At 40.1% G+C, this 144179-nt stretch overlaps 1 protein-coding gene across 2 annotated transcripts; it reads left to right on the forward strand.

Annotated features, from left to right (window-relative positions):
* Positions 1 to 6447: 6447 nt before the first annotated feature.
* PIP4K2A (phosphatidylinositol-5-phosphate 4-kinase type 2 alpha) lies at positions 6448 to 87267 on the forward strand. Of its 2 annotated transcripts, XM_020801700.3 has the most exons (11): positions 6775 to 6948; positions 35647 to 35747; positions 36891 to 36988; positions 40478 to 40574; positions 54920 to 55072; positions 68084 to 68230; positions 72684 to 72722; positions 75395 to 75508; positions 78737 to 78977; positions 82412 to 82515; positions 84227 to 87267. In XM_020801700.3, the coding sequence occupies exons 3-11, from the start codon at positions 36924 to 36926 to the stop codon at positions 84305 to 84307; spliced, it is 1041 nt and encodes a 346-aa protein (XP_020657359.1). In that variant the 5' UTR covers positions 6775 to 6948; positions 35647 to 35747; positions 36891 to 36923; the 3' UTR covers positions 84308 to 87267. The 2 variants fall into 2 exon arrangements, with proteins under 2 accessions (XP_020657367.1, XP_020657359.1); XM_020801708.3 differs by lacking the exon at positions 35647 to 35747 and having other exon boundaries at positions 6448 to 6948.
* Positions 87268 to 144179: the final 56912 nt, after the last annotated feature.

The following is a 144179-nucleotide window of genomic DNA, read 5'->3' on the forward strand; positions in this document are numbered from 1 at the left end:
CGATCACAAATGGTGTGTGCACAGTAGCAGGACAAAAGACAATGTGACATCATAGAACTGCCAGTTGCATTGACTCGGCATTTTCTTCAGCAGCAAAAATGTACTTCCCTCTGCAGTTTGCAAACTCTGACAGCTGACCTATTACTGGCTTGCAGAGGAAGCGCTGGCAGCAACTTAATCTGCAAATGTAGGAAGGGATGTGGTGGGGGTGGGGGAAAACCACATAAGAAATATGCACAGGCAAAATGCCACCACCAACAGCAGCAGCATCCAGCACTGTACTTTTATTTGCTGCATATGTGAAATCTTTCCTAGCGTCAAAGAAAACGTGGTGCATTTAAAGTCTTCTACAGAAGACCATTCTTCACTTTTCTGCAATCCTTTGCTCACGATCCATAGTCAGACTTAAGTTGTGAATAAAGCTGCACAGGACACGGCTCACAGTGCACTCATAACTTACAGATAGGTGCACAGAGATTAGAGTCTGGGGTCTCTTATACCCAACCTCAATTGTCTATCAAAGTGTCACAATAATTTCTGACTCTCACAGGTCACTTTACAGTTATTGGATTAAAGAAAGCTATGCACCATCCACATTCTCTGTGTGATTTGTAAAAAGCTTATGAATGGATGCTTTTTCATAAATAAGTGATGTTTGCTTTTAATGAAAAGGAAAATCCTAAAACTTCAGTTCACTGGCTATGCCATTGATTGGCACTGTCTTCCTAGTTAAAAAAAAATTAAGGAAAGGAAAAGAAACACAGGCATGTGGGACAAAAGCAAAATAGAAAATTAGGACTGGCTAATACCTTTAGTGGAGCATTAAAATACCCCAAACAGGTGAGCTTTAAAATATCATGCTTGTTAGACATGGACTAAAGTCCATGAACTCTCACATGGAAATTAAACTGTAGTCTTTAAGGTGTAACAACTGTTCTGGGCTTTTTCTTTTTCTTTTTAATGCATGCTGACACAGACACTGCTCTTTCTTTGAAAGCGACTAGTTTTTGAAACCGCAGGATCTAAAGTTAAACTTAAGGTCCAAAACAAAGACTGCAGACTTGAAGAATCAATTTAAGATGTGATGTTATTAGGTTTCACCCCATGGGATGTAAAAATACTTGTAAAGATATATAGCCTTAGCATTTCCTTCCCTAAAACAAAGGAATCCATTAAGAACAAACAACAATAACGAAAAACAGGCATAGCCTGGAATGTATGGAGTGAGTTGTGGGAAGGAATTTATTTATTTGTTTGTTGATGAAGTATATAAAGGCTCCTCAAGATGAAAAATGCTTTTCTGGCAGAAGTCCCAAACTGAGAAAATCTAGTGGTGTTGCCATTGTAATACAGAGAGCAACAAAATTGCCACAGGCATCACAAGCCAGCTACACTCTCAGTTCAGAATGCAGGAGCTCATTCCAAATACAGGTCAATATATCGAGTTAGCCCAAACATGGCATTTTGTAGGTGGTGTAGAGTAAAACACTAACAGGATCAATAATGTCGATTTTGTATGCAGTCCTCAAATGAGATGAGCCAAGGATATGGCATCGTAACTATAAAAACAAATTAAATAAAGTAGAGGAGTGTTTTGACTCCCATTCTTTGCATACTTTATGATTTTTATGATTAAAAAAACACACTGATTTACAGAATGTGTAAAAACAATATTTTGGAGTAAAACTGCCAGAGTCCTGGAAATTACCTATAATTTAATCAACAGATCTATCACATAGCTACTATTTGGCTGTCCCATTGGGATGCACACTAATAATGGCATGCTGCTGCATGTAATTTTTCCCTTTTTGTTTGTTAAAATACAAAAGCAGTACTGAGAGGCTGTGACTTTAAACAAGCAAATAGAAACGGAAGTGCTGCTTAACCTCTTCCTCTGAGCTATTGTTCTGCTCATAATTCTCCTTCCTCCTCTTCTCCATGTAGAGAAAAATACTGTAGCTTTGGGCTGACTGGAACAGGAAAAGCTAACCCCTGTTCTTCCTATTAGGTTTATGTGTTCTATGTTGTCAAGTCAGAACCGACTTATAGTGACCCTAATATAGGGCTTTCAAGGTAAGTGAGATATTTTAAGAGTGGTTTTACCAGATCCACACCCCCAGTGAGTTTCCATGGCCAAGTGAGGATTTGAACCATGTTCTCCACCACTCTAGTATCCATATAATCCAGTAGATGTATCTTTAATTACTCCACTTAATTCATAAGAGTATGTTCAGTTATGATCTGGCTTTGACACTCCAAAGTACTGTAGTAATTTGCCATAGAAGGGAAGCATCCAATTCAATCTTTCTCAGCAAAAGTTTCCCCTGAGGGTCATATGATAGCTTGGAAGAGGTGATTTGTGTCAAGAACAAATAAGGGATTAAACTTTCCCCATGTTCCCTAGGCTGCAAAAAACCCACACAGCTTGTGCATGTGAATACATTAGTGAAATTAACCTCACCTCTAATTTCACCATGAACCAAATGAAAGACAGAATTTGAACAAAATATTTCGCCTTCATCTGCAATCCTATCCTTAGCATGTTGCTAGCATACATTTAGATTTTGGCATCCTTCAGTCTTGAGATACTGTGGTAACGTGCTCTGAATAGATGACTTGGAACAGCGTCTAGTGTGGCTGAGGAGGCCAATTCGAGAGTGACAATCCCTTCTACACTGAAGACAAATACAATCCGTCCCCTGTCCAGCTCCCTGATTTTGCTGGTTTCAGGATTGCCTTTTTGCCTCAACCTGCTGGATAAGTGTCTCTTCAAATTGGGAGAGGTCATGCTGCACCACATGCCTCCAGGCTGAACACTCAGATGTCAAGGTTTCCCATCTGTTGACATCCAGATCCTTCAGATACCACTTGTAGATATCCTTGTATCACAGCTGTGGTCTCTCTCTGGGGTGCTTTCCCTGCACTAATTTTCCAAACAGAAGATCTTTTGGAATCCAACCCTCAGCCATTCTCACAACATGCCCAAGCCAACATAGATGTTGCTGTTTCAGTAATGTATATATGCTAAAAATTCCAGCTTGATCTAGGACTACTCTATTTGGAACTTTATCCTGCCAGGTGATACCAAAAATGCATCGGAGGCAACGCATATGGAACATATTCAGCTTTCTCTCTTGCCATGCATGAAGGGTCCAGGACTCACTGCAGTACAGGAGTGTGCTTAGGACACAGGCTCTATAGACCTGGATCTTGGTATATGCCGCCAGCTTCTTATTGAGCCATACACTCTTTGTGAGTCAAGAGAACATGGTAGCTGCTTTGTCAATGTGTTTATCCAGCTTGACATCTAGGGAGAGAGTGCCAGAGATCGTTGAGCCAAGGTACACAAAGTCATGAACAACCTCCAATTCTTGTGTAGAGATGGTAATAGAGGGAGGTGAGTCCACGCCCTGGCCCATGACTTGTGTTTTCTTCAGGCCGATTGTTAATCCAAAATCTTGGCAGCCATTGCTAAAATGATTCATACAGTTACATTTGTAGAATTTATTGTAGGTGCAACTATGTTGCCATTCCAGGATAAATCTGTTACATTAGCATAGTAACTCTTCTTGTATTGATCTGGTCAAATTTAGTAACAATACAGTTCTAACCCTGAAAGTCTTAAAAGAGGATTGCTACTTTTAAGACGCTGATGTTGGGAAAGTGTGAAGGCAGGAGGAGAAGGGGATGACAAAGGATGAGATGGTTGGACAGTGTCATCGAAGAGACCAACATGGATTTAACCCAACTCTGGGAGACAGTGGAAGACAGGAGGGCCTGGCGTGCTCTGGTCCATGGGGTCACGAAGAGTCGGACACGACTAAACGACTAAGACTTTTAAGAATGCTGATGTCAGAGGTGGGGAAAGTGAGGGCTTCCAGACATTGGCAGTCCTGTTAGTCAGTAATGAGAGGTAATGACAATAGGACTCCGGCAGTATCTCAAGAACCACAGGTTCCCCCATTCCTTCCCTAATTCTGAGATTTGGTAGTGTGCTTATTTGTAACATTTATGAAGCAATTTGATGCACTTCTGCTCAGAAGAAGTGGTAAATTTAGAAGTACATGTGCTCATCAGGACAGTTTTCATAGCTAGCCCCCCCATCCCAAAAACGCCACCAGCAACTTGTTTGGGCAACAGCTGCATTTTCCAAATGGAAACAACAAGAGGATTAGCAATTCTGGATTTGGCCCTTACCAGTAGGATAGAACTGGTCAGCCAGGTGGAAGTAGCAGGAACAATGCTTTCTTGAGATTTGTTCCACTGAGGGGCAAAAAAGCTGAGAAGAATATACCATGTTCCCCCGAAAATAAGACAGGGTCTTACATTAATTTTTGGTCAAAAATGCATTAGGGCTTATTTTCAGGGGATGTTTTATTTATTTTTTCATGTACAACAATCTGAATTTATTCAAATACCTGTACAGTCATGTCATCTTCGTCTGCTTGCTGCACAATGGTGGAGTGCAGGATTTCACTTGCCTGGGGCTTATTTTTGGGTAGGGCTTATATTACGAGCATCCTGAAAAATCATATTAGGTCTTATTTTCAGGGAAACAGGGTAACACGCACACTGGACTTTTAAGAAACCTGATTTCAATAAGGTGAAGGAAATACTGGGTGAGAGATTCCACAGTCAGAAATATTAAAAGAGAAGTAGCGCATGAAGGATTGGAGTTTTGGAAAGATGAGGTAACGAAGGCACAATCATAAGCAATTCCCATAAGAAAGAAAGGTAGGAGACAGGTAAAGAAACCAGGTGGCTGCATAAGGAGTTTTCAGAAGGGTGTTTAGTTTGCTGTTTCGAGTGCTGCAGGGATGGGCTGATGGGCTCTGTAAATGTCTTAGAACTGATGCAGCACATCAGCAATAGTAAAACAATTTCCCTCAGTTCCCTCAGTGATTAATTTGCCAATATCTTGAAGTAACTTGCATGTTAAGCCACTTCGCGATACTGGCAGGAGCCATTTCTGTGTGAAGGGTCAGGCTTGATTAGATCGTTTTAATCAAGTGCCCATCTTCACCACTAGCTGGCTGCCTGCTGCTAAGTGTAGCCCTACCCTTAAGAATCCAGTACAGTGGTGCCTTGCTAGACGATGATAATCCGTTCCACTGAAATCGCTGTTTAGCTAAATCATCGTCTAGCGAAAAGCATTTCCCCATTGGAATGCATTGAAACCTGTTGAATGCATTCCAATGGGAAAGAATTGTCGTTGTCTAGTGAAGATCGGCCATAGGAAAGCTGCTTTGCGAACCGGCGATCAACTGTTTAAATAGCTGTCTTGCGAAGCTTAGGTGCCGAAAACACCCATTTTGCGAACATGGAGCTGTCAAAATCATTGTCTAGCGAAAATCGGTTTGTGAAGCAGGGACCAAACATTGTCCAGCGAAATTCCCCCATAGGAATCACTGTTTTGCAAATCGCTATAGCGATCGCAAAAAGTCAATGTCTAGCGAAAAACCTGTCATGCGGGGTAACTGTCTAGCGAGGCACCACTGTATCTAGTTCTACAATTTAAGAAAGATACTGACAAGCTGGAACATGTTCTGAGAAGGGTAACCAAGATACAGTAATAAAAGTTCTGGAAACCGTTTATGAAGAACAGTTGCTGCAGCTGGACATGTTTAGCCTGAAAAAGAAAAGGTTGAGGAGATATATAATAACAAAGTTAAAATATTTGAAGGGTTCTCAGGTGGAAGAGGGGTAAGCTTGTTTCCTGAGGATCTAGAAATCAGCACCTAAACCCATGAATATAAATGACAGGAAAGGGGATCTAGACTTAAACATTAAGAGAAAACTCCTAGTAGGAGATGTTCAGCAGCAGAATGGGCTATTTTGGAGGTGAAGGAATCCTCTTCCTTCCAAGTTTTTAAACAGGGATGCCTTAGTTATCGATTTCCTGCTTTGTCAATAGATTGGACTTGATGACTCCTGAAATCCTTTCCAGCTCTGAACGGTGGTGCCGTTCTACGAATTCCAAAAATAAAACGTTTGCTTGAACCGGTTCATCCGCCTTGGCGGTATCGGAAGGGGTTTATCACCCAGGGAATCACCTAATTTCTAATTTCCTAAATAAGAGGCGTCTGGCAAAGTCGCAGCAGCCACGGGCGGAAGAGACTTCATATTCTCCCGATGCGCATGCGCACACAAGACAAGAACACGGCCTTTTCCCCCCTTCGCAGCTTCCCGCTAAACGGGATGGGGGGGGCGCCCGCCGACGATATCCTGACTTAAGAAGGGAGGCGCTCTGACGGCGCGTGTGCCGCGAGGGGCGGAGCCAAGAGAGGAGGCTGGCCGACTAGAGGGAGGAAGCAGCCGGGGGAAGGGGAGGCGGCGGCTCGGGCTCCCGCTGAAGGCTGGAGGGCGGGGCCTGGGCAGAGGGGGGGGGAGAGAGAGAGCGAGCGGGGGGGGGGAGCGGGGCCATTTCAGTGAGTGGCGGCGGCGGCGGCGGCGCGGGCAGGATGCGCTTGGCATCGTCCTGCGGTGGTGGTAGCAGCGGCAGCAGCGGCAGCAGCAGCTGCAAGGCTAGCGACCAGCCCGCCGCTTTCCTCCTCCTCCTGCGGCTGCACTAGCGCCTGCTGTGGGGGGGTCAGCGCTCTCGCTGCCTGCCTGCCTGCCTGGCCCGGCGGCTGCCCTTTCCTCCGCTCCTCTCCTTCCTCCACCCGCCCTCCTCTTCCTCCTCCTCCTCCTCGTCTGCTTGCAGCGGCTCCGGGGTGCGGAGAGTCTCGCCGCCCCTTTTCTTCCTTCCTTCCTTCGCCGCCGCCGCCGCCGGCGGGGGGGAGGCTGCTGCTTTCCTCCGTGGCTACCATGGCGGCTCCGGGCAACATCGTGTCCGTGATGGCGAGTAAAACCAAGACCAAGAAGAAGCATTTCGTGGCCCAGAAAGTCAAGCTGTTCCGGGCCAGCGACCCGCTGCTCAGCGTTCTCATGTGGGGAGTCAACCACTCGGTAAGGGAGAGGAGCCGCCCGGCGTTGGCTTCCTGATTATTTGGGGGGGGGGGGCGCGGCGGCTGTGGTGGCGGGAGGAGGAGGAGGAGGAGGAGGAAGGCAGGGGGTTTGCCTTCTCTCGGCCCTCGGGAGGCTGTGCTTTAGCCGCGGCCGCCTCTTCCCCTCCCCTCCCTCCGCCTCGTAGTCTCCCTTCTCCTCTTGTCATATGCGCGGGCCAGGCTTTTTCCTGTGCGCCCCCCCCCCGGGCTCGTCGTTTCGCTTACTCCGGATTAGCGGGCGCTGCCGCTTCTCCCCACCCCGCCCGCTGCGAGCCCAGAAAAGGGTGCCTTGGCACTCCCACCCACCCCCGTTGTTGGCACGGCGCAGTTTTCCTCCTGGCCCCTTCCCCACCCTGCCCTCTCTCTCTCTCTCTGGGCTTGCTTTCATAATCAGGTTTTTTTGGCTAAGCCTTTTTTTTGGGGGGGGGGAGAGAGTGCAGCCTCCCATTCAGGGCTGGCTGGAGTCAAAGGAAAAGGCATGAGATGTTCTCCCCAGGATGTAGGGTGTGAGCTTCTCTGTGGGGCGTTTGTGTGCCCTTGAGCACCTGCCTTGAGAAGGCATAGTGCCCTCACCGTGGTAATAGCAGACAAGTGTGGGTTTGTTGGTGTTTCTCCCCCCCCCCCCCACTCTGTGGGCTCCCTTCACTTTTCTGAAGGATTGCATGAAGGCATCCCTCACTCAGGCACACACATTATAACGGTAGGAACCTACAAGTACTTGTTAGCTAGCCCGCTGTTACTGTTTGGTGGTGACTGTCACATCTCTCTGAATCACACAACTGAGGATACACAAGAGAGGGAGGTGGTTTCCTTTGCACTCTGCTAGTAAAACCGCAGGAGGATCTCTAGGTTAATGGTATGCACAATATTAAAGTAGGCAGATCTTGGTTTTGTACAATAAGGCACTCCTTATATTTGTATTCTGCTGTCAATATGTTTCCTTTGGGGATGGGTGGGGGTGAGAAGCAAGTCTAATTAATGGCATTTTTACTGATATACCTTTGTAAGGATGGCAGCAGGACATTAGATTAATGCTAAGATTTGGGTCTGCTTTGCCACTGGACAAATAGCTCTGCCGATGTTTAGGTTGGATGCAATTTGCTCAGCAGTGGTTACAAAAAATCAGGCTGCAGAGGAGCTAGAATGTCTTAGACACGCATGGCAAACCAATCTCTTCTCCCAGCACTTGAAACATAATGTGTATCATATATAGCTCAGTGGCAGAGAGATTAATGATGTCTGAGATAAAATATTGCTGTGCTACCCTAGAGGAGGTGGAGGTAGGCTGCTGAGTTGAAGTACTGCAGTGCCCTGTCTTTGAATACATGGTAGCAATTCATTTACCTGTGCACTGTTTCGCATCTTCAAAGAAAGAAAGAAGATGTGAAAATAGTTTTGATGGAAATGTAGGCATATCATTATGAATATTTGCTATAACTAAAATTGACTTCAGCTGCTACCAGCTTGGATTATTTCTCTTACGTTAAATTGTCTGTTCAACACTTTTGGGACATAGAAAGTGTGTTTTATAAAAGGAAAACAATGCTTTTCTTAGGGTTATATTTACCTGGTTAAGTGATTCTTCATGTATGGAAGCATGGGTCCAGACAACAGCAGCACTTTTATTCAGGATTATATGAAATTTGCTCCCGGGGTTGAAGAGTGTTTGGGGTGAGAAAACAGGGTTTGGATGAAATTCTGCAAACTTCTGATATTTGAATTTTTCTTACTCCCACAAAAGCATGTGCCTCACAGAGAAATAAGTTGCTTTTCCAATTCTCCTAGAGAGAAATCTAATCTTGTGCTCTGTTGCTTACTTCAGTTATTGCAGTCTGTCTTAAAATAAGCTGTCAATGAATATGCTTTACTGCATTTGTGCATTTGTGTCAGCTGCTACTTTCTTTCAGCAGAAGCTGAATCTAGCTACTTTAGGAATGCCTGTTTGGATGTAACTTAAATAATTTGCAATGGGCATGTTTAACTTCACAGACTGAGAAGAGTGATGCTGGACTACATCTGTGGCAGGGTTTGTGGCTTGTTGACTAATCTTCCTCTTCCCCGGAAAAGCATACTATTATGTTTTTGGCTGAATTTGTGTTGGGGGAAGTTGGCTAACCCAACTGCTACTTCTACAGCAGTTAGTCATGTTTGAAGTTCGGAAATATAATCAAGATTGTAGCAAGCATTCACAAGATTATTAGGCATAGTTCTAAAAGACTTAAGCTTTAAACTCGGCACTCGTGTGTAAGGCAGACCTCCTGCTTGATTAAAGGTTGTCTGAATATCACTCTACATGTTACCAAAAAGCTCTGTTTCTGTTACGTGATGTCAAGTTGCTTCTGACTTACAGCAGTCTTAATTGTATCCCCTTTTTAGGTATGTGAGATGTTCAAGAGATATTTTACCACGATTACCCCATGAGTTTCTATGGGGTAGAAATTTGAACCCAAGTCTTCTGAGTTCTAGCTGAGCACTCTATGCATTATGCCACACTGTCTCTCTTGAGAACTTTTTGTAAAAAAAAAAAGCTGTGTGAAATCTGTTCTCTGTAAGTCTGATATCAAAACACAGTAAAGAGACACACTGCGTAAAAATGCATTTGCACAGAGATTGCTATGTTGGGTCATTGTCCTGGGATTTGTAGGCTGGGATTTTTTTTTCCTCAACAAAGAATTCCAGACGCTTGATCTGCATACTCTCACTAGTAATCTTGGTTCATACTTCTCTGTGCAATTGTGACTACAATGTATGAGATACAGCAGTATTTTATGGGGGCAGGGAATGGGCGATGGTTGTTGATGGTCTCCTTCAGTTTACTTCTAACCTCAGATTTGTTTACATGTTCAACAGTTGAAAGCAAGTTCAGAGGTTATCTCAGGATAATTGATTGTGCAAAAAGACTTGTTTTCCCTTGACAGCAGTAGCAAATGTCATGAGTTGATGACCTGTTCATAATGTTTCTGGTAAACAAAAATTTTCACATGATAAAAGTACATATTATATGGAGTATGATTAACTAAAATATTAATCAAAATCCAAAGAAAAAAAGTCCAAGTGACTTGATCCACGAAAAACCATATGAAAGTATATTAGTAAATCTTTAAGGTAAAACAAGATGTTTGTCTTTTTTATTTTTGTTCTTTATTTCTTTAAATTTTGCCTGACATGCACGCACAGACTAACACGGCTACCTCTGCTAAAACTATATTAATGCAGAGTTCTACAACGTTTTTTGATTCTGTGTTTGTGACTTATTTTGTTTTGTCCTGTATTTTTTTTAAAAGGACTTCTAAATGCCTTGTAAAGTTTCAGAAAGGCTACCGATACATCTTCACAGTTAAACCTCATTTTAAATTCAACAAAAGGGGAAACTTCTAGCAAGATCTTCATGCTGAAGTGTTAAGATATACAGTACTAAAAAAAGTAAAACAATGGATGTGTAGGTGTGCACACACTCAGAAATGCAAATGAATGCCATTGTGCCACCAAGGCATAAACAATTTTTCTTATGCATTGGCAATAGGATTTTGGCTGTACAGTATTAGAAGAAAACCAAACTAAAATATAGCAGAAGTAGTCGCATATCTAAACAGATACTCACAAGACTCTGCTGTACAGTATGTTATTTTTTTCAACCAACAGTTCCACTTATCTTTAGATCACACTTATATGCAGCATTTTCTTGGGGGGGGGGGGGGGACAGCTGACCTGATGTCTTGGCCAAATGCTTTGCTTAATGCTGCCTTCCCCAACGGTGCATGCTTCATGGTGCCACCCACATGGCTTCCTTGCCTTGGATTATCTCAGATTTTTATACAGTAGTGCCTCGCTAGACAGTTACCCTGCATGACAGGTTTTTCGCTAGACATTGACTTTTTGTGATCGCTATAGCAATTCGCAAAGCAGTGATTCCTATGGGGGAATTTCGCTGGACAATGTTTGATCCCTGCTTCGCAAACCAATTTTCGCTAGACAACAATTTTGACAGCTCCCTCCGCGCTCGCAAAACGGGTGTTTTTGGGACCTAAGCTTCGCAAGACAGCTATTTAAACAGCTGATCACCAGTTCGCAAAGCGGCTTTCCTATGGCCGATCTTTGCTAGACAATGACGATTCTTCCCCATTGGAATGCATTAAACAGGTCTCAGTGCATTCCAATGGGAAAATGCTTTTCGCTAGACGATGATTTAGCTAAACAGCTATTTTAGTGGAACGGATTATCATAGTCTAGCGAGGCACCACTGTAATATGAAAAGGGATGCTGCTGACTGGGAGACAAGCTTATGGACCAAGCAGAGGGCTGTATTGGGACCTTGGAGACGATGTTGGCCCTGAAGAGGGAGGTCTTGGGAGAGGGGGAGGAAATAAGCTTCTGCACTTTTACCAGGAGCTACTGCTAGCTCATGGTGCACCTGTTTGAGGCCTTGGAAGTGCAAAATTGGCGCAAATGTCATGCCAGTTAGCTTTCAAAATGCCTCCTCCACTTATACATGCACCAATACAGCCTTAGAAGCATGATTACCCTCCTAAATAATTAGTAATTGGCAAACGTTGCTATCTTGCTGCTTATGCCAAGTTTGACTTTTGAAAAAGTGAAACATATCCACTCTGATTTAGATTCTTACAGGACATTTTGCTTCTTTCCATTGTGAGAACTGTCCACTTATTCCTACTTTGCTTCCCATTCTTGTACTGATCTATAACGGGACGTCGTTTTATCGTACAAATATTAAGCTTACTCAGGGATATTAGGTGAGGGACTTTAGTGAAAACTTTTCTCTGTGTTTTGGAACCACTCCTTTCAACATGCTGTTTAGCAGTTCCAAAAATTAGGAGTTACAAAGAAACAACAGTTAATGAGATAGCGGTTGGAAAGAAACTATAAAGTTTACCTGAATCTGTAGATGCCTGGATGATTTTTCATCCACAAGACCAGCTATTTATGCTAAGTGATGTTGCCTTTAGTGATATTTTCTACCTGTTTGCCCTCCACAGTTGTGTAACTGGCTTGTAGGAATGGTGTCCTGCATCCCACATTAAAATGTCCCATTGGCTGCTTTTCAGTTTGTGAGGACAGGGGCCAGTGTGGGCAGAATGTTGGACTAGGCTTCAGAAGTCTTGGGTTAAAATCTCTGTTTGACCATGAAAATCACTGTGTAACCTCAGACCAGTTGTCTGTCAACCTGACATACCTCCCTGGTTTGTTGTGAGGATAAGGTAAGGAAGAAGTAAGAGCTATGTAAGGTGTCTTGAGGTCATTGAAGGACAGTGAGTATGTGAATATACTAAAAATAATCTGAGACGTTGGTGCATAATTATCAAACAAGTTGTGTTTGCATTGTCATAATTATAAAAGAAAAATGCAAAGAGTATTATTAGTTGGCTAGCAGTGAGTAATTTGGTTTAAGTGGAAACAATTGTTATAGGGAAACTTGTATGTTTCCTTGACAAAATGTGCTTGTGCTGACTTAAACTATCTGGACAACATGCAGCTATAAAATCCTTGTTGCAAAATAAAACCACAGCTGCTAAGCTAAAAGATAGTTCAAAGACAGAGACATAAAGCAATTCATATTGTACCGTTGTGTGGATAATTAGATGTCTCCTAGCTTTTAAAATGTAAATTAGTTTTTTTGTGTGGCTCATTAGGAGAGGTTTACATTATTTAGTTGACTGTTTCGCCTTAATAAGTAAGAACAATTACACAGTTTGCTAAAGATTTGTCCTGTCAAATATGTGTAAAAAAATCTATCATAAATTTAGTGCCCTTTATCCTGGAAGAAAAGTATTGCTATAAAAGACAAGAAGCTTAGTGATAAGAGATTTCCAAATGTTCATTGGTTCCTTTTATTTAACTGCAAGACCATAGCAATCCTGAAATCTCTGGTCCTTGTTTAGCTATTGACTTATTTATTGTATTTCTGTTCTATCTTTCTCTTAAATTAATTTGATTTGATTTAATAAGGGATTCAGGAATTTATTGTAGGAATATTATTCCAGTTCCGGGGTCATTTGTTAGGAAAATAGGAACTGAAGGTGGGGAGTTAACAAACTAATATTAAGCATTCTGTTCTTGGAAGAGGTAATGGTATATGGGGGGCGGAGGGTTGTTAAGACTAATCATTCGTATTAAATCAGGGGTCTCAGACATGTGGCCTAGGGGCCATTTACAGCTTGCCGGATGATAGTTTGGGGCCCTGCCTTGTCTGCCCCCCCATGAAGCGCCCACGCGTCCTCTGCAGTCAAGAGTAAAAAAAAAAAAGCCTCACCTTGCTCGCCGGCTCTCTCCCAAGACAGCACCTCTTGCACCCTCCATCCGGAACTGCAGCCTGCCAGCCGGCCCACCGGCCCATCTGTCAGTTTGAAACCCCTGTATTAAATGCTTAAACTGGCAGTAATTTGCTATAGTTACTGTGGTTGCATGTGCAAATTCATAGGACAACATATGTCAGCAGATCAGTTTCCATTGGCAAAGAACCAGGTCTACTCTTCTTGGTAAGTATAGATGCATATACGTTTGAGAACTGTAGGTCACTTCTATGTCTGAAAAAGAGGGATAAAATGAAAGGTTATGCCAAATAAAACTGGTGAAAGAAAACTCTCTTAAATTTTCTGGAAGTTCCATGCCCCTGGACATATAAAACCTGGTACTCTGTTATTTCACATGTGGTCAGTTAAAGGCCTTCCAAAAGGGAATGAATGCTCTTTTTTTTTAAAAAAAATTATGGGATAACCATAGCCTTCCAGCTGATATCTGGTAGGTCCTACCATTTCAGGCTGAGTGCAGAGTGTTTCTCTTTACTAGCCGGCTTAACAATCTGAGCAGTTTCCTATTATAGGAAGTGTAATATTATAGCCATAGTATCTGTCAGATCTAAGGAGTACCGTAGTTTAAATTTGACCTGCATCCTGATAATGTATGCTAGGTATCTGTCACTGTACACACTGTAACACAGGGTTGTGATGGCTAGTAAATAATGTGGAGAACTGCACATCCATGTTAATAACCTTATTTGGTGTTAAAAGAATCTGCAAATGAACTTTCTATTTTATGTGTTAACTTTTATACTGCAGGTCTTGCGATGTCATTATTACTGTACAATCAAACATTGATATTGGTGTTGACTTGTAGAGCCTCATGCTTCAGCTTATAACCAAGTGTCACAGTAAAGCACAATTCTGGAGTGAACTGATTCGATATTAAATCAGATAGATTTGATGCAGTTTTTAGCTATTCACGTCAGTGACATTTCTCAGAAGTTACTTTTATAGCTGCATTTCCCTCCCCCCATTTGTAGAGTGTCATCTGCCTCACTCTTTTGGCAGATTTTCTTGAAAGTACAGTGGTGCCTTGCTTGATGAGGATAATTTGTTCCGTTGAAATCGCTGTTAAGCCAAATCCTCGTCAAGCGAAACGAAAAAGCCCATTGAAATGCATTGAAAACCAGTTCAATGCATTCCAATGGGCTAAATACCTCAGCATCCAGAGAAGATCCTCCATAGGGCGGCCATTTTCGGTGCCTGTAAAGCGAGGAATCCGTCCTAAAACACAGCGGAGAGCCATTTTGCACAGCGGGCAGCCATTTTAGAACTGCTGATCAGCTGTTTTAAAATCGTCATATAGCGAAAAATCAGTTCCCGAAGCAGGGAACCGATCATCGCTAAGTGATTTTCCCATCAAAACATTGTTTTACGATCACAAAAGCGATCGCAAAAACTTCATCGTCAAGCAGTTTCGTCGTTTAACGAGGTAATCATTAAACGAGGCACCACTGTAGTTTGCTGTATCTCTGGTGATATCATCTTAAGGAGTGATGGAATCAATAGGTAGCATTTAGTGTCATCCTGTTTGACGTTTTCCTGTTCCTGAGATAAGACCAGGTGATTTCACTCTGTGACATTCCTGTTGGGGCTTGCGCTGGCATCCCACATCCCAGATACAGGATTATCTTTTTGTTCACTGTCCTTGTACAGATGCAGGGTTTTGAAGCACTTTATGTATCTGTTTCCTCTCCAAAATTGTGCTTGAGGTGGCTCACAGTGGTAATGAATGAAAAGTGTGATTAAAACAGAAAACAATATCAGGTATTAAACAGGGAGGGTGATTCAAGTTGCGGGACTCACTGTCAAGTTGGACTTAAGTCACACCTGTGGCTCTACTCAGTTTTGTTTTTTCAGTGACTTGGACTCAATTTGCAACTCAGCACCCACCCAATTTGCTTTCTGTTTCTGATTTTGCTAAACATGTCTGTGTCACACTCCCATTTTTGTAAACAAAAGGAAGGAGGAGGAGAGTCTACCAGCAATACAAAGCAGTGTATTGACTCAGCAGGCTTTCCCCCCTTTAATGTACATTAGGATGGTCCTCAGATGACATCCTTGCCTCCAACATTCTATAGAAAGAAAATACTGTACTTTTAGGAATATATACTTTCCTTGTATAGCTTTATGTGGTGTATCTTGAAGATACGACAGTTTATCAACCTTGAAGACAACTATCACTTAAGTTCCAAATTGGCATGACCAATATATTTTTTTAAATGCCGATCAACACTGTGCTTAAAAAATTGCATTAGAGCCAAAATTTTGATTTCAATGCTAGAGTGAGTATAAATGCAGACAAACATAGGCACATACTGGCTATATAACTGAGCTTATTTATTTACATAATTTATAACCTGCGGCGTCCACGTAAATTGATATTTCTAAAATGACTGATAAAAGTAATGAGGCAATAAAAACAGAAAAGAAATTATTTACTGTCATAACAATTTGTGCTGCTTGTCTAACTTAAGTAGATGCATTAGCAAGAGTATATACGTATACATGGCTAGATCCAAGTCAGGTTCTGCATCTCTGGCTCCAGTCTCTCTCTCTCTATGTAACATCTTTTTGGTGGTACAGAGCTACTTTGAATGATAGAATCCTCAGATAGACTATCTGACTCTTTATATAAAATCTTTATATAAAGGTAAAAGAAGTAAGAAGTAAAAGAAGTCTTCACATTTTGGATACTTATTTGTCACTTGGCATCGCTTTGCTTGTCCAGTTGTGAGAGTTAGCTTTCAAAAATAAAAGTTCCCTGTCCTGAAGTTACACGGAGTAGATAAGGATAATGAAAGGGTATCAAGCACAGGGATGTATAAGAAATATATTATTTTGGTCTTCAAAGAAGTACTTGGTTCTATACAACCTGGGCTGACAATAGAAATAGGTGCCCTTTGCAGTTGGAAATAGTACATTTCACAGCTTGTGTTGTGTTCAGTGAAAGAAAATGTGTTCCACAAGTATACTGTTGGAGAATGTGCATGAATTGTGAAGATTTCTAAAATGCACACAGAAAGAACTTTAGTTAATGAAGGCCTGCACCCATTAATTTATTCTTATAAAAATACAACAATACATATGGATTTTTCTTTAAATTTCTTCACAGAACAGACAGATGTCATAGGGAGGCAATGAGGAAATCTGTCAAAATGGACTTCCAGATTGGTCTGTCCCAAGTTAAGCGTATTCTGAACTGTATTTGACCCAGAGATGTAGGATCAACCTGAAGAAGCCTGCAAAGTTGGAAAGCATTTCAAAATGTATTCGCAAAGGCTTTCACGGCCAGGATCTAATGGTTGTTGTGGGTTTTTCGGGCTCTTTGGCCATGTTCTGAAGGTTGTTTTTCCTAGTGTTTCGCCAGTCTCTGTGGCCGGCATCTTCAGAGGACAGGAGTAGCACAGAGACTGGCGAAGCATTAGGAAGAACCACCTTCAGAACACGGCCAAAGAGCCTGAAAAATCCACCACAACCATTTCAAAATGGCTGTTCGTAATGTGCCTATCTCAAGCATTTTCTCTCCCAGGAAAACAAAATTCACCTTTTAGCAAACTTGGATGAAAGAATTGATGAATGTATTTTGGCAGGATAATTTTTTCACAGGCTGTATATGGGAATAGAGAAAAGTACATTGATCATTTGAAGGACTGTGTCTTCCCATGTTATCCCCTATGCTTTCCAAGATTTTGGCGAAGGCTGTTCTTTCAGTCTCGCCACCTTTATAGGTATGTTTGGTGAGGATAGAAGGGAAGACATTTTCTGTGGCCTTTTCCAGGCTATGAAACCCCATCTCAAGTAAGGCTAGCTTGGCTCTCTTGTTATCTTTCTATCAGCAGACAAAAATCTTCCTATTAAGCAGATTTTTGGAAATCCAAAGTGTGCTGATGGGAAGAGAGTTTTAATGGGGAGTGCAACACACTCCACTGTTTTATGTTTAAGTTATTTGTTAATAGTAGTATATGTAGTAGTATATGTTGAATAAAGTGGATAAAGTAACAGACTATGATTCAGCTTTGAACCCTGCTCAGCAATGGTGATTCATGGGTGTGCGCTACTGATAAAACCACACCTTATATATCTCACTTTGAAAATCCTATTAAGTTTGCTATAAGTTGGTTCTGACTTGAGGGCATATAACAACAAATATGCTTAATCATATTTTGATACTATAACTTATTGGCAGAAATCCTGTTGCACAGTTATGCAGATGACATAACTTTTAGACACAGATTTCTGTAAGTTAAGAAATCTCTTTAAGCATTATCTATTGCATGCTGGTTGTGTGCCTCAGTATCCAGTAGATAATATCTACAGAGATTTTTGATTTGCAGTTTGCATCTAAAAGTTAGGCTGTCTGTATAACTGCGCAACAGGATTTCAGCCATGGTGATTTTTGTAAGTTGCCTATGTCACTTGTTCGGTAAAGTCAGGATAGAAATAATATCAATAAATAAATTAAATAAGGCTTAAATCTGTATGCATATGGTATCCTTTGAATGTTAATCTGTAGTATATTCAATGTATACAATAGGTACCTAAATACCTTGGAGTTATTCATTGTGTTCTTATGTATCAAAAACATCACAATACCTTTCATACATAATTTCTTTCACTCAATGTACAGGAAATGTTTTCTACACAGAAATGTTTTCTGTATATGAAAATATAAGGTATCTGAGGTGGTCCTGAGTAGTGGTTAAGAGTCTGAAAGGCAAAGAGAACCTGGTGGATACAAATCTATTAATATTTAGCTGTCAGTGTTATCTGCCACAATATGTAGCAGCAGGTGAAATCTGATGCCTAAAAACAGTGTTTTATTTTAGAAAAGATTATGTAGAAGAAAGCATACTACCATCTGTGCTTTCATCTTTTATTTGTATGTGTGCGTAGAGAAATCCTTTAGTTCTTCAAAGGCTTGGGCCACTTCTGGACATTGTGTCTTTTCCACACCACCTGTGTCTTATTTCTAAATATCGAATGTTTCCTACAGACTCTTTGAGTCATAAGAGCATATGAAATTTCTATTTTAGTTTGAATTCCAGGGTAAGTAACTATTCTGCCTGTGAATCTTTGAAGCAGATCTCATACTATACAGTTGCTGGCAAGATGGTCTGCAGTGCACTCAACCTATGCTTGGCTGATAGCCCAAATGTATATCATTTTGTCTATCCCTGTTTTCTAAGGTGTAGGTTCTTAGAAAGGTTTGGTTATGCTTAGGTCCTTAAGTTAGTTCACAGCTGCTGGCATTTGCTTCAAGAATATTTCAAGGCATCACGTATAGTAGATGCATAGTCCGAGGCAGAATCCTGTGGGACCCAGACAGGAACAATACGTTTACCCCAGAATGCATAGGTTAGACTGGACCAACTAGGAATCAAAATAGTGCTGTTAGATTGTCAAGGAACTATACAATTTAGGAAGATCAAGATCTGGCAGGTTTGGATGTGGCATTGGGTGTGTTAGAGGTTCTGTAAAACCACATCTGATGGTCTTTCTTTCCTCTCTATGTTTTAGGGGTAAACAAGAATCCATAATATGATTATGGAACTTGATTACTTCAAATGAAAAATTAGAGCTCTGTAAATCCAAAAAGCAAGGCTTGCAGCTTTATCACTAATTGAATCTTGAGCCATAAAATTGGGTGAAACAAAAACCCAAACCTGTTACAGATTTTCTGTTGGTGCATTTGAGCCTATAAATATCTCAAATGCAAGGATACATGTTATGCCAAAACTGCTCGTAAGACATGAAGGGACATTATTTTTCTGTAATAAAAGTTGAGCTTCTCAGAGGCTAAATATCAAACCTGTTGTTAAAAATCAGGAGTACGTAGAAGTGCCAGCATTATTGTTTCAAGCAATCTGTTGCTACTTTTAACACGGCAAAATTTTTAGCCCTGAAGAAGGTACTTAGTACTGTACTTGTTCTTGTAACAGTGTTGTGAGTTTCCTTTACTTTCTTATGGAGAACTGAAATTGTGGTGGCTTGCCATGGCACCTGGATTTCATTGTTTGTTGGCTTTTCAGGCAAATCAGTTCTTTAGCTATTCCACATCACACCAGCTGTCTGAAATAATAGTTTAAGAGTCATCTTCCTCTATGTATGTGTTAAGTTAACTGACTCAAGGTCTGCCTGTACTTTCTTCCGTTTAAAAATCTGGATATGGCAAGCTTTACACAGTTTATCTTTATGGCATGATAAACTTAAGCAGTTTCCTTTGTACACTGTTGTAGAGATGATAACATTTTCATCACTCAACTGTGTACTACACATTTCATTCTTTGCATTCTGTTCTTGCCTCTGTGGTGGAAGAATTGAATTAAATAATTGAATTTTGTTTTTGTTTTGTTTTGCTGAAATGTTGTGTATCAATTATTATCCCATTTATGTACTCTTGTGGACTACACATTATGTATTCTGGCTGTGAAAATGGAATACTGTACTACTAAGTCATCAAGGCTAAATGTTTATGTCGCCATCTTCCAGGGTGAATTCTGTAGTGTTAAAAGAACTTGGGCAGCTGTAGATTTCTTTTCATCTTCTCTGGAGGCTTTTCCTCATGATAAGGAAGTCAAGTGCACCCCACCAGCATTCCACAAACGCTAGTTGTGGATCACCTCTTCTCTTGAGAGTCTGAGGTGAATAAACAGTATCCTGCGTATGCAATGGAGCAATCCTATAAAGATGAAACATCTGAACACCCTTCTGCTGACTTAGTGGGATTCTTAAATCTCTTCTTGAGAGATACAGTGGAGGTCTCCCATTATAAGAGGGAGACTTGTTGTCTAAGAAAGCCACTCGTCGTAATCTCAACTCTTATAGAAGATTGTTTGGTAGCAAGTTTGCATATTAGAATTCTATTTTTTCTGGCTGAACTCTCACCCCCCACAACAGGAATATATTGCTTGGAACCATTGGCTACAGTGACATGTTTGGATGTACTGTTCACATATGTTATGTCCATAATGAATGAAAATATTAACATTGTATATGGTGGGCAGTCTTTGTGTCAACTTCATGACATGGGGTGCAATGACACATCTGCTAAAACATTTTAATGTATACTAGTGATTTGGAATTTAGGTCACCAGCTACAACTCCCAGAAATCATCCTTGCCGGCACATTTAGTGGTGAGGGTTTCTGGGAGTTTTAGTCAAAGAACATCTGGGGATGCAAGGTTGGGAAGTATAGTGTAGAGATCATTACTGAGCTTCCAGATAATTTGGCAGTTTTCCAGCTACCCAGATAAGTGTGTTTCCATAAGTTCTGCTGCTGAAGGAAGTGACCCAGTGGCGGACAATCTTGTATCATCTTTGGTTTTATGTTTGCAAAAGTGTTTATTTCATCCTCATTTATTTGTTTCAAATAGCAGATTTACAGTACTTCATATGATCTGAGGTTTTGATACAGTGGCTGAAATTCTATTGCTCAGTATACTGTAGTACGTTGTAGCTAGAGTAGACCCATTGAATCAGTGGGAATCTGATTACTCCAGTTCCATTGACTCAGTAGGTCTACTCTAGTTGTGACTTGGTATGATAAACAATAGGATTTCAAGCAGTGAATTTTTAAGTGCTGGCATTTGGGTGTAAATCTCTTAATTAAAGACATGGTTTAGAAGTGTGATCTTTACAAATGCCACCTGAACTGATCTATTGCTTCTGGACAAATGTATGAATGGGAACCGAAGTGTTCCTGCAGCTTTTGTAAAACCATTGCAGTTCTTGGCTGAAATATATCAAATTATGTCTTGGATTTAGAACAATTTCCCCAAGGTTAGTGAAGTAGAAACAAAGTAATGCTTACAAAACATTAGTATTCCCATTTTCAAAACATGCATACTTGGGATTGTATTTGGATTGGTTCCATGAGCACTGAGTAGTTAGCAGTTCTTTGGTAGTAACAGCTGTTTCATGAAAGCTTGTCTGTAGTGCAGAGTGACCTGATACTCAAATTAGACAGGTCACGTAGGGCAAGCATTTGTTACTTACTTTTCCATTGCTGGATCATCCTTTCAAAAGCTGCGCTATGATTCATTGGCTGGTATGAAGATCAAATCAAATATTAATTCGGAAAAGTCAAGATTTCTTTCAACTTTTTATGAATTTTTCTGTAGATTTTCTGCTGTTATTTTTCTCTATTGCTTTGCATTTCTATAAGGATATTAAAGCTGCAAGCCTCAGGCTACTTGAGTTTAGTTGTGTTGCCCTGGTTTGATCACTTCAGATAGAAGTTATTTGAAGTCTGTACTGTATTCTCAGTTCAGTTCTTCAAGGGAGTGATGTCGTCTGTGTTGTTTTGCTGTTTAAGGTGGCTTGAAAATAAACAGAAGTAAGTGTTTGAGTCTCCAGTTGTTTTCTGTGGTATTATGTTTTTAGTGAAGGATAAACTGTTTAATTACTAGATCTTGTTAATTACAATGAGAAAAAAAATCTTTTTTAGTTCCTTTCCAAGACTTGATGGAAATATTGATAGGTTTAAATGAAGTTAGGGAGCTGATGGTGCGTGGTTGGAGACAGACACCATGCAATCTCTTTGGAGTTTCTAATAACAGTTAAAAAAACAGCTTTTGTGTTTTCATGCTTGCATGTTATGATAGAACCCCCACTGGAGCTGCTAATCTGATCTCTGCAGTATTAATAAACATCAAAGCAGGGAATGTTTAATAGATGTCCTTGCATGTTAAAGCTCTTGGTTAAAAAAATATTTGGCCTGTACTAAAGCCTTAATATGTTAGATTGAAAAAGGGAATGATATATTGATAATTTTCTCAAACCGTCAACTCATAGAGAAATTTCTTACAATGCAATATACAGTGGTGCCTCGCAAGATGAAAGTAATTCATTCCGCGAGTAGCACTGTCTTGCGAAATTTTCGTCTTGCGAAAAGCTGTTTCCCATAGAAATGCATTGTAATGCATTCCCATGGGAACTTCAAAAGACGAATGAATTATTTTCATCTTGCGAGGAATTGGTCTTGGGGGGGGGGAATCATCTTGTGAAGCACGGCCATAGAAGAAGCCATCTTGTGAGGCAGCATAGTGATCGGAAAAACCATTCGTGGGTTTTTCGTCCTGCGAAGTGTTCATCTTGCGAGGCACCACTGTACTTCTGTTGAGTTGGATCTGTATGGACAGGGACAGAAGGAAACGGATGGCATTTAGTTCCAGGAAGATTCATAGTGAGACCTTACCCCTTTCCTCTATGAAACGACTAGAAAGAAACCATATCTTGATTTTTCACTCCTTTCATTATCACCACCACAACCATCTTCACCACAGAGTGTTTTCATTTATCCTTCCCTCCAATGTTCTAATCCAGTGGTTCTTAACCTTTTTGAAAGAAACGCCCCCTTGAGCCATTGAGGAAGTTATCATCGCCCCCCTCCCCGCGGCGATATCTTATTATTTATTTATTTATTTATTTATTTATTTATTTATTTATTTATTTATTTATTTATTTATTTATTTATTTATTTATTTAAGACACTTAAATCCAATGACCCCTGAAAACAAAATTAAATTCCAAGAAAATGAATGCCCCCCAAAAAGTAACATTTAATGATTTAGTTGCAAGCGAATTTTAAGACGCAAAAAGAAATATAAAAAGGGCATAAAAACAAATGCAGGAACTAAAAATTTCAAGACAAAAAGTCTGAAACTAAATTAAAATTGGAGGAAAATATATATTCATGCACACTGTAAAAAGGCTGCAGCCATCTTCACAGGTTTGGCTTGCTCCAGCGCCCCCCTACCGCCCCCCTTCTACTCCAGCGCCCCCACACTGCCCCTTTTTGTTCTACCGCCCCCCTGAAAAATGAAATCGCCCCCTGGGGGGCATTATCGCCCACGTTAAGAACCACTGTTCTAATCCAAGGTGACTATGTTGAGCATGAAGGAAAGAACATAACTGGATACCTGTACCAGGTCATTTGCTCTTCTGTGAATTAACAATAGTGCCATTGTGGAAGTGGCTAGAACTCAGATGTTCATCTGTTACCAGCATTATATCTGTGAAGACTCTCAGTCATCCAGGTGAGGTTGTCTGGAAGTTGAGTCATGGCAACTGGGCTTCTTTCTTATTAGACTGAAATGTTTTACTACTCATCCAAGTAGTTTCTTCCGTCTGAGGAGAGTTGGTAGGAGATCCCTGATAGATCCTCCATGTTGGTTTCACTTCCCCCTGACCTGAATAGGCTCGTTAAATGGGCAAAGGTCTCCGGGTGAGTGAAAACTTCTGCATTCCTTATCCACCCATCATCATGGGCCGGGCCATTCTTAACAGTGATCATTCTGGTGTGTGTTACCATCATCTTCATACTACCAGTGGCAAAGTGGAAGTTAAAAGTAGCAAGTTCTCTTCTTCTTCCACCAATATTCCAACTTAGATTTAAGTCAGTTGCATTGATTGACTGGCATCAGTGGAATTGTTTTTCATTAATAAACGGATGGGTCTGTGCCCCCCCCCCCCCAATTTTAGTTAGAATGTTAAATCTTTTTTGCTCCCGTGCATGGTTACAGAAGCAGACTTATTTCTGTTATGTATGTTTCAGTGGAAGGTTCATTTGGAACTGGTAAAAATTTGAATATTTTATTAGAAAGTGGAGACATGCAGAGAGTGTCAAGTCTCATTGTAGTTTTAGAAGTGGTAGCTGTGTTGGTCTGGGCTAGCATATCAGGCAAAGAACAAAATAAAAATAATAAAAATAAAGAAGTGGACTTGTCCACAAAAGCTCATATTAAAATATAGCAGTTCATCTTTAAAGCGTCGCAACATTTTTGTCTTGTTTATTTTTTATTTTTATTTTGGTTTTGGTCTAATAGGTCAGATCTGATTGATGAAGTTCTAATGAATAGTGCACAAACTTGACTTTGTGTAGGAGTGAAATAGGACTTGAAGTTTTCTTTACATTTTGTATTTTGTTTCATGGACCTTAGACAGTTATCCAGTTTAACATTGTAAGAAGTTCCATAGTTGTTTCTTTTGAAATGGGAGAGTAAGATTTGAACAGCTTTTTTGCCTCACAACCTGACTGGAACAGCTTGAATGAAAGCTGAGCTGTAGGTAGTATCTAAAAATAGTAGAACCTAGTGCCTGAGTTAAACTCTCACACCTTCTAGCTGTTTTACTACACAGAACAATTACTGTTTAAACATTGTACCATACAAGAGAACTGTGTACACTGAACAGTTCAGTTTTAAAGAAAGGTATTACGCAGAAATTTTCTCAGTCTTGCATTCCTTAAGAGTTATTCTTGGCAACAGGCAATTGCACCCTAACGGAACTCATGCCATGCAGAATAAACTATCCTCTGTGTTTAGCAATGGAAATGCTAGCAGAATTTGACTGTGTACAGTTGCATGTGCCATTTCTAATGTATTCAGCCTTTCCAAGCTAAGATCAGTTCAAAAGCTGGTGGTCCAAAGATTAAAACTTTAAATGCTATTTATTTATTTTTATTTTATTTAATTTATATCCCGCCTATCTAGTCGTGGTGGACTACTCTAGGCTATGTGTATGAAGCACAGGAATAGCCAGTAGTCCCTTGACTAGTTTCAGTAGACATATCTGCACAGGTACAATAGTATCACAATATCCTAACTTTTTCGTATTCCATATCTGAATATAGCCATATTGAGGCTACAGTATATTGAATACATACCAGAAGATGAAAAAGCATGATATTTACCTTTAAATATAAGTTGATCATATGATAGGTGGCCTCCTGCATAGTGAGGCTTTATACCATATGGCTGGCCAGCCTCTGTTAATGCAAACATAGCGCATAGCGCCATTTTTTCTGCAAAAAAAGGTTAGCGGCTGATATTGAGTGGCAATTGTATTCTTCCAGCAGTAGAGCTTCAAAAATCCAGTCAAAAGTTGCAACTAGATTAGGCCCATTGAATCAGTGGGGATTTGGTGCATCAACACCTGTGTAACTTATAGTCATTTAATGGGTCTACTCTAGTTGGAATTTACTTCTGGATTTTTGTCAGTAATCTTCTCAAGAAACATTCTGTCCTCCCTGTCTTTCTCTTTCCTGATGTTTGTCGGACTTCACAATATATGGCATTGACCTTACAATGATTTTTAAAACTTGAAAAATTTACTAATTAATTTTGTCCTTTTTTTAAATAGCTTTTCTTTTCTGTTGATATAAGGTTTTTATTTTGTGAGAATCTACCCCGCAATCTCTCTAAAGTCATGTTAATTGGGGGGCATGTTAGGCTCCTGAGGAGGATATATACCTCAGATAAAGATTGGATCAGAGCAGCTTTTCTCTTGCATTGGTTGGGTTAGATATAATATGTGTGTAAATCGTGTTATTTTGTATATACACATACTTTACTTTTACTTTACTTTTATTAGATTTTTACCCCACCCCCCTAGACTATTCGGGGCGGCTTACATACATGATAAAAACACAACAATATAACAAACATAAATCCTCCAAAAGCTCAAACTTTAACACTTTAACACTTATTTCTAAAACATTAGAATAAAATAAAATAACTCAGAAAACAAAGAATAAAGATCCGTTAATTGACTGGAGGGAAGGCCTGACTAAAGAGCCAAGTTTTCAGTACCCAATGTCTACTTGGATAAAGGAAGCATCCTTTTTACAAAGGCTGCATATAATATTTAGAAACAAATGTAGACAGTACTATTTTTGGTGCCAGTTTATATTTAAGTTAACAAGAATAAAATAAAGTACCTATTTAAGAAACAAAAACATGTGCTAGCAAAGCACTGCTACAGAACATGGACATAATCAGGACTAGCTTCCTCATAGTAGTTTAAATAAATTTGCCACTAGGGATGGAGAATGGGAAACATCAGTGACTTTAAAGTTATTGTTATCTGGTCTGCTGTAGTTCTGCTGTGCCTTAAATGTGTGTTAATTTCCTAGTTGACAGCCCTTATTCATCCTTAGAATAATATCATGAAAGCTTTACCCCTTACTTTAATTGTGGTGTGTCTACAGAACTGATGAAAAGAACATAGCAGTTAAAAGATGTTGGCCAATACATTGTGCTGGATGGGGAATTTCTGTGTGATGCATATGACTCATGAGCTGGATGTTCTCCATCTTTATCTACATTGACTGTCAAAGGCTTTTCAGTGACTTAGATAGTAGCCCTTTCCTGCCCTACTGGGGAGCCTCTTAAAGAAGATTGAATCTAGGTTTGTTCCTGCATGCAAATAGCGGAGTAAACTTGGTAATTTCCTGTGATAAAGTTTCTTGCCTTGATCTTTCGGTTAAAGCCATGAATAGCTAGCTGGACATTTATTTTCATCTTGCAATTAAAAGCATGAATAGCTATTAAACCTCAGGCCATAACTTGATTGACTGAACATTCTTTTTTATTCCAAGTAATGAATTAAGTCCGAATTAAGTCCGAATAGTCAAAGCTATGGTTTTTCCTGTCGTGATGTATGGAAGTGAGAGCTGGACCATAAAGAAAGCAGACCGCCGAAGAATTGATGCCTTTGAATTGTGGTGCTGGAGGAGGCTCTTGAGAATCCCCTGGACTGCAAGGAGAACAAACCTATCAGTTCTAAAGGAAATCAACCCTGAATGCTCACTTGAAGGACAGATCCTGAAGCTGAGGCTCCAGTACTTTGGCCATCTCATGAGAAGAGAAGACTCCCTGGAAAAGACCCTGATGTTGGGAAAGTGTGAAGGCAAGAAGAGAAGGAGACAACAGAGGATGAGATGGATAGACAGTGTCATTGAAGCTACCAACATGAACCTGACACAACTCCGGGAGGCAGTAGAAGACAGGAGGGCCTGGCGTGCTCTGGTCCATGGGGTCACGAAGAGTCGGACACGACTAAACGACTAAACACACACACACAATGAATTAAGATTTAAATCATCTTGCTTGTTCACCCCCCCTCCCCCCCAAAAGGATTTTATATTAGCTTGTGAATATCCATGTTGCTTAGCTATTTTAAGTGATGGGCATTAGAGATCATATAGCGTTACCTTGGCGGTATGAGCTGAAGCTCTTTTAGTTTGGACTTCAGTGATTCATATTTCCTTTGAAAATATTTTAACATTAGTTTTTTCAATTTGTCACATACTTTTCTTGGTGAAGGACTGACCTTGGGCTATACTTTTGAGACGAGATGATGTAACAGAGACAGATAATGTTCAATTTAAATAGTGTGGTGTGGTAGAGAGGAAGATGGGGCCATTTCACTTCTCTTCATGGCTGTTTAAATTAATTTGAAGTCATTCAGCAGGTGTCATAGCCTTTTGCAATGTTCTGCAGTTTCTATTGCATCGAGAGAGGTCATCCAAACTTAAATTAGGGTAAGCAGCCCACTAGAAGCATGTTCACTTTCCAAATAAGCATTCTGCTAAGGCCAAAGTCATACAACTAATGGGACTTATCACCATAATAATGTTTTGGGCATTAGAGTAGTAGAATAATACTGCATTTCATTTTAAAAGATGTATTTTGAACTTGAAAGGAAACCACTTCAGAGCTCAGAGTAAAATATTAATTATTGCCTCTGATGTGCTTGTTCTGTTCTTTTTCCTCATGCATGACCTCCTCCCCAACTCATGCTTAAATTACTGAAACCTGCAGTAAAGTGATAATCTGCTTTCTACAAGGAAAAAGAGAATTGCATGCTGTGCAATTTATCATTCCAAGATATTGATTTTGTTTCATATATCTTGCCAAGTCTTTAATATGATTCAATTGAACTGTATTTTAGGTAAGTTTCAATTTGTTTTTTAATAGGAGCCTTAAAATATTCGAGATAGCTGTTTATTTACATTTCTAAAATGTTCATTATAGTGTCTGGGTTCTGTTAACTCTGCTTTGAAGAAAGGCAGGATATAAATTAAATAATAATAATCTCCGCTGATGAATAGCAAGATTTGGGCCACCTTGAGCTGAACAAGCTTGGTGCACGGAGTCATTATCTCAAAAAAAACATGTTGATGATCAGTTCATGAGAGATTATGCCAGATAAAACTTGTTAGTCTTAAAGGTACTTTTTAGTTTTAGTGGACCATTTCTACCCAGTTCCTCACTCCTACCCCTCAAGTATCAATTTCAAATTTCTTCTCTGAGGTTTGCTTATTGACGAGGAAAGGGATCTTTGGATTGTGGAAGATAGCTCTGTGTGAAAGCCTTAACGTAAATCTGTGGCAGCTATGAAATTGGCGGGTGGTATGCTTGGAAGGGGACGACAAGGGATGAGATGGTTGGACTGTGTCACCGAAGCTATCAACATGAATTTGACCAAACTCCAGGAGGCAGTGGGAGACAGGAGGGCCTGGCGTGCTCTGGTCTATGGGGTTACAAAGAGTCGGGCACGACTTAATGACTAAACAACTACATGCTCAGAATCATTAAGAAGGTGAATTAAACATATACAAACTGATAGTGTCACTGCAGTTTAAATACCGTACGTGTTTCTGGTTCATAGCATCTCAAAAATGATACTGTATTGATTGAAAAGATCTAGGTAATCAAAATGGGAGTAACTCTTGTGAGAGGAATGAATGCAAGGTCAAGTGCTTTTAGCTCAGAGAAAAAAACTAGTAAGGTTAGGGATGTGATAGAAATGTATAAAATACTGGAGAGAATGAATATACAGGCTTTTCTCCTTGTAATACAGAGATGGAAGAGCTGGATAGGTGGAAAATTTTGGACAACAGTGCACAGCTGAACTGTATAACTTGCTACCACCATACGTGGTTGTGACAGACGGCAGTGGTGTCTGCCCTCTCTTTGACTCATTCTGTTGCAGCCTTCAGAATGATGTGAAGGGATGTTAAGAAGAAGAGACAGGGTTAGAAAACATCTGAGAGAGTGAGGATGGGAGAGAGAAGACAGAGAATGTAGGGTTAGGGAGAGAATGTGGTGGAATGTAGAACCTACATGTTGATACAGAGTTTTTTGGAAGATTAAGAGAATATGTGAATAAAGGAACTGGATACTGTCAGTCAAACTGAATGTATACTTCATGACTATGTCCCCGCCTTGTAAATAAAAAGTTTTACTTCCTGTTCAACCACTCATGCCTGAGCCTATTTTGATGGGGGAAGCCTGCGGAATCCAGCCCTACAGCTGCAGAGAATACACCTAATCCTGTTCTTCAGTGGGTTCTTTTGTTCCCTTTAGAAGCCCTGGTGGTTTTGAAAGAATAAATAAGTAGGGCAATAGGAACATGGGAGAGTAAAACAGTGATGCCAGAAGTGCATTTGGTATCCATACTTCTTCTGCCCAAATGACTGTGATCTCTATTTAGGTCAGATATGCTGGGCTGGGTTGGGGGAAAATGTTTGTGAGCCCATTCTATTGGTGACCTGTGGGCTACTGCCTCTTTCTTACCTCCTGCAGGTAGGCTTTTTAAAAAAGAGCTTATGTTAATACTAGGGAAAGCGTTGTTGTTTTTAAACAACAACACATAATGAATCTATGCAGGGGCAGTGGTTTCCCAGTGGCTTTCATCTGACAAGAGTTTTAAACCAGCCTTCATGCATATTGTGTCTTCTTTTTTTCTGCAGTGCATTTAACCTTTAAAAAAATGTCATTCACATCAGTGAGGAGCAACCTGACAGGAAGAGTAAACACTTTCCCCAGAATCCCCTCTGTGGTAATATTTTTTTTTCCTTTTTCCTTAAACCAGCCCTAGTCAGTAGTTTGCTTGTAGCAACTTGGACCTGCTGATGCTTCTGAACATTTTCTAAAGGTATTCGCACATGGATACAGCACAATTATCCAAAAAGGATGTAACTAAGACATGGCATGGTCATCAGACATCTTCAGGAACAGGTAGAGGTGGCACTCTAGTTTTACTTGTTCTTCCTCCTCCATACTATAGTCCATGAATGAGACTGGACAGAGTAGAGATCGCTTAACATCTGTACAAATGTTATATTTTTAAAAAGACAAAAATATTCCAGAGAGGGAGCTCATATTTGTCCCTTAATCAGCTTGAAATCAGGTAACTAATCCACTTTAAGTAATTGTTTCAATGCTTTTATATTTAATTGTTTATTTGTTTAGTAATTTATTGTGGTTTTAGTTAATTTGTTTTTTTTTAAATATACTGTGAGCCACCTTGGGTCCCTTAATTGAGAGAAAGATAGGATCCAAATTCAAATAATAGATAGAATAGAATAAACAAACAAATAATAAATAAATAAATAAATAAATAAATAAATAAATAAATAAATAAATAAATAAATAAATAATATCTCAGTATTTTTACATTGAAATAAAAACCCATCTTTAGTATTTCAGAGTGGCATGCCAATTGGCTTGAATGCTAAAGTGATGTTCAGTGCTTTGCAAGGTACCGTAATACTTTCTTTCTGCTAAGTTATAAATTAGTCAACAGAAATACTGGCAGCTACCATACCACATAATTTTTTTAAAATCCTTCATACTTTTGACCTCTTACTTTAAAGTGCCCTGATCACAAATAGAACTACCACAGAGGATGTTACACTGGAAGGCAGAGCATTAGGTGTAGTAATTAAAATGAAATCTAAAGAGGAATCCACAATCGCAGTGGACCAGATGGCAGCCTTGACTCTGTTCTGGATAGTTTGTGAAAAGATCTTCCTGTCATTAAGAGGCCTTTCACTGCTGGAGAGGGATGTAACACCCCCACACAACATGTATATTAGCAATGAAAGTGGATGTCTTTGGTTCTTCAACCAATAAGAGCAGGGGAGGATGAATATGATGGCACTTACCTATTATAAGAACTCTGGACTTGTTATCAATTTCCTGCTGCTCTCATTCTGCACATCTGACACAGTCAATGTTGAAAAGATCCTGGGTGCCTCACAGTGTGCTGTAGGTAGGTTTGGTCTAGAACCAGGAAGACATTTGCCCAGTCCCTGCTATCCTAACCTTCTGTACAAATTTGGACAAAATGAAGATGGAGAAACCCATGTGCACTGTCTTGAGCTTGTCTGAGAAAAGGTACAATATGTGCATACAAAACAAACTTTTCCAGTAGGTTCTTATGATCAGATTTTACGCAGTTGGATCAAAATCCAAGAAAGTAAGCTACAAATGGCTATATACAAAGAGATAGGTTTCCTCTACCTTTAATGATTTTGTAGAAAAAGAAATGTCAGTATTTGCATGTAACTTGTCAAGCAAGATGCATTACTGAAATTTAGTCTTGCACACAGGTATTAGAGGAAGAGGAGCCCAGTCTTGTGTGACCATCCTAGCTGTGCCCCATGTTCTTGCTTTGGGAAGCTGGAGTTCAACTCAACAGGAAAGATGCTTGTTCTTTCTTCAGCTGTGTGTGCTTGCTGACCTCTTCCATGACTAGGTTTTTCTGGCTCCATAGATGGCTGAACTGTGATATTTGTGCCTGGAGAGAAAAGACAGATGTCAAGGACTGTCTTGTGTTAATGACACTAATGCTGTATACATGTAATGTCATCTGCATCACAGTAATTCTGGAATAGGGGAAAGAAATGTAGGGCCAGTGAAAAAATGGGGCTGAAGTAGAATTGGTGCAGCGCTCCTCAGCAGGCACTGGAATTGACAGCCCAGAGCCTCGGGATCTGAAAACAGCTACCGGTGTATCAGTCTCAGTCGCTGCTGTGATTTTTGCATGAAGAGAATTATGGGCAAAGCTGAGAAGCTTGGCAGTTAAACACCAAAATAAAAAGAAACAAATCTGGCAGCATTTGCAGTACTATAGCTTTGGGAACAATGCTGGATTCTTTAATTTTTTTAAAGTCATATGTGAAATAAAACAAGATATTTATGTCTCCCATCCTGTACCACAAAATCTTGCTTTGCTCACTGTGGAATGTGCCACGGCCTTTTCTCAGGGGACTGCAGGAGCAACACTGTGCTGTTATTATCTGACTTTTCAGTTTGTTCTTTCTCTTTTCTCACATGAGAGATAGTATCTCTATGGTGATGCATGTTAGGACATGTAGGGTGTATCTGGCCAGATGTAACCAGTTACTTCCAGGAGTTTCAGTTAAATAAAGAAATCCTAATCAATTTAATCAGGAGTGGTCATGTGTATGGTGATATCTCTGCTAATAACGTAATACTTCCACCAGAGTCAATTTGTTGGTCTTTAGAGATGCAAGACATTCTGCTATTTGTATAGTAGCTCAGAGGCTTTTAAGGATGTTATTACATACCAGAATTTCTGCTATGATGGTTCAACAGGCACAATTTCCTTATACCAGCCTGGTGTTGTCCAGATGTGTTGCATTGCAACCTCCTCATCTCCAGCCAGTACATTTGGAGAATTTGGAAGGGTGGGGGTGGAGAACACTGCCTTGTACACAGTGAGCTGTTGGCTTTAGCTCTCTTACAAAATTGGCAGAGGTCTTTTTAAACTGTTGTCTGAGTACTTCACAGATCCCAGGAGTTGAATAGGCATAGGGTAGACTTAACAGGATGAAATTGACCAATTCTATGGAGACTTATAACACCTTCTAGAACTAACAACAAAGAAAGATGTTCTTATTTTAGGGGACTGGAGTGCTAAAGTAGGGAGTCAAGAGATAAAAGGAACAACAGGTAAGTTTGGCCTTGGAGCTCAAAGCAGGGCAAAGGCTAATAGAGTTTTGTCAAGAGAACAAGCTGGTCATCATAAACACTCTTTTCCAACAACACAAGAGGCAACTCTACACATGGATATCACCAGATGGGCAATACCGAAGTCAGATTGATTATATTCTCTGCAGCCAAAGATGGAGAAGCTCTATACAGTCAGCAAAAACAAGACCTGGAGCTGATTGTGGCTCTGATCATCAGCTTCTTATAGCAAAACTCAAGCTTAAACTGAAGAAAGTAGGAAAAACCACTGAGCTAGTCAGGTATAATCTAAACCAAATCCCTTATGAATACACAGTGGAAGTGAAGAACAGATTTAAGGAACAAGATATGGTGGACAGAGTGCCTGAAGAACTATGGATGGAGGCTCGTAACATTGTACAGGAGGCAGCAACAAAACAATCCCAAAGAAAAGGAAATGCAAGAAAGCAAAGTGGCTGTCCAACGAGGCCTTACAAATAGCAGAGAAGAGAAGGGAAACAAAATGCAAGGGAGATAGGGAATGTTACAGAAAATTGAACGCAGATTTCCAAAGAATAGCAAGGAGAGAGAAGAGGGCCTTCTTAAATGAACATTGCAAAGAAATAGAGGAAAATAATAGAAAGGGGAAAACCAGAGATCTGTTAAAAAATTGGAGCTATTAAAGGAACATTTTGTGCAAAGATGGACATGATAAAGGACAAAAATGTTAGGGACCTTACAGAAGCGGAAAACATCAAGAAGAGGTGGCAAGAATACACAGAGGAATTATACCAGAAAGATCTGGATATCCTAGACAACCCAGATAGTGTGGTTGCTAACCTTGAGCCAGACATCCTGGAGAGCGAAGTCAAGTGGGCCTTAGAAAGCATTGCTAACAACAAGGCCAGTGGAGTGATGGCATTCCAGTTGAACTACTTAAAATCTTAAAAGATGACGCTGTTAAGGTGCTGCACTCAATATGCCAGCAAGTTTGGAAAACTCAACAGTGGCCAGAGAATTGGAAAAACTCTGTCTACATCCCAATCCCAAAGAAGGGCAGTGCCAAAGAATGTTCCAAGTACCCTAAATTGCACTAATTTCACACACTAGCAAAGTTATGCTCAAAATCCTACAAGGTAGGCTTCAGCAGTATGTGGACCAAGAACTCCCAGAAGTACAAGCTGGATTTCAAAGGGGCAGAGGAACTCGAGACCAAATTGCTAACATGCGCTGGATTATGGAGAAAGCCAGAGAGTTCCAGAAAAACATGTACCTCTGCTTCATTGACTGTGCAAAAGCCTTTGACTGTGTGGACCACAGCAAACTATGGCAAGTCCTTAAAGAAATGGGAGTGCCTGACCAACTTATCTGTCTCCTGAGAAATCTATATGTGGGACAGGAAGCAACAGTTACAACTGGATACGGAACAACTGAGTGGTTCAAAATTGGGAAAGGAATAGGACAAGACTGTATATTGTCTCCCCACTTATTTATTTATTTATTTATTTATTTATTTATTTATTTATTTATTTATTTATTTATTTATTTACAATATTTTTTAGCCGCACCATTGCCAGTGGCTTCTTATATTTAACTTATATGCAGCATACATCATGTGAAAGGCAGGACTGGATGAATCCCAAGCGGGAATTATGATTGCCGGAAGAAATATCAACAACCTCAGATATGCAGATGATGCCACTCTGATGGCAGCAAGTGAGGAGGAATTAAAGAACCTCTTAATGTGGGTGAAAGAGGAGAGCGCAAAAATGGCCTGAAGCTCAACATTAAAAAAAAAAGATTGTGGCCACTGGTCCCATCACCTCCTGGGAAATAGAAGGGGAAGATATGGAGGCATGATCACTGCAGATGTTGGCAGCAGCCACGAAATTAAAAGGCCTGCTTCTTGGGAGGAAAGTGATGAGAAACCTAGACAGCATCTTAAAAAGCAGAGACCTCACCTTGCTGACAAAGGTCCACATAGTCAAAGCTCTCGTTTTTCCAGTAGCGATGTATGGAAGTGAGAGCTGGACCATAAAGAAAGCTGACTGCTGAAGAATTGATGCTTTTGAATTGTGGTGCTAGAGGAGACTCTTGAGCGTCCCCTGAACTGCAAGGAGAACAAACCTATCCATTCTTAATGAAATCAATCCTGAGTGCTCACTGAAGGACAGATCCTGAAGCTGACCTTCCAATACTTTGGCCATCTCATGAGAAGAGAAGACCCCCTAGAAAAGACCCTGATGTTGGGAAAGAGTGAAGGCAAGAGGAGAAGGGGACGACAGAGGATGAGATGGTTGGACAATGTCATTGAAGCTACTAACATGAATTTGACCAATCTCCGGGAGGCAGTGGAAGACAGGGGGGCCTGGCGTGCTCTGGTCCATGGGGTCACAAAGAGTCGGACATGACTTAATGACTAAACAACAACAAGACTTAACAGTGTCTCCGCTCTCGGTGCATCTATAAAACAAATCTGTTCCAGAAAGAAGTCGGAGTTGTATTTATCCAATCTTTGTTCAGTCATTGTTTTGAGCCAGAATTGCTTGTAGAAAATTGAGAGCATTGTCCTTCATCAAAAGATTTTTTTTCTTGACTTCTAGCAGTGCAGTAGAGCTGAAGCTGTTGTTTTTCATCCATTTTGCATCTCTGATCACAGATGAGACAACTGCTGCTCTTTGTTGCAACACAGAAAGACTCAGTACTAGCTAACTCTTCCCAGATCTCAAAGCCAGGCACCAAAAATCTTGAAACAATTGATTCTTTTTCAGCTTCTGATTGTCTCTTTAATTAAAGATGCTGATATCCGAGTGTGGTCTGTGAGAACAAAGGCTAATGAAACCATGCCTTGCCGTGCCTGTCTGTACCGTGTTTGATTCCAAGCCATCTATTTGTGGGTCAGTCAAGCTTCCACAATTCTTTACCTTCTGCAAATCAATGATTTTTCTTTTAAAAACTGTAGATTCTGTATGTGATGTAAATGTCATTGGTGCCAGTAGCAAGAGAAGTTGGAAGTGTGTTGGAGACACAGAGATGGATATGGAAGAAACCTCTCCAGAGGGGAAAATTGCTTTAATCCTCTTTGTCTAAGAAAGAGCACTGGATTTCTCCCTTGTACTTTCAAATTGTTGCTTCAGTTTTGTAGTTACTTTTTATCTGATTCTCTGTCTAAAGGTAGCTATTTTGCTCTTTCCCAAATTGAGATTTCTTCTACTATAAATTTTGCTGCAAAGGATCTCTTAGGTCATCAGCTGGTCTCTTGTTGTTTTGGTTTGGCATTGGAAAACCTTAGAAAACAATTAAATTCAGTCTAAAATTGCTTATAATTTGTGTTCTCTTATTTCTGTACTCTTTCTGTGATGTCATGCATCATCAGTTAGAATTTATTTTGGATAGGATAAGCCACTCCTTTCTTTGAAACCCCTATTAGAGTTGGGATAGATCCAAAGCAACTTGACAGCACATAACACACACACAACAGAAGCTCAGAACAGTTGAAGGACAATGTCTCCTGGGTAGTGAGAATATGTTGATATATATTGCATTGTAATGATATAGATGGATTTTGGCTGAAGGCCATTCCCTGTGGAATACCTTTGCACTTATTTAAAATGTTGTTCAAGTGTTGAGATGGATAATTCTTCAGTGCCTGTTGTTAAAAAGCAATCTGGGGCACATTTTTTAGACAAATGAATTTTAGAAGTTTCCTCTGGAAAATCTTTTGAAGTTCATTCTTATCTCCAGTTCATAATAAGAGTTTCTACTTCCTTCATAGATGATAATAGGCATTGCTTGTCTCTGAAACCATGCCTCTGTATATATGCTACCCATCTCTTATCATTCTCTACCTCATAAATATAGACGAAAGTGAAATATATTGTTTCTGACATTTTTGGCTCTCCAGATGTTTTAAACTGTAACTTTTGTCCATGTTGGATAGGGTGGATGGCAATGCAAAATCCCACATCTGGAGGCTTGCTGATCTAAAGTGATCTGCTTTCTAATTTTACTCTTAACTTCTGTTCTTTTCATCCCTGTAGATCAATGAACTGAGCCACGTTCAAATCCCTGTTATGTTGATGCCAGATGACTTCAAAGCATATTCAAAAATAAAAGTAGACAATCACCTTTTCAACAAGTAAGTGAAGTAGATGACTTTTGTTCATATCATGGTCCTATAGATTAGGTTATTTTTTTCAGTAGAAGGGAAATTCTGCTGATTTATTCTTATATGTTAAAAATCATATGTTGATCCACAGTGCAGTAAGGAGTTTCTTCATTATTTTGGTCATATTGTGTTAGATTTTCTACAAGTATCTAATATCAGAATTAGACTCCAAGCTTTTTGCAACATCTGTGCACCAAAAGTAATAATGTTTAATTATAATATGTTCCATCACAAAGGCTCAGTACAGATGGCAATAACATATTTCCCACATGCACAGACCCAATTTGAAGCTAGTTGCTTGCAACACAAGAAATTAATCTGCTGACACACCAGTGTCCTAGCCCACAAAGGCTTACACCACAAGGCTCTGATTCAGCTTAACTAAATTGCTAACACTTTTTTCAACATCTCAAAAATATGCTACTTTATGGATGGGTAAACTATCCCTGGCTCTCTTTAGAGTGACCCAGAAGTGAACCAAATGATTTAAAAAAAAGCAAATAAATTTGTCTATTTCTTGAAACAACCCAAGAGGGTAAGGAAAACAAATGGACCTTCTTCCTGTCCACCTCCATAGATGACAGAAAGTAGGACAGTGGTGTTAGGGAAAAGTTGGGGAGGGGGAAGAGTTCCCTTCCTGTCTTGCTGCCTTCCTGCATAGCAGCCTTTGGAAAGTGAATCCTTTCCAAGAAGATTATTCCTAATTCAAACTGATGCAAACCTCTACAGAGCAAACTGCTCTGATTTAGGTGAAACCTCAGAAAAAAGTATCCCATTCATGTGACAGCAGCTGTTAATGATGTTGTGCAGTTTGTACTTGGCAGACAGACTGAAGTCAGTGGACAGCCTCAGTTGGCTGGGGTACTTAACAAACAGCATTTTTCTTTTTAGCTTCCTTGGAAACTGTTATTTTGAAAGATACGTTTAAATCAATGTTGAATGGAAAGGAATAGCCTTTTAGGCTGGCAAACCCCACTTGTCTAGCATTCTGTAAGTCGAAGCCAATATAGATTGCTTGTGGAAGCAAAATGGGGAACTAGAACACCTTTATAATGTGGCAGTGAAATTACATCTCTGCCAGGAGACAGGCTGCATCACTTAAATCTTCTGACAGAAACCATATCCAATAGTGTACCAACAGTGCAACCTCACAGTAGCTAAGGCATGAATGATTCGTTTTTAAATCTGAAGCCTGTAAGTTACATTGGAGCCTTTGTTATCAGAGGAAGATGATTAGAAAATCATCTGCCAGCAATCTGCCTGAAGTTTCAGGCTCACTGTTGGATCTAGGTTCTGCAACAGAACTGAGAACCAACTTAACCAGGGGAAGCTACTGCTATCAGTGAAGACCTTTCCTGCATCACAGGGCCTGCTAGCAACTGCGATTGCAGTATTGTCTGCATTCATTTTTGAGCAATGTGCCTCTGTCCAAACATGGTGAGCCACTAGTAAGCATGGGCTCTACAGAATTTTCATTTCATTGAAACTACAGAACTAAGTAGATGAGCTTGCAGCTGGCATTGAATTCCAGATCTCCATATGAACTAAGTGATCTTGAATAATCATCTAAATAGGCTCAGAATAGACATTTTGGGGATACTAAAGGACAGGTTCTAAGAAGAAAAGAGACAACAATGTACGTATCCCTGGCTTTTAATAACTTCTTTACTAAAAATTTGAACTATACACTTAATTTTGTAAACATTCAGCTGATATGTACTCCCTCCTTCTCTTGTGATCAACAGTATGATTAACCCTTACTGTTGATCACAGCTCAGTAATAATGTAAGATTTTAACTGTTCCATTAGAATTATTTCATATCTCTGGTAACAAGAAGTTGCCCAATTGGTCTATCTAGCTCAGAAACTATCTACCTTCATTGGTGATGGTTCTACTGGTTTAGCAATAGTTACTTTCTATGGTTTCATTACTACTGGAAATACAGTGGTGCCTCGCACAACGAGTGCCTCACACAACGATGAATTCACACAACGATGCCTTTTTCTGTTAAATTTGCTGCCTCACACAGCGATGTTTCCTATGGGGGATTTTCACACAACGATCTCCCTTTTCGCTCCTGTAAAAGTGTCTTACAATGTTTGGACACTGTTTTAAATGATTGCAATGGTTAGTCCACCTCCTGAAACCTATGCAAACTGATTTTGGTGTTGTTCTGACACTTCGTTAATTTATGATGATTTTTTGTTTTTTCTCCATAGGAAACCATTGGATGGTCTGTCTAATGGTTTCCAATGGAAAAAACAAAAAATCATCATAAATTAACGAAGTGTCAGAACAACACCAAAATCAGTTTGCATAGGTTTCAGGAGGTGGATTAACCATTGCAATCATTTAAAACAGCTTACAAACATTGTAAGACACTTTTACAGGAGCGAAAAGGGAGGTCGGGAAGAACTTTAAAAGGCAAACGGAGATCAAAGAGCCCTTTCCTGATCTCCCTTTTCACTCGTAGGAGTGGTCTGTCCCTCTACTTGGACTGACAGAAAGATAAAGTGTGGCAGAGAGGAAATTAACAAATTGGGGGGGGGGTGTCATGCTGAGTGCTGATATGTGCTGCCAAGTGATTCCTCCACCTTGTGTTGTGCAGATGACACCCTTATTTAAAAACGTATGCAGCAGAAGTGGGAAAGGCGTCTGCCTGAGACCTTGGTGAGGTAGTGTAAACATAGGCAGTAATGGTCTGAAGCAGCCTTCTCCAATTTGCTGTCTTGTAGATATATAGTATTAAGACTGTACTGTCTTAGCTAGACACCAGTCCAGCACATCTGTAGCTACTTTGGATTAGTGGGCTAGATGGCACAATTACTGATCTTGGTATTAGGTAGCTTGCTATGGTTATGGCCCCCGCATTGGAGCAGGGATCAGTAAAAAAGGTCACATCACTTAATGTAGGTGTTTCATGGCTTCATGCAAACACAGTGGAGAAACTTCAATGATTTGTAATTGAAATTTTCTAAAAATTATACGGGTTTAATGCTCCTTTCTCTCACAGTACATATTTTCATTTTTTAAAATTAAATTGCAGCTTTCCATCATCAATTTAAAATTGCAGAGCTGAAAGGGACCCTATGGTTCATGGAGTCCGGCCCCTGTCAAGAGGCACAGTAGGGAACTGAACACCCAACTTCTGGCTCTGTAGCCAGATGCCTAAGCCACTGAGCTGCCCATCTTTTGCAAGATATTGCTGAACAAAATATGGTGTTCAGGATCCACATTATCAAGATCTGTTCAAATTCTGTGTTTGTCTTTTGATATCGCTTCTTCTCTCCCTCTTTTTTTTACAGTATTCTGAGGCAAATAATTATCACCACATTTGTTAAAGTATCTGATCTGGCAGACAAGAGACCTTTATTATTACTGCTTTATTTATAGATAATAAATAAATATTTAATTATATTCCTTTCTAATTTAACTTTCCTGTCAAATTTCTATTGCAGAGAAAATATGCCAAGCCATTTCAAATTCAAGGAATATTGCCCAATGGTTTTTCGTAACCTGCGGGAGAGGTTTGGAATTGATGATCAAGACTTTCAGGTAGGTTCCTATCTTATAAAACAGGTATTAATGACTTCTTCAGCTCGGCAGACTTTAAATGAGAAAAAAAAACACATTAAAACATGGGCCTGTGGTTGGTTCATCTTCTTGATTGTAAAGTGAGTGTACATATTTCTTGGCACCTTCTTCCCACCTCTGGTTAGGACTACCAACCTGAACACTTCTAGTGCTCCTGCTTTTAAGTGCATCGTGCAAGGTTGCAGTGACTGAATTCTTTGTTCCTCCACCCGACTCATTGCTCCACTTATTCCCTTGCCTATTGTGATAATAAGGGCTCTAGTTTTCCCCATAACGGGATGACAGTGGGAAACAACTGATGGAGAAATAAAAGCAGAGCAGCGGCTGTGTAGTCACAGTGCCTTGATATATGACTTTGATGAAGTTTTGTTGAAAACCTCTCCTGACAGTAGCACAGTTTTATTGTTGATGTGTTAATGTCATATTCTTATGGCTTGAAATTCATTTTATTCAGCTAACTTGTTTAGCTTGGGTTTCTGAAACCCAAGATGGTAGGTTTCTGTAGCCCTAGACAAGCAGAAAATGCTGACATTTGATGCTTTCCCTCATTGTGAAAATGTTCTACCTCACTGCTATATTGTTATACAGTACTCTTCAGTTTCCTTCTGCTGTACTGATTTGGGCTTTTCTTTTTGCCATTTAATATGTTCTAGGGTGCTAAAATTAATGAAAACAAATACCTCATCCTTTTAAATAAATGTGTTCAGTTGGATTCAAAGTTTAGTAACACTCCCTCCCCCCCTCCATTATGTGGTTGCAATGGAGAGCCTTTATAAGGATATATGAATCTTTAGCAGTTGCTAAAGGTATTTTAGAGATTCCGTTCAGTGCTGCTACGTTCTTGGTAAATTGGTAACAAGAAGAAATGGGACCGCATTTGGTCATTCAAACTCACTCTGTCCATCCACCTTAGGGAGACGGCACTTATTTGGATCTGTTATGATCCTTTTCACTGGAGCAGGACACAGGCCATGGAGCTAAAGTAGGTCATCAGGTCATTTTAATTTGTAACACGTGCCAAATCATGGTATTATGGTAAACAATTTGCTGTAAGACCTGAAAATTCTGAGAAACTGTTCTTGAAATAATAAAAAGAAGTGGTATTAGGGTTCTTACCTAAGATGATTAGGAAGATTATTTTACCTAAGCAGGTAAACTCTGAATTTTAAAACATGATACTAAAATCTATGTTGCCAACATTTTATTTATTCTACTTTTATTTGTTTGTTTGTTTGTTTAAATAAAACAAGAATTAAAACAGATAATATCCAAACCAAAAAAAAGGTAAGCAAAGATGGGAAAACACAAACTAAATGATGGAAGTGGGAAAAGGCCTGCCTGGAGAACCAAATCTTCAGCTTGTTCTTAAAAACTCCTAGCGAGGGTGCCAGGCAAATCTCAGGAGGCAAGATGTTCTAGATGTTCTCTGGAATATATTATTAGAATGTATATTACAACCAACCTGTTAAATAATAAATTATCCTTACTCAAAATAAACCTAGAGCACGCTTGAGATCTGATACAATGAAACCTGGTCGTTAAAATGCAGACTATAACTTGCATATATCATCTCCCTTGGAACAATGTGTTGCTGTCTTGTCTAATGAAAATGTGTTTTTTGGTAGGTAGAGGTAGCTGCTTTCTGGGTCATGGATCCAAAGATCCAGCTGGAGGAACAGAAGGCATTTTTTTCACTTACCGCTCATTACTATGGATGGACCCACAGGCCGCTTAGTCAGTTCTTCAGAAGACAGTAGATCAGAGACATTGCTGATGTTGGGTCTCAAAACTGAAATCTATGTCCCATAACTGTGATCTGTGCCTGTATACATGGTATAAATAGATATGAGGATTTACAAATTTTATGTAGATTTCAAACCTATAAACCTTGGTTGTAAATCTTCTTGGTGCCCAGCAGTTCTTGTGCTGCATATCATAATTTTAGAGAACCAGTATAGTAGTGCATAGAGTGACAGAGTAGGACTCAGATGATCTGGGTACAAATTCCTGGTTAATACATGAAACTTACTGGGCAGTGGAGGCAATGGTAAAACTAATCCTTAAACATCTCACATATCTTGAAAAACTCATTTGACTTGATGGCACATAACAATCCAGTGCTGTGTCACTTAAGCTGTGGAGAACCACAGAGCTGTTTTGTGCCCTGTTCTATTTGTCATGTATATGAAACTGTTGAAAGAGGAGATCTGGTCATGTGAAGTAATTTGTTGTCAGGGTGCTTATGATACATGTACTCCAGGTGTGAAATGAGTGTTCTGACTACATCCTTAGTTTGCAATAGGAAAGATGAGTGTTAATGGGCTGAATTAAGCCAAGACAGAAGTTATGTTATCAGCAAGAACTTTCCTTTAAAAAGAAGAAGAAAAAGAATCTGGAAATCACAAGGCCAGCTTTATATAGGATGCAACTGTGCATAACATCTTTAACTGTATTTTTCATCCATAGGCTCACAGAACTGAAAGGAAACATTCTGTGTTCACCCCATTGAGATTATATGTATTTGCCATAAGTGGTTTATCAGCATGATTAAATTTTTTTAAAACCAACAGAGTGGTTTCTGTCGGTGTTTTCTGCAAGTTACCGTAGTTCTGAGAACCTGAAATTGTTTTATATTAATATGCAAAGGTTGGACTTCTCTCCTGATAGATGTTATACCACTTAGGAATCAAAATTTCAGACGAGCATTTTAAAAGAGCTTTTGGTCAGAAAACGTCTGACTAAATTATAGGAATCTTTTAATTTTCAGAAATATTCTTTCTTGCTGAGAGAATTTCTGCTGCCACAAAGGATATCAAGGGGGGGTGTACCTCTATTACAGTACTTGAGCTTTGAACCTCCTCCTTTAATTACTGTTGTGGATACCGCTACTTTTTGTCTCTCATTCTGTTGAAGTGCTGCGATAACCAGTGCTTTTCTGACATTTCACACTGATTTTAGAAGTTGGCGTGCAGATACTCACAAATGTTGGTCATGGCAGCATTACAAATGGAAAAATAGAATTCCAAGAAACGTACATGCAAATAGACCTGTTATGTTATTTTTCTCTTTGAAGTTGAATTTGATTTGCTAAACTATACATTTCAAATATATTGCCAATTTTGATTCAGTAGTCCCTCTCACCCATATATGAGAGAGGACTCAGGCTTTTTCTCCTTTTCTAGCACTCTGTGTAATCTAATTAAATGAAATACACCAGAGTTAGGTATAAAAAAATACTGAAAGGCTGTTTCAAGGAGTGGTAAATTAGTGAGAGTTAACATATTACAATCAGTTGTTGTGTACAGCTGACTTTTGTAGTAAACACCTGTGCATTCAGTCTGTGAGATTTCCCTCCCCCCCCCAGAGAATGTATGAAACTGCCTTTTATTCTGAGTTAGACTGTTGCTTTATCTGGCCCAAAGTTGCCTGCTCTAACCGGTACCCGTTGAGAGTGTTAATGCAAATATCTTCCTCAGCACTTACTACCCAGTTCCTTTAACTGGAAATGCCAGAAGTGAAACGTTCTCCATACAAAAGATAAGTGGGTTTTCCCCTCAGATTCTCTCCAGTGCCATATTTTATAATAACTCTAACTCTAATTTCGAGAACATGTGGCTTGGGAATACAAACCAGAATTAATTCTCAGCTATGCTTTTTATCGTTGAACAATGCAGGACAAACATGGGCAAAATGGCATACTTCCCAGTTTGCTTAATAGGCCATGTCAGTGTAATTAAAACAACTGTTCTCTCCAAATGTCTTTGTGTTTGGAATCTACAGTAGATATCTTTGATAAGTTGTTCCAGAGGCTAGATACAATATATTCATAACATGAACTTCCAGGGTTAGTTTGTAGATGAGAGGATTGTGGTTATCACATTCAAACTGAAATCCATTTTATGAACTATTTGCAGAGCTGAAATTCTCAAAACATATTCTGCACTTAAAGACTAACAAATTCATGCAACTTATTTTTCCTGTCTAATAGTTAAATTCTTATGAACCTTTGTGCTTCATCTCTTTCTCTGTCTTTCTGTCTCAGAACAGAGGCGTCTGGCTCCAATTATTTTATACAATTTAGACCCAAATTCACAGGCATCCCAAACCAATCTCAAATATTTTGGTGACAAAAACTTTGATATCAGTAGTGTTTCTTTTGACCAATTATGTTTAGGATGGCTGGGCAAATGATTCTTGGAAGTGTTGCAGAATATTAATTTTTGAAAAGTTTGTATTACTGAAAGGGCTAAAGAATCTTGATTTGGATTGTGCTCATTAATGCTTTTTCACTCCAGTGAGAGGTCCAATCAATAGCTGTCAGACTAACGTCATAAAAGTAGGACAGTCATTAGCAGATGACTTTGACCTTTATCTGGGAAAAGGCTTACTGGGTTTTAATCAGTGTGCTTACAAAGAAATGATAAAGCATGAGCTACTCCACAAAGTGCACTGTCTATTTCCTGTCTTGGTATTGAGATAGAGTCAAACAGTTAAACTTTGTCACAGTGTTGAGTGTGACTGACACTTGATTTCATTTAGTGACCATATTTCTTTTAAAATCAAGAGTTCAGACCAACCTGCGTGCAAAATTGCAGTCTTGGTCAGCAAATTTGTTTATGGGAGGAGGAAGCTAGAAAGGCCACATTCTCCACATATTTTGAAAGAGTGGTGGGATAAACTGCTGTTCTGCATTTTAATTCTGCTTCCATGGAACCACTCATCTGATGTCATCTAGCATTATTTTTTATGTTCTGGATGTACAAATCCACTCTCTCTGTTAATTATTCAATTTCAGCTTGAGGTCCAAGGAGGGGAAACACTTTGCACTAGGATTGCGGGATAAGGTACTCACTGTTCAGACTATGTCCACATTTACATCTATGTCCATATTTGCATTTAACTGTTTTGTGAAGAAACTACTGGATATTATGCCTGATCATATAATGGGCTCTTCAGTATCTCTGGTTAGGAAAAATAATGTTTGAAATTTATATGATCTTACTATAGTATACTACTTGGGAGTGCCCTGTGAGCCATTATATCTACTTGCAAACAGAGTGTTGCGTTAATATCCCAGCTTGATTTCTCTTTTTCTGTTTTAATAGTGGAGATTCATTGATGGCCTTTATTTTTGTATACTTAATTATTTCAAGTGGCTGATTACTAAATTACTTTAATGTATAGGCAAACATACGAGATGGTTGGACAGTGCCACCGAATCTACCAACATGAATTTGACCCAATTCCGGGAGGCAATGGAAGACAGGAGGGCCTGGCGTGCTCTGGTCCATGGGGTCACGAAGAGTCGGACACGACTTAACAACTAAACAGCAACAATAGGCAAACATTGTCTCCAGTTTCAAAAGCTGAGGAAGAGGATCCTGGATAACTACAGACCAGCTAGCATGGCATCAATACTGGGAAAAGTTTCAGAGCACATCATTAAACAGTTGATCTATGATAAAGAAAACTATAATTATTGAGAACCAGTGTGGGCTTCTAAAAACGTAACAGACTAATCTTTTTTTCTTATAGAGTTACAAGCTTGATAGATCAGGAGAATGCTGCAGATATAGTGTATGTTGATTTCAGCAAAAGGTTTGACAAGACCACCTCACAATACTATGGTCAAACTATTAAAATGTGGGCTACATGATGTTACTGTTCCAGATGGATTTGTAGTATTTGGCAGGAGAGCTCAATAATTTAGGTATCTGACTGCAGACCCAGAGGTTGGGAGTTTGATTCTTCACTGTGCCTCCTGTGAGTAGAGCCAGCCTGTGTACCCTTGAGTAAGCTGCAGAGTCCCCAGGGCCACCCCGAGAAGAAGGGAATTGTAAGCCACTTCTGAATACTCACTATCTGGAAGCCCCTGGAAAGGGTCACCTTAAATCAGAATTGACTTGATGGTACATGATTATTATAGCTGAAGAGTGCTAACCAGTGTGTCTTGTTATAATGGGGAGTGGTGCAAATTGGTTGCCTCAGAGGGTTCCCCCACCACCACCAGGCTAAATGTTATTCAGCATCTTTATAAACTATATATGGGAGAGAGGAGTGGGAGGGATAGCTCATACTTTGGAGAATATGTTCACTTTAATGGATCGGAAAACTGGGCCAAAACCAACAAAATGAGTTTCAGCAGGGAAATACGTAAATTACTCCCTTTAGATAGGAAAAAATCAGGTGAACATATATGTGTTGAAATCATAAAAGTGATAAGGTACAGAGAACTGAAATGCTTCAGTTGTGTTACAGAAAACGAGAAGTACAGGTTATTACAGTGGATCATTTGGGGTAAAAGAAATGTCGGGGGGGGGGAAGTGCAGGTAGGAAAACTGCAGATAGGTTGAAAAACTTGGAAGACTGTTTTCAGTGTAGCTTATCCATTATTTAAGAGTTGTCATGTCCAAAGTCAAGCGTAGCCATGATGCCCAAGCTCAAGTTATCTTAAAGTTTAAATATGACCAAGGCATTTTAGTTCATTCACTACATATAAATAAGCAGCTTTCTACACAGTCTTTTGTACAGATAAAAGCTATTTCCTGTTGGCAAAACTCTGGCCCCAGATTCAGAAGTTGATTTAGAATGAAACCAAGTCATTTCCTAAATCAAAGTATTTCCACTTCAAAGATGACTATGCCTGGTAGATGATTAATCACCTTTGTTGTATCCAGGATATTTATATGCTTGTCTTAATAAAGTCATTATCACTTCCAGAGTCCATTAGCTGTGTCAGTATCCCTTTTCACTGAGTCCCCACCACTTACAATATATATGTAACCTATAATTAAATATTCTGCTTTATGTGTCTGGAGAACTGGATTATATTCCACAGAAGCTCACACTAAATCTCTCTCTCTCTCTCTGTCTCTCTCTCTCTGTGTGTTTTAAGATGCTACAGTACTTCTGTTTTTATTTACATTTTGGTTTTTTGTCATACAATGTCCAATTGGAGAGGAACAAGAATTTTAAGATCTTTTCCTTTTTTTATTTTGCATGCCACTGATCCAGATTGGGAAGAGCACGGATATTAAGAGCTTAAGCACCCCCAGCTTGTCTTTTTTTCCAGAATTATCTTTCTTGAGCTAAAAGGCAGAGGTTTTAATGGAGGAGTTCTTTCACTTTTCACTGTTTTAAAAATTAAAAGTTGTAACCTTATCATACCATAAGATTTTATGGTCTTTTACTCCTTTAGTTTTTTTCTTTTTGAAACAACAACTATCTAAAGCCCTTTCTTATTCCAACTACAGTATTTAGCACACTTGATATGTAGATTAAATATATTGTGTGCCTGCATAAATAATCTTCAGTTGTGCAAAGTGGTAATTATAATTTAATGATATTAATATGCCAATGAGAGGTATAAAAGATTGGAGATTAGAAAAGGCTAATTAATTTGACCTTTAAATCCTTCCTACCCTCTTGGAGTCTTGTGGCTAATCCCTAGACACCCATAGTGCAGACAAACTTCAAAACGAGAAGATGCCATTGCTCTCCTTTCTCCATCCTGCTGCTGCTTGAAATTTTCATTGAGAAAATGTTAAGACTGCAGATGTGTGCTTATTAAACTTCTAGATTGGGAGAAATCCTGCAATATCACTCTGAAATAATCAGCAAGTGTGGGGAACACCAATACTTTTTCCCCCCAACTGCGGAGCTTATTCAGTAAGTTATTTTTCTGTACTCTGAAAATTTCAGGTCCCACCCCCTTCTTTTTTGGCTCAACCCCTTAGGTGCCTTGCCATTTTGCTTATTGAGTTCTACATCTCTTGCTCCTGGATACTAAAAGGAAGGGGAAACCCAAATTCAGTTTTTCTCTTGGATGTAAATCTCCCCTTTAGCCCCATTGAGTAGAGATGAGCTATTCATATTGGTATCCCTGGGGATACCAATATGAATATCGGCCCCGCAGGCTCCACAGAGAAAAAAAACCCATAAGGGACTGGTTAAACACTGTGATTACAGAATGCTGGGCTACATTGACCTTCCTTTTAATCCACTGTGGCTCTGTAGTCTCCTGTTCTCATAGAGTTTATTGAAAAATGCCTGGTTTAGTTAATGTTAAACAGGTCTGCACCTAACCTGAACATGGCTAAGAAACTGTTAGAAGCAAGGTGCTCTGTACTTCCTGGAGGTAGGACAAGATGCAGAAGTAGCAACATTTCTTCTTTAAAAGTATTTATCGTAGGCCTCAGTGCTACAATACTGTAGAAACTTAGAATACTTGCTTACTGAAAGACACTGTAATAAAAATGTCCTAAGTCATTTTTTCTAGAGTACATATTAAGCCTGATATATAATTATACAGATAGTGGCCAGAATCCTATGAGTTAGTTATGCTGGCATAAGTGTGGTGGTGTAATGTGGAGTGGCAAACAGCTGCTAGTTAAGAAGTTGACACTTGTCTCCCTTGTTGTGTGTCAGTTGCTTGAGTTGTTACATATTTATTTTATTTATTTACATGGTCAGAGGTATATGCTGCAACTTGGAAGAATAGCCTTGTTACATTCTTACATTGATTGCTGAAAGAAAGACTCTTAAATAACAGTGATTCATGTTTATAAAACAGAGGTATGTGAATGTTTTGTGTTTCTTTTCCCACTTGTGACTTCTGTATACCCTTTTATCTGTCAAATTACCTGAGAGACTTTTCATCCAGTAGCATTGTGAGGGTTGTCAGCAGCCAATCAGCACATCGGAGGAGGAGTGTGAATTTTTGATCTGTGAAAGGGCCTGGAACTTAATGATGAGTGTTCTTTGGTTCAGTCATTCCTTGGATTAGTATGAGGTGAATTCCTGGTGCTCTCCCTCTTGGATTCCTGCCTGCTCTTCCTTCACATTGAATTCTTTTCTTTTTTGTTGTTTCTTCTTCTTCTTCTTCTTCTTCTTCTTCTTCTTCTTCTTGGGCAGGATGTTTAAAAAAATTCTTTTGCTGTTATCAGACAGCAAAAAAAATAATCCCTCCTTGGGATTATTTTTGAGACTTCCTCCAATTATGGGGATTTTTTTCCCATTTGGGGAATACTTTGCTTTCATGGACTATTTCTGCAGTTGCCTGGCCTGCCTGCTGCTACTTGTTGGACCCAGAGAAGCATCCCCCACATGATGGTGGGAGACAAATCTCTCCATATTCTAGTAATCCTGGTTGTGGTGGGGCTTTGATTGCATTTTTGCCTCTATTTGCTTGCTTGTCTTCATTTTTGAGAGGGTAGATATATATAAGTCTGTTTGTTTTGTTTCTTTCTCCTGGTTTTTTGGCCTTTTTTCAACCTATGTGTAGAGTGCTTTCCCTGCTTGATTTTTTAAAAAATTGTTTCATCATCATATTTTACTGGTTTACTTTGTAATTGGTACAAAACGGAGAGCCTTTGTCTTTCTGTGTTTTGGCTAATGTGGGTTACAATTTTTTTTCCTCAGTTATGTCTACCATTCTGTCAACTCATAATTTCTGGGTTGTTCCATAAGTTGTTCCTCTGTTGATCCATTTTTTTTCCACTGTTACGTCTACCTCTACCCAGCTTTTGACTTCCATACAATGGCCATTGTTCTGTGCTGATTTTTCTTCTACCACCTTTTCTGGTTCTTGCAATTCCAGTTCTGAAAACACTTTGGATGGTAAACGTTCTCTAATCCATTAATTGTTGTTCAGTTTTGTCACTATCTGGGTGTTTCATTTTTCAAATTTCAATCATTCTTTTTTTAAAAAAAAACACTGTTGTGTTTACCTTGTAATACCATTTCATAATTTCTCAAATTTTGGCGGGAGTCCAAGTTTTGCATTTTTGTTGTTCCAGTAGCTTTGCAGCAATCTGTCCTGGTTCCTCAACAGGGTTTGCTAAGCCCTGTAGCCCACTTGTCACCAGATGTCCAGGAGCTGTAACATCTGATGTGGTTCTTGTTGACCTGGGTGACGGCCGATCTGGTATGGATTTCTCTTAATTTTCTCTCATCAGTAGTGATGGTTGGTGGACACAGTTGATCTGGCTTCTCAGCTGAGACCTGTCTGGTTTGGAAGACACTTCCGGTAGCAACACTACTACTGGCATAGCTTTCAACTTCACTGAAGCACACAAGCCCCTCCACTTCAACAACGCCTTTGTCCATGGAGGGGGAATAATAATGTGTCACCAAGTCAATTCTGACTTTTGGTGACACTTTCCAGAGTTTTCCAGATAGAGAATACAGAATGATTTACCATTCCTTTCTTCTGGGGGTGCCCCTGGACTGAGCAGCTTGCCCAAGACCACACAGGCTAGCTGTACTCACAGGAGGCACGATGGGGAATCAAACGCCCAACTCTGGCTCCACAGCCAGGTACCTTAAACCACTGAGTGATGCAGACAGCTATTTAGTTACCTTTCTGTGTATTTATTCTGGTTAAAGGTATATATTTTGGTGAGGTTTTTGAGATGCCTGTTTTGTTTGCTCCTGTGGGGTGGGGGGACAGGGAGGAGGATTTTGTGATTGTACCAGTGTGCGACTGAGCTATGTTGGTAGTTATTGTTGTTGGATGGGCAGGCACAGCTTGGGGTATTTCTCTCTTGTTTTTCTTAGTGTTGTGTAGCTTTGGTGAGTGGTTATCTCTGTATGCCAGCACCCAGCTGGCTGGCTGGCTGCTTCCTTGCCTTTTTTCCTACTGTGTGCCCAGGCTTAAGAGAGTTTTTGTTGTGCTGGATAGGTGGCACTCAGCTCACATTGTTGTTTTCTTTTCCTTTCCGTTCTTTCTTCTTCTTTGTGTGTTTGTGTTTACTGCTTTTTGAATTGGTTGGTATGTGATTGAGGTATTTTCTGCTGTGTTTGTAGGCCTGGTAGTGCTGGAATATCTTGGCTGAGGGACATCTTTGTGTGGCTTTTAGTGATGGTGTGTATTAGGGGATGAATATTGCCAGTGGCTTTCTCTACAAATGCCTGCAGAGGTCGGTGATTATTTTTCTTTCTCATGTACTGTTGGCTTGTAAAATAAATTGGTTCTTGCCTTGCTCTCATCTCTGCTTTTTTTTAAAAAAGTGTGCTGCTTATATACCACCCCATAGCGCTTAAAGCACTCTCTGGGTGGGTTACAAATCAATTACGCAGGCTACACATTGCCCCCCCCCAGCGAGATGGGTACTCATTTTACCATCCTTGGAAGGATAGAAGGCTGAGTGAACCTTGAGCCAGCTACCTGGGATTCAACCCCACATCATCAGCAGAGTTTGGCTGAAGTGCAGCAGTTTATAAGTCTTTAGTGATTTTAGAATGCTAAAGAACAAAAAACAGTTGGAGAAACACAAATAGGAATGTAAAAAAAGGCTTTTCTTTATTCAAAAACAAAAGGACCAGTCCACAAAAACTTACAAACACAAAAGAGGTAAAAAATGCAATAAATACTTAAATTTTTGCCTGCATGTCCCTAGCAGCTATTCACCACTGTGCTTTACACCATTCACCAGTGTTACCAACCCAGAGAATTCTAGCAACAATTTTATTTGCATTCATTTCCTGTTGGAAATGAATTTCAAATTGATTCTAAAGATAAATGTATAGGGCTTTTTTGTTTGTTTTTCAAGACTGCATGATACAGTAGCTATAACAAATGGCTGCATCACTTTGACATGAGCTATGCACTTGATTTGATTGAAGTTGCAAGTGTTAAAGGTCAGCTTACATTTCATGACCTTCAACCAGTGTTCTTCCTGGCTTCTCTTAGCACACATGGACAATCTTTTTGTTGACCTATGCAGAAGCATCATGACATTTTCAACCAAAGGTTGCTGAGAGAGCAGCTATTCACTAAATTAGGGATAGCGAGCTGATATTTATTTATTTTTAATACAATATAGGTCTTGCAATCATATTGTCCTACATCTACAAGCAGTTAAGGATATGCTTTATTTTAATTTTAAATTTGTATTGTGGTGACCTTTAGTATTCCAGGTATGGGGTGGAGAAGAGTAGAAGTGAGACCAGTCTCCTTACTTGCTATGGTGGCCCTCTCAACTACAGTGGTGCCTCACTTAACAATTACCTCGTTAAACGTTGAATCAGCTTGACAATGAGGTTTTTGCGATCGCAAAAGGATGTTTCAATGGCCTTTTTTCGCTTCCCGACGATCGGTTCCCTGCTTTGGGAACTGATTTTTCGCATTACGACGATCAAAACAGCTGATTGTCGGGTTTCAAAATGGCCGCCCGCTGTGTAAAATGGCTCCCGCTGTGCTTTAGGATGGATTTTTCGCTTTACAGGCACCCAAAAATGGCCACCCTATGGGGGATCTTCGCTGGACACTGAGGTATCTAGCCCATTGGAACACATTGAACCGGTTTTCAATGCATTTCAATGGGCTTTTTTATTTCGCTTGACGAGGATTTCGCTCTATAGCGATTTCACTGGATTGGATTATCCTCGTCAAGCGAGGCACTACTGTATTGAATTAAGCTAGTGTGAAGCAAATGTTTTGCTAAAAATTGAGTGTGGTTCAGGGAGCTCAATAAGCTCCCTTTACTGTAATTCAAGCACTGGAAATCTGCATAGAAGTGGTGAAGATTCTTATAGCAACTTAAAGACTAACAAGTATCATTTAATATAAGGTTTAGTGCATTCTATCCTATATCTTAATGTGTGTGCTTGAGTCCCCAAAGGGGTATGCAAAATAAACCATGCTAGTGTGTAAGACACTACCACCTCTTTGTTATTTTGCTGTAACAGAGTGGCATATTCAGTTTTTTGGATTTTCATACCATGTAGTGAAAGCTAGGTGAGGAACAGAGTAAGATATGTAGCTAGTTAAATAAATAGACCCTGCTTGTTGCCAATATCTGCCATAGCAGACACTATTTTGTCTTGATGCTTTTCCCTAGGTCATATTTATGTGTGATGAAGATGATGCCGGCGAACATTAATGTGGTTCTTCTTGCTACTTGTAAGGTCCATAGGGCGAATTGGGGTAGCATCTGTAGTGCTCAATCTCAGATCTACACAACTGGCATCAGTGGTGGGACCTGTGTATTAATAAAGATTCAGTTTAAAAGCTTGAGCCTTCATTCTTGGCACCATGTTGTGATAAAACAAACCTCCCTTTTGAACACGTCCTCATTCTTTCAGAATGACACACTGTCTTGGATAAAATCCTGTGCCTAAAAAAAAAAATTCATTGCACTTTTCTGCTACCATAATCCTCATTCTTAAAATACACTAGGATGAGAAACTTGCTGGGATTAGTCTGTTTAAAGAAGCAAAGTACAGTAATTGCAGCGCCTAAACATGTATTGTATGAAAATGCCTGTCTTGCAGAAAGGTAGCATATTTGTTCATCTAATGCTTACGGTATATTTCTGCTTTATGTTACTTCCCCCCCACACACATTATATGATGTTCATTATTAATAATGTAATGGTTAGATGACTGGCTGATGATCCAGGTGCTAAATCATAGGAACAAATCAACTTCTATTGCAAACAGTGCATGTAGTATTTACTTCAAAGAAGAAAGCGTCTATTGTGGTTCCATGTTGTAACTCAGAACAAATAACATTTCAATTCACCTACTTCTTAGCATATAGGTCATGGTATATGAACTGAAATTGAGCTAGAATGAAGAGAAGGGGTTATTTTATCAACATATTGTGTACCGAAATTGCCCTGCACAGCGATTTTGTGGGGTGAGTGTAGAGGAGGAAAAAAATCATTAAGCAGTAGTAATATATCCTGGTGCACATTAAAATGCCCTCTGCAAGTATTCCATTCCCCACATCAAGCTGTTGGGTAGGAGAAACAAGAACAAATTACTGGCTGTTTCATGACATTTTTTTTGTTTGTTTGGAAACCATTGTTCTTAATCATGTTGGCATGTTTGCACAGCCAGACTTGACTACATAATAACACTGCTGTTAACTGGGAAGGATGGCTGTTTTCAAATGGGAAAAATAAACAAAACTGTCAACGTGGTACCTAGCAGCAATATCAAACCAAAATTAAGCTTATTCTGAGGTCTTTCTAGAATCATTTCTGTTCCCCAAAGCCCTTTCATGAAGAAAATATTTGTACATTTAGTGCGGCCCTAATTGCACCAGTTGACCCTGCTGCTGGTGAAATACTTCCTAGTGGCCTTTTGTACTGTAATTGCTCATTTTTCTCCATGGATACTATTAACTTTGTTTACAGAGTGTCATGGTGCTGTTAAATGGATTCTCCCCCTTGACCTTCTCTCAAAGTATTCATGACATAATCAAAGTAACATTTATGTTTTGACAATATCATAATCCTGTTAGAGATTTTGTGCCATTAGCTTCTTGTTCTGACACTGTTTTTTAATTAATGTGACAGAATTCTTTGACAAGAAGTTGTCCACTTGCTAACGATTCTCAAGGACGGAGTAGTGCCCGATTCCACACCTCTTACGACAAAAGATACGTCATCAAAACTATAACAAGTGAAGATGTAGCAGAAATGCACAATATACTCAAAAAATACCACCAGGTAATTTGTCGTTTGTTTTAAGGGGATGGGATAATAAGGAGAAACACATGGCTGAAAGTTTGTTTATTGTTGCAGACAGCTGGAGTCTAAACTAGATGTTTTGCCAGTGAATGAGAAGTTGAATTAAAACTTTAGAACATAACGTGTAACAAAAAATCTTGGAAATAATGCATAAGAATCTATTAAGACATGTGCTACAGTTTTTCTTTATATATGTTAGAACAGTGTCCCCAATCTTTTCCCAATCACATGGACTGGTTTGGGGTGTGTGTGGCATGCTCGCGTGGGGGTGTGGTGCACCTGCAGAGGGGTGGAGCATGCTCACGCACATGTGCACGGCAGTGCTCACGGGGGCGCTCATGCACATGTGTACAGCACGCTGGCAGGAGGGAGTGCACTCATGCACACGCATGCAGCGACGCTCATGGGGGTGCTCACAGGGCCGGAGATCTGTATCCACAACCTGGTCCTGCCTAGGCCAAGGAAACCTCTGCTGGTTCGCAGACAGGGGTTGGGAACCCTTGACATAGAGTACATGTTCAAGAGAAACAGGGTAGAATGTGTTAGTCATTTATTTATTTAAGTGATTTGTACACCACCTGATTTAGTGTAAACACTACTCTGGATAGTTGACAATAATAAAAATAACAATCATAACTAGCTGCTAACCCCAGTCTGCCACCACCCCAGTCAAATCCCAAACAACCGAAATGCCACAGATTGCCAAAACACATAAATAAACACATTGATGCCTGACAGACAATCTGTGCTCCTAGTTAATGCAGAATGGGGGAGACAGAATCTCTCTGAAGGCTTCCTTGAAGAGACTGATTTTTAACAATTTCTTGAAGGCTGGGAGGGAGGGGTCCTGATGGATCTCTACAGGAAGGCTGTTTCTGAGATGTGGAGCCACTACTGAGAAGGCTCAGTTCCTTGTGGATGCCTTTTGTGTCTCCTTCAGAGTGGCCACCCATAGGAGACTGGTCTCGGGGGTTCGGGTGGCACGGGCTTATGTTCCCTTGCTGAAGCCACATCTTCTAGCTTCTAAAGTTGTTTGAAGATAATTTGTTGGTTTCAGTGCTTATTTGACATGCTGAATCCAAATGTGGGCAGTGCAGTTTTAACTTCCACACACAAAACAAGCATGACATCAAAGATGGCAGAAGCCCATGCCTTACCAGCATGAGGTTATGAAGAAACTAATGTTAGGTCCACCAATGCTTTTAGAAGCACACATTGAAACATTACAAAATGGCAGCCATTTACAGCTGTTTTGGACAGGAATGCAAAATGTATTGAAAATGATATGATGAAACCAATTATGGTGCTGAGAAGACATAATTAAAGATGGGGCCCAAATCGACACATCTGATTTAAAATGGAGATATATGGATTTCACACAGTGACAGTTTTTTCTGGAAGGCCCAGAAAATCTCTAGCTTGTTAGGTCTGAGGGGGTTCAAGGCAAGAACAGAATCTCCCAACTCAAACTCTCTGTGCCCTCCCCTCTGGCATATGTCACAAGAAGAAATCCCCGCCTGCCAAGCCAGTTTTGCCAGCCGAAGAGCAGCTTCCGTTGCCGCAGCAACTACAAACCACTCCTTTAGATCTTAACAGTCCAAAAGGGGGAGAGACCGTTGTTCAAATGATGGGTACAAATGAGTTCAAAAGAGACCAAGAAAACGACCCTTCTTTAACAGCCCTGCAGGCGCAAGCTGACCAGCCTCAAGTGCTGAGTCAAGCCAAGCCTATAAATTTTTTCTGGGACCAGAATGGTCTACTGTATCACCAGTTTGCCCAAGATTTTAGAGTTGATTTAGAGCAGTTTAGTCAACTCATGATGGCTCAGCAATACGGGCACAAAGTACAGTGGTGCATTGCTTAGCGATCGCTCCGTTGAGTGATGAAATTGCTTTGCAGTGGACTTTTGGCCATCGCTGGAGCGATCGCTTAGCGATGTCCCGTATGGCTAATATTCGCTTTGCGATCATCGTGGGGAAGCGATCATGGGAAAGCGAACTTTTTTAAACAGCTGATTGGCGGTTCCAAAATGGCCACCACTGTTTTGCCTCGCTTTAGAGGCACCCAAAATGTCCGCCGCTATGGAGGAATTTCACTTTAAGGTACGTTTTTAGCCCATAGGAAAGTATTAAATGCGTTTTAATACGTTCCTATGGGCTTTTTAACATCGCTTAGCGATTAAATCACTTAGCAATGTTTTTTCCAGAACGCAGAGAGCCTGTCCAGTAGGCACCGTGGAAATTCAGATGTAACAGATGGTTGAAGACGTTTTTTCTGATTTACTGGTTCCTGAGCATAACCAAAGTGTGATTCTGTTTTACTACTAACATGACTGTTTCTATTTTCCAGACTTCTAGAACTGCTTAACCCCAGAGTTCTATATTGAATTGCTGCTGATAGAACTTATTCTACCTCATGCTTTGCTAGTTAGAAAGCATAATTAAAATTTGCCATTTATTTCATTGTATAACTTTAACACAGAGTCAGTGAAATTACTAGGCAAAAATATGTAACCTAGCTTTGGTTTAGTCAAAAATGCAGGCTGACATGTAATCCTGTATTTTTGAAATTTAAGGGGCAGTTTATAGTTGCTCAGGCAACAGACGTTGCTCTTCGGCTGACAAAACCAGCTTGGCAGGCGGGTGCCCAAAACTCCCTAAGGAGCGCTTAGCACTCGGTCAGAGAGTTCCACAGGCCATTTACCTACCACCTTTGTGCTGAGGCAAGTCCCAAGACCTCAGCAGTGCATAGTGTAAGCCCCTTGAACAAGTCTGACCTTAAAAGAACACTCTACTTTTGTCCACTACTTTGCAAGTACTTTACACATGGGCTTTGTGATACCTTAGAAGTCAAAACAGCTCAGTTAGGTAGGAATCTTAAAGATAGCTAGTTTGTCCCCCTTTTCACCTCCTGGATTTAGCCAGCCCCTGCTGTTCAAGAGACCAGTCCTTTTGTAAGAATTTTTATAATAATATTTAGTAGAAAAATAGAGTTTCATAAAATCAGTTTATATTGCTCAAGCTTTATCATAAGGAACATATTCAAAGATTATTACTGTTAAATAAAATATCTAATCCCCATTAAAATAATAAACACTACTAAGCTGGGCTAAGGTGAGCTAACCCCACCTCCTTCCTTCTCTCCACTTACATTCTTTCTCCTTCAAGCCACATACCCGGACCATCAAATTCTTTTTCTCTCCCATCATCATGGAATAGAACTTCCAAATTTCTTCCACATAACCCATTGTCCATTTTCTACATTATCTAACTCCTCCCTTCTTCTTGACACTTCATGGCTGTTAACCAATTAGTGTCAAAGGGCTGTAACCCCTTCCTCCTCCTCAATTCCCATGAAAGTCCAGGTGTTTTATCTCTTCTCCAATTAGCTCGGAATGTTGCGTCTTCCATGTGTTCCTTTGTTCAGACTTCATCTTTATCTCAAACAATACTGTACCAATCTTCAGAAAAACACTCTCATTGCACTTAGAAAAACACGTTCCAATGTCTCTCAAATCATCTTCACACAGAACCTGTCTGACTCCATCTTACATTTCTCTGACTACATATCCCACACTGCTTCAACTCCATGACACCTTTGATCTTACTAACAACAATTGTTTGTGTTTTATAGTTTCATTTACCCAGATATATTTAAGAGGAGGTTGCACTGCTAACGCTTTTTTCTCTTGGTTCTTTGGATGCTGTTTTTTTGATCTAACTAGTTTTTATATGAACAGTATCTTGTTAACAAGTGACATTGTGTGCATCACTGTGGCTTCTCACTTAGCAAAGCACTACCTATTGTATGCTGTTACTAGAATGTACAGTGGTGCCTCGCACAGCGAGGTTAATCCGTTCTGGATTAACCCTCACTGTGTGAAAGCATCGTTGAATGGAACGTAAAAACCCATTGGAATGCATTAAACATGGTTTAATGTGTTCCAATTGGGCCGAATACTAACCGTTCAGCGATGCTTCAGGATGGCCGGCAGCCATTTTCGCGCCCTCCCCTCGCTTTACGAGGGCGCGAAAACGCTGCATGTGGCCATTTTGGGGCTTCTGGCGGCCATTTTGTAGCCGCCGAACAGCTGATCGGCTGGTCGCAAAGCGAAGGTCGGTAAGCGAACCACTTACCGACCTTCGCTTTGCGATTTTTGCCCTATGCAGGCACCGTTTTGCGATCGCATTTGCGATCGCAAAACCAGCCTCGTAGAGCGAATTCATCGCTCTATGAGGCGCCCGTTGTGCGAGGCACCACTGTACATGAATATCTGTAGGCTTCTGCTATTTTTCTTTCAAAATATACAGTATTCTATTACGTATAATTTTGTGACCCTCAAATTATAGGGTAAGATTTGTGAATAGCAAACATTTCTGTTTGGACTTTTATCTTTTTAATTGGTTTGTCAAAAGTAATTTATTTTACTCTAAAAACCACATCAGTGTCGTTTTCAATGATGAAGTGCCTGTACCTAGCACTTATATCAAGCTTTAAATTGAAGATTTTAGGATTGGTAGAGGAAGGTATTACCACTGCAGTTACAATAGAAATAATGTTCTGATAGCTAAATACTGTAACCTTGTAGATGCAGACATAATGCACCAGATTTATTGAAGGTAAGCTCCATACAGGAACAAACATTTACGTTCATTTAATCCAACCACTTGCTCAGTGAGGGATTATATCAACTACCATGACATTGACAGCTGACCCTCTAGCTGCTGCTTGAACACCTCAAGCAAAAGAGACCCCACCATCTTCTGGAGGAAGCTATTCCAACATCAAATAGCTTTAGAAGGTTTCTCCAAGTATGTAATTAAAGTCAACTTTCTTGCCATTTCCACCTATCAATTCTTGTTCTGCTGTGCAAGAATTAAGGGTCCTGGCTTTTACTGAGTATGATGAAAATCCTTTGTATTACTATAAAGTAGAAATTGATTTTTGGTGGTTTTTTTTTTACTGTAAGGGATTTATAGCTCACACTTCAATAGGCTTCCACCAAGGTGAAGTCTTAGAGTGTTGAGTTAACTCACCTGGTTGCTATTCATACCTGTAGAATACAGCATTCATGGTGGATAGTACGCTTATTCAGCCAGGCTGGCTTTCAGGAAAGTTGGAAAATACAGACTGTTGCTCTGTGCAGTGGCCAAGTTCCATGCCATGTATAGGTAGCCAGTGGTGGGGCTCCTGATCATTGCTCTGTCCAGTGGTTGAGTTCTGTCCTATGTGTAGGCTGCCCATGAGGAACCTCAAGAAACCTTACCTAGCCCATGTATACATGCTCAAGCAATCTGAATTCCCTACTCTCTTTAAGGCCTTGCAACTCTTTCCTGGGCTGCAAGGAGTAGGATTGTGCTAGAGAGGAGGCGGCACATAGGAATGACTTCGTACCACAATCCTATGCTGTCCTCCCCATCTTGCAGGGTGGAGCACAGTTATGATGGGAATTGCATCATATGTTGCAAATCATCAAATAAATATGGTTGTTTGGTTACCGATGAAAGCATGTAGAATGGAATAAGGGAAGGGTAGTTCCTGCATGTGTTCCCTGCAGCACAATCCCATAGCATTCTCTGGTGATAGCAGGGAGCATAGGCATAATAGATGTTCCATTGTAGCTAAGATGCTATTGTTCTCTGCCAGTGCCCTCTATAATACTATAATAGACTTCAGCACATATCTCACAAATCACCTGCTTGGAGAACTCGTCATCAGTACCCCAAGGCTCACCTAGCAATGATCAAATGAAGCCTCTCATATATCAACCATGTATCAAATGGCAAGGGTGAGTCAGAAAAAGCCCTGTATTTGCCTCACAGCTGTGAAACACTCTTCTTCCAGATGTTTGGCAGAAGCTGAGGTTGTTCTGAAAAAGTGCAAAGCCTTTCTGCTTAGGTTGCCAAGTTAGGGAAAGGCATGTTATTTTCATTCAGTTCTTCTCTATTCAGAGCTTTAAGTTTTCCAAAGCCTTGCTGTTCAATGCATTATCCTCAACCTGAGCATTGTAGGGCAAGATATTAAACAGAAAGAACAAAAATGCAGACTGGAATCAGAGCTTTGTGCTGTTTTATGCACATTTGTTTTTATTCATTCACAGAGAACCAGTGCAACTTTTAAAAAAATACAGAGAGTTTTTTTAATCTGAAAGGATAATGAATTTATTTTGTCAAATTCTATGCTGAATAGCTCTGGAAGAATTAGCCCGGAATATACTAAAGTGATCAAAAGTACAAAGCAATTCAGAGAACAAACTCAGTGGAGACTGTTACTGAGGAAGTACAAGTGAAATGGCAAGGACAGCTACAAAAATCTCTTCCGGCATTTCTGTGCAGCAAGAGATCAATGTAAAATAATGAAGGTTTAAATTATAAGTACAGTATCTGATGCGGATACGATTTGGCTTCTAGTTTTTGCTTTTTGTTTCTTTAAGTAAGAAAGTTCCCAAGAGCTATTGGTACAATATTGAATGGTAATGATGGATTTCTCTGCTGAAATAAGTTCTGGTTATTAGCACCTGCTCCCAATATAAAGTAAAAGCAGCCTTGTGCTAGCCCTTAAAAGTATCCAGTTGTGTGAACCAACTTTGTCTCCACTGAAATGCCTTGATTTTTTTTGACTCTTCCAAGAGGGCACCTGCCATGGTTGCACTCATTAGGGGAGCTAAAGCTTGGAGCCTAACGCCGTCTCTCAGCTTTGATGAAAATTTCTCAGTCTCAGCTTTAGCGTTAAGTGCTTCAGACCACAAACCTCACCTAGGAGAGAGCAAGAGAATTTGTGTGTTTTTAAAATGTTTATAGGCAAAATACTGGCAGGGGAGAATACAAATGCTTAAAAAAATAAGAATAATGAATCAGATTTTTACTTTTACTGTGAAAACACAAAGGTAAGTCTAGCAGTTCAAAACAATGAAATATTAGAACATTGGGGAAATTGTGGTTTATTATGCTTAATTGTTTTTCATAGGGTGAAAAACTTACTTCCTTATTTTGTAATTTATTAGGAGTATGTAATTCAGTGGTTACGGAGCTACAGTTTGATTCCCCACTGTTCCTCCTGTTAAGGGCATATTAATTGGTGGCTGAGCCCCTAGGCTTTTAAGTATTTCAGCCCCCCTCAGTCTTTTACTCCACTACAGCTGACAGCCTGACCCTGGTGCGGTAGGTACTAGACTGCAGTGCATCACCCAGACCTGGGCAAAATGTGGCCCTCCAGATGTTGCTGAACTGCAACTCCCAGCAATCCTAGCCCACACAGCCAATAGTGAGGAGTGTTGGGATTTGCAGTTCGGCAACATCTGGAGGGCTGCACTTTGCCCAGGTCTGGCATAGCCCTATATGCATGTACACTTATTGCTATGGTGCAGAGTACAAAGTGCCTTTAACCACTGGGGCCAGCCCAAAAAATTGATGGGGTCCTAGTCCCTGCAGGGCCCCTAGGCTTCAGCCTAGTCAGCCTTATGAATAATCCAGCCTTCCTCCTGCACGTAGAGCCAGCCTGGGTGGCCTTGGGTAAGCTGCACAGTCCCAGGGTGCCCTAGGAGAAGGGAATGGTAAATCACTTCTGAGTATTCTCTACCTGAAAAATCCTAAAAAAGGTTAATCATAAATCCGAATTGACCTGACAGCGCATTATTATTTTACATGCTCAGTAAATCTAACTTTATATTTTGCGGAAAAAGCTAGCTTCTATGGTTTTGCTTTGTCTTCTCACTAATTGCTTGATTATAGTTAATTATTATGCTACGGTGAGAGGGCATAGAAGTAGAGTCATTTTTCTGAAGTATTTTAGTCAAAAGCTAGTTCCAGAAGTTGGATTTATAATCCACAATCAGTTGGAAAGAAGTCCTAGGGAGTAACATGGAGGTGTTGAACTCACAAAAGTGGAAGTTAATGAGTAGAAGTGTTTACCTGTTTAAAAAAAACCCATGGAATAGGTGGCAATGATAATGTTATTTCATCAGTGAGAGAGCCAAAATGGAGCAAAATTGATATGCTGATTGTTGAGGTCCAACCTGTGTTGAATGCTGTCGTAGAATAATTGAGTTGGGAGTGGCCTATAAGGCCCCTGCTCAGTGGAGGAATCCAAGGTGATCGCTGCTTTGCAGAGTTGATAATCCAATCCCCTGCTCAGTGCAGGGATCCATCTTCATTGAATCAGTTAGGACATACATAATCTAATATGTACTCTCCTGGGATCTTGACCACCAATTTTATTCTGTGTTAATGTCTATGGCACATTAATTAGTGGTTGCTTTTTGTACAGTACGGTCTCTACTTAAGAACGTCCCTACTTAAGAACAATCCAACTTAAGAACAGCTCCATTTGCTAAATTTTGTTTCTACTTGAGAATAGAAATCCAATATAAGAACAGGAAAAAAAACCTTTCCTGCTCTTTTTTTAACCTTAGGTCATCTTAGGTTAAAAAAAAATTCTCCCCCTAATGGTAGAGTACGTATTAACCAGCTTTGCATTAGTTCCTATGGGAACTAATGCTTCAATGTATGAACGCACCTCTACATAACAAAAAAACAGTCAGAACGGATTAATTGGTTTTCAGTCCATTCCTATGGGAAATTTTGCTTCAACTTAAGAACATTTCAACTTAAGAACACCATTCCAAAATGGATTAAGTTCTTAAGTAGAGGTTCCACTGTATCTCATTTTGCAATGCAGCAAACCCAATTCTTTCATAAGGACATCAGCGTAACTTAGTTCCCCAAATAGTCAGTTCGGGCGGCATAATGGTGGTATGATAAACAACAGCACATAAACATTGGGCAGCATCTGAGTGCAGTGGAATTCATATGGCAAACAGGGACAGAAATGGGTCAGGGCCGTACCAGCATTCAGTTAAAAATTGCCCTTTTTTCTGATGAGAGCAAAAAGGAGGGAAGAGTGATCCATCCATAAGACCTAATATTAGCTTAGTTGTAATTAGAGGTTTGTGTATTTGTGTTTTTTGAGTACAGTTCACTGAATTCACTACAAAGGTGCACACCTCTTGTTTTAATATTCATGGCTCAAATTTGTTGTTGTTTTAACTGCAGAACTTAACTGTATAAAACAGGGGACAGGAGAGAGAATTCCACCCTGTTAGGGCAATAAGTGGTAGTCTTTGTGTCTAAAAATAAGTGTTATGTGAGGCTTATGCTTACATACAGTCTAAAGTGCAATTCAATCTCTGAATCTTTGGGGATAATTAGTTTTTCTGTTCCTATTATTCTTTCTGTGGCATCCAGTTACTTTTGGCTTAGGAGGAAATCTATAACAGTGCCCTTAAACTGAGTGATTTAAGTAGTATGGGAGCAAATTCTATAGAGCAATGCATTTTTAGGAATTAGTGGTATCAAATGGGGACTTGATTGCTACTTAATTTATATTGGCATTCTGGAGAACTGACAGCAACTGGCACCAAAGCAAATCCTGCAGGGTTCCTTTCTAGCTTCTGTTAGAGTTATTTCTCAAACATATCAGAGCAGTAGAAATTTTTGAAGATTGTAGATTAAGGAAACATTTCTCTCTTCCTTGACTCTGTGTTTCATATATATTTGTGCACTTGGTGAGGACACGGGAGAAATCTTTCTCTGCTGCTGCCAAACTCTGGAACTCCCTTCCTCAGGAAGCCAGGTTGGCCTCATTGTTGCTGTCTTTCTGCAGCAGGCAAAGACTTTTCTCTTCAGGCAGGTTTCTCCTTAGTGATGGACTGTCTAGAAGAGGTTTTAAAACAAGATGGTTTGTATTTTGTTCCTTCTAAATCTGTTTTAGTAATCCCTTATTTAACATTGTTAATATAGTTACTAAATTGTTTAATATTTGTATAATTCACCGTTTTTAGCTTTAGTATTGTGTTTTAATGATGTAAGCCACCTTGGGTCTTTTCTTAGGAGAAAGACAGTGTCAAAATCTTTTCAATAAAATAATAAATAAATACTTTAAGGGAACAAAGAAAGCTCAGTTTAATCTATCCCAGGCAATTTCCTTGTTTGCTCCATAAAAATTCAGATAGAAAAGCCATGGAACAGATACATATCCACACCTGATAGCAACATGAGAGTTTTGGAAAAAATACAGTATGCCATATATACCGTATTTTTCGCTCCATAAAACGCACCTTTCCATAAGATGCACCAATTTTTTAGGAGAGGAAAACAGGAAAATATAATCTGTTTTCTTCACTCCATAAGACGCAGAGACTTTCCACCCCCCTGTTTTGTGGGGGAAAAGTGCGTCTTATGGTGCGAAAAATACGGTAGCTAACTTCCCCTTCAAATATGCAGAGAAGACATTGGGCTATGGCACCTTATTTGCATGAAATTTGTCCATGGGAGAGATGCCTTGGTTGATCAATTTAGTGTGGTGTGTCACTGAATAAATGTTCTTTAGTGTAATTCTTTTACCATCTGTCTGTTGTTGCTATGTGCCGTCAAGTTGATTCTAACATGCAATGACCCTAAAGTTTCTTTCATTAACAGCCCCGCATGGGTCTTCCAAACTTAAGGCTGTGGCTTCCTTTGCTGAGTCATCTATCATTTATATCATGGCATTAGAAGAGCATTTTATTTTGATAAATCCACGCAGAGCAAACAGAGTAGCTGTGCATACTCTTTTAAATTCAGTAGGCCTAATCAACTAAAGCACAGTTTCAAATTAATTTGGCCTTCTAATAACTAGTGAGACTGAGATGGCTGGTTATACTACTACCACAGCTGCAGAAATGTCATCTCCCAGTATCAAATGTGGTAGCATGGACATGACAAGGAACAACTCCCCCTGCCGTTCCTCATATTTGAAGATAAGAGCTATATTGCATTTTACCTCCTGTCCCTTTTCTTCTCAGATAAGTATGAAAAGCAATTGAAGCCAACAATGAACAGTTTAAATAAATGTCACACTGATTTGAAATACTAAGTTATTGGCATTATTATCTTCTATATTACAGGTGTTGTGTTTTTTTTAAAAAATAAAGCTGTTTATTATTTTATAGCTTAAATCACATTGGCTGCAGTGTCTTATTTTACAGGACTAACTTTATATTCCATATACTCATATTGAGGTAAAATGATTGGCCTTTTCATGACAGTGCATCTGGGCTAAAATCTACTATGTTTATGCCAAATAAAAATTGTTAGTTTTTAAGATGTAGCAAGACTCTTTGGTGTGTTTTTAACAGCAGCAAACTCTGGAAATCTACTCATGATTAAAGCTTTTGTTTTTAAAATGTTAAATTTCACACTAGATGCTTTGCCAGTCCTTTATGGCCTTATGGACTGAGATTCTGTGTGTTGCAAATTTAAAATTGGTTGCAGTCCAGGCTACCAAACTCAGGCTAAGTGGCTGATATCAGAGTAACTTATAATCATTTGGTAGAATATTGGTTATCATTTTATTCTTAATCAACAGTTCTCAAAATTATCACATGGAGCAATAACCTAAAAACGTCACAATGAAAACTGATTTAATATTTCCTAGATTATGAACATAGTCTAGGGGTTTGATGGGATATGTTTACAAAGAGGAAAGTCACAGTAGCATTTTTTCCCATTGGCCTTTCTTTGGTGTTATGCTCCAGGGAAATGCTGCTCACTAGCATTTACGTACATTTATTGAATAACAGCCCTGAGAATTGCTTTGTGTTTGGGTGAGAAGAGGCTAATGAAGAAAAGGGAAAAAAAGGAGTCAGCTTCTGGAATTTTCCCTTGTGTGGTGTCAATTTATGAACGGTAGTGAGCAGAAGAGTGTTTCTCATGGACCATCTTGACTACAGCCATTAGTATTGTCAACATTCAGGCTACCCTTTGCTATGTAAAGCTTGGCATCCTTTTTCCTGCTGGCAACATGGGCACAATATTGTGCAGCAATATTGGGCGATTTCCTGGTTTTTATGAATCATGGGTACAGAAGCACAATGTCCCACATTAATAAACCGGAGGGGTTTCCTTTGAAGAATTGAATCTTCTTCTTGTGAGTGACTGCAGGGATCTTAGAAGTATAAGTGCGTAGTTTCCATCTGCTGCAAATGAGCTATGTAATCATAAGGTGCAGATTTGAGGAGAGAACCAGTAGAAAAGCAAATTTCTAGAATATGTGAACACAAAATGTTGGTGAGAAACGATTTTTAGTAGAATTTCAAGCTTAAAATTTTCTGTGGTGACATTTCATATTTGACTTGAAATTGTTTTTCAAACTTTAAATTTTTCAGGCAGCATGGTGGTGCTCATGCTCTAAAAAGCCGTTCTTGAATGTTTGCTTAATGATATAACTTTTCACAGTGCTTTATTAGGTCCTCATCTTTACTTGATTGTGTCCATGCACAGAAGTCCAAATGTATGTACCATGTTGCCCCAAAAATAAGACAGTGTCTTATATTAATTTTTGCTCCAAAAAACTCATTAGGGCTTATTTTCAGGTAGTGTTTTATTTTACAGTTATGTCATCTTCTTCTGGTTGTTGCACAATGGTGGAGGCCAGGGTTTCACTTAACTGGGGCTTATTTTGGGGGTAGGGCTTATATTAGGAGCATCCTAAAAAATTATACTCAGGGATGTGGTGGCGCTACAGGCTAAAGCACAGAAGCCTGTGCTGCAAGGTCAGAAGACCAGCAGTTGTAAGATCAAATCCACGTGACGGAGTGAGCTCCCGTCGCTTTGTCCCAGCTCTTTGCCAACGTAGCAGTTCGAAAGCATGTAAATGTGAGTAGATAAATAGGGACCACCTCAGTGGGAAGGTAAACAGCGTTCCGTGTCTAGTCTCGCTGGCCACATGACAATGGAAACTGCCTTCGGACAAACGCTGGCTCTATGGCTTGGAAACGGGGATGAGCACCGCCCCCTAGAGTCGAACACGACTAACTAAAATGTTAAGGGGAACCTTTACCTTTAAAAATTATACTAAGGCTTATTTTCAGGTTAAGTCTTATTTTTGGGGAAACAGGGTATTGAAATATGTATTGAAGTTCTAACATTCCTTCCTTTTAAAATTTTGCTCTAGTTCATAGTGGAATGTCATGGCAACACCCTACTTCCCCAGTTTTTGGGCATGTACCGGCTTACCGTTGATGGAGTTGAAGTATACATGATTGTTACAAGGAACGTATTCAGCCATCGTTTGTCTGTTTATAGAAAATACGATTTAAAGGTGAGCAATATCCCCACTTTATCAACTTTAAATTAGCTCTGCTAATACTTTTTAAATGGGAAGACATTTGTTAGATAGCTTATGCTCTAAAATTTAGCTGTTGCAGAGCCGGGGGGGGGGGAGGAACGGAACAATTTTTTTCCAAGTTATAATTATTAAACCAGAATTTAGGGCTTATCTAATGCCAAAAACCTTTTATGGAAATAAGATAATTTGAGCAGTATTATGTGTTGAAAAGGAAGTGGCTTAATAGAAGCATGCTGACTAAAAGTAGATAAATGCTAATGGTTGCAGTCGGAGCCATTTGAAGGATAAAGTAGAGGTAGCTGAAGAGTTTCTCATGTCCTTAATGTATTTTGTAGACTGCTGCAACTTTTTCTGCATGCAGATACCTTAATGAACAGAATTATTGTAATGGTTTAAAGAAGAGTCTTATATCACTTTAAGATGTTAAAGGTGATTTAGCTAATGGTAGATTGAAAAGCCATGGTAAGCAACTTCTGTTCTTGCTACATCTACCAAATATAATTCAGGCTGCAATTCTAAACCTACTTATCTTGGAATAAATCCCATTAATGAGGCTTCTGAGTAGACATATATAGGATTGCATTGTTAGTGTTTTTATGGCTGATTTAGAAAGTGGTCCCAAATATTTCATCTAATTTTCTTAGCAGGAAGAATGGGAAAGCTGGGGGAAAGGACATCTGAGGGTCAATCTGTTTGATATGTCAAATATGTTTTGGGCAATTTAAGATCCTTTTATCTTATTCTCTTGTAAATAGTAAAGGTGCATGGCTCTGATCCAACGTGCATGGATGGACCTAAATCTCCCCTGCTTGATTCTTGTTTCAAAATTCTCATGCAGAGGCTAAAAGCAGTTTGAAGCCTTTCCTCCCCTACATTTTTTAGCTCCGAGGTGGAAGTGGGTGATGTGTAAGACTCCTTCCTTGTTTGGTGATAGGGATCTGGATTGGGTCTGTGAACACTTCCTAAAGAATGAAAGGACTTTAAACTGCAAGATATGTACAGGTATTTTCATATAATGTGTAGTTTGACCCTCAGCAATTATGTAGTTTGACTGAAGGGCTGTTTTGTTGGCCAGACTGACCTTTGGTGCAGGCTGTTTTATCCAGCTGATGCATGCAATGTTAGGAAAAGAAAACGTTTGTGCAATATCTTCACTTTTGAAGTGAACTGTTTCTTGAGGCAGACAGTTTTTAAAAACATGACTGTGTATTTATTGGTCTATCTCATTTTGAATGACATGTTGTCACGGTTTTGTTTCACTCCCTTTTGGCTGGGCTTTACCCTATGCCCTGTCTTTTATGTTAGTATAAATGGTTTTCTACAGTCAGAAATAATTATTACCTGTCAGTGTTCCATTTGGCAAGCGTGGCATACAGCTGGCAGTAATACTTCCAGCCATCATGGCTCCTTGGCTCCTAGCCCAACAATACACACAGCTTTGAAATGTAACCTGTCTTGCTAGCTGTATCCCACTATTGATAAATAATAGTTGTCATTTTGTAAGGCTGACATGCCCATCAATGAACAGATCACATGTTGTATTTCGGCAACCTGTTACGTGATCACAGTTCGATAATCTTTGGGTGTCACTTTGAACTGCCCTCAAGATGTCTGCTGTAAAACTGCATTACCTAATGTGAACTCAAGCTGTCAGCACCGATGGGGGCGTCTGCCCCAGTGGGGCAAGTGGCAGATGAGGGCAAGGTTTCAAATGGTTTTTTTGGTCATGAAGCTCATGGACCAGCCACATACACACTCAGCAACCTTTTGACCCTCTGTGTGGGGGGGTGGGGGTTGTGGAATTCACTTCATCCCAATTCATTGGTTGGAAATGAAGGAGCAAAATTGGGAGTCTATTTTCATTCAGCAGTAGCCTAAAGGCTTTTCCAGGCCGGATTATTTCAGGGGCAATATATTGGAGAATATATGTACGCCTTGAGATTGCTGAGGGACGGACAGAATGAAAAGCTAAAACATGTTCACTACTATCTTTAAAGTTAGGGGGGGAAATCATAATAGCAACTGTCTATTGGTTTTGCTTACTTATTATGATCAGCGTAAATATCAAATCTGTTCGCCTTCCCCTAATGTTAATCCTTTTAAATATTTGACCAAAATTTGACTGGCTTGTTGAGCAGCTATAATATTTGGACCCAATTTATAATAACAAAATGCACATGTCTAAAAATACAGATTTCATTAACACAGGCTTTTTATATTTCTCTTAACAAGTTGCTCATGCAACACATCACTGTAGTTATTCTCAGTGGCTGTTTTTTGGGCACTTTTTGAATAGTTCTCATGCAAAAACAAACCACAACTATTCTTTAAAGATGAGAAGAGGCATTAGAACTTGCCATTAATATAGAGAGGTCTGTTGTTGATGCTGCTGCTATTATGAAAAGTAGTTACCAGAGAACATTGTGGTCTGCATGCACTTGGTGATGGTTTGTGTGTGAGAGAGACAGAGAATTAGTGTAAAGGAAATCTGGCATACAATATTTGTGTGTGTAGAGTTATGTATAAATAGGAGGCGTGATGTTTCTGCCACTTCAACCTCTTTCTTCTTTTCCTGGTAATATTGACTATAAGGCATCATGCCATATTGTCATTTGCATTGCACACACAGGTACATAATTGTGTGTTGCACACACAGGTATGCAGCTATGCTGATTGGGAAAAATCAGTGTTAGTGGAGAGTCATGTGTTACACTTTATTCAGTGTTGCCAAGAAAACATGAAAAAGACACTAAGCGGATTTGTCTCCCACCTTATCAACATAGACTTTTAAGTTGGCTTACATACCATAAAAACAGTACCTATATTAAAACATCACAGCAAGGCCCTAAATCAAACAAACAAAATAAAATAACCAACCAGTGGAACTAATATTAAGCTAGCTGAAGCTCTGAAGAATCCAAACTTCTCCTTGGCTAAGAGGTTATTTAGGATGACCCTTACCTTGGTTTAATTTTGTGCTGGCATAGTAGTTGTGCCCCTGGGCTGAAGGAGGTTTCAGTCTGAAATAATTCCTCGCTGACCCTGAATCTTCTCTACTCTTTTTCTGGCTCAGCTCATTTTAGGGAGTACATCAGTTATGCTGGTGAGTGTTTCTGCGAAGCACATCTCCGAGATCAGCCAGCAGGAGGGGGTTCTGCCAGGCCAGGAGCAGTTGTGATGGCATGAGAGACTTCTGCTCATCCCACCCCTCCCTACAGCCAGTGCATTGTTTTGAGTTAGGATTGCAATCTAACTGGGTACAGTTGCCTGGAGAAGCCTTTGGGCTACTGCTGAATGAAAATGGACTCCCAATTTTGCTCCTTCATTTCCAACCAATGAGTTGAGGTGGCGTGGATTTATTATTTGGAAAGTTGCAGGATGGGTTGCAGTGGTGGCAAATGATTTTATAGGGTCTTTTGGCCTCTTTTTTTCTATAAACAGCCACCTTTCCTCCCATTACCAACAATTTCCCCCACACATACCCCTGAAGAAAGCAATGCCAGGACATGATGTTTCTTGGTGGGGGCACAATAGGGAAAAACTTCAATAGCTGCTATGTGGCCGTGGAGAGGATGAAAATGAGGAGGACCTGTATATAATTTTGCCCCTTCCAATTTGTGGCACGTGTGGCTTTTTTTTTGTGGAGGAGTGCATCTTGTCCTGTAGCTCAGAATTCCTCTTTCTGATATGATGAGAACTTTGAGCTTAGTATTACATTAGGCTTGCTTTATTTGATGGGGAACCCTCTGTGCCACATGTCAAATTGTTTGAAAAGCTTTGTGATATGTCATGGAAAGGAGACAATCAATTCAAGGGTGGGAGGAAAGAAAAGTCCATTGAAATCATACAAGTCACTCCTCCCTCGTAAGCATCAATATCCTTTGGATTCTAGCTAATGTACATAACTAACAGATATCTCTTGCTCAGCACTTCTGTTTAATTTTGCTAATTATCCTTAGATTGATTACTGTTGTCTAATTAGAATACATTTGGACAGTAAAGGTTTTGGTGGCAGTTTCCTGTACAGCTTAAGTACTGTATTATTACTGAAGATTTCTCCAGAGGCTAGTAGTAAAATTAAAAATGATAGCAATATGACAATGAGAATCCAGACATCTGCAGAGAGGATCTTCCTTTTTATAGACTTTCTTTAGCTGCTGCTGAAATGTTTCAATTTTTACATAAAATGATTCGTATTCTTCTATTTCCATTGATTAGCTGTTACAGCAAAATATTTGATCTGTACTTTGGAATTATTTGTATATTATAATATAGCATTTGGATGTGTTTGTATGATTTTATGTTAGATGACAGAGGAAAAGTCTTAGTGTACATTGAATGAAGTGGTTCTGTATTAAATAGCACCTGATATGATGGTGCATATTATTTTTCCTGAATCATTTTCAATATTGTTCTTCTGTTTCAGGGCTCTACGGTAGCAAGGGAAGCCAGCGACAAGGAAAAGGTGTGGCAATGTTATATGTATGCAGTTACCTAGTCACTGAAGTTCAGTTTTTGATGGGGTAAAAGCTAAATATTGACTATGATAAATCATTGTTCTAAAACTGTTGCCTCAAAATATCAGAGAAGCATAGGCTGCAGTATACCACTTCATGGGAGTAGGGCCTGATAAATGCAAACCAAAATCTGAATATTTGGTGGCAGATCTCATCTGCTGTGATTTTACTCTAATCATACCCTACTCATTTTGTTTTGCTGTAATTTATTTTCTTTCTTTTATCAGAAAAAAACACCTCAGTAAAATTGGGAATCCAGTTTTCAGTCGTGAGTTATTAAAAATTGAGAAATCATCTTAAAATATTTTCCATTCCTGTCAATACAGGTGTGTAAAGTTGAATTCAGGGGTACAGTCCAGAGGTGCATATGGAAAATATCTCCTTCTTCTGCAGCACCTAACAGTCTTCTACAACATAGTACTTTCCAGAAATGCTGGACTACAGCTTCCATTATCCCCAAAAGCATAGGCAGTTTACCATGCTACTTGGGAGAAGAGGAGGAGGATTTATTATTTTTATAAGTAATAAATATTTCTGCTAAAAATGACACTCAAGGTGATTTTTTTGACAATGGACGTTGTAGCCCAACATACCTGAAAGGTCCCCGGTTGTGGAATAGTTAGGGCATTTTTCCATGAGCAGGAAGAGTTCTGTTGAAGTAATGTGGAAGAAAAGTGAAACTAAATTTTCAAATGCTTAACTGCTCGTATGAACATAAAGCTTAAAAAGACAAGGCAAAATCTTGTCTAAACATATGTAGGAAAACAATAGCAGCTGTTTTTCTTTATGTTCATGGTTCTTGGGTGGTGTCACTCTCTTACTGTTTTTGAATTGTGCCTTTTCGACAACCATCGAATTGATTTTTTTGAGTTTTAGAAAAAGAATGTCTTCAATCGTTGTCAGATTTTGACAACTACCACTTTACCTTCTCTACGCTCAAAGTCTTCATAGAATACAAGTTCTTCCCACCAGGTCTCTAACACTTCATTCCATATCTAGATATGTCAACCTTTTCTTCTGCTTCCCTGCAAATATTTCGACTCTTGATTTTATCTCCCCCTTTTCTTTATCATCCTTTGTTTTAAAGGCCAATTTTAGAGAAAAGGTAAAGGTAAAGGTTCCCCTTGACAATTTTTTGTCCAGTCGTGTTCGACTCTAGGGGGCGGTGCTCATCCCCGTTTCCAAGCCATAGAGCCAGCGTTTTGTCCGAAGACAATCTTCCGTGGTCACATGGCCAGTGCGACTTAGATACGGAACGCTGTTACCTTCCCACCAAAGTGGTCCCTATTTATCTACTTGCATTTGCATGCTTTCGAACCGCTAGGTTGGCGGGAGCTGGGACAAGCGACGGGCGCTCACTCCGTCATGTGGATTCGATCTTACGACTGCTTGGTCTTCTGACCCTGCAGCACAGGCTTCTGCGGTTTAGCCCACAGCGCCACCACGTCCCATCAATTTTAGAGAACTCCCTGTAAAATCATCATCATGTGCTGCCAAGTGAATTCTGACTTATGGCGATCCTTTCCAGGGTCTTCCACGTAGAGGATATATGGAAGTAGCTTACCATTCCCTTCTTCTGGGGGTACCCTGGGACTGTACAGCTTGCCCAAGGCCACAGAAGACTTCTTGCAAGCCCCTGTAAAATAGAAGAGAGAAATATTTTCTGTTCTGTACTTTAAATACCAGTCACTTCAGAAAACATTAGCAAAAGCATCTGGAATGAAATAGTGTATCTTAGTTTCATTATATGTTACATCTCAATCAGTTTGTTTTTTGTTCCCATGATCAATTGGCTGTTAAAGACATTACAAGAGGGCCTAACCTGCACCTAGTTTTATGAATAGATGCATGCTTGGGCATAGTAGAAAAGCTTTGCAAATCTGGGCCTTTGCAGTGTATCATTTTGGGCCTCAGAGCAGTGAGATCCCGCATAGGGGTGCCTTGACTGCCAGTGCTGTGTTTACCATCTGCACTATTCCCAGGCCTGTGACCTGCTTCTTATCCTGATGTATCACAGAAGTTGGAAAGAGCCAAAACACTGGATAGGAGCTCCTTGAAGTTTGTTGCTTACAAGATGCTTTGGTGGGAATGCACGTGCAGGAAAACAGCTGTTAAGCTTCTTCTTGCTATGAGTAGTTCTTGTCATGCACCACAAGATTTGTTGTTAGAACTCTTATTTCTTGCTAGACCTCTGACAAATAGGAGGTTGTCTCTCAATGAATTTTAACATTGAGATAAAATGTTGGTCTTACTGATTGGCAACTAATTTCCTTTTTTAAAAGAACAATGAATGCTCTGATGGGTTAAGATAAGCCTATCAGTTATAAAAGTAAATTGGGGTAGTTCAAAGAAAGAGGAAAATGGGATGCATTTTCCCATGTGAAGGTTGAGTTGAAAGCCCCGTTTCTTGCTTTAGAAGTGTTACAATTGTGATACAGTGCTGTAGCTCATTAGTACCCCCTTGTGGCTGTTGGTTTGCATTTTTGTGTGTCTTTGAACGTTGTTATGCTGTGCTTGCACAATCTGAGTTTCCCAGAGCATTCCCAGAGCATATTTGTTTCATTGCATTCACTGTTTTAAATTAGTTTTTTTATGTGCTAACTTTTTCTGTTTCCCTTAGGCTAAAGAGCTGCCAACATACAAAGACAATGACTTCATCAACAATGGTCAGAAAATTTACATTGATGAAGCTAACAAAAAAATGTTCCTGGAAAAACTTAAAAAGGACGTTGAGGTAAGGACCCTGGGGGGGGGGAGGGAATCCAAACAGCTTTCCTTATCCTGTGCTCTTTTCTTCTAAATCGTTATGCCACTCTGCAACATATTTGCTGTTAGTACTAGTGTTGCAGAAGCTGCATGCAAGGCAAATAGAAGAAATGCAAGAACTGTGCCCTAAAGCAGTGGTCCCCAACCTTGGGCCTCCAGATGTTCTTGCACTACAACTCCCAGAAGCCTTCACCACCACTTCTGCTGGCCAGGATTTCTGGGAGTTGAAGTCCAAGAACATCTGGAGGCCCAAGGTTGGGGACCACTGCCCTAAAGGACTTGCGATGGCCAGGGCAGGGGGAAGTGGGGTGCTTTGCCTAGCACACCAGATTTGTAAGCTAGTGCTGTCGTCACACAGACGACAGTCCAAACTTTGCCGGTAGTCAAGAACAAGGTTGCCTTTAATACCACAAGCATTTACGTAGAGGAGATTTTATGTTTATAAAAGAAAAGCGAAAAGACAAAAAGCCGAATAGTTTTTTAAAAAGTATTAAAAGACAAAAAGCAGTTTGAGATAAGATTGAGGAAAACAGAACATCACACTAGAAAATAATAAAGCTAACTTCTCTACTTAATACTTACGATCAGGAGAAATGAGGCCGGTGTGGTTGTAAGTAGAACCACAACAGACTGTGAACATCCTCTCGCTTCCTCCCCAAATTCCAAACTATTCCTTGTTTCTTGTTTGGTCCATTGGTGAGATCATGTTTGGCAGGGCACCCGGCATTTAGAGAGGGTGGAAGAAAAGACTACAACAGGATCTGGAAGTATGAATGTGAGCACTGGAAACAGAAGACGACTCTGCAATGGTGTGAGACAACCACAGTGGCTGTTGCCATTAATGGCAAAAAAGAGCACACACATACACCCTTGCAGTGGCACATGTCCATAAATCCAAATGTGGAAGTATGGACTAGGACAGCCTACAGTCATTTTTCTTGTAGGAAGGCAAACTTTACTTGTTCATGGATAGATACAAGTACAGTGGTGCCTCGCTTGACGATGTTAATCTGTTCCAGCGAATTCGCTGTAGAACGAAATCGTTGTCAAGCGAAAGTAAAAAGCCCATTGAAAACCACTCAATGCATTCCAGTGGGCGAAATACCTCAGTGTCCAGCAAAGATCCTCCATAGTGCGGCCATTTTCTGGTGCCTGTATGTGAAGAATCCGTCTTAAGCACAACGGGGAGCCATTTTGAACAGCGGGGCGGCCATTTTGAAACCCGACGATCAGCTGTTTTCTGTTTTTCATAAAGTGAAAAATCGGTTCCCGAAGCAGGAAACTGATCATCTTGAAATGAAAAAACCCAATTCAATCAACGTTTTGTGATCACAATGGTGATCGCAAAAAACACATTGTGAAGCGATTTCATCGTTAAGCAGGGCACCACTGTATTACATCAGGATAAGCAGGGCATCATTTGGACTGATCAACCACAAACAAATCAGAATGATAACCAGAAGAGTCATAGAAACCCTCTTTGGTTTCCTCACAGTTTGGCCAATCCTACATATGCCAAGCTTAGTAACCCCATAGTACCTATCATAGTAACATCTGATAGAGAGCTTTAAATCACAAATACTTCAGTATCTGAATTATTTAGACACAAATATAGTTAAACCAAAGTGCACTGCTTATGTACTGCCCCATAGCGCTTAGAGCACTCTCTGGGTGGTTAAAAATTTAATTATTCAGGTTACACATGCCCTCCGCCCCAGTGAGCTGGGTATCATTTTACCGACCTCAGAAGGATGGAAGGCTGAGTCAACCTTGAGCCGGCTATTGGGATCGAACTCAGGTGATGAGTGAGTCTTGACTGCAGTACTATTAAAACCTTTAAATATATTTAAATGTTTTAATAGAAAAAAACCTGTATATTGCTTGCATCTGAACATCTGGAACTTTATTCTGATTTCAAATCAAGGCTGATCAATTTTGTTTTAATGCCATTTTGGTACCTGTATTGTGCAAAAATTTATAATCTTATAGAACAGAGAAAAAAATCTCAGTATTCTTCTGTTCATAGCATTGAGAGAAAGGCTTGAATATTCATGTTGTGTCTTGAAATGTTAAATGCACAATAAACACGTAGCGATTTGTCTCTGAAATGTGGGTCAAACTGAATTTTTGCGGTTTAAGAAGGTCAGTATTGTAATTGTATTTGAAGAGCCTTGTAAGATGTTACTTAAAATTCATATAGAAGTGCCATTAAATTTGTATGTAGGCAATTATTATGAAGTGGTTTGGCATTTTAGGCTGATAATAGAAGGCTAGAGCTGCATCTTGGCTTTATCTTTGTATTCTTTATTTATTATTTTCTTTTGAGAGTTGTGTTAGTGCAGTTCTTATGCTCTGTTAGTGCATATTATTTAAATCTTAAGCCATTTAAAAACGTATATTGAATACATTCTTTAATTATTATTTACAGCAAGAAGCAATAGGGTCCTAGCCTTGCTTCTAATAAGGCATTTTCTTCCTCTAGGGTGGATTTTATCACACAGTGTGGACACATTTTCCAGGGCTGTTTGATTATTCAGTTTGACTTCCAGTTGCACACATCTAGAACATATCTATTCAACTCACTGTGGTTTCATATTAGTCCTGAAGCACTTCTGTAATGTACAGATTGCTTGTATGCCAACATCTATCCTATAAAGAAGTGGTTTCCACCCTTGGGTAGCCCAGGTGTTCTTGGACTGCAGTTTCCAGAAGCCTTCATTACCAGCTGTGCTGGCAAGGGTTTCTGGGAGTTGCAGTCAAAGAACATCTGGATTACCCAAGGTTGGGAATCACTGCTATAAAGGGATCCTGTTGCACTGCTGCAATCATATCATTAAGACAGATCTTGTCTGGTATGACTGTGTGTGGCTGATATAAAACAACAAGCTGATGATCAAAGTTGGTATAAAAGTTTTCATGGCGCATGAATACACACAGTCCAATGTGCTCTGAATGCCTGATCTATCCAGATTTACTTCTTTGTAAAATCAAGCATTTTTTGTCATTTCCCTTTTAAGGCCAGTTAAGCTAGTGGCTATCTCTGTGCATCCATTAAAATCCAGTTAACTGGTTTTCCCCTGAGCAAGCCTATTTAGTAGAAAGTGTCATTTGAAACAAAAGTTATCTTTCCAAATTGTGTCTTGGATTCTCTTTACCCTTTCCATGGTAACCGGGTCTCTTCATTATTGCTGTCTAGTTCCTCGCTCAGTTAAAACTCATGGATTACAGCTTACTGGTTGGGATTCATGACGTTGAGAGAGCAGAACAGGAGGAGGTAGAATGTGAAGAGAATGAGGAAGATGAAGGAGAAAGTGATGGGACTCACCCAGTAGGAACACCGCCAGACAGTCCAGGAAATACTTTGAACAGTTTGCAGCCTTTAGCTCCAGGAGAATTTGATCCAACCATTGATGTTTATGGAATAAAATGTCATGAAAGTAAGTGGTTTTGTTATAAATATTTAAATATGGGGGACATGTTGAATCTTGCATCCATCTCTGAGCTTTGAAAGGAAAATCATTACTGTTTGTACTATTTATTCAAACATTATTACAACAAATTAGACTGAACACAGATATAAAAGGATTAAGAATAAGAGGGGAAGAATATAAAGTACATGCATTTGCAGATGACATAGTCTTTATTCTAGAGGATCCAATAAATTCAATAGGGACATTAGCAGAAACAATAAAAAATTTTGGAGAAGTATCTGGACTAAAGGTATATAAACAAAAAACACAAATCTTAACTAAAAATATGAAGAAAGAAGAGATCCAAAATTTAGGAGAAATGACAGGTGTTAAAGGGGAGAAAAAAGTTCAATACCTTGGAATTCAGATTACAAAAAAGTACCTTGATAAAAGACAACTACATCAAACTAATTGGTCTGATTGAAAAAGATCTGAAAAAATGGTCAAAATTGCAATTATCATTTATGGGGAGGATTGCAGCTGTGAAGATGAATATATTACATAAAATGATATTTAGTTTTTAGACAATACCAGTTCTTACAAAACAATGCTTCAAGAATTTACAAAAAAAAAAAAAGAAGAAGAAGAAGAAGTTTGTGTATCAAGGGGAAAAACCTAGAATAAAAATCAAAGCACTTCAACGTTGGGAAGAACAACCTTCAGAACACGTCCAGAGAGCCCGAAAAACCCACAACAACGATTAGATCCCGGCCGTGAAAGCCTTCGCGAAAACCCAGGAGTTAATACAAAAAATTCTTGAAGCAGCAGAGATGGATATTTCAACTAAAGTATTAAAAGACAAAGAAATTGCTGAGGCTAGACAAAAGTGGGGACCTTTGTATAATTGGATGAGAGATGAGAATATGAAAGGGTTAAAATTATAGGAAAGAAAATATAAGATATAATTTTAGTTTTTAAAGGCTTTTAAAGGCTTAGAAAAAAGGGTAAGATAAGTATGAACTAAGTTTAGTAAGAAACATATTGACAAATGTAATAATGATATATAATGTTCTCTATCACATTCTGTATTTTTATTTACCCCAATACCCTGATCTAAATCCCCTTCCCTATGATCTTCCCTTACCCAATGGAAAATGAATAAAAAATTTAAAAAAGAAAGAAAAATCACATGAAGATAAACCGCATGCTACACAATGACTGAAAGCTTGTTAACATAAACTTATGCCATGTCAGCTAGATGATGTTATCTGTTCTTGGAGATCTCTAATTTATTTTTATACTTCCTGTCTATCCCCCTTCAGGTTCCAAGGCTCTCTACATATCCCTTTTGCCCTTGGGAAGCCTTTAGGAGCCTTAGGACAGAGAAGGAAGGTGAGCTGTTAATATCAGAAAATTGCAGGTGGTGGTCCTGCTGTTGGATTGGGATCACCATTGAATATCTAAAGGCAATTTTCCAATATTAAAGCCCCCATCCAAAGGCTCCAGAAGGCTTCTTAAAGGCAAAAGGAATCCCTAGGAAGCCACAGAATCTGAAGTGGACAGGGAGGAAGTATTTAATTTAATATTTAATTTAATTTAATTTAATTTAATTTAATTTAATTTAATTTAAGATATTTATCACCAGATTATGACATCATCCAGCTTGTGCAAAGTAAGTGTACACTTACAGGATTTCAGCCAAAACTAATAATCAGAGTAGAATTTCTAATTACTTTATTGTAATGTTGAGTAGGGGACCATTTCTCCAGTTACTTGGCTGAAATACTAACATTGTGTACAGTGGTGCCTTGATTTATGACCATAATCCATTCCAGAAGATGGACGTAACTCAAAATGGTTGTAAGTCAAAGCACCATTTGAATTGAAATGCAATTAATCCATTCTGGCTGAAGAAAAAAAAATCACCCAAAACCCCACAAAACACTGCAAGACTCATTGGAAATGCGATTAATACCTTCTGGTCAAAGGGGGAGAAAAAAGAAAAGCAATCAAGTGTGCAAGACCAATTGGAAATGCACAGAAAACAAACAGAGCAGATCGGAAATGCACAGAAAACAAAGGGGGCAGGTCGGAAATGCAAAGAAAACAAAGGAAAAAGCAAGGGAAGCTTTCAAGACCCATCGGAAATGGGGGAACCCTCAAAAAGCAACCAAACCCCCAAGACCCATCAGAAATGAGGGGAAAGCCAACAAATAAACCCCCCAAGACCCATAGGAAATGGGAAAAAACCCAAAAAACAACCAAGCCCCCCAAGACCCATCAGAAATTGGGGGGGGGCAAAAAACAAACAGACCCTCCAAGACCCATCGGAAATGGGGGAAAAACACCAAAAAGCAACCAAATCCTCCAAAACCCATTGGAAATGGGAGGGAGCAAAAAAACAAACAAACAAACCCCCAAGACCCATCAGAAGTAGGAAAAACACTCCAAAAAGCAACAAAAAACCCCAAAACCCATCAGAAAGGGGGGTACCAACCAACCAATAAACCCCCCAAGACCCATCACAGCACAGAAACATAACCACCCCAGCTCAAAACCACCCTGCAAAAACACCCAGAACAGTTTTTAAAAAGCGGAAAATAGCACCTTACCTTACAAGGTAGCTCGAAACCTCCCTGCAAACACACACACACTCAAAAGTAGAAGCAATCCCAAGCCTCCTCCAACACACACTCTCTAACTGTTGGGGCGAAAGAGCTACAAAGAAGCAGCCTCATCACCACCTACAGTTAGAAATTTGAATTTCCCATCTTTTTTCCCCTGCCTTTTTCTTTTTGTAAGTGGAAGCTCCGGTCGCAAGTAGAAGCAAAATTTTGCAACCAGACCTGGTCGTAACTCAAAATGGTCGTAAGTAGGGACATTCGTAAGTCAAGGCACCACTGTAATTCTTTAGAACTGTAAAAGAAGTTTTCCTATATTTAAACTCTCACTTTAGTGAATAGTGCGAAAAGATTGCCATACTGACTGGGTAGACTAGTGTTTGTAGTCTAAAAAGTAATTTGCAGACTATAATTGTAGTAGCAGTTATTGGGCAACCTCTTGCTTCATCTAGACCAGTGATTCCCAACCTTGGGTAATCCAGGTGTCTTTGGACTGCAGTTCCCAGAAGATTTCACCACCAGGTGTGCTGATCAGGGTTTCTGGGAATTACAGCTCAAGAACATCTAGGTTACCCAAGGTTGTATGCCACTGATCTAGAAATGTCCTCTGTCTGCCAGATTGTAAAGAATCTAATTCCATCTTATCAAAGACTAAAATGTCTTACGAATCTTAAATATGTCATTTAAGCCACAAGATCAATAAGCTATTAGAGGAATAATGGCCACTTAGCTATCACCAATTTCTTGTCTTGGTTTAGTCTAACTTCTTTCTATAGTTGTGTCTGACCTGCTCCATAGAAATACCTGAATGGCTTTAGTTACATGATTTTCCCTCTATAGATGCACCTAGGAAGGAAGTATATTTTATGGCCATCATTGACATTCTTACTCATTACGATGCAAAAAAGAAAGCTGCCCATGCTGCAAAAACAGTCAAACATGGCGTGAGTATCAGTTTTCCACATATTTCTGCTCTGATTATTATTTTCAAATACTGTACAGTGGTGCCTCGCAAGACAGGCGCTCCATTTAATGACTAATCCGCATTAGGATGAGGTTTTTGTGATCGCAAAAGCTATTGCAAAATGACGTTTTGAATGGGGGAATTTCGCTGCGCGATGATCGGTTCCCTGTTTCGGGAACCGATTTTCGCTTCCCGACAATCAAAACAGCTGATCGTCAGGTTTTCAAAATGGCCGCTGGGTGCTCAAAATGGCTCCATGTTGTGTTTAGGAGCCATTTTTCACTGCACAGGCACCTGAAAAGGGCTACCCCATGGGGGATCTTCACTGGACGGTGAGTTCTTAGCCGATTGGAACACATTAACCAGGTTTTAATGCGTTTCAATGGCTTTTTTATTTTCGCTTTACGATGTTTTCGTTCTACAGCGATTTCGCTGGAACAAATTAACGTCGTAATGCGAGGCACCACTGTATTAACTATTGTGAATGCTCTAATGTAGAATGCAGGTGGCTGGATAGTTCAGTGGTTTAGATATCTGGCTGTGGAGCCAGAGCTTGGGAATTTCATTCCCCACTGAGCCTCCGGAGAGAACAGCCAGCCTGTGTAGCCATGGGTAAGCTGCCTAGTCTCAGCTTGCACCAAAAGAAGGGAATGATAAACCACTTCTGAGTATTGTCTACCTAGAAAACCCTGGGAAGGGTTGTCACAAGTTAGAGTTGACTTGATAGCATGCAGTTGGATAGCAGGTGTGGTGTAGTAGATAGACTGATGGAGTAGGAGTCAGGAGGCCTGGGTTTGAATCCCTCCTCAGCCATTGAAGCCCACGGGGGGGGTGCGGAACTGATAAAACTCCTTAAATACCTCACTTATCTTGAAAGCCCTATTACAGTCACTGTGCATCAGTTCCAACTGGATGGCACATAACATAACGCCTTCTTTTTCTTTGCCCTGAGTCTTTATGAGGCAAACTAAATTAAATAAGACAAGACTATGCATTTCAGAATGTTTCCTTTTTTCTTTCAAAGCACCCATAGAACAACTGAGTTCAGTTACTGCTTTGTTGATGGAGGAAGGCCAATTAATACCTCTATCCCATGCCATTTTCTTCTTTAAAGCTTCTGTTTTCCTGCTGATTTGGGAGAACATAGAGATATGGTCTTCTATCTTCTTTAATCTGGAGACCTTCAAAACAGTTGATACAGTTATTCCCTGTGAGTCTGTTTAGTGAAATGTAATTGGGATATATTTTCATATTTACGTGACAATCAACAATTCGTGAAAGATAAAGATGGTGGCACATGTTATTTACAAAACTGTTCTTGTGAAGATGCTTGGGAATATTGCTAGAGCAGTGGGGCAGATGGGTATGGTTTAAGTGCTCAGATAAAACTCTGGATTGAAAGCATTATCTCTTATAAGGAGAGAGCCAGCATCCCCAGTGTAAGTTTTAGGATTGCAGTAGTAGGATGTGTGCTTTGCTTGTGTTACCCTATGAGCTCTCATTTTATTAGTGTTTTAATCCTTCAGTGTATCTCAACATATCTCTGCCATCTGCACCCTCAGACATGCCTCTGCAGAAATATATTTCTTCTTGCAAAAACTCATTCAATAGAAACTAGTCTTTAAGATGCCACATATTTCCTGTTGTCTTACCTTCCTCTTCCCTTCTTTATTTCTGTTCATGCTTTCCAGGCTGGTGCAGAAATTTCCACAGTTAACCCCGAACAGTATTCAAAGCGGTTCTTGGACTTTATTGCCAACATCTTGACGTAACCTAATGTTCCATTGGACAGATACCAGGTCTGGGATCAGCAGCAATGGCTCCAAGTGTGTTAAGGGATAAAAGCTTCTTTTAAACGGAACTCTGAAGTGCTCTCTCGCAGAAGGCAGCCCCCTTGTTTACATCTGCTGGCAAAGATGACCGACTGGGGTGAAATATTCGCTTTAACAGCTGCCTGATTATGCCCAGCATAGTTCTAGCTATTCCTGATGTGTGTGTGTGTGTGTGAGTGTGTGCGCGCGTGTGTGTTTGAGTGGGCAAAAACAAATATAAATTAACTAATTATTAAAATAGATCAGCTTCTTACTCAGTGTGCATTGCAACAACAACACTCCATGGATACTAGCTGAGATGGTATGAATGGACAAAGGCCTTTTTTGGGTGGGGGGGGAGAAGGAAGGAGTATGTGCATGTTAAGTTCTACAATATTGGTATGAAGAGTGTAAACTGTGGATCAGTTTATCTTTTGAACTGAGAAGTTCAAGACAGTATTGGTGGTGATGACAACTGTGTCCTTTCTGCACATGTTACACTTAGCAACCCTGCATGTTGGCACTCTTTAAGAATAGCTCCACGTGTTGGAAGCCTTCCTGTTGGCGACATTTTAATTTTGGTTTTATTAAATCAGCCCATCACAACAGGAAATAAGTCTTCCAGGAACTGAGAGATTAGGCTCTTGTTTTACTAAGATCTAATGCTGTGATCATGCTGTGTGTTCTTTGCCAAAGGTAAACATTCTTCGGGGCAGGTGGGAGGGGAAAGACTGTTTCACAGTTTTACTACATGAAGATTTTACACTGTATGTTCATTGTATACGAACTGAATGCATTACAAAGGAAATCAGATAGGCTTTTTAGAAGAGGTGCGTCATTTTGGGCAATAATAGTGTTTTCCACCACATGAACAAAGGAATAGGAAAGTCTGTTCACCTATAGTTGATCAAAAACAAGGCATTTAAATCCTTATCTATGCTATTTTTAATATTACATTAAAATACTTCTTTTTTAAGCCCTAAATTTTACTGTTTACATTAATAGGAAAACAGGGATGCTTTTGAGTTTGTGCACAGTATGTGAATCTGAAGTTTACATGTAAAGTTATTTTGCAGTACAAGATGAAGTAACATCTTGAAAAGTAATATGCAGTAGTGTGTGTCATTCACCTCCATGATAGAAGATCTCTTTTTACAACCAACAGTGACAATTATTTTTGAAGTATTCTTTTAGGTGGTATTTTTATTATCTTAATAATTATTAGCTTTGCCTTTTTCCCAAATTATTTTGTTTATCCCATTGTCTGAAGTTGTGCTGTCACCTGTAACCTGTTCAAAAGATGTTTCTTTTAAAAAAAAGGTCCTGGAAAAAAGTTCCAAATTTCAGTCATGACTGAATTAGATGTACTTACAGTTATATTCTCTGCTTATACACTGTGCTAAAATTGTGCCTTCTACAAATTTTTCTTGAAACAAACATTCATAGGCAATCCAGAAAAAAAACAATGCGCTCTCCCGCTGCAAGTTGTAACTTATCCCAAGGGTGTCAGGTTGCCTTCACCAATAATGTAAACCCAGTGCTGTTAAAATGCAGCTGCATGTAATGTACATGTAGTCTTAACTTTGCAGAATTCTGACAAAGTAACAGCTGATCTTGCTGTTTTATATAGCCAAAGGCAATACCATCCTTATTAGCCTACAGTTTTTAAAACAAGGTTTTGTTACCTTTGTTTAACATATCTAAGTCAGGTGTCCCACCAACACCACCAAACATTATGAACCTTGCAACATGATAAATTGTTAAGAAGAATAACAAGCACTTCCAATCTTGTTTTTAGCTCAAAATTGTTTGGGTTATTTTAAGGTCTCCTTTTCTACATTAAACAAGTTTGTAATGAGATATACACTGGATATTTGAAACTATCCAGCTTTGACTGATTATGTCCAAAACTGGGATTGTCCACAATCTGTGCTGAAATCTCTTTCAACTCTCATTGAAGAAAAATTGTAGCTGAAGGGTAAAGTGCCTGTTTTGCATGAAGATAGGACCTGATTCTGCCCTGACAACTGTAGCCAGGACTGGGGAAAGACTCCTATCTGAAACTCTGTGGAACTGCTACCAGCCAGTGTAGACAATACTGAGGTAGATGACCTAATGGTTTGACTTGGCATAAGACAGCTTCCCATGCTTTCCTTCATCAGCAGCACTATTAGTGCTACCTACTTTTTTCTTCTGCTCTTTGGGCTTCCTAGCTATACAGATTAGTCATGACTACATGAAGGAAATGGCACAGACCACATATATGTCCCAACATTTGTATTATCCTTCATCTTGGTTGCTGTGTTTCTTAATGAAGATGCTGGCTCCACTCTTCTTTTAGCATTGTTGAAAATCTGAATGGCACATTCATTTCCTTAATAATGCTAGTTTCATTCAGCATCTTAGAGCAGCAGCAGTTTCTGTCTCAGGCTTTGATGGTCCATTGAAGCCCATGATACTCAAAATCACATCCTTCAATTTCAGTTATTCTGAATGATGAAATTAGAATAATGCAAAGAACAACTTTAAATCATTGATCTTAAACATGGGATAGTTCATACACATATTCTGTTTTCCCACATACTGCCCTTTTTAACTATATTACTTCAGTATAGTACCCCTTTAGGTTCTGTTTGGTTTTCATAAGATTTGTGTCTCAGGAAATCCCAGTCTTCATAAATGTACCCACCTTTTCATAGGAGGCACTGCTACAAGTTCATAGAGTTCAACCTATCTGTTAGATAATTTGCCTAGGAATGATAGCTCACCAGTTTTATTGCCATATTTTTATCTATCTGAGTTCCTCCTGGTACGATTGGATATATTATATACTGTCTACTTGGGTAGACTCTTGCCACAAATGCTACCCCCCTGTGACTTTTCAGGCTTATAAATAAACATTAATTTCTACTGTGCCATTAGGTGTGTGTCTTCACTTGTAACATTATTCACAACATTCTTCTTGTTCTAATTGACAGATTTCCCCCACAGAATTTACTGACCTGGATGTTGTGTCTCGGGCAGCCTTCCTCGAACTGGTATTTCTCACATGCGTAGGACTACAAATTCCAGAATTCCCCAGTCACATACACTGTGTTTTGCTGATGGGGTTTTTTGGGAGGTGGCAGCCCAACAGATCTGAAGAGCATCAAGTTGTGGAAGGCTGAGCTAGGGCAATAGAGGTACCAAACTCTCCAAAACATTTGCTTTTCTCCCTTCCCTCTTGGATGAACTTATATATTTTTACAATCTCGAAGGCTTTCATGGCCAGGATCTGATGGTTGTTGTAGGTTTTTCAGGTCGTTTGGCCATGTTCTGAAGGTTTTTCTTCCTAATGTTTTGCCAGTCTCTGTGGCTGGCATCTTCAGAACTCTGTCTATGTTCTGGTGTGTGGGATAGTCACCAGCAAACATCAGCAGAGCTTCAACAAAAAAGAAGAAAGTCTAATACTCAACAAAGCCTGGCTCCCAGCACTGAAAAATACAGTTTGCAAAAGGTCAACGAACTCTGCCCAGCCACAAGGGCCGGTGATCACTGCACACAAAAGACGAGCTAACGACACCCATCAATCACAGTGACAGATCATCTCTCCCCCCTTATCACAACAATACACCCATAACAAAAAACACCCTGATCACCATAATCACCCAATCTCCTGAAAATGACAAAAAGCTGATCCCAAAGCTACAGATATTCACTATCCCACACACTACACCAGAAAACAGACAGAGTTCTAACTCCTGTCCTCTGAAGATGCCAGCCACAGAGACTGGCAAAACATTATTGGTCGAGATTAGACCACTGTAATGCATTCTACGTAGGACTACCTTTGAGATTGATGCGGAAACTTCGAATGGTGCAGAATGCGGCAGCCAGATTACATAGTGGAGCAAGAAAATTCCAGCATATCTCTCCCATTCTGGCTGCTGTGCATTGGCGGCCCATTCGTTTCCACATTGACTTCAAAGTATTAATGATGACTTATAAAACCCTAAACGGTTTAGGACCTCAATACCTGGCAGAATGCCTTCTCCCACCTAGATCTACTCGAGTCACTCACCAGAGCCAGGGAAGACGGCTGAGGGGCCTGACGCCGAGAGAGGCCCAAAAAGAAAGAACAAGAAACTGGGCCTTCTCGGTGGTGGCCCCTCGACTTTGGAACAGCTTGCCACCAGTGATCTGCCCGGCACCCTCACTGGGTGTTTTTAAGAGCCAATTAAAAACTTGGCTCTTTAGGCAGGCCTTCCCTCCTGCCAATTCTTGATTGTACTTTCTTGCTTTTGTTGTTTATCCTCCCATCTTGATCATATAATTATTATTATTGTAGATTTTAAATGATTTTATTGTTTGTCCACAATATATTGTGAGCCGCCCTGAGTAGACTCCTGTCTAGAAGGGCAGGATATAAATCCAATAATAGATAAAATAAATAAACATTAGGAAGAAAAACCTTCAGAACACGGCTAAACAGCCCGAAAAACCTACAACAACCATTATACATTTTTCTCTCAAGGAAAAGTACAGTTTAAATCCATGCCAAAGTGTGTATGTCTCCCTTTTAAAACTTAGAGGTTTTGAAGCAGCTTTTTACCCTTCTTCTTCTCCTATTTGTCAAACCTGAGAAAGAGCCCGAAAAACCCACAACAACCAAACCTGAGAATATCTATCTTATCTTTTCCCACTTACGGCACTGTTCTTGCTTATTTTTCTGCTGCATCCTTTCATAAGCATTGCAGAATCCAGAGAGCCACCTTTCCCCCAGACTAGAGTCTTTATTCCCCCCACACACACACACACACAGTGGTTATTTAGCCAGCTCCTCTCCAGGAAGAGAGATCCTCCCATTCCTTCTCTGACGGATCACCTTCCTATCCCACCTTCTCATCAAAGGGAAGAATGCTACTTGGCCATCTGGTAGCCCTCTGCTTTTTCTCCTGTGGTTTGTAGGCAGTCCTTGAGGCAGTGGCAGAAATCAGCTTTTAAACCCTTCCATTTCATTCCTTTCTCCGTGTCCTCTCTAAAAGGCTTGGCCTTGTAGTCCAAACATCAATAAGGTGGATGTCAGAAGCAGCAGTGTTATCAATCAGAGAACTCTGTGCTGTTTCAGTGTGACTCCTTCATAGTGACCTCAAGTCAAAATTCACTTTTTTCCTACAGCTGAACTCTCTTCAAATGTTCAGCTGTAGTAAATACACAAGACCTTGCCCTTCCTTCCTTCCTTCCTTCCTTCCTTCCTTCCTTCCTTGTCTGAGAGCATGGAAGAAATAGGATCTGTGTAGGGCATTTAAAAACTACCTCAACTGCATAGCAGCCTTTATGTCATGGACAAACAAAGTGCAGCCCCCGAGGTCAGTCTCCAAGACTCTTTGTGAAACTCATAACCTTCTCTCGCCCCCCCCCTCATTTTTGAGGGAAGAAAAAGAAAGATTAATTGCAGCTCTTGAAAGCTTCCAGAAGGGATAGTTCACCTTTTGAATAGTTCAGAGAGGACTACAACTACATCCCCTTTAAGATCCCAAAACACCAATTTTGAAAAATTTGAATCGGCAATTTCTGGTTCAATATTTGCGTTTTGAGGCTTTATTCATATTCTCTGGAAATTCTGGAGGGTGCTGGTGAAGGCAGATGTTTGCCTCTTGGCCCCTTTGAAGTTGCACAACCTTGTTTTAGATATTCATAAGCATTTTATCTGTATCTGTCTATCTTATCAAAAAGGCTCCTTGTTCATTAGCCTATGTTTACATAGCCTGTGAAGTGCATCACTTAAATTCAGTCCAGATTAGAGCCCACTTCAGTGCAGAACCACAGCCACATTGGTGGCATATACTACCAGTGCCTCCTTAGTTGAAATAGACAAGATTGCCATATTGGCAATGCTTAGTATTATTGTGACTACAACATTGACAAGTACAATTCCACAGAGACCACGTTTGGCAGTTAAATCCTACAAAAACTTGCTCCCTGTACATAGACCACTTCAAACACCCTGAGCTGCCAGAACTGACAGACTGGCTTTCATACATCCACTAGTTTTAGAGCTCTCCTTCAACCAAGACTCGCTGTACATATTATAAGTCTGGTTTGATCTGGTCAAGAGGCCTGCAAAAATACCCCTATTGTAACTCAGCTGAGTTGACCAGAGTGCCAGAGCACAGAAAGCAAACTCTTTGCCATCACAGTCACTACTGTCTTTGGAGATGTATGGGGCTTCGTTTGTATGAAATATCTCCTTTCTGTGAAATGTCTATCTCCCTTTCTGCAAAATCCTCAACTTATTTTAGCATTAGCATAGTTACAGTTAGAGCTAGAGGAGAAGCTGGGGGCCACCTGGATTAAACAAAAAGCTTTTGTCATGTGAACCCTGTCTTCTTAAGCTGTAGGAGCCCTAAACCTATCTTTTTGGAGTTTTCTTCACCAGGCCAGAAGGCATCTTCAGGGTAAGGACCACTCTTCACTTTCTTGTTTGACCTTTCCATGCAATTTGATCTCAACTCTCTACTTGGGTATTTAAGGATGTTGGAAGTGCATCGTGGATAATATTCAAAAACTCTTGGAAGTAAGAACATGGATGCTCTTCTGTAAACCCTTGTTTTCTTTAAATATAGCCTATAAGATAATATGTATGTGTTGCTACTCTTCACCCAGCTTTTTTTTTTGGTTCTTGTTTGTTTTAGCCATTCATTAGGCTACCTAAATATTCATATAAATTGACGTAATGTTACCTCTTCAAGAATAGAGTTGCTCTGTTCACTTACTTGCTTTTCTCTGCTTACAAGGTGAGTAATCAATTCTCTGCTTCACTTTTTCAAATTTCAAATACAGGGAAAATCTTATCCCCTATATTGCAAGGGCCATCTAAGAAAGAAGAATATGCTCCTTGACTAAACATTTCTTGTATTGCCTTGTCATCAGCTTGATCCAGCACTGGATTTAATTCTTCCATGCATTCACTGCCCCCCCCCCAATATATTTAGCTTGTATTGAAATCCCCATTCAGTACTGCTGTGGTTTTAGGTGCAATGCCAACATTTCCTCCCATTTCAAGCAGACCACGTGAAACTTTCAACCCTGCCCCTCTACATAAAATAGTGTTAATACTGAGACAAATTCACACTCATAAGAACACTTGCCCGTCAGTTATAATGTAGTACACCTGTTCATATTTGCCACAGTAATTAAAACCCACTTCATGAGGTTAATGTAAGTGTAGCTCACAGCCTCAATGGTTACCAGCCTGATTGTTGATCATCCTTCATCATTAATTCAAAGCCTCATTCATGTATTATTTCTGCATTTAGAATCTGGCCTGGTCTTTCCACTAACTTTGTTTAGCAATGGAAGCATTAAGGAGTACCGCTTTCCATATCTTCTCCGCCACAGTTTCATGATATTGGGATCAATTTTTTCTCCTTGCTTGCCATTCTCCTTGTGGCTGATCATACTTCATTACCGTATTTGCTGTTTTGTGTACTGGGTTTTGGAAATATAGTTCTATTTAGAGGAACAAAACACTCCATGGATCTCCTGATGGTTTCTCACACATAAAGGCTTCCTGTCCCCCAAAATATTATCCTTTCCAGGCTTGCTGGACCAGCTGTATTTTATCTTTGCCATCACTTCACCACTGCACTATCAAGAGGGCTGCTTCTCTTCCCTGCTTGAAGTGCAGCTCATTCAAAACCTTGGCGGCAATCCTTATTTAAAATTGGCTTATTGAGTAAGGCCTATAAAGGTATGCAGGAGTTCCCCAAATGGTGCAAGCAGTGCTTCTTCTTAGGATAGTTCCTCTTCTTGTTTTACTCAGGAGGTGAAATGTTATCTGCTAGCATGCTCCACCAAATCAGTTAAATCAATAAACTGATCTGAAAGGACTTTGGATGCAGGATAGACAAAAATATAGTTGGTCACAAGAAAAGTTGGACAGCTTCCTTTCTACCTTCTAGTCAGTTGCTGTTTTCTATGGCATAACACAATTATATTCATTTTGTTCTCCACTGTTTTATTTCTTTAGTTTTTGCTTCACCGGCCCGGTAGTTGCTGATACACAGTCACATGAGTTCGCTTGCTTCTTGTCATCTGCTGCTCGCTTTTTTTTTTTTCATAAAGACTGTCTCTTACTAAAATAGGTCACACTTCTCCTATTAATATAGACTAGTTTTTGTTGTTGTTAAGGCAGCACATTATTCCCCCAAATTAATTGTTACATTGACAATTTTGTTAATCTAAACACACCATGATAGCCAAACCTAAACAGCGTATTGCAACTCTTAGTACTCTTAATGTTCAGATTCATGCTGGGAGGTTATCAGATCTGGAGGTTCAACTCCTTGCTCTGCTCCTTGGGTCTCTGCTGCAGTCCTTTTTATTGCACCTTTTGACTGGCATCCACCCTCTATGGGTTTATGTTCCAAATATTGTTGGTTACATAAATGCCAGAAAGTAGTATGTGGCCAATAGTCCATGCATAGTAGAATGTCATGTTATTTGGTATGTTTACTTTCTAAAGGGGTTGATTATGGGTCCCTATGTTTTATGGGGAAGCCTGGAAAGGGATCTGATAAGACCAGTCAAATTGGAGTGATTTATGATGGCACTCACAAGGGTTTCTATGACTGCATCAGACTTGGATGATGTGGCTTTTGCTACCTTATCTTTGCAAACAATGAGGATGGGTGGGTCTGCATTTCCACTAGCTTACCTATTAGCCATGTAATAATTCTTAGTGATCCGGATTGAGACTTCAACCTGCCCTATCAGGCACAAACAGGTGTATTAAAAATATTGGTCTATACTGTAGGTCAGGCATACATCTAAAGTTTTTTATTATTATTATTTCAGAGTATGCCTTGTTCTAGGGTGTGTATCTAGGGTTTTTCCCTCCACCCCCAACATCTGCGGTTCTTCCCAATCCAGTCATGTGCCCCTTCTAGTGATCTTAAAAGTACTGTAATGTATGTTTATGATTTTGTATATTTATATATTTAAGTTGATAACTGTGGCTTGGTTTTTATTATTTTTGTTCCATCTCTTATACACGCACATCCGTTTTACTCTGGCACCACAAGAATGCTTTATTTCTTATAATACACAGTGGCTTCTAAGATACAATGGGACTGCATGGATACTACTGGGAAACAAAGAGGTACACAAAGTAACATTTGAAAAAGTAAATATTCCATTGTGGCCAATTAACATATGCTTTTTAACAAACTAACTACAAAGCCTTTTTTGGTCTGTAACAGTCTTTGTCACTCATTACTGTGAAACCGTTTGGAGAAGATGAGGAGGTCTCACATTGTATTGCCTATTCTAAAAACACACTCCAGACATAAGTAAGGCTTTATAAAATAAAGCACTTTGACTTGCTAGGAAGATCCTTTGTCCCTTTTTGCGTCTACTGTGTGTTTAGTCACTTTTGCAGATAAACATCCTTTGTCAACAAACATGTAAAGCACTGCTCTGCTTTTAAAAATTAAATATTCCTTCCTGCCAAGGTGGGATATTTGAACGGATACTGGACTTGTTTGCTACTACTTCTGTGGAATGACGTCAGATATAATATGAACTTGAACAACACCTAAGTTCCTGAAGGAAAAGCTTGAGAGAAGATTTTCAGCTTTGATATGGAGCTTTCCACCTAGAATAATTAAGAGTGGTTCACATTTATAGTTAGGCAAATTGTGCTTTTAGATTGAGACATAAAGATTAACCTTTGCTCATGGGCTGGTGAAGAAGGCTGTAGTCTGAACTTTTGTATCTACAAGTATTTGTAAACTACTTACAACTAAACATTTCAAAATTGTATACAACAACTTATATCCCATTCTAGACCAAAAGGAAATGTAGCATTTTTAAAAAAAATCATACACTTTTTAACTTGCAAGCCAAAAGCTTTTTTAAAAAATGGCTGGGCTTTGCTACAACAGTAAAGAACCATCATGTCAGCGTTTTATTTGTTCGTTCGTTCATTCATTCATTTGTTCAGTCACTCAATTTTTATACTTCCTGATTAATAAAAGGCACTACTCTGGGCAGATAACAGGTAAATTAGGCAAATAAAATATATAATAGAAATAATATACAGTAAGATGAAATTATGAAGAAACCCCAAATCCATAAACAACAAAAGACAACACACCAAGAGCACCAAACAATAGGAAGACGGACAACATAAATGTGACAATCATTAGAGGATGCCATCAAAAGCCTCTTTAAAAACCATTGTTTTTAGCAACCTCTTAATGGTTGAAAGGGAAGGGGACAGGCACAGCTTGACCAGAAGCTCATTCCAAAGGACAGGCATCACAACTGAGAAGGCTCAATTACTGGTGGAAGTATTTCTAGCCTCACTTAGTGTAACCACCCATAGGAGCATGGTTTGCTTGGATCTGATGGCACAGGTAGATGTTCTTGTGGTAATGCACTCCGACAGGTAGTGAGGGTCCAAACTGGGGAAGGCTTTATAGGTAAGTACCAAAATCTTGTTATACCATTGATGGGCATTCAAACAGATTGAAGCATCAAGATATACATCCCAGAGTTGTTAAATTTTTAGAGTTTAAAAAAGAAGGTAAAATGCAACTTTACAACATGTTCACAAAGTGAAGTCAGAAAGAGAAAGGGGGGCTCATCTCTTATCAGTAATGTTGTGAATGGTACCCAGCAGCTCTCTGGGGGCTAAACTGAAGAAGTCATGGTTATACTGTATGTCCATGTGTTGGAAAACCAGATGACCCAATCTTGTGAAGCAGAGCAGTGGTTCCCAACCTCGGGTTCTCTGGTGTTCTTGGACTAAAACTCCCAGAAGCCTTCGCCACTAACTGTGCTGGCCAGGATTTGTAGTCCAAAAATACCTGGGGACGCAAGATTGGGAACAACCAAAGTAGAGAATGGGGATTATAATTTAAACAGGAGATATAAGTGGGAAACATGACATCTTCCTTCTGTTTATTACTTACCATTTACCTTTGCTCTGAAACCTGGGGGTCCAGATGCAGTGCCAAATCCAAGACTATACCCTAAATGTATGTCTGAGCCTTCAAGAGAAATATTGATCACATTGAACATAGAACGGATAATGCCTGTTTCTGCCATTTGACACTCTTCATTGGACAGAAGGGAGCAGATCCAAGTTTATATAGTTACCTGTTATCAAAGTGATACAGACTGTTTGCTTAGGTTAACTCCTGTGATTCATGTAAAATCTACACGGAGTTTTGCACATTTTTTTCATAACAAAATGTTGCTGTTAGAGTGTTTAGGAGAACTAATTTGCAAAAGCCCTAATTTGCACTTTTGTATGTTACATTAAAAATTTACAAACCATTATAAGAAAAAGTATGCATTGACGAGGCAGGAAGCACCAGACTTTGTGGTGAATGTCACTATGTAGTGTGGCAGTTGTTCTCCCTGAGCACATTTGCCTTTTTTCATTGCCAATAGCACTGTGCTAAAAGGAACAAACCAGGCTAAAGATCTTGTCACCCTCCCTGGTGCCACAGCGCAATATCAAAGGACCAGTGCGCTATTTTTTTAATCATCATCAATGGAAAACTCAGTAGTGGCCAGAGGATTGGAAAAGATCAGTCTACATCCCAATCCCAAAGAAGGGAATTGCCAAAGAATGCTCTAACTACTGTACAATTGCACTCATTTCACACGCTAGCAAGGTTATGCTCAAAATCCTCCAAGGCAGGCTTGGACCAAGAACTCCCAGAAGTACAAGCTAGATTTCGAAGGGGCAAAGGAACAAGAGATCAAATTGCTAACATGTGCTGGATTATGGAGAAAGCCAGAGAGTTCCAGAAAAACATCTACTTCTGCTTCATTGACTATACAAAAGCATGGCAGAAAGTGAGGAGGAATTAAAGAACCTCTTAATGAGGGTGAAAGAGAAGAGCGCAAAAAATGGTCTGAAGCTCAAGATAAAAAAAACTAAGATCATGGCCATTGGTCCCATCACCTCCTGGCAAATAGAAGGGGAAGATATGGAGACAGTGACAGATTTTACTTTCTTGGGCTCAATGATCACTGCAGATGTTGATAGCAGCCACGAAATTAAAAGACGCCTGCTTCTTGGGAGGAAAGTGATGACAAACCTAGACAGCATCTTAAAAAGCCACCCTTTTCCCCACCAATTGAAGCCTTCTGTTTTGCTTGCCTGTTCCTTTTTTCATAGTTTTGAGTCAGTCTCTCTCTCTCTCTCTCTCTCTCTCTCATACACACACATTGCCTAACCTAGCACCTTCTAGATGTTTCAAATTACAAGTCCTCATAGTCCATAGCTCTTCACTGTATTGTCAGGGCTAATGAGAACTGCAAAAGAAACATCTGGAGAGTGTTGTGGCAAGAAAATCCTGGTGGGTGAGACCAATGTCTTGGAAGTGTAAGACAGAGAGAGTATGAGTGAGGGGTGTACTTATGAATGAGTTTTGTATACTGTTGTAAGAGTAGGTGATGCCACTTATTGTACCACAAAAATCAAACAAATTACAAGCTTTCATGGAACAAATCTTCTTCCTCAGGCTTAGCACAGCCCTTTCCTGGCCCGTGCAGAAAACTGTATGCAACAACTGGTGGTACCGTACTGTGAGAGATTATGTAAGTCTTCTGAGGCTGCAGTCTCAAGCCTCTCTGCAGATTAGGAAGGGTCTACCTGCCCACATCCCATTGGCCTTCTAGGAGTCTCTCGCAAGAGTAAATGATTGGCATGTGGTGGATCTCTTTTCCAGGGCATAACCCTGGAATGATCTCTTCTCTGGAACTAAGTGACAAGTTGGACAAAGAGGTTGAGGAAGGGGGGGGGAACCCACCAAGGAATTTTCCTGTCAGGAGCGGGATAAAAAAGAGGCAGAAGAAGAACTCAGGGCAGTTAATGGGGGGAGGATGAAAACAGTGAGACAGGAGACTAGAGCAATGCTCAAGGCTAGCTTATTCTGCTGGCATAACGAAATATAGTTATGCACTGTCAAGCCAATTCTGTTGTTGGTTTTCCTAGGTACAGAGTCCTCAAAAGTGGCCTTCATTGAGAGAATGCATCACATTCATTATAACATATGGATTATAAAGGACAAACGCAGGATATTGTCTTACACAAGATCAGAGTATTTATTAACCTCATTCAGTACTTCGATTGAAAGTATGTTTCCAAGTCTCAAGAACAGGTTTTTCTGTTATATCTGATTTTTTACCCTGGGTTAGACAACTGGCAGAGTTTGGGAGCCACCCTGCTTAACTTGCCAAGGCCTCACAACTGGCTCTTATCCTACAAGACATGGTAGAGGATCAAACCCCCGATCCCTGGCTCCACATCTCAGTGCTCCAACTCACTGAACTGTCCAGCCAGTTTTTTTCTGCTGGCAGAAATAACAAGTATTTTATTTTCAAAAATGAGTGTTCTCCACTGCTTCTGGTGGCTGTAGTAGGTTGAAGTGGCAGCAATCGAATTAGGCAATACTGAATGAAGTTAATAAATACTCTGATCTTGTGTAAGAGAATATCCTGCGTTTGTCCTTTATAATCCATGTTATAATGAATGTTATTCATTCTCTCACTGAACAATTTGTTATATGTATCATACACTTTCATTTTTTAACGGTATCATTTTATGATGGAGCATCTACCGTATGGAATAAGGGAGAACTTGGTGAAACTCACTGAAAAGTTTGCTTTTGCTGTATCACTTTTTGCCTAAAGTGATACCTCCTCTCAGTCAGTTGGGGCATGAAAACTTGGCTCAACCGATGATGCGATGATGCTTCTTCCGTGGATGCCAAGCCTTTGATCCATTGTTCACTTGCACACAGAGTCAAAAGAAACCTGGAGGCATTTTCAGTAACTGATATGCTTTAAAAGCCAGGAAGCTCACAGGATGCTTGACTTTGCTCCATTCCAAAACAACAGCTATCACAACAAAATAAATGGTCTGCTCCAGAGAGCTATTAGCTGGTTGAAAGAATTCTGTTGAATTCAGCAGTGGGCCTGGGTTGCAGCATTAACTCTTTCCTCTCCACAGAAAAGCTGAAGCACAATCCAGATTGAGATGGTGCTGGCCAACATGTATAGGAAGGAGATGGCCTGCCTCCCTACACCCTTCAGGACCAGCGCTGGATTTATGCATTTAAAAAACGAATGCTATCAAATGGCCTCCAAGCACATTACTACAGCTAATTGACAAGACGATGAGCCCCATCTCAGTAGCGCAATCCTATTTTTAAAATGCAGGTGTGGAAATTATCTGGCTTGCTCGGCTTCATTTGAATTGCTCTCAGGGGTGGATGAAATTATTATCTATCACATAGTACAGCTTAATCAAAATAAGTTACAGCAATACATTATTTTCCTAATTTGTACCAAGTGAAGTCCTGAATACACGTTCATAAACAAAATTGTAGGGGCAGGCTTGAGTTGATTGGCATAACATTTGAATTAAAAGAAACTCAACTGGTAAAGACATGAGCTGGCACCCCAAGAAAAGAAAGGTCTATCTCTTCCAGTCATGTCTCTAAACAATTCTAAATCTCAGGTAAGGAATATTTAGCCCTTCAGGTATTTTGGATTACAACACCCACAATCCTTGACCATTGACCCTGCCAGCTCAGACTGATGGTTGTTGTAGGAAGAAACATTGGGAGGTTTATCACCCCTTTTCTAAAACACAGTAGGTGTCGTAGCAACCAATGCATCTCTCATAACTCCAGGTAACAATCATAATGAAAGAATAGTGGCTAGATTCTGGAGTTTGGAAGAGTTGCTTTTTTTACCACAGCTCCCCCAGAATCCCCCAGCCAGGTGTAAGATACAGGGTGCAAAAGCCCAGGAAAAATAACTCGTCCTATCTACATAGCTCAGGTTTATTTAGTGGGTGCATTTTCATTTAAAGCAGCTTCAGGAGAAGCAACAGAGAAACAGTTGGGCAGGAGGACATGTTTGCTTCTCTCAGTTTCCATGTGTCCACATGAAATCATTTACCCACACACGTTTCCTCTCATGATGTTGCACATGCAGGGGAGCAACATTTAAAAACCTGCAGCCGGGGAAGTTTCGAGTGGAGGAACAAAGGTAGACAAAGGTCCAGTGAGCCCAGTTCCTCCTGCTTCTCTGCTCCAAAATTCAGTACTCTCACCCTGAACCTCCAATTTAATTTTTATTTTTCAAATACTTTTGGAACTCTCATACGCACATTTGCATGCCACATGGCAGGGAAAATTTTGCTGTAAATAGTCCAAAAGCGTTAACAGTTAATATCATTGAGGACAATATGTTTACATGACTTTTTTAAACATGGTGGTAGCATCCATTCTTGAAATGCTAAGCTCTTTTGAATTCCTCCAGAAAATAAAAGTACCATTACCCATTACTGATACTGTTTGCAATATGCAAATACAATCTGTTCCATCAGTAGAATGCAGCTAATTAACTGAAAATATTTAATAGATTTGCAGACCTGTATTAAAAATGCTTTAAATGGTCCACATTAAAGAAGAGGGGAAAAGGGGGAAGGAAAGTGTTGACTCACTGTACTGTGTAACACGAAAAAAGGGGAGGAGGTTGAGAGGTTCCTAATACAACAACACGGATTGAGCTTTGAAAGAGGGGAAGAAGCATCCAACTATCTGGTGTATCAGTCAGGCCTCTGCAGTGTCGAGCTGTAAGTGAATTAGCTCAAGTCATGATTTTACTCTTTGTGTCATAAATTTGGATAAACTTTGCAGGAACAACAGCAACAACAATTACCGTATTTTTCGCTCCATAAGACGCACCTTTCCATAAGACGCACCAATTTTTTAGGAGAAGAAAACAGGAAAATATAATCCGTTTTCTTCGCTCCATAAGACATACAGACTTTCCATCCCCCTGTTTTGTGGGGGAAAAGTGCGTCTTATGGTGCGAAAAATACGGTACGTGCTATCAAGCCTATTCTAGCTTATGCAACCTTTTTCATGGTTTCCCAGGTAGAAAATACTCAGAAGTGATTGGCCCTTCCCTTCTTTTGGGGGCACTCTGGGACTGCGCAGCTTGGCCAGGGCTACACAGGCTGGCTCTATGCACAGGAGGCACCGTGGGGAACTGAACTCAGAACCTCTGGCTCTGTAGCCACACGCCTAAAAACCACTGAGCGATCCAGTTAGCTCTTAGCAGGAATATATGAATGCAAGCTGAATAATACAATTCTGAAGAAAGAATCCTATGCTCAAGCAGGTTCTTTGCTGATGTTAATGAAAATTATTCTGAATTACTATAAGTACATTGACTCCCCAAGAAAGTTTACAAAATAACATATGTTAGTAAGAAAACACAGATGATGGTGCTCTCTTTTTGCAGAGAAGCATTCTTTGACCATCAAATCACATTTAGCCCATCCAGAGAAACAGCATAATAGTCCAATCTTTTCTGCGTCTCCCCTTTTGTGCTTTATTTTTATGTCCTTCTTTTATTTCCGATAGAGGGAGACAGCTCTATGCCAACAAAGCTTTCCGGAGAAATATTGAACAGAACCTTTTAAATGGAAGGATAACATTCATGGAAAAAAATATTTTTCCCCCCTCTTTAGTTAAAAATGAGATTTTGCTCCCTCTCGCTCTCTTAGTTTCAGTGTTATCAAATTGATACCAACTTTTATTTTCTAATATCTTCTTTCTAAAGCACTGTGTTTTGTTTTGTTTTAATCTACACAAGATTTTCCATGGAACTGTTCATCTTGCAAGTACACCTGCTGATTGCTTTCCTGCTTTCTTGTATTTTCTTTTGTGGGTGGGAGCAATCTGCAATTTTTTTTCAAGGGGACTGGGGTAAGGTATCAAAGAGCAGCCACTGCACGTCTTCTGCCTGATTCTTCCTCTTTCGGATAGGTTTAGAATGTCAGAACAAGACAGGGCTGTACTAGAACAGAAAAAGCAAAGGGAAGAAGAAAAGAAAAAGGCGCAGTTCCGTCTCTTTTTTGCCACACAGAGAAGGGTTTTTCTTTTTTTAATTCTGTTCTTTCTTTCAAACTATTCAAAAGAGCTTAGAGTAGACTTTGCGAGGGGGGAACTTACCGGTAATAAAGTTGCAGATTTTAATGTCAAAAAATCCACACATACTGCAGGGGAAAAGAAGCTTAGAGCGGAATCCATTTGCAGGTCAAACTCATATATAGGTATACACACACATGCACACAACATGCTCACAAAGAATGCAATGCTGAAAAAGTCTACTGGGTTAAGGTGGTCCTCATGTAAGGGCCAGGATACATGAAGGGTTGTACACTAAATATCTACTGCGGACAGCTGCATAACTCACCAATCAGTGAAATGTTTCGTTACTTCTGATGAGACTGTATGAACAATCCATCATTAGAAGAAAAAATTTCTTAACTACTGAAAGTATCTGATCAGGAGATTTGCTCACCACCTATAGTTTGCAAAGTATCTTGTGGTTGATCTTTGAGACCTAAACATAGGCTTTGTTTTCAGGTCTGATTTCTTAGCCTAAAGTCACATTTCTGGAACAATGACATTACACCTTGGCTATCATTTGAGTTATGAGAATTTAGATGATACACCAATCCACCAAATGAAGACTATGCAGAATTATGGTTTTCCTGTTTTTCCATTGCACTGTGCCAGTATACTTATATACAAAGGTTTAGTATATTCCTCTCCAAGGAAATCTGTCACATGATCAATATTACTTTACATCAATGATTTCTGGAATCTTTTATTCTCATAGTCTTGTAAATGTGCCAGAAAAGTTCTACATTTTGCAAATATGTGATTTCATTCACAGTAGACATCTTTGTGATTCTATTTCTGTCTCCTCACCCCCATCCTATCTACAGAGAACTTTTTACTGGGGGGTTGGGGGGGATCTGAAAACCACAAACCATCAATGATGATCTAACTGCAGTTGACCCAACAACAATTTTCTAAATCTTTGCATGCAGTGATTTCCTGCATGCCTCTCTATGGCCTTTACTGAACAAGTAAAACATACAATTAAAAATGATGTCTTCTTTTACTGCTAAAGCACTTAAGATAAATTACCTGGTCTCTGTGGTATCCAATGAATGACTCCATTAAATCAGTTGCTTTTTCTCCTCTGTCACCATCTGGTTTTCTTTCTAAAAAGTTGGAATTTGAAGGAACATATATACAGATACCCAAGGATGTATCTGGCTATTGTTTTGTACCATTTCCTTCAGGTTATCCATTTCAGGTTCAGCTCTACTGGAGTGACAAAATGGTTTTGCAACATCAACTCTGAACCCTTGAGTGGAACTGTGAGCTTACCAAGCCTCAGCAGTGTACCTGGAAGAATTTTTTCAAAGAGTGTTCTAATTTTTTTTCCAAAATAGTCATCTTGCTGTGGAGTCACAGTAGAGTACTGCTCAATATGAGTCTGCCTAACCATTGACATGTTCATGCAACAATCTATTATTTATTTACAGATGTATTTGAAATATGTATTTATTGCTTCTCAGGCTACGAAGGTCCACCAAGCAATATTCAACCACAACTTCTCCTGTAATTCAATGGACAGAGATCTTCACAATGCTTTGACATAAGAATGCAACGCATATAGGTGACAACTAGGCAGGAATATATTTTTAGATACCTGGAAGTCTTCTACAGAAGCTTTTGCATAGACTTCTTTTCTTTTTCTGGCGGAGGGGAATATTGTTATTATGGTTTTACTTCTGTTGCTGTTCCTTCACAGCTGTTGTGTTTGTTTGTTCTTCAATTTTAACTAATAAAATATTTGAGGAATAAAACACCAAAAGGTGACCACATTGTATAAAAATGTACCATATTTAAAGCCAACCTTCTTTGAAATAACACTCTAAAAGCACGTTAACACTAGTGTTATACACTGCTGACTATAGAAAACAAAGTAGATTTGACTGCCTGCTTTAAAAATAATATTTGTGGATGGTGTCTGTCCTGCAGATTATCCCTCCATGGCAGAGCTGTGGGGAACCTCTGGCCCTCCACATGTTTTGGCTGACTTCCCCCACCAGCCTCATCCAGCAGGGCCATGACAAAGGCTGGCGGTAGTTGAAGTCCAAAATATTTGGAGACCTGAAAGTTCCCCACTCATGCCCTAGAGTCATTACTACTGTACTAACTTATGAACGGTATTTACTATTACTAAACACTGTCCATCGCAACCTGGCATGGTGGTAATTGGTAAAGAGTGTTGCTTATATACAGCCCCATAGCGCTTAAAGTACTCTGGATGGTTTTCAATATAATTATGCAGGCTACACATTGCACCACCCTCACCCCTGCAAGCTGGGTTGTGAGGAGAATTTTGGCTGCAGTACTGCATTTTAATCACTGCACCATGAGGTTCTTATGCTATTCTAATTGGTCTTCTCAACATGATAGTTTTCTGAGGAACTTTAAAACAATACAAAGCCGGCTGGGTAGCTCAGCGATTTAGGTAGAAGATGTGAGTTAAATTCCCCACTAGGCCCCCAATGAGTAGAGCCAGCCTTTGCGGCCTTGGGCAAGCTGCACAATCCCACTCCACCCCACCCCACCCCCCAGAAAAAGGAAATGGTAAATCACTAATAAGTGTTCTTTACCTGGAAAACTGTGAAAAGGATCACTATATCTCAGAAATGACTTGACAAAATACACACTGCACTATATCTGACATGATACCACAAGGACTGCAGCACATGATTTTGCTTAAGTCTGTACATTGCATAGTGAGGATGCTGTTTCGACATTTATTTCTCTGCTATATTACAGACCCGGGATGTGTTGTACCCAAATGCAGTCCACCTGGAGCTTCTGCCCCCTCAACCCCTAAATTTTGGCTCAAAATGTCACTTGTGCTATCTAGGAAGCAAAGGGATCAATTTTATTTATTTGAGGGCCCTCCAGCAACCTACACTGCCCCACCCCCATTTTAAAGAAATGCCCACTAGAGGGCAAATATGTGCTTTTTAATTTTTTCTTTAATTCAAACACCTAATTTACACAATTCTTTCAAATTGTTTTGGCCAAAGGAGCTGGTGCAACCTTCCAAAGTTGTGGAATGGGGGTGGCCCTCTGGACGTTGCCCTCTTCAGCAAAGTCACTGCAGTTTTCTGTGCTTTTACAAACTGGTGTTTAAGATGTTTTTGAAACACCTTTAAGATACCCTCACAAGCCTTTTCATCTCCTTGTTGTCCTCTTCTGATTTATCTTTGTCCATGTTTCCTTTTCTGTATTTATGCAGTATTTTTAAATATAATTGTACTCTGAAAAAACTGACGAAGCCTTCCTCAAAATGTGTGTGGTTGTGTTGTATTCATATTTTTATTGTCTCTGCTCTTTAAGAATTCAATTATTGTAAAGTCTTCTATGTACCCCTTTTAGATCCTAACTTATTTTGGCAGATGTACTGGAACTTTTTTGGATATAATGTTTTCTTTCTTACCTGCTTATTTTATCATGACCTTTAATAATTCAGGAATATACTCATTAATACTATTGTAAAATATTTTTAGATGAGGCCTGTAAATAGTACAATGGCCAAAATCCTGTTGTAAAAATTCTGCTGGCAGAAGGGTGATAAACAGGTGTGTTCATATTTGCATACGGATATGAATATCCCCACGCAGCTGGATTTAATGAGGGCCTGGCTCCCAGGGCCAGACCATTCACTCACGCGTCCGGCTGCAATTCCGGTCCTCCTCATCCTTCCAGTCGCGCTCACAGCACCTCTCTCTTCCTGCTTGGCTAGCCACTCCAGGAAGGGGACGAGTCCCCCTGCATAGCTCCCAAGTGGCCAGCCAAGTGGGAAGAGAATAGTGCTCTGGGCACGTTTGGGCAGGACGCATGAGTGGATGGTCTGGCCCCAGAGGCCGGACCCTCGTTAAATCCAGCTGCGTGGGGATATTCGTATACGAATACAAATACTTCCATCTCTAGTGATAACGTCACTGGTGGGGAAATTTTCTGTAATTAAAGACTTATGCCTTCTGTCCTGCAGCTTGTCTGATATGTGAGTGATCTGTTTCATTGTTGAAACCCAAGGGAGCTCTGGGACTTAAACAGACACTGATTAATTACTGGAAGTTTCTGCTGCCAGATGACATTTTATTTATTTTTATTTATTTAAATTATTTATATGCTGCCTTTCTCCCAACAGGGAACCCAAAACTGGAAAGGAGAGGTTTTCAGTGTTTGAAGACATCCTCCTTCTATCCTGCATGCCCCACAACTTCCATGCAATGAAACGGATTGCTCGTGAGTTGGATAAGCCAAGACAAAAAGAGGGAGTGTTTACCGAAAAGCTGCCCTTGCTGGATACATCATTGCCCTTCCATAGGCGTAATGTACACAATAGGATTTTGGTTGTTATGTTGCTGAAGCCAACTTGTTCTTATTTTTACATTATTTGGGGAAATGTACATCATCTGTGGGGCATATTAGTGAATAATTGCATGCCATCTGCTTTCCTCATGAGACCCAAATATGCACCTGAGCATGCTGCAAATGGTATTCAGCAAAATGTCAAGTGCTTCGCTCCCTACAATCCAATAAAAGCCTCGTCCTACCCTGCAGAGAAAGGATAAATTATCATTTGTCACTTATCGTTCATTGTCCAGAAACAAAATGCTGTCAGCAACTAAACAAAAGCCACCTCACCCAGCCCAAATGTGCCTGGCTTTAGACTTGCCTTATCTGACTGTGTCAAAGTCTGTGTCACTGCTAAAGACAGGTCTGTCAGTTGAGGTTTCTGCCACTGTAAATGTCAGCCCCTGACTACTTTTCCTTTCACTGATTTAAAGGAATTGTTCTCTCTGTAAACAGTAAGTTCTTGGATTTTTTTTTCCAGTGAACAAAGATGGTTTAAAAAGAGTTGAGTCTGGAAAAGTCTTTCTTTCTTTCTTTCTTTCTTTCTTTCTTTCTTTCTTTCTTTCTTTCTTTCTTTCTTTCTTTCTTTCTTTCTTTCTTTCTTTCTTTCCCCCACTTCTAAATCCATCATGACCATTGATCTCCTCACCTGGAGGATTCTAAGAGTTGTAATACAACACAACTTTTGCAAGGCTCCAAAGAGGAGTGAGCATGACTTATGGTGCAGGCAGCCCAAGCTGTGTTGCTGCCTGAGGCAAATGGCACTCAGTCCCCTAGTCATCCAAGTCAGTGTTGAGAACAAGCAAGGATACCAAATCATTGGGCAGAAAATCCTATATGTCCGTCTCCCCAGTGGTAAGAGATGATGGGAGTTGCAATTCATCATTATTTGGAAGGCCAAATCCACACACTCTATCCCTGACTCAGAGGAACAACTGTGGCAAGTAGCAAGTGATTTAATATCCAGGGAGGTATCCAAACAAGATACTACCACTATGCTGTCTAGTAATAATTACTTGACATCAAGCTGATTCAAGTTTTCTGGGGTTTCTAGGTATAGAACACTGAGAAGTGGTTTACCAGCTCCTTCTACAGGCAGCTTGCTCAAAACTACCCAGACTGGATCTCCTCTCATGAGGCACACTGAGGAATCGAACTTGCAACCTCTGCCTCTGCAGCTAGACATCCAACTTATTGAGCTATGAGGAGGAATTTGCTCAAGCGCTTAAGGAAACGTCCAGGCCCTTTTGGTGTAAATGCACCTGAATGATGGGAACATTTCAAGAACTCTGTTTATAACTCCGCCTTGTCCACAATTGGCAAAGAAGACCAAAAAGATGGCTGACTGGTTTGAAGCCCATTCAGAGGAGCTGATGCCAGCCGTCGAGGATAAGAGGAGAGCTCTAGCAGCATACAAAGCCTGTCCTAGTGAATATAACTTGCAGGCTCTTCTAGTTGCTTGTAGCAAAATACAACAGGTTGCCAGGAGATGTTCTAACGATTATTGGCTTCAGTTCTGCTCTCTGATACTGATAGCAGCAGACACAGGTAACATCAAGGGAAAGTATGACGGTATCAAGCAGGACTTTAGATCCAATACAGGAGAAATCTGCTCCTTTGAAGACTGCTACAGGTGTGATCATCCAGAACCGAGCACAGCAGATGGAATGCTGGGTGCAGCACTACTCTGAGCAATATTCTAGAGAGAATGCAGTAACCGAACAGACATTAAATAACATTGAATGCCTGCCTGTCTTGGAAGAGTTGGAGACATGACAGATTATACTTTCTTGGACTCCATGATCACTGCAGATGGTGACAGCAGCCATGAAATTAAAAGGCGCCTGCTTCTTGGGAGGAAAGCAATGACAAACCTAGACAGCATCTTAAAAAGGAGAGACATCACCATGCCAACAATGATCAGCGTAGTCAAAGCTATGGTTTTTCCAGCAGCGATCTATGGAAGTGAGAGCTGGACCATAAAGAAAGCTAACCACCAAAGAATTGATGCTTTTGGATTGTGGTGCTGGAGGACGCTCTTGAGAGTCCCCTGGACTGCAAGGAGAACAAACCTATCCATTCTAAAGGAACCCTGAGTGCTCACTGGAAGGACAGATCCTGAAACTAAGGCTCCAATAGTAATAATAATAGTAATAATAATTGTGTGCCATCAAGTCAATTCTGATTCGTGGCAACCTTTTTCAGGGTTTTCCAGATAGAGAATGCTCATTAGAGTTTACCATTCCCTTCTTCAGGGGGCCACCCTGGGGCTGTGCAGCTTGCCCAAGGCCACACAGTCTGGTTCTACTTGTAGGAGGCACAATGACTAATCAAATTTCCAACCCCTGGCTCTAGTATAGGGGCTATATATTAACAGGACCTCCAGATGTTTGACTTTTTTGAAATATCCAGCATCATCTGGGGGCCTCAGGACTGCCCATCACTGCTCCAGTCCATGAAAGTTTCTGGCATACTCAGGGAGTCTATAAACATCTACACAGAAGTAAACTATTTGCTTCAGTAGGACTTGCTCCTTGGAAAGTTAACTCTATGATTGCAACCTAAATCTGTTAGTCTTTAAATTGCCACAAAACTGCAGAAATAGTCTGGCAGGGTTGCCTCTCTGGCTAGTTACCTTTTTTTGGAATACAGCTCTCAGAAGAGGCCTGTTGAGTTATGGTATGATAATGAAGAGTGCTACACTGGCAACCCTCCGGTTAGATCTCCAGTGGGCTACAAAACTCACTGGGTGATTTGGGGCCAGTCATAAGTCTGGCCTCCTCAGATCTCACAGTGCTGATGTGAGTTTAAATAGGTTGGTAGAAAGCCATGTACACTTCCTTGAACTTGCTGGAGAAGAAGTGGGATAAGAATGTTAGAAGTAAACAGAAAGAATTATTCCTGACGGCAGTTGGGTTCTGAAAGTTGCACTCCCTTTTCTCTAGTGACGTTTCCAGGCCCCCCTTTTAATTCTCCTGCTCCTTGCCCAGAATGAGAGGTTTCTCATCCCTCTTCCCCTTGGGAGGTTGCTAGACTTTCCATTGGGACTAGGGGAGGGATTGTCCTCAGAGACAACCACCTCGTTCTCCTGCTCATCTCTTTCAAAGTAGCTGCTCCAACAATGCCTGGCTCTCTGATCAATCCTGAGGGCTCTTCAGGGGCTCCGGCAACACAGCTCCCATGGCAACCAGAACTACGGGCAAGTCTGCTTTCTGCTGTTGCCTCCAGTGATGATCTGTTGGGAGAGCAATTTGCAGGAGGAGCAACACAGGCAGGATATGTTGCTGTTATGTGCCCTCAAGTTGCTTCCAGGTGATAGCAACCCTATGAATTAGTAACTTCCAAAAGGTTCTATTATTAAGAGCCAACTCAAGTCTTACAAATGAAAAGCCATGGCTTCTTTTATTGAGCCAATCCATCTCATATTAGGTGCTCCTCTTTCATTACTGCCTCCCACTTTCGTACTATTATGGTCTTTTCCAGAGACTCTTGTCATCTCATGATATATCCAAAGTACAAAAGCCTCTGTTTAGTCATTTTCACTTCTCGGGGCAATTCAGTTTTCCCTTTATGCTTGTGTCAGAAATAAATGCAATGGCCATAGAGTTACTGCAGTCTCCTTTATTTGAGATTGGAATATCTATAAGGCATTTCCAAACTATATGCCATTGTTTTGTTTTCCTTATTTACTGGCATGTTCCTGTTAGGATATTTTTTAAATACATTCAGGTATCCTATCTAGTCCCAGTAAATTTATTTATTTCAAGTGCTTTGAGAACAGTTTTCATTTCAGTTTCTAAAACTGTGAATTCTCCATCAAAGGAGGCCATGTCATTCTTGCTTCTCTTCCTGAGAGCAGAACTGCAGCATCTGAGCGAACATCTGATTAAATCTGTTTGATCAATCAATTATTGCACAATCAACTAAAAACAATGCTGATTTTGAAATCTCTCTCTGTGCCTTTGTCTTTTGTTTGCCTGTAAAATGGGCAGATGATAAGCACAAGGAGTCAATACTCTTTTTCTCACATCAGGAGGTAATGCTTAACCTATTGCTTTTTGTAGATATTTTAAAAATACAGTTTGATTACAAATCACAGAATTCTCCAGACAAAATGGATTGGGGGAATTACAATCCAAAACATAACCTTTCCAAGGTCTTTGAAAATTGATGTATATTTCTCTTTATTTCAGTGGAACATAATGCTTAGATTAAAGCCTAAACCCAACCGATAGCCCTAGTTAGTATGGATAAATCAACACTTCTGCAAATTCCAGTGATTCAGTGGTTCCTTTCTACTTCAGATTAGCAACAGTTTTAGCCACATGTTTTATTTTGAAAAAATTGATTTACAGATGTTATTTCTGTACCTTATGATCTTGATCAATGGCAGTACTATGTCAATCTGACCTATGACCTGCTGAATTAAAAGGGACTGGCTGCTTTGTATTTAAAGACAGGATACTATATAATTTAGCTCAATATTTAGTAGCTATTGTAAAGGTCTCCTGTATGGAGAATTAGTGCAGGGAAATTGCCCTAGAGGGAAACCACAGCTGCGATATAAGGATATCTGCAAGTGGGATCTGAAGGCCTTAGGAAAGGACCTCAACAGATGGGAAACCTTGTCATCTGAGCGTTCAGCCTTGCATCACGGCCTCTCCCAATTTGAAGAGACCCTTGTCTAGCAAGCCGAGGCAAAGAGGCAGACCCGAAACCAGCAAAATCAAGGAGCTGGACAGGGGACAGATTGCATTTGTCTTCAGTGTGGAAGGGATTGTCACTCTCAAATTGGCCTTCTCAGCCACACTAGACACTGTTCCAAGTCCTCTATTCAGAGCACATTACCATAGTCTCTCGAGACTGAAGGATGCCTAATCCAATTGTAAAGTTCACTATTCAGCATGAATAATGTCTCTTGAAACTTTGTCTTTAATAATTGGACCATATTTGATCTTTTCATAAACTGGATCACTAATTTACTGAAATACTATTTGCTGTGGACTGTTAAACACTTTCTGCTCCTTGCAGTTTACTTAAACTATACTGTACTTAATTCAGTAGCAATACATTCCTGTACACATTGACTCAAAAGTGAGCCTGATTGATTTCGAGGAAGTTTACTTACAAACAGCTGACGAACAGTCTAGAAGACTGTAGGAAAGATAGTAATTTAACAAATTATTCTTATTTATTTGCTGCTCTTTGCATTTATTAGTGTGGTGGTGTCTGAACTGTATAAAGAAAGCTACTTTTTAAAAAAAGGATTTAACTCCCACAGTCCTTGCTTTTTCTGATTAAAATTGCAGTGAGTTTTGTCTGACTTGTTTCCTTGTTTTTTGAGTTATTTCTAATGATTTCAGGCCAGTCCTAATCTCCATTAGAGGAATCAATAGTGAGACTGCCATTGATTTCAGAGGAGGTTTGGTTGGGCCTTTGATGTCTCTTTGTCTTGTAATTCAATATTTTTTTTCTTCAATTGAAGAATGAAAGAAATTGACTGGCTTAATATTTTCCTTTTTATCCTTGCCCTTTACACCCTTTATCCAAAGTGCTGAATAAAGGAACAATTATTGTCATGCTCTTGCTCCATTAAGAGCTTAGATGTAAGATTCCTGCTACCAACAAAGGGTGGGATGTTCCAGGCTGCTGGGTTCTTATCAAGTCTGTTGATGGCTATTAGCGCTCATAGCTGAACACAAGGGCAGAATACCTTTGGCCCTCCATAGATTTTAGACTTTGTCTCCCACAAGACCCAACTAGCATGGCCACAGAAGGGGATTGTGAGTCCTGTAGTCCAAAACTCTCAAGGACCAAAATGTCCTCCCCTCTAGCTGAATGAATTGTTCATATGTAGAGGCATGGTATCCACTCCACAGCTTGGAAAAGATTTTTTGAACTACAGTTCCAAGAATCTGACACCAATCGACAAACCTAGCTTAGCCCAAAACCCAAACTACTTCAAGTGCTGTCATTTTGGACTTTGCTGCTCAATGTGCAAAGTCATAAACTGGTAAGGTTGGAAGTTATATACAGTGGACCCTCAATTTACGGAATTAATCCGTATTGGAACAGTGGCTGCAGGTCGAAAAGTCTGTAGGTCGAGGCTCCATTTACCTACAATGCATTGAAAACCAATTAATCTGTAACAGGCCGTTTTTGTTCCATTTTGGGTTTTTTTTTTCCTGTCTGTAGGTCAATTCTTCGGCTGCAAGTCGAACCTAAATTTTGCGGCCAGAGAAGTCTGTAACTCAAAATGTCTATAAGTTGAGGGTCCACTGTATACTCATGTCTGCATCCACCACCTTTATAGCTCTTACCACTTTGTTGTGTCCCTCTGCACTCCCCACCACCACATTACAGAGGTGTCATCAAGCTGATTCCAATTCATGTGTGACCCCTTCCAAGGTTTTTTTGAATTTACACAGCACTTTACTAGTCCTATCTTCTGGGGGCATTCTAGGTCCAACTCTCAGTTCAACTCTCAAACAAAACACACAATTGGAATCTGAGGGGTTAATTACCTTTTTTTGGAATACAACTCTCAGAAGAGAAAATGCTGAGCAATTAGAAGCACAGACAGCTGAATCACCACCAGATTCTCCTCTCCCAGTAGCCAGAGTGAGAGCTAAACTTCGGCAAAGACTCATGACACAAAGGTCAGAGGATCACATGAATGCTTCCCATAGGAACATCAGGTTGACCAGCCCTGAGTTTTAGCAGGATGAAGTGTTTAGATGACTGCTGATGCTATAAAATCTGCACCCAGAGGCTTGGAAGTTTGTGGAAGCACAGGTTGACACTCTGGCTTGCATCCATGATCCTGCTTATTCTGGACCCTGTTCTCTGGACTCGGACTGCTGACTACGGTTTGTGTTTCAGCTTTGGTGTTTTGGTATCTGCTTTGCATCTTCTTGACTTCTGATATTGGACTGGTTTATTGGACTGTTGCCTGTTGAAGCCCCCTGGAAATTGTGACATCTTACATCCTTAATCATGTAAGGCTTTATTTGTACAAAATTTAAACTGTCACCTTCCCACCTTTTCCAAGTCAAGTGAGCCTGGGGAAGTCTTCTGGAATTTAAGGCATGGCAACTGGACTTCTTTCTTATTAGGCTGAAACATTTTGCTACTCATCCAAGTAGCTTTTTCAGTCCGAGGACAGTTGGCAGGAAATCCCTGATATATCTTCCAGGTGGGTTTCACTTCCCCCTGGTCTGAATAGGCTTGTTAGATGGACAAAGGATGGGGGTAGGGAGGTGAGGGATAATCCCACCTCTGCAGCCCTTCTCCATCCATTGTCATGGGTCACTAACAGTCACTAACAGTGGTCTTTCTGGTGGGTGTGGTCCTGATCTTTCTGGGGACAGATGAAAGGGCAGAATGATAAATAGGAGACAGATTGTATATAAGGTCTCCACCCCTGCTGAGTGAGGGATTTTCTATATGCACATGTATGGCCTCCCTGACCCCTCTCTCAAACCACCTGTCTTCTCAGTCCAAAATGAGTATATCTTGGTCATCAAATGAGTGTCCTTTGTCCTTCAAATGAAGGAACACTGATGTTTGTTGTCTTGAGCCATTGTCCCTCCTGTGTTGGACCATTCTCCTGAATGCTCCTCTTTGCATTGGAGCACATTGCTCCTGTTGTGTTTTGATGGATGTTGTGTTTTGATGGTGGATGAGTCACTGCCTTAGTGTGTTTGTGGGTTTGAAGTGCACGGGCATGTGCTATTTACTAAAAATCCTTTCGAGCTTTTCAGACACACCTGCCATGTAAGGAATGACCAAGGCTCTGGGTCTCCTGCTGGGTCGGGACATTGCCTCGTTAAAAGGCCCATTTTGGATATGCACAGGTCTTAAGGGCTGCCTTCAGATACCTGTCTTCCTTCTTCTTGGCTTCTGTGGAGGTGGGAATCTTATTTGTGGGTTTTTTTCCCCCTGTTGCTTAATAGTCTCTTTCGCAGTCTTGACAGAGAGAAGTGGCTAGAAATAATATTCACTCTTCCAGCAGCAAATGTCAACAGGGAGGTTCACATGCTTCCAGCAGCAAATGTTTGTCTTGTTCCCACTTTCTTGTGCTGGATCAAAGCCCCGGTCACCATGCCCAGTTACAACTCTCTTTCGGGGCTGTGTACTACTCTGAGACTTGCCCATGGTAACCAAAGAGCTCTGAAAGAGAGTGTTTCCATTCCTTGCATCGTTTTTGCATCTGGCCAAAGACAAGAGAATCTGGGGCTCGTCAATTATTGCTGCAGTGCAGAACCTTTGATAGCGCAGCTGGTTATTTATAGAGGGAGCTTATGAATAATAATTCAATATTAGGCAAAAGAAAGTAAGGTTCATTTGGTCATCTGCAAGTGCAATACTGGTTTCCTTAATGAACGATGACTAAAATAAATTAAGGCTGAGGTTTTTGTTCAAATGAAGCCATTGTTTGTCAATATCAGTTTCCCCATCTGTAAAATGGGAGTGTTATTTGTCAATCTCCATAAGTGTAACTATAAATGAAATTAGGATTTTGAAGCAGTGCTTGCACATTAACAGTGGACCATTGCTTTTGCATGGCTACATTTATTTTAAAAACAACTGCATTTATTTTTTTAAAATGACTCTTCTCTACTTTCCATTCTCTGCCCCTCTCATTGAACATGTTCACGTGCGCATACACAGTGTATTGTATAAGAAGCTTAAAACTGCTTTTTTGGTGAAATGTTTAAATACACTCTACATTCTATACATATTAGTCTTACATATAAGTCTTCTTTTTGATTCCAAAGTTTGTATACCATTTACAAAATTATAATAAAGATACTGCAAATTTTAAAACACTGTTACAGCTGTGAAGAGTTATCTTGTGTTATAAAGAAACAAATCTCTGTGCCAAATTCATGTAATAAATGCTGTCACTTCAAAGTCTTTATCACTTATATGGAAGTTAAAATTAACATGTATTGATCTTGAAAGTAAACATTGACTGAAGCTGAAGCCCAAATCAATGCTAACTTCAAAAGATAATCAGATTTAAGGACCATCTTGGTAGAGTTAGCAGAACACACACACAGTCATTATTTTTTTCACCCAAAAGAAAGCCCACTCCTACATAGTAGTAACATGCAGTAATAGAGATCAGCAGGTTTGCACCCATATAAGCAAGTGTACAATGGTGTTGAAGAATGCCTGGCCAAATAACCACTTTAGAAAATATCCAAGGGCTTGTGTGCACCTAATGCAAATCACTTCCTTTTCCTCTTAACTCTTTCTTTCTCTTTCCTCATGCTCAATTACAACATATTGCATGGCAATATGATGGCAGTGTTCACACGGACGCTGCCATACACATGGCCCAGTGTCTCCCTCTGCAATATGGAGGAGCCAAACAAACTGCAAAATATTCAGATTGCTGTACTTGGACTTCACAGTAAGCAAAGTACATATGGAAAGTCTGCAGTTTGTTCATCGGTTCCCACTCTCAGTAGAAGTGAATACACAATGGTGCTAGAACATTACTCCCTTGGTCTGCTTTGTTCATAACAAGCCAACAGTTTACAAGCCATTGATTTGTCACAGTACACAAATATGCAAATTGAGATAACTATTAGGGTAGCCAGAATCTTGTTCATTATGGCCACCAGTGTAACTCCATCAGGGTAACTTTTCAGCAGCAAGTTGCTGTCAATTATGTCAGCACTTGTTTGTTTGTTTGTTTGTTTGTTTGTTTGTTTACTTACTTACTTACTTACTTACTTACTTACTTACTTACTTACTTACTTACTTACTTACTTACTTATTGGATTTTTACCTCACCCCTCTAGACCATGTCTACTCGGGGCGGCTAGTTTCTTAACACAGTTGCATGACTTAGTATGTGACTACAAAAAACAACTTGATCATTTAACAGGTGATGATGGGCTGGATGGTGGTGTAGTTATGCTGATGTATTTGTTAATAGGATCTGACCATTGTTTTATACATACAGCTTTTCAGGTTCTACAGTAATAAACTGTATCTGCATATTGTCTACTGAGAATCGGATCTAGCTAAATTCATTCCAGCTTATTCCCAAATAAATGAGAAAATATAGTGATAGAAATTTTATAAGGCATAGACTAAGACCCACTGAACTCAGTGGGATTTACATTGGGATATTGTTGTTTAGTCGTTTAGTTGTGTCTGACTCTACAGGACCCCATGGACCAGAGCACGCCAGGCCCTCCTGTCTTCCACTGCCTGCCCGGAGTTGGGTCAGATTCATGTTGGTAGCTTCGGTGACACTGTCCAACCATCTTGTCCTCTGTCGTCCCCTTCTCGCCTTCACACTTTCCCAACATCAGGGTCATTTCCAGGGAGTCTTCTATTCTCATCAGATGGCCAAAGTATTGGTGCCTCAGCTTCAGGATCTGTCCTTCCAGTGAGCACTCAGGGTTGATTTCTTTCAGAATGGATAGGTTTGTTCTCCTTGCAGTCCAGGGGACTCTCAAGAGTCTCCTCCAGCACCACAATTCAAAAGCATCAATTCTTTGGCGGTCAGCCTTCTTTATGGTCCAGCTCTCGCTTCCATACATCACTACAGGAAAAAACATAGCTTTGACTCTGTGGACCTTTGTCAGCAAGGTGATGTCTCTACTTTTTAAGATGCTGTCAAGGTTTGTCATCACTTTCCGCCCAAGAAGCAGGCGTCTTTTAATTTCATGGCTACTGTCCCCATCTGCAGTGATCATGGAGCCCAAGATAGTAAAATCTGTCATTGCCTCCATATCTTCCCCTTCTATTTCCCAGGAGGTGATGGGACCAGTGGCCGTGATCTTAGGTTTTTTGATGTTGAGCTTCAGACCGTTTTTTGCACTGTCCTCTTTCACCCTCATTACGAGGTTCTTTAATTCTTCCTCACTTTCTGCCATTAATATACATTGGGATATAGCTGTATAATATAGGACTGTGGAATGATGCGGTTAGACAATGGACAATCAATTATTCATTATTTGTTTGGCTATCCCAGCCTTAGTTAATGGTCATTCATTTGGCTGACTTTGATCTTTTTTAAAAAAGTAAATACTAGCAAGAATAATTAGTAGATGTTATTTTTACAAGGCGGATTGAAACCTCATTGGGGCACAAAGAATAGCTACACCTTTTTGCTTTTCATGTCCACAAACATTATAGGAAACAGTTCAAGAACTATTGCCTATACCTTTGTATTTTTGTGATGACCCTCCAAAGAATGGTCACCATTTAATTGGTCCTCTCAATACATTTACCTCTTCTGAATTCATCCCCCATCCACACTGCATTTCGGTTCTCCTACACAAATCATCCAATAGCCACTTTTGACCTGTCCTGAGTTGTTCCACTGGTTTATGAGGTGGAGAAGAATATTGCTTTTACATACATCTCAGGGCTTTCCCTGAATTTTGATAGAATTAGTTTAAGTGCCTTCCTTCTTTGTTATCTCTCTTAATAGATTTTCCCCCTAGGTCTGCTTCTCTCAGTTTTCCTGGGTTGAAAAGCTGCTTTTGCTCTTCTCAGGAACAAAGACATGGCTCCTGTTTAACTTAATCAAATACTCTCTGTCAGAAAGAAAAGCAGTCAATTTACCTCCCAGCTCTATTAAGTCTGCAAAAAATTTCCTGTGTTCCATTTATATGAAGCCTCTCTTTCCCTTCCCCCTCCTTTTCTCTTCTTTTTCTTCCTTCCTTCGCAAATCTAGGCTTTCTGTTTTCTGACCTATATGACAGAAACCATTTTGGTAGGATTTTCACATGTTCTTTTGCTAGAAAATTCTCAGTTTCATTAGTACATCCTAACACTGAAATCCTCTTCATGGACTGCTTCCTTGTTGTGGCGAAGGGGCTTGAGTAATTCAGAGAAGGTATTGGCTATGTCATGCAGGGACACCCAAGATGGACAGGTCATAGTGGAGAGTTCTGACTAAACGCGATCCACCTGGAGTAGGAACTGGCAAGCCACTCCAGTATCTTTGCTAAGAAAACTCCATAGATAGAAACAAAAGGCTAAAAGTTATGACGCTGGAAGATGAGCCCCTCAGGTTGGAAGGCATTCAACATGCTACTGAGGAAGAGCGGAGAACAAGTAGCTCCAGTGCTAATGAAGTATTTGGGCCAAAGCCAAAAGGATGCTCAGCTGTGGACATGCCTGGGAGTGAAAGGAAAGTCCGATGTTGCAAAGAAAAATACTGCATAGGAACCTGGAATGTAAGATCTATGAATCTTGATAAGCTGGATATGGTCAAACAGGAGATGGCAAGAATAAACATTGACATCCTGGGCATCAGTGAACTAAAATGGACGGAAATGGGCGAATTCAGTTCAGATGATTATCATATCTACTATTGTGGGCAAGAATCCTGTAGAACAGTGGTCCCCAACCTTGGGCCTCCAGATGTTCTTGGACTTCAACTCCCAGTAATCCTGGCCGGCAGAAGTGGTGGTGAAGGCTTCTGGGAGTTGTAGTGCAAGAACATCTGGAGGCCCAAGGTTGGGGACCACTGCTGTAGAAGAAATGGAGTAGCCCTCATAGTCAACAAAAGAGTGGGAAAAGCTGTACTGGTATACAATCTTTAAAATGATAGAATGATTTCAATACGAATCCAAGTTTATGCACCAACCACCAATGCTGAAAAGGCTGAAATTGACCAATTCTATGAAGATTTACACCTTCTAGAACTGACACAAAGAAAGATGTTCTTCTCATTTTAGGGGATGTTCTTCTCATTCTAGGGAGTTGAGAGATAAAAGGAACAACAGCCAGTCCAGCCTTTTGCATGAATTCTGCATATATAAGTTAAATAAGTAGAGGGACAATATACAGCCTTGTCATACTCCTTTCCCAAATTTGAACCAATCAGTTGTTCCATATCCAGTTCTAACTGTTGCTTCCTCTCCCACATATAGTTTTCTTAGGAGATAGCTAAGGTGGTCAGGCACTCCCATTTATTTAAGAACTTGCCATAGTTTGTTGTGGTCTGCACAGTCAAAAGCTTTTCCGTAGTCAATGAAGCAGAAGTAGATGTTTTTCTGGAACTCTCTGGCTTTCTCCATAATCCAATGCATGTTAGCAATTTGGTCTCTAGTTCCTCTGCCCCTTCAAAATCTAGCTTGTACTTCTCCGAGTTCTTGGTCCACGTACTGCTGAAGCCTACCTTGTAAAATTTTGAGTATAACCTTGCTAGTGTGTGAAAGGAAAGCAATTGTATGGTAGTTGGAGCATTCTTTGGCACTGCCCTTCTTTGGGACTGGGATGTAGACTGATCTTTTCCAATCCTCTGGCCACTGCTGAGTTTTCCAAACTTGCTGCCATATTGAGTGTTGCACCTTAACAGTGTCATCTTTTAAGATTTTAAATAGTTCAATTGGTCTATAGAACCTGTGTCCTGAGCACACTCCTGTACTGCTAGTGAGTCCTGGACCATTTGTGCACGGTAGGAGAGGAAGTTGAACACATTCCATATGCGTTGTCTCTGACGCATTTTTGGTATCACCTGTCAGGACAAAGTTCCAAATAGAGTAGTCCTAGAATGAGCTGGAATTTTTAGCATGTATACGTTACTGAAACAGTGATGTCTACATTGGCTTGGGCATGTTGTGAGAATGGCTGACGGTCAGATTCCAAAAGATCTCCTTTATGGAGAATTAGTACAGGGAAATCGCCCCAGAGGGAGACCACCGCTGCAATACAAGGATACCTCCAAGCGGGATCTGAAGGCCTTAGGAATGGACCTCTGAGCGATTAGCCTGGGGGCAGGCAGTGCATCATGGCCTCTCCCATTTTGAATGTGCTCTGTATGGAGGACTTGGAACAGTATCTAGTGAGGCGGAGAAGGCCAATTCGAGAGTGACAATCCCTTCCACGCTGAAGACAAATGCAATCTGTCCCTTGTCCAGCTCCTTGATTTTCAGGTCTGTCTCTTTGCCTCAGCCTGCTGGACAAGGGTCTCTTCAAATTGGGAGCGAACAACCATTTTACTATTGAAGGCCACATGCATTCTGCTGCATGATGGCAAATGGACAGGGCTGGAGCCAGCTGTGACACAGACAGAGCTAAAAGTGGATAGGGCCCCCCCTTTCCCCTCCCCTCCTTCTTCCCCCTCCCTTTTCCTCTCTCATCTTTGCTGACCTTATTGGCTACCAGGGAAGGAAAGGATTGCACTATTTGCCTGAGATGTGACCTGAATCCTCACAGAGGGTGTCTGAAACCAGAAAAAAGGCTGACAACTGCATGACATTCCATCAACGGCACCCTCCCCATCCTTGCTTTTCCACACACAGATTTATATTGATATGTCTTTCTTTTTGATCAATAGGAATATAGTTCGTGGACATCATGCACTCTTGGCATCAAACAAGCAGTACTGCATGCTGAAGAAAGCATCCGCCAGATTAAACTATTTATTTGGCTTTTATTTGGCTTAAATGGGCTGTTCCTGGTGGTTTAACTGAATTCCTAATCCCAACTCTGTTAGAGGCAAGTCATGTTCCTGGGCATTCTTTCCTCTCATAGCCAAAAAGAAATTCTTTGAGTTTCAAAAAGGCAGAGAAGGGGGAGGGCGGGAGACTGTGACTGTCCTCTGTTTTAAGAGATGGGCCATAAATTCCAAACTGCTAGCTGAGAAGGAGCTTGAAAACAACTGCCCTCTCTCCATCTAAGAAGCAAACCTAGCTTCAGTATCATCAGCCATGTGAATTTGGGACATTAATGACAACATATAAGTTGGAACTACCCACAGGAATGTGATGCACAGTCTTGAAAAAGATGATTGATCATTGAAAGCTTGCTGTTTGTTTTCTCTTTGTTTTATATTCTTAATGGCCGATTAAAGGTATCACCACTTTCTGTATTTGTATCTTCAAGAAGGAACATCAACCTAGACTCCCAGTGGACTACATTTCCTTCCTTCTTTCATAAGACCTCCAAGGCTAGGACAAGTCTGCAGGAGAGAAGAAAACCACCATCAAAGAGCACGTAAGCCTGCAGGCTGCAACCTTCATAAATGCTAGCCACCTTAGCTGACAGGAAGAGACGAGGGAATTTGCAGTCCAGCGGCTTCTGTAGGGTCCCATGTTCTACATCACTGATGTAATTACAGCTTTGTTGCTTATTTCAACATGTCAGTTTCCTTCCCCTGCAAAGGAGATCACATTTTTAAAAACTGAATGCTGCTTGTCAGTTCAAAAAACTACTGTAGAAATTGTGTTGTCCCTATTTTTCTTTCAAAAAAAGAAAGATTAAATTGTTTTAATTTTCCTGATTCAATATTAGCACCAGTGCTTAGGCTTACTAGAATATTCAGACACATTTGTGCCCTGATTTCCTGGAGATGTTGCAGAATGTACAATGAGGGGAAGATCGCCAAAACTGCAAAGAGTTGTTCCATGCAATTTATGAAAGGAGGTTTTCCTTATGTAACTGACAGCTACCCTATTACAACTGTCTAGAAGGAGAGTGGCAATCACCAAACATTATTTCAATTTAGAAAACTTCCAGGTGTCACCAAAAGATTTTTAAAGCTGACCAAACCACAGTGTGCAAAAAAATGAAATTATTGAGAACTGTAGTAAGATTTATTCATTTGTTCATTTGTTTTATTTATAGGCTGCCTTTCTCCCGATAAGGGGACCCAGAGTGGCTCACAATATTAAAAGAAGAGAATTAAAAACATTGTGTGAAGCATGAAAAATCAATTAAATTGTACACTAATTAAGATATGATTAGTTAAATGCGCATAAACATTAAAAACTATTGAACAAATACAAAACAGAGGGAACAAGGGAGTGCTATTAATAAGCTCCCATTCAGAACCAATTCCTGCAGTGATGTGAGTCTTTCCATGCATCCAGTAAAAACATCTTGTAAGGTGAGTGCATGTTTGGCCTGGATAAGGTGAAGAACCAGAGAGAGAGTTAGGACACAAAGATGGAGACCAATAGAAGCAGAGCAACTATGGGACTTTGTATTTCTGGCTATAAGCCCTCATTGTGAGAAATTCAACTCTTGAACTGAACGTTTTGAACTATGCTTTCACTAAGTTGGCAAAAAACATCTGTTGCTAATTGAGGGAGTGGAACAAACTCGGGAGTTAAGAAGACCCTGTGTGATCCTGCGGCTTGTCATCTACCTCCCTTTCCTCTACTTTGTCCAAAGAAGAATTCGTCACACCCAATTCTTCTCATAAAACCAGTTTATTGTTTGACGTGGCTTCTTTGTCCCCCCCCCCCCTTTTGGTCTTGTTTGTCATCATCCACCTTCAACAACAAATCATAAGTCTTTACATTATTAAAACTGGGTACTGTATCTCTTTGTGGTAAGACAATGGGGAAATAACTGTTAACTTCTTGGGTCCCTTTGAGTCTGACACCTGTCCACTCTGGTGTGTTCTCAGCCCACTTCAAGTTTGTCATAGTTCCCTGCAGTCCCCCATTTGTCAAGCCATGTATCTTTCTCCGTCAGGGTATGAAAGGGCTGGGCCCACGGGACTTCTTGGGAATCACTATACATGTTTGCCTTTCTCCCTCTTCTCTCTTCACCCACACCCTATATTCCTTCCTTTGCTTTCGCTCCCCTGTCTCCCCCCCCCCCCCAGTATGGTGGCTTTCTATAGATTTGTTGCCTACATTTGTTGGCGTACTCACAAACTACTTTGAACTCTACCCACTCTCCTGTCCAAGGTTCTTCTTCGATCAACTCTACTAGCTCTTCCCTTTTCTCTCCTTTCTCCTCTCTTCCCCAACATGTTTGTGCCTCCTCCCCTCCTCCTCCCTCCTTCTTATCCTCTTCCTTTCCTACCCAATCTGCACCCCCTTTAGCCTCTTCTTTTATTTCTAGTTTACTTAATTCCTTTTCTGTCACTCCTATCTCTTGTGCTTCTTCTTTTACTTGAGAGACGGACGGTACACTCTCCTGATCCTGGGCGAGGCGGCTTGTTGCCTCACACCCTGGTACGAGGATCCTCCTGAGCAAGCAGATTCCACATCTGTCCACTAAGTGATGGAAGACACATTAAGCATTCCATACTTCACAATAAATGATAATGACCATATATCTAGGGGGAAACAAAGAAACATCTAATGTGCATGCCCAGCTAGCAACCTGCCTAAAAAAGAATATTAAAAAGAGGGGTCTGGGCAACCATATTTTATCTGCTGAGACCAAAAGGCTTTTGGAACCAATTACTTTTTTTTGGAACTCGGACAATGCAAATAAAGAACTTTTCTCTCTTTGGTGAGTATGTATGTGGTGTGAATGTGCTGAATGCATGAAACCACTTTTATTAGAATTGTAATCAATAGGTAATAAAGTATATTCATTTTGCATATATTAATGTGTCTTGTGAGGTCCTTTGCTGTTTAATATTGTTCCTCTTGGGACACAAAGATCTAGTGGTCACCCTTTTGTGACAACGTTACTACTATACATTGAAAGGATAGTCTGTGGGGTTGGGAGCAGGTTGTCATATCAGTGCCCCACTCTGGCTATTCTTTAAAAAACATGGCTGTTGGTTTCCTTTGTGGTGCAGTGTGAGCACACCTCCCTCTGTTGGTGTCTCCAAGAGCTGCAGTGACTGGGTCATCTTGCATATATATGTGATTCATGAACTCTGCCTCCTATAATATGAGGGTGAGAAAAATGGCAGAAGAGCTTTGAAATGTGTATGTGGTTGATACTATTAGTGTGCTGCCATCATTGGACATACCTGAAAGCCCACTGTGAACTTAACTATATAACACCTACAATACTTTATAATAAATAATTTGTCCCATTTTGAAGTCTATAAAACCAGCTACAGTCAGCTGATTTTCATTTCAGCAAAGCAGCTAAGTGTCTCTTCCAAAGCTGGAGAAAATTGCCACTTTGGACTACAACTCATGGCCTCCATCACCACTAGTCATGCTGATTGGGGATTTCTGATACTCACTGTCCAAACCAACTAGCTAGCAACCTAGCAACAAACAAGAACTTTTGCAAACTTGGGTCTCTTTTAGAAATAACCATTACTGTTTACCCCATAATATAACAACTGGTCTTACTAATCAACCAAATCATAGATCCTACAGAGATATGGAGGAAAAAATCAGGTAGACTGCTTCTATACAGTTGAGTAAGCATAACAATAAATTCTCAATACACAAAATATTTTATAATCTGATCATAATCTCAGAAAAGAAGAAACAGAGAACAAAATTCACAGGGCTGAATAGACATTAGCTAACCAACCGATTTCTATGAACTCTGAAATAAGACAAAATCATTCTAAGATATGCAGATAAGTTTCTAACTAAATATATAAGAAAGGTAGTTGTGATTCTTGCCTATAGATTGGTCACAATTGTAATAATTATAGAAATATTTCATATTAAGTTTTGAACTTTGGGACAGTTGAAAGTTCTTTTCTAAGCAAACATGGTGAGTTGTTCTGGTAGATCTTTTTCTTATATTGGTTGATATACAAATGGTTCTTTCATATTAAAGACAGTGGTATAAAACATTAGTTCTGAGGATTAAAAAAGGTTTTAGATATCAGTTACTCAAACCCTTCCACAATTAGATATTTTCCTTTTTTCTGCTCTGTAGGAAAGAAAAACTTGGGCCATTAATGAGCACCTGAAGAAGTGGATGTTACTGGATGCCCATTTTGCTCTATTTAACTTAGCATTGCAGTATTTTGTTTGCTTCAGCTGTGCTTTGGTGTTTGTTTTGCTTGTTTGTTAACCTTTCACAATTTGAAAAATAGATTCTTATCTATTTAAAAGAGAGCTAGTGCCGTACCGGGCAGTGTTGGACTAGGATTTAGAAGTTTTGAGTTCAAATCATCACTCACTGAGGGGGTGGTAATGGTATCTCACAATAATACAAAAACCCTATTAGGGTTACCATAAGTCAGAAGTGACTTAACATCACATAATGAGAATCACCTACTTAGGAGATCAGATTGAAAAAAAAATTCTGACATGGTGTGCATAATTTCATATTGTTGGATGGCATATTGAGTTCATTGTCCCATAGCCTTCAGGCACAGCATATCTGAAGACTTTGATCTGATTCTTGTAACAAACTATGCACATGATTTTTTAACATACCATACAACATCCTAGATGTACATATCATACACAGTTCCACATATTTTATAGGATTCAGTAATTCTTGCCATTTTGGGACATGTGGAAATTGCTAGCAAGAAATACTATTTAGAATTAAGCCAGTTTAGCTCCAGTAACTTGGTGGATTACATCTAAGTATCATCTCACAAAGCCAGATTGTGGATCAGGCTGTCCAAAAGTTTACACAAAGAAATGATGGCACTGCTTGTGTGTGTGATGCTGGAGAGTGATGGTCCATCAGCCTGGACTCAAAATGGAAGAGACCCTCTCCAAACATAGCAGCTACCTCTGCTAATAACTCCTGTTCATATAAACACGCCTGACCTTATTTTTGACAGTAGCTAATAACATTGGTGAAACATCAACAGTGTTATAATTGCTCTCAAAATTATGGCCATGTATATATGACCTTGCTATAAGGCCCGGGCAAGATTTAAGGCAGTGACCTGGAAAACTTGAGCTGTGCAGCTTTTAACCAGACCCCTGTGTAATACATCTGCTCTGTCAGGATGTTATAATCCAAACAAACTCCTGGAAAGATTCAAGGTTTGTGAGTACATAGGTTATGTTGCCACTATCATTCGCTGACGCTTGTGGACCTGTCTGTACATCACATTTCTTGAGTTCCAAGCAACTCTCCCCCCCCCCCACAACATGCAGATCCTTTGGGGATCTTTGGAAGAAGAGTCCAGCAAGATGGTTTTTAATTAGTGTTTTGTGTTGACTCATTTCTTGGGAGCCCATCTGTCCCCAAGCATTGCTATGACATACTCAGTGTGAGAAAGAGAGACAGACAGAGAAAGACACTTAAGTCTCTGAGGGAACTGCATGAACGATGATAAGCTGCTTCTGCCACAATGAGGACACACTTTTTTTTCTATTACTGTTTTCACAACCTGAGACTTGATCTGCACCTCGGGTGACAGCTGCTTGTTTAATTGGTTGTCACTGACATTCCTTCAGGGATGTCACAAGTGAAGAGGGAGAGAGAGAGAGAGAGAATATGGTGTATATTGGCTCAGTGCTAGTGCAGGGGTTGACAGTTGCTTATGTTATCCCTATTCCTATGCCATTACCATCTCAAATATAATTCTTATATCATGAATATACAGAGTATATACAGACCACGTTGTGAAAACGGTATAAGGTAGTAGGAGATATAGAGAGAGTGCGCATGCAATGTTGTTTATGTGTGTGTCTGCATGCGTGTGTAATGATCACAGAGACCAAGGCACGGAATCCAGACAGCAGCTTGTCTAAATGCTGCGTCTGGGGGAAATGCTTTTAGAATCAGGAGAAATAAACAGAATCACCATTGTCATTATGATTCCAATGTACAGGTTATCACTAGAGCTGGCAGTTTTAATGACAAACTGCTGCCATCACACAAAGCATGTCAAGGACCAATAAAACCAATCCTGAATGCTAAGGTGAAAGATATTAGAATCCAAATTCCTGAATTCGTTAGCAACATCAAATGGCATGTGGTATGAATATATATTCAGAAATCCATTTAGCTTGATTCTCTACTGTCAGTAATAACATGGCCAGCCCCTCTCTCCTTCCATGGCTTTTCAACCATTGCACAGCCCACGCTGCCCTTTGTGTTCCTGAGCCTGTAGATTTGCATATCCTTTTAGATTTGCATATTTTAATTTTCATGCTTGCTTGTATTTCACAGTTGATGGGTCTGTGTTGCTTTTTCACATTAATCCCTATCAGATGGTTAACGAAGACAAGGTAAAACTGGCAAAATCCTGAAATCAAACACAATTCACATCAGCAGCTTACATGTTGTATTTGTTTACAGAGGGATTCCCTAAATATGGAGCCAGGTAGCACGCTGGCATGAAGGACTGAAGGTAGAAAGCCAAACCAATTAGGATGTGGTTGGATGCTTTATTTCCATAATCTGGATTATAGTTTGTGAATGGACTGTGTGTGCAAACTACATTTGAGGCTACCATTGCAAACTTTCTAAAAACTAGGTAAAAAGGTAAAGGCAAAGGTTCCCCTTGACATTTTAGTCAGTCGTGTTCGACTCTAGGGGCGGTGCTCATCCCCATTTCCAAGCCGTAGAGCCAGCGTTTGTCCAAAGACAGTTTCCGTTGTCACGTGGCCAGCGCGACTTAGATTCGGAACACTGTTTACCTTCCCATCTAGATGGTACCTATTTATCTACTCACATTTACATGCTTTCGAACTGCTAGGCTGGCGAGGAGCTGGGCCAAAGTGATGGGAGCTCACTCCGTCGCGTGGATTCGATCTTTCAACTGCTGGTCTTCTGACCCTGCAGCACAGGCTTCTGTGGTTTAGCCCGCAGTGCCACCACGTCCCATCTAAAAACTAGAGCAACCATTAAATGCACCAATAAAGCATGTGCCAATTAACAGGCAGGCAGGCAGGCAGGCAGGCAGGCAGGCAGGCAGGCAGGCAGGCAGGCAGGCAGGCAGGCAGGCAGGCAGGCAGGCAGGCAGGCAGGCAGGCAGACAGACAGACAGATAGATAGATAGATAGATAGATAGATAGATAGATAGATAGATAGATAGATAGATAGATAGATAGATAGATAGATAGATAGATAGATAGATAGATAGATAGATAGATAGATAGATAGATAGATAGATAGATAGATAGATAGATAGATAGATATTGTTATCTAGTTAACAACTTCAAGGCCCCTCCTCTTCTTTCTTATGGCCTTTTATCTTAAACTGAATTTTGTCAAGTCATCACCTGCAACAGAACTGGGATTCTCAATCTTTGACCCTCCAGATGTTTTGGATGTTAACACCAGAAGCCCCAGCCAGCATCACCTGCGGTGAGGACACATGGAAGCTGAAACCCAAAACACCTTGAAAGCCACAGGTTTATGGCCATTGCAACAGTGGATGCTTTCAAATAGCAAGCAGTGCTCTGTCAGCCTTTCAAACAGAGGGCCATGTCACAGGGACCATACCAAGGACAACTACTGCTGCTGAGGCAGCACCCATCACAACCAACTTACTGTGAGCAAATGGCTGCCCATCCACTGTTTAAAACATAGGTGGACAACTGCAGAAGCTCTAGGGACTGTTTCTGCTGCATTTTCCACCCTCTCCCAGACCCTTCAAGTTGCCCACACTCCTTTTTTTCAATTAGAAGTGATGAGACAAACATTTCTGGGCATGAACAATTTTGCCCCTTAACAAGGTGAGTGGGACCTGATGTTGCCCTAAAATAGAGACTCATGGCCCTTTGAGGGTTCTCGGAGTTTCTATTCTAGGACAAAAAGCTGGGGGGGGGGCAGCGTGCTTGGACAACATTCAGCTCAAATAACATACTGGCTGAGATCCTGTTGTGCTGCTATGCAAAATAAGGCAAATTGCCTCAAGTTAAGAAATCTCCGTATTCATTATCTGTTGCATGCTGCTGAGTTGTGTGACTCAGTATGCAACAGATAATGTCTATATCTTAATCTGAGGTAATTTACCTCCAAGTTATACCTTTGGTTGTGGATTTCAGCCACAACACACACACACTCCATTGTTTTCCCAACTCAGAACCCCCATAAGTTCATCTTGATCTGTATGCAATATCCCAGCACATCTTGGCTTATTGATCTGCAACCACTCTAAAAAGTAACACTTTCCAAAGGGTAGCCATGCAGCAGAAAAAATAAACTTTAGACATTAATATAAATTTTTGCAGTATATGTTTTCATGGAGCAGAGTGGATGGCGGTTGACCATGAGTACTCCTGAAGGCTATCAGCTTAATTGAACACTGGCAGAGAAAGAACAGACCCATGTCAGGCTCCAAAGAAATCTGTTAGGGAATATCACATCACACTGCATACAATATTTGTGCAATAACCTTAGAGATCAGGAATAGGCAACTGTGGCCCTCCAAATATTGTTATATTTAAAACTGCCATTAGTAGATTTGCCATGTCAGTAGTTTCCCATTTCCTAATGTTTTAGGCCCAAACATGAAATCAGGAGAGTATTTATTCATTATTTATTTATTTAAAATATTTTTACCCCACCTTTCTCCTAAAAAAAGAACCCAAGGCAGCTTACATCATTAAAAAAGGTAAAGGTAAAGGTTCCCCTTGACAAATGTCCAGTAGTGTCCGACTCTAGGGGGGCAGGGCTCATCCCTGTTTCCAAGCCGTAGAGCCAACATTTGTCCATAGACACTTTCCGTGGTCATGTGGCCAGTGCGACTAGACACAGAACACTAATAACAACACACTGTTAAAAGCTAAAACCAGAAAATTATTCAAATATTAAGCAATTAATAACATTACATTGCATTAAACATGTTAGATAATGGCATTAAAAAAACAAATTTAGAAGCAACAAAATATAAACCATCCAGTTTATTGTCTCCTAGACAGCCAGTCACTAAGGAAAAACTCTGCATGAAGAGAAAGGTCTTTGCCTGCTTGCAGAAAGACAGCAAAAATGGGGCCTGGCGTATTGTTGGAGTGAGTTCCAGAGTCTGGGAGCAGTGACAGAGAAGGTCCTCTCCCATGTCCCCACCAACCGCACCTATAAGGGTGGTGGGATAGAGAGAAAGGCCTCTCCCGATGATCCTAACCCATTGGAAGATATGGGTTTTTAGATAGCTTGGACCCAAAGGCCCTTGAGAAGTCACAGGATGGGCATTTCTGATGTCATAAAGGGTAGACTATCATGTAACAATTGCAGAATAATATGTAGGTATGCATGTCTGGATGAGAGACAGATCATGTTGATTTCCTGCTTTGCATCCTAAGTAAATATGGTACACATGTACAAACAGCTTTGTATGGAACCAGCAAGTCTATGAATTGGCTAGGAACGGATGAAGACGGCTGCACAGGTTTTTAAGGTTACCACAGGGCAAAAATCTATTTTTCCTTCTCACGCTGAGATTGCTTTTCTGACTCGAGAGCTGCAGAACCACAACAGTACTCTGAAACTTCAGCCAGTGTGTTGAAATCTAGCAACCTTAGCCATCAGCTAAGCCACTAATAAGAGTTGGTAGGAATTGCAGTATAGCAACATGTGAAGGCCCACAATTGCCCTTGTAGAGATCCTAATGCAAGGTAGAAATGCCTTATATAAGTGATACATATTTTTATTTATAGTAGTTAGAAACTACTTTCATATAGCCTTCAAAGCAGTGTGTAAAGTGAGAAGAAATCAGTCGGACAAATACAGTATTTGGACATAAATAAAGCAGCAGCAGCAGAACATGTGATTGAGTCATAGAACTGTGGACTTGGAGAGATCCTCCAGGGTTATCCAACCCTAACCCTCTGCCAAGGCATGAAACACACAACCAGAGCACCCCTGACAGACGGCTATCCAACATCTGCTTTAAAAACTCCAAAAAAGAAGAGTCCGTCTCCTTCCAAGGCAGTCCGTCTCACTGTGAAGCCGCTCTTACCATCAGGAAGAGCAATAATATCAAAAGGAGCAATAATAAAAGCTGTTAATACAAAGTCAGGACGTCAAAATCACTTGAGGTCAAGCCCTCTGTGAAATAAAGCAGTCTTTATGACTCAATTAAAAGCTGACAGGGAAGAGAGTAGCTTCCTTCTGTGTGGTGTCCACTGTCATAGAAAATCCACTTACAAAAACTGATGGGACCGCAGATTTATGCACCACTGAATACTTTCCAGCCGTGGTCCTTTAGCTGTTTTAGGCTCCAGACTTTTCATCAGTCCCAGCAAGCAGTCAGAGATTACGGGAACTGCAGTGCAGCAACATCTGACAAACCACCATGGGTTTATAGCATAACTACAATGAAGAGGGGCATCATTTTTATTCTTCCTTGGTTATTTTTGTTTCTTGCTGAAATGTTCTAGGAATGGCAAAGAATTCTCAATTTGAGATTTCTAGACTTCTCACAGAACTACAACTCCCAGGGTTCTTCAGGAAGACAAGATAATTTCTGTAGATTTGCTTCTGGAGTGCTTTGGATTCCTTCAGCCATTATGCAACAGATGAGTTGCATAAGCAAGGGGGTAAATAATCACTAAGTAGATTTAGAACCTTTCCTTCCTTCTTTTAGATTGCCATTCCATTTCAACATACCCAGAGGTGGCTCAGTATTTAAAGAAACAGTTCCTTTTTTAAAAAAAACATACTGTAATATGATTCAGTGGATTTCTGCATTTTTATTTATATTTTTTCTCTCTGCAACGGCTCTGGGGAGAAAGTGCTGTTTATCAGTCCACCCACCTCCCCACCAATCCAAGCTCTGCCACAATGTGAAACAAGACACCTCTAGAAGAGGCCCATGACAATGAATGAGAAGATTAATAAGAATATTGCTCGCCATTCAGCCTGTAGCTATGGGTTACCTTTTTGTTGGCTTGCATTACTGCTTTTGAGCTTCCACTCTGTCTCCATACCAAGCCCGTTTTCACATAGATGAAAATAGGGCTTGGTGAAGTCTCTAAAAGGACTGGGGTTTTTTTACTCACACAAAGGAATAGCAAATGCTGAGAGCTACAGAGTTCCATAGTGTGATACCATTTAGCTGCTTTAAATGAGTTTTTTTTTTCCTTTTTAAAATATCTTGTAATAACCATAGAACTGCTGAATAGTTCGGTGGGCTAGGTATCTGTCTGTGGAGACAGAGGCTGGGAGTTCAATTCCCCACTGGGCCTCCCTGCCAGGGGCTGGACCCGATGATCCAAGGAATTGCTTCTAGCCCTGCAGTTCTAAGATATTATTATATTATATTGTAGACCAAGGTCCACCTGAGGACCTTGTGCTTTGCAAAGGGAGGGGGCAAATCTCCATCCTAGTTGTCCTTTGTGTTGGTCCTGCTTAACAGCTTAAACTTAGCTCTGACAAGACAGTATGACTGAGAATCAGGAATACTGTACAGTACTTCTGAACTGAGAGGAGCAATTCAACCTACTCTGAATGGTGTTATATCCTCTCTGAAGCAATTATGGCAAATCTGTAGAAATAATGGTGTCGTTTCTGATTCTGTGATTTTAAATTGTATTTGTTATTGTTTATTTGATATGCACTTTGGATGTAAGCTGCTCAGAGAAATTACATCCAACTGCATAATATACAGCTTTATGCACAAGAGAGTTCAATAACATTTCCCATCATGCTCCATTCTGTTCATAATCTCTGTCTTGTGTTGGCATGGGACTGACTCAACTCTGAATTTGACAGCAAGAGAGAAAGAGAATTATTTCATTTTTAAAACTAGTGATACCTAAATATGCCATAATAAATTCTCAGGAATGTAGAAAGAAAGGAACCCTTGAATGGCGAATGATAAATTTAATTTCTGAATAACTTTGCTAGGCAGAAGTGAAGCAGCAATGTCAAAAACTAGGATCAAGGTACTGAATTAAAAATGCAGCAGCAGCAACAAAGATAACATCCTTAATTAGCATAATTCATCATCTGTAACAGGTTGTGTGGGAATTGCTGCATCTTAGCATATTATCACCCACATAGGTTTAAGGAGCCAAGATTTTCAGAACTGCAGAAAGGCAAATCATTCACAATCAGGAAGTGAGCTGTTTATGTGCCACACTGCCAGAGGACGTGAAGTGAGCCAGCCACAACATAGCTCATCTCTGCTCTACCTTGTTGCTGAGTCTAGAAGTACAAGCACAGCCTTGCCAGATGTGGAGGTGTATGCATGACTTCCCAGTGAGGACAAGAGGAAAATAGCTTCCTTTTGAGCTAATATATTAAGCTGAGACTCTCAGCTAGGCTTGAACCTTTTTGAGATTGGGGAGTGGAGGAGAAGCAGAAGTGGTGAAGTTGAGAGCATGAAGGGAAGTTCTGCAAACGGTCAGAGAAGTGGCAGTGAGGAGGGGGAGGTTGGTGCTATCACTGCTCGCCATTCAGATGCCATCTCCCTCTAGAACCAATCCGCACAAAAGAAATCTCTTCTTCATTTCACTCTTTGCATACATGAAGAGAACACAGGAATGAGCAATAGGCTTCAAGAAGGAACAGGACTTGATGGCTGGAAGCAGGTGCCCTACTGGGATCTGGATTGTGGCCCTTGCCAAATAGGCTTTAGCTCAGGCTGTATTTTAGTCTTGCTCTTCCCACCACAGCTGTAGACCATTTCTTTGGACATCCAGCTATCCTCTCTTTCATTGGTTGATGGCAGTTTTTTGTTGCTGTTGATCTGTTTGGTTGGTTGCTAGTAAGTGTGCAGTAAAAAAAAGCAGTATAGATAAGTCTGTATTTTCAAGCAACTGTAAATAAAAATATATTATTTTTCCTACAAATGTCTCAGAATGAGTTATTGAGACTTTATGTGCCAGTTGATGAGGAAGGGGTGGACACTGGGGAATGTGAAAGCTATTCTCCTCTCGGGATCTCTGTACTTCTGCTGTGTAGCCAGCAGAAATACAGAGATCCATTGTTACCAGCAATTCAAAACTCTACAACAGAAAAAGGGTTGAGTGAACAAAGAAATATTTATTTGTATTTATTTATTTGTTCCATTTTTACCCCGTCCATCTATATTTGGGAATCTACTCTAGGCTGCTTACAAAAGATAAAGATAAAAACAGCATTAAAATAACTTTGATGATAAGAGCAGAAAAATCAAAGATGGGATAAAGAAGCTACACTGGTGCCTTGCAAGATGAAAATAGTTCATTCCATGAGTAGCGCTGTCTTGCGAAATTTCCGTCTTGCGAAAAGCGGTTTCCCATAGGAATGCATTGCAATGCATTCCTATGGGAACCTTGCAAGACGAATGAATGATTTTCGTCTTGCGAGGCATCAGTGTTGTGGAAAAAAAATCATCTTGCGAAGCATGGCCATAAAAGAAGCCATCTTGTGAGGCACCACAGCAATCGCAAAAACCATTCGTTTTGTGGGTTTTTCGCCCTGCGAGGCGTTCGTCTTGCAAGGCACCACTGTATATAATGGGAGCAGAGAAGGCCTGCCGGAAGAACCAAGTCTTCAACTCGTTTTTAAAAATTCCCAGTGAGGGTGCCATTCGAATCTCTGGGAGTAAAGTGCTCCAAAGATGAGGGGCCACTGCCGAGAAGGCCTGGTTTCTTATTCTCTCCTTCCAGGCCTCTCTCAGGGTTAAGCCCCTCAACCTTCCGGTCTGGTTTGATTGAGTGACACGAGTAGAGCTAGGTGGGGACAGGCGCTCTGCCAGGTATCAAGGCCCTAAACCATTTAGGGCTTTATATGTAAGCATTAGTACCTTGAAATCAATGCGGAAGTGAATGGGTAACCAATGTAAGGCCGCCAGAGTGGGGGAAATATGTTGGTGTCTTTTCACCCCAGTGTTAATAATGCTACTTCTGTGGTTTATCACTAGACTATTGAGTGGGATTCATAATTTCATGCTCCAGAATTAGTGGGAGGACAGTTCTTTGCCATTTCAGAAGAATGTGAGTATTTGGCATAGCTTCAGTATGACAGAACTTTTTTTAAAAAAAAAATCATACTGCAAGCTTTTCCTGCAGTCTGACCTACACACAGAGAGACAGACAGATATGCACGTGTACACACACATATGCAGAGCAGAGAAGGAGAGGGAGCTAGGAAATGGGTAGCTGAGCTGGCTAGTGGAAAGGCATACTTGTGAGTGCCAAAGGGAAAATGACCTGAGAAACTGACAAGAGCGGCAGTTTCTAGGTTTGCTAAAGACTGGCTGTTTTCTACCACCCAACCTTTCTTTCTGGTGGCTCTTTTCAGATCAGACTCCAATGTTTTCCTGCAGCCTAAAACCCGTGATCCTAGCATCCATTACTTGGCAAACCCCACAGACACAATTTACACCAACAGAGGCTACACCAACAGAGGCATTCAACATATGCCAAAAAAATTAAAAATAAATTTACAAGCCTCACTTTCCAACCAAAAAAGCATGCTTCCCGGGCAAAAAAGCATCTATGCCCTCTTTCCAGCATCTTCTTTTTAAAAATTGACAAGCAATATACCGTAGTACTACACTGATATAACAGCTTGTAATGCTATAGTGCTTATCTGACATATATTGGATTAAACAGGCATAATAAAAATTTGTTCAGAAGAGAGGCAAGAGGTGCTTGCCTAAGGACAATGTTCCTGCTATATACTGGCTTACAGTATGACAGTACAGTGGGAAAATTCTCTCTTAGTGTCTCTTGTCTCTCCTTTGAATTTTTTTAGTATGCCTGTCAAATTTATTGCTATATCAAAGAAGCACTACAGTTCACCAGCTGTTATATCAATTCAGTACCATGTCACTTGGCAATTGAATTTAACTATGCCAGAGGGGCTCCTAGGAAGGTCCAACATAGTTGTCTGCTTCTGTAACAATTGCATTTGGCCAGCACAAATGTTTGAGAATTGTGTCAAATGGTTTTTGAAGAATTTGCTGAAATTTATGATATTCTTCATATTTGGGAAGGAAGGAATTAGCAGTTTTTTAAAAATCTGAATGCAGGAGAGATCAGATTCCCAATTTCTAACTAACACTGATTTACATGTCCTTTTTAGTTTCCTTAATCCGCAATTAGTCCAAATCCAGGCTGGATGTGTAGACCTGGTCTGGGAGGTCTTGAGCAGTGCTTCTTGCTCCGAAAACACAGATGCTGTTACAAGAGTCACCCTTTTGTCACCTAGGAAATGGAGGGTAAGTAAGTGTTGTAAATAAAGTTATGGCTCATCTTTCCTCTGCTCTGTGTGTTGTGTTATCTCCTGTGTTTATTGCCCTTACCCTTTCCTCCCTCTACCATTCATCTCACTGAAACTATGAATAACGAAAGGACAAAGGCTTGTATTTCTCAGATTTTTTAAAAAACTGTTTTTTCAGTGTGAAACGCAATCTGTCTGTCTGTAGACTCCCTTGCTTTGTAAAGTGAGAACACGGAGGATAGGCCTGTGGGAGATTTTTATAATTTCCTTGGTCTTACTCTGAATGAACATACAGATGAGAAGCATATGTTCTTTTTGTGTTTGGAAAATACAAAACAATCCCACAGGCAGAAGGGAGTTGTAAGAGGGAAAAAAACCAACATTAATATTTCCATCACAACAGTCATTTTGCTGACTTGCTTCCTTCCAGCTGCTAGAGAGTTAATGGCTGGTTTCAACCATAGGCATTAATCCTGCAAGACAGGCTGAAGCCAGTCATGATCCCTCTGCTTAACCCACCCCTCTGGGTTGTTCTGATGCTGTGTTAGAACTCTGCTCTGAGAACCATGACTGAAGGGTTCAGCTATAAATGTCACAGATAAAGCCACAAGTCTCTAGAAGAGAACAAAATACCCCAAAACAAACAATAACCAAATGACTATTGGTATCATATTATTTGTGCAACTAGTTCTGTTTCTTCATGCTTTCTGTCATTATTTCTTAGAGTCTGAACTCTGAGGATGTGTTTAAGACATTGTCTTAAACACAGAAACCCCAAAACAGACAGCATTTTTGCATCATAAGGATACAAATGGCCACCTGGGCTGTGAATCAGTGGTCCTGAGTAGCTAAACGGGGCAGTATCTACCATCAAGCAAGGACATTTAATAGCATCCAAGCAAGACTGTTTACAGAAGACAAAATTTTCCTCCAACCTCTGGGTAATGCTTTTAATTTGGTTGCAGTTGTCATACCAGATGCAGTCCAGATTTTATGCCAACTTCTCTGGTATGGGATTTGTCACATTACATTTTGCCTCTGTTCCCAGCCAAAATGTGGAGCTACAGTATATGTTTTGATATAGTCTGTGGGGAGGGGACTCGGTGACTAGCAACCCTTTGCTAACAAAATTGTGACAGACATTCTGATCCTCACCACCAGTGGTGAAATCAGAAACCTATCACCTCTGTGTTGTTTCTGCATCCCCCATTTTGGAAACTGTTTTTAAAAAGATGTGGCCCACAAATTTGGTCCTGGATTTTGGAACCGTTTGTGTTTCTTCTGCACCACTCCAAGCTCTGTAACACTCAGCCTGATGTAGACTCATGCAGAGTTGAAAGTCAGCTTAAACTTGTGATTTTTCAGTAGTCTAATTCATGGGTTGCTTTAAGGAAATGATATTACAGTGGTGCCTCGCAAGATGAATTTAATTCATTCCGTGGTAATGTTGTCTTGCGTAAAATTCGTCTTGCGAAACGCATTTTCCCATAGGAATGCATTGAAATCTAATTAATGCGTTCCTATGGGCAAAAAAAGTCAGAACAAAGTCAAATTTGGTTTGCAAAGGGTTTATTAAGTGCTCTTTAAAGCCATACAGATTGTGCAGATGATTTCAAAAATTTCAATCAAAAAGCGTTAACTTTTTAAACATCATAGAAAAACATTTAAAAATCAGCAAACATGAGGCAGGAACAAAAAACGGAAAACATTTGTCTTGCGAAGCACGGCCATAGGAACATTCGTCTTGTGAGTCATCAATCCCATTGCCAAAACCATTCATCTTGCAAGTTTTTTGTCCTGCGAGGCATTTGTCTTGCGAGGCACCACTGTATTTCATATTCCTCTTACTGTATCTTGACTTCTCTTCTACTAAGCTTCCTAGTTATTAATCTCTCCTTCTCATTGGCATATGTTTTACAGTGCCATCCCATCCTTATTGAGTGCAGTGAGGCTTGCTCCCAAGTAAAGGAATGGAGGATTGATCTTGGCTCTCTGCTTCCCATCCAAACCTCATCACTTACAAATGGGGTCATCAAATTATATGGAGGAAATACAAGCAACTTGTTCCATTTTGGATTTTTTTTTTCAATCGCAGGTGCACACAAAGGGTTTTGTTTGCTTAGGTGTGTACTTTGTGATGGCTTTATGCCTGACTTCTCAAACAGGTCAGCCTAGCTTAATTCAAGGCACACTTTCTATCAAAACATGCTGCCCTTTTGACAAAGCACACTCAGTCAACTGTGGCTTTATCATGAGTAATCTTAGGCGAGACTAGGCTTGTTTGCTGGCCATGTATCATGAACATCTGTTCCAATCCCTTTCACTCAATCTGTTGTCATTCTCCTGTGCTGTCCAGTCAGAACCAATGTATAGTGACCCTAATAGGGTTTTCAAGATATGTAAGGCATTTAAGGAGTGGTTTTACTAGTTCCATTCCCCCAGTGAGTTTCTGTGGCCAAGTGGGGATTCGAACTCTGGTCTCCAGAGTCTTGGTCTGTTGTTCTATCCACTAAATCAGTGGTCCCCAACCTTGGGCCTCCAGATGTTCTTGGACTTCAACTCCCAGAAATCCTGGCCAGCAGAGGTGGTGGTGAAGGCTTCTGGGAGTTGCAGTCCAAGAACATCTGGAGGCCCAAGGTTGGGGACCACTGCACTACATCACACTGGATACCTTTCACTCAGTCTACCTGGTTAATATTATGTAGTTGCCCACCTTGCGTCTTCCACCAAGGCAAGCTGCTTCTTTAGGTCAAACATTTTATTTGCAATTCATTCATTGTGAACATACTAGATGTCGGTATCTAGGGAAATATCTCCAGATTGTTTAGGGCTGCTGCGGTGGTGCCAGACCCTCTTGCCACACCCAGGAACCCCAAACAGTATAGACATGTAATGGGATGTGGGAACCATAATCCAAAGCAGCTGCATGGTCAAAATTTCTTTGTTTCTAACCTAGAGTATGGCAATGGCAACAATTTTAAACGGTTCAGGCTGTTTTCACAACTGAAAACTTATTCACCCTATCATGGTTGATTCCAGGTTTAAAAAAGCTTCTAGCAAATCAGACCTTCTCTAGTGAACACCCTTCATAACCATGAATATGGTAGGCAATTCAGCTAGAACTAGACCCTGATAGGCTTATCTAGGAACGATGGGCTAGTAGTGACAGCACTTGAATACTAGAGGCTGCCATGATGGCATCCCACAATGCCCTGGAGCAACACTACAGCAAGAAGCATTGTGGGAAATTATTTTAATGGTGGATACCCCCAGCTACTGGGCACTGCTCAGAATACCTGACTGGCCACTTTCTAATGCTTTTAAGAGAGACCAAGGGCAGGTATCATCAACATTGATGGGGCCCATTGATTTCTCACCATTTTAATTGAATAAGAAGCCTTTTCTGAGCTTCTAAAAATATCAGCTAATAAGAGTCATAAAAATAAGCAGGACAGAGGCCCCTTTGCCTTCACCTTTGGCTTGAGTTCTATCCCTCTCAGAGATGGACAACATTTGTTTGTTTTGGATTACATAATCTAGACCACTGGTTCTTAACCTTGGGTTACTCAGGAGTTTTGGACTGCAACTCCCAGAAGCCTTCACCACCAACTGTGCTGGCTGGGGTTTCTGGGAGTTGCAGTTCAAAAACATCTGAGTAACAAAGGTTAAGAACCACTGATCTAGACACCCACAGCAATCATGTTTCTGGGAGTTGTGATTAAAAAAACAGTTTCCCTCTCTGTCCCTTTCTAAATCAAGATGTTTTATTTTGTTTTAATAACTGTAGCTAGCCTCTGAATGCTTAAAAATATAGTACAAATAACATGTGTCCACCCACCATAGCCATAATTACACATGTTGTACAGCGGGGTCTTTTGTGTCTATCATTTTGTATTATTATTATTTAGAGTTGCCACATTCAGAATCAGACTAGTCATATATTATCCAGTCTCTGATAGGGCTGCAATGAGATTTCTTGAATATGTGCTAACAAGAGGAAAAGGGAAAGCTCAAAATCAAGAATCAATGCAGTTCTGGAGAAGAGGACAATAAAGTAAGAAGAAGAATAAAGATAGAGAAAGAAGAGGATTACTGCAAGAGGTCCCGACTATGGTGGTGGAGAATACAGTTGATTTGTATTTTTGTTTATGTATTTTATGTTTATGTTGTAGTTTAAAAAAATGTTAAAAAATTAAAAAGGATTGCAATGAGACAAATAAAAGCATTATTTTAAAAAAAAGCATAAGTGGTGCTCATCCATCTTGGATTTATTTACCCATGAACAGTATGGCTGATTTTTAATGGATGCAGTTTAAATGGAGGTGTTCCAGAATTCTGTTATTACTGCCAACAGTCAATTACATACATACAGCTAATGGGATGTGGAAGGGGACATATTTTTCTTTCATATTATTAGCAAAAAAATCAATTGCTGAAGAACTTCAGCTTGCTTTGGTCTAAATGATAACAGATTCAAACTGCTTAAAACACACTTTCAAAAGCAGTTTAAAAATAACAGAAGTGGTGTAACGAAAGGAACACTCTTCACCTTTACTGCTTTTTGTGGAGGTTGCCAATGGCTCAATTAAGCTTCGAGGCATTTGATTTTGCTCGTGTGCAATTTAATATTTAAGCCTTTTACTCATGGAACAATATGTTGTGAGCTACACAATTTGTCTTGCTAGTGGATCAGTCCTTTTAAAACCTGCAAGCTAATGAGGAGTGTGGGCAGTTTGTTTTCCTTACCAGTCATCAAGACCTCCCACATACTGTTAGAAGAGTAATTCACAAGATAGTGTTTTCTGTTCAGGAGACTTTGGTGTTATTCCCTGGAGTCTGTCCAATTTACATATCTGCACCCCACATTCTCCATTGTTTTGTAACTTCTGTGAAACCCACTCAGTACTGTATTGATACAGAATGCCTTCATGCATACATTGCTAACCCTTATCCTTTCTAAAACATACGTGTAAAATTGCCAAGTAGTTTAGCGAATAGGCTAGGAGGGTTTGGGGGAAAACGACGCATGTCTGTTCTATTTTCTAGTGAATCCCTACTAGTGGATTGTGGTTGTTTGTCAAATCAGATGACTAAAAGTCAGGACGCACCAGCAGGGCTCACCAAAGGCATTTTGTTGTCTGAGGTGGAACAGTAAATGCTTCCTTCTGCCCACATGAAGGTGCCTGTTACCCAAGGTCAGTCAAATTATTGTGACACAGGAGGCAGAAAATGTCTCATGGCACCTCTTCCCCAGCTCTAGCAGTAAAAGTGCAACAGCATTATATTTGAAGAGCTAAGAAACGAGAATACCTAACAATTTCATCACCCAGAGTAGTGGGTTTTCACTAAGGTGGGCAGTAGTTTAGGTTTCTAACTGCAGAGCTAGAGGTTGGGAGTTCAATCCTTCACTTCCTTGACTAGGGCTGGATTTGATGATCCATAGGGTCTCCTCCAGTTCTGCAGTTCTACCATGATGATGATAATGATTCTAGTAAATAAATTTAAATAAATAAATATATACATTTACTGTCTCATTGTGACATGCCAAATCTAATACCACTCTGCCCAAGGTTAGAGCCAGCCATGATAGCTGGCAAGACCTAGATGTTTTTAACCCATCCAGACAGCATGTGCACTGTGGGGTGGTATAACAAACTAAATGAATAAACAGATAAACAATCTGAGTCAGGATATGGCTAGATATGGCTATTAGAAAGAGACCCTTCAGCAGCCAGCACAGAGAATCAGGCTCATCCGCTTCTCGCAAACATGTATTCTGTTCCTTACACGCATCCCTTAATTTGATCTTTTGTTAAGCATACGCAAATACAGCACAACGGTAATCGCCTAATTGGCATTCACACTATTCCAAATTATAGGGCTGACTACAGCTTGCTGCTTCTTTTTGCAAACATCCAATATTATTTATGTATTGTTTGAAGGAAAAATAAGTAACTATTAATTCTTATACAATACCATGATCACTGGCAGTACCAGTTTCTTGATGAGATTATTAAACAACTGTGGTTTCAGTTTCTGTCTGAAACAGTTTCCATTGATACTAATGTTACATCTGATATTGATATCAGTATTCTATCCATTGTATTAGTACTGCATTTGATAATATTAATCTGATACATTTCTGTTGATTTTAATGAATACATATGGCTGTGGTCCATGGAAAATTTTGCCAAATAAATTATGTTTTATTTGAGGTACTCCAAGGGCTTTTATTGGTAGCCTGAAATCAAACATTTACCAGCTCAGTTAAGAAAAAAATCAGAACATGGCTAACCATAAGAATTTGGTGCACAGCCTGAGGAAGATGAATTATTATTGAAAGTTTATATATATATATATTTAATTCACTTGCTCAGTCCCTCACCATGTGTTTGCTCAGTGGGGCACAGGAAAAAAGTAGATGTACACTGATTCCCAGACTCATGGGGCAGACAGGCCCTGTAAGTCTATAAAAAGGTAAAGATTCCCCTTGACATTTTTAGTCCAGTCGTGTCCGACTCAAGGGGCGGTGCTCATCCCCGTTTTCAAGCCATAGAGCCAGCACTTGTCTGAAGACAGTTTCCGTTGTCACGTGGCCACCATGACTAGGGAACACCATTTTACCTTCCCACCAAGGAGGTACCTATTTATCTACTCGCATTTGCATGCTTTTGAACTGCTAGGTAGGTGAGAAGCTGTCATAGGCCAGAGCTAGTATCCATACACCACCACCACTTCATGACATTTGCAGCAGTATACAATCTGCAGCAAATATACACAGGCAGTTCATTAAAGGTAGATCAAAGGCAAGATTTTTCCCTTCTTCATCACATATCATTAAAATGTACAGTTCATTTATCCTTCCTCAAACAAGTAGCCGTGTTAGTCTCGTGTAGCAAAAGCAGGAGTGCCTTATAACCCAGAGTTACATTTCCATTTACAAAAATGCTAAGGAAAATGATGGGCAAATAAGTTAGGACAAATGTCCTAGGGCAAAACTGCATTCCAAGATTATTTAACGGATGCATACAAAATAAATATAGTGCAGTGTGATTAGTTGTGGGAGGATTCACACAAGGGTTGTATCATGGGATAGGGCGTCATTTGGAAAATGGGGTGTATTATTTGGGGTTGTATGAACTAAATGACATGGATGTTACTGTGATGTGATCTGTGCGACAATCCAAGATTATATACAGTAGTTTTTTTTTTTCATAGAATCACAGAATAATTGAGTTGAAGGGGGCCTATAAGACAATTGAGTCCAACCCCCTGATCAATGCAGGAATCCATATTAAACCTCTTAGCATTCTTTCTTCATATTCCCTTTCAGCAGAAGAATGAGTGCTATTTCTACAAAATCTGATAAGGGCTGTTCTTTGTTCGAGTGCCGCTTTAGCGCTGACACGCTCCATCGCCAAAAGAACATTGGTGGAAAAGCCCTTTTGCCTTATTTCTTTTGTAAGTTGTAGTTTCCATCACATGTATATCAAACTCATTCTGATCACCTTAGAGCAGGGGTGGCAAATCTTTGGCATGCCTGATGTTTTGGATTTCAGCTCCTGGAATCCCCAGCCTATATTACTAATGATAGTGGATGTTGTAGTTCAGAACTTTTGGAGCACCAAAGATGTGCCACCTCTCCCTTAGAGCTTGCTTCATCAACACAATCAACTAATAATTTGATGCTGTCTTATACTCCCATAAGAAGTAACATTAAATATAGAAAATGATTTGCTTAAAGACTGTGGAATAGTTATTAGTCCTGATTATAGTAGATCCATTGAATCAATGGGGTTTGCATATATGTTGATTTATGAAACTCCCAGTATTTCGTGAGCCTACTCTTGTTGGCACTAACAATTAGATTTAGGCCTCTCTGTTAACTATTCCAGCTGTATAAATCTAGGCTTACAGTATTAAACTCTTTAACTGTGTCCAGAAATGATGCAGGAAAGATCTATTTTCCTTTCTTTTTCCTATCTTTTTGCTTTTTTATCATTCCCCATCTTGAACACACCACATTATTGATTTAATTGTTTAATGTTTATGATGTTTTTATTATATTTTATATTTGTAAGCTGCCCCAAGTAGACTCTGTCTGGGGGGGTGGGGTAGAAATCTAATAATAAATAAATGTTGGCCCTTTGTTTCTCTTTGGTCTCTTTTCCCTGCCTACAATTGTCCCTCCCTTGCATTAGTAGTGTCCCCTAATTCTGTTGGCAAGCTGTTTCTGTTCCACGTTCATATTACTGAGGATGAGGGAAGATAGGTTCTTGTTTTGCCACTATGATTATTAAGTGCATTGCTGATTGCCCCCCAGCCAACCAGAAAATCCTGTTGCACTCTCTTTCCCTTCTTTAGAGATAACTTCCCAGAGAGGTAGTTGATTATAGATCTCTGAAACCAGCTTTAACAGTAGGGTTTATTCTGTTTCTGTGGGTGCATTATAATATTGTACTGTAATTGGCTCACTGTTGGGAGGAAAGGCAGGGCAGAAATACTTCTGTAAATGAATGAATGAATGTCACCATATGGTCTCCATTCTGAGTGGTTTTTCTTATAGGGTATTGTGTAAAAACTCTCCCAGGCACACCGTTTTGAAATGAATCTTAATAACAAGTTCAAAGTGGCATTTGTAGGATAGTTTCTGGTATATTATTCAGCCCAGAAAAGTTAAGTCCTGCTGACTATAAAGGGATGTCTTATGCATGGGTACTTGTTTGGGTGTTAAGTAACACCAATATAAGTGGACAACTGTTACCTACATTTTGATA

This window comes from Pogona vitticeps, chromosome 6 (assembly GCF_051106095.1).
Source record: "Pogona vitticeps strain Pit_001003342236 chromosome 6, PviZW2.1, whole genome shotgun sequence".
Classification (NCBI taxonomy): Eukaryota; Metazoa; Chordata; class Lepidosauria; order Squamata; family Agamidae; genus Pogona; species Pogona vitticeps.

Coding starts and splice junctions, on each gene's coding strand:
- PIP4K2A (XM_020801708.3), top strand. CDS start 6,808: ATGGCGGCTCCGGGCAACATCGTGTCCGTGATGGCGAGTAAAACCAAG. Junction 40,575..54,919: donor TTGATGATCAAGACTTTCAG/GTAGGTTCCTAT, acceptor TTAATGTGACAG/AATTCTTTGACAAGAAGTTG. Junction 82,516..84,226: donor CAAAAACAGTCAAACATGGC/GTGAGTATCAGT, acceptor CATGCTTTCCAG/GCTGGTGCAGAAATTTCCAC.